Source organism: Zalophus californianus, chromosome 1, assembly GCF_009762305.2.
Source record: "Zalophus californianus isolate mZalCal1 chromosome 1, mZalCal1.pri.v2, whole genome shotgun sequence".
Classification (NCBI taxonomy): Eukaryota; Metazoa; Chordata; class Mammalia; order Carnivora; family Otariidae; genus Zalophus; species Zalophus californianus.
Window position 1 is genome coordinate 118230553 of NC_045595.1, and position 144179 is coordinate 118374731.

Here is a 144179-nt window from a genome sequence, read left to right on the forward strand (position 1 = left end):
CCACAGGAAGTGATCAAAGAAGGGTAGTCAAAGAAAATGTAGTCAGTGAAGTTGGAGGCAGCTGAAAGAAAAATTAGAATGGTTAGATTCTAGTATCTGACATATTTTGGATTATAACAAGAGAGATTTCAAAAGTTGTAGTCACCCACATCACAGTATTTATAAAGATAAAACAAGCAAAGCAAAGCTACTGGAAATTGTCAATTATCTGAAATTTAAGCAAGAACAAAGAGAAAAGATGACACTATGAGGAAATAATTGCTACTATGTGTGCATATGTACATGTATAAGTTGATTTATTTAGTCCTTTCTGAATTATAATTTATAAGACATATTGACATTTGGAATTCATAAACCATCTCCACATCCAGGCAGTTTTTTCTAAATTAAAACTTCCTTCCCCCACATATTTTTTCATTTTTTTTCTTTTCTTTTTTTCCCCCCTCCCATATTGTCCTTAGCTCTTTTTAAAAATACTTGGACTGTGTACAGCCACTGTAAGGTTGATCCTTTCATGGGACTCTGACTTTTTGTAGAATTGGGTTTAACAAAGACAAGGTTATTAAGTTGACTTAATAGAGAGAAATCATTTTACCATCTACCACTAAATTTAACTTTAAGTCTACTCCATCCTATTCTCATCTTCCCACTTAGCACTGATACTCCCATCTGTGAAACCTGAGGTCTACCTAAACATTGGGTGAAAGATCTAGTAAGTTGATAAATGAGCGAAATAATCTTCATGGGGACTGTGGCAAACTCAAGAGCTTGAGACCTGTAAGGAATGAATATTGGACTTTGTAGCTTCTGGCTTTAATTCTCATGTATCATGAAGAGTTACTTCCCAGTGTTGCTACACATTCCAGTTTTTATTGAAGAAGAAGAAGAGGAGGAGGAGGAGGAGGAAGAGAAAAATAAATTCACATTTTATTTTATTTTTTTACTTTATTTTTATTATTATTATTATTAATATTATTATTTGGAGAGAGAGAGTGAGTGTGCAAGCAGGCTGGGGGAACAGGGACAGAGATGGAGAGAGAGAGAATCTTAAGCAGGTTCCCTGCTCAGCCCAGACCCTGATGCAGGGCTCTATCTCTCAACCCTGAGATCATGACCTGAACAGAAATCCAGAGTCAGATGCTTAACCAACTGAGCCACCCAGGTGCCCCAAGACATTCACATTTTAAATGAAACCCCCCCAAATTGAAATGTTTTCTCTCTCTCTTTTTTTTTTTTTTTTTTTGGTTATTTCCTTTTTCTGTAATGTAAGACATCATACATATTAGGGAATACCAGTTTAAAACTTCTGGTCCAGGTGGTCAGTGTTCCATAATTTTCAAAAAGGGTACTAAAATATATTAACATTATATTAGAAATCTATTAGAAATTTATGTAAATAGTTGGTACTGGGGATTGATATGCCCAAAATAGCATTTTTATTAAAGAACCAGAATATGGTTCTAAGAAACTGTTAAGCCAAACAAAGAAATCTTGCATAGACTCCCAAAACAGTATTGTTGACTGAGGCAGAGACTTGTGAGATTTTTAAATATGGAAGTTGTACTTCAATACGTCAGCTATGGACTTGGGGAAGGATTTGGGTAAGATATTTGAGACAATTAGTATATAGAAATGTTGGCCCTTCATTATTATTTTCTGAATCCTGAACTCTGACTTTCTAAACATGTTTTTCTACTTTTTGCATGGAAATTGTAGATAACTGCAGTAAGCCAATTCCATAGACCTAAACCAGCCATTTTATAATAGGTTTGTTGTAGAGGTAGTAGTACAGCCTGATGCCTATTATTGTAATATAATTCTTGATACCAACTTGGAGATCATTCTAGGTCAGTGAGGGGGGGTGGTATGGGAAGGATCCAGACATCACTAATTTTTTAGCTCTTAGTTTGAGCAGAGAACTCTCCAAATGATATTGACTAGAACTCTCCATTAAGGCAGTGGTCATAAGAATCTTTTAAAAACCATGAGGACCAGATAAGGTTAATTAATCCAATCATTCATTTAACAAACATGTATTAAGAGCTTGCTCTGTACTAGATGCTTTGCTTGAGGGGAGGGATTATATATAAAGATGAATAAAACATTTTTTGCCCCTCAAATATATAGTATCTATTAATGGAAGTTATCATAAATGGGTAAGTGAAGTGTTTAAAATTGCTTTGGTAGAAATATGCCTATAGTAAAAGGAAAAAGCCAACTTGATCTGGAACTTGAATTTTGGGAGAAAAAAAAATTACACAGGAATTATCCCTTGAGTGAATCTGAACAATTAATAGGTATTTTCGGCCAAAATAGAATGGGATATTGGAAGGAATACAGTCAATATGTGAGAACAGTTTGTCCACCTTAGATCAATTGAAGACTCTCAGTCTGAACATAACTCACAGGTTGATTTTACCCATTAAAATTTAATACAATAAATACTGTTGAAATTTTTTGTTTTCATTAATGTTATCAAATAATTATAAAATTTTTGTTACACTTGTCAGAGTAGTTTTCAACCTTAATGTACATCATAATCATCTGGAAAGCTTGTTAAAACACAGATTTGCTGCCCTCTTCCCCATTTTCTGATTTGATAGGTCTGGGGTAGTCCCAATAATATGCATTTTTAACGAGCCCCAGGTGATGCTGCTGCTGCTAGTAGTCAAGGGATAACACTTTGTGAAACACTGTTTTCCTATAAAGAATAGATTAAGCGTCAGGTGATCTGCTCAGGGCTTAGGGAAACACAGTTTTAGTAAAAAATTTCATTTTTTTGAACCTCCCCACTTGTAAAATAAAAAGGTCGGACTGCACAATATCAATGACAAAGAAATACAGGCACCCAGATAGGTTAATGATGAGAATCATTTCAAATTGAAAATATTCTTTAAAAGAGGATGAGTGTCTATGAGAAAAGGGCAAAGAAGTATAACAGAATATTATATCTTTCCTCTGACCCAAGCAGTTCAGTTCAGTCCCTGAGTATTAAGACCCAATCAGTAGAACAAAAGCCCAGCCAGACCCACGAACCTTGAATGATAGTTTAGAGATCATCTTTCCTCCCTTTGTTACGATCATGCCCTCTCAGAACTGCAAGCTACTTGTTAGTTTCCCAACTTCAGGTCTTGCTCTTCCTGAAGGGAGTTCTTATATTTATATGTATTAATATGTATTTCTTCATCTCATAAAATTTTCATTGAGGTCTTAGTACTCTACAGGGGTTTTCACCTGTTAGCTGTTGGCTTACCCACCTTTTTTAAATTTTTTATTGTTATGTTAATCACCATACATTACATCATTAGTTTTGAGGTAGTGTTCCATGATTCATTGTTTGTGCATAACACCCAGTGCTCCACGCAGAACGTGCCCTCCTTAAAACCCATCACCAGGCTAACCCATCCCCCACCCCCCTCCCCTCTAGAACCCTCAGTTTGTTTTTCAGAGTCCATCGTCCCTCACGGTTTGTCTCCCCCTCGGATTTACTCCCCTTCATTCTTCCCCTCCTGCTATCTTCTTCTTCTTTTTTTTTCTTTTTAACATATATTGCATTATTTGTTTCAGAGGTACAGATCTGTGATTCAACAGTCTTGCACAATTCACAGCGCTCGCCATAGCACATACCCACCTTTTAATTCAGTGTTTCCTAATTCCCAAGCAGCCCTAGCTTTCTGTGTTCGGTATGCAAAGTTGGCAGTAGGGGAACTCAAGTGACTGTAGACTTCAGAACCTATAATGATGGTTGGGCCGGTGGAGGGAGCTGTTGGTTTGAGAATCACTGACCTTTTGGTCTCTAGCAGACAAAAGCACACATCTCACTGCTAGTGAAAAGCCTAGTGCTAAACATTTATTTCTCTGAGTTCGTATTTTCGTTTATGTTGCTTTAAATTTGGAAAGAAAATCACCTAATGGCTTTGAATTTGGAAAGATAATTACCTAATATCAAAGGACTGTACCCGCAATGGCCTTCGTGACTAAGTGGAAGGTTGGTAGGAGCTGGACTTGAGAAGATAAGACCTGTATGATGTGATGAGATTTGCTGAGTGAGGTGAACAGTTCCTTATTAAATAAGTGAGTTTGAGGGTGCTCAGTCCTAACTCAAATAAGGTATAAATTATGTTTCATAAGAAAAGTACAAAATAGTGCTTCTGCCTTCGTGTGTATTTGTCTTTAAGGATAAATTTTCATTGGAATTCCAGAGTTAATCATTTAATAGAATGTGTAGATTTAAATTGATTTACTATAGTGTTGAATTTTATGACTGATAAATAGTGCTACTAATCTGAAGAAGACCAGATGTGTGAATAAAAAAGAGTATTTAGTGATGGTGAATAAAAATTTAAAATGTGACGCTTCCATAGTATGAAATTTACTTTTAAACTCAAAAGGTTAAGTTTTGCTGTATGTGTATGCCTAATTTATGCTTTTCTTTGCAATGATATGGTTCATGATAATTCAGAATATCAGATAACTGGTAATTTTAAGTTTTCTCTTTACTGAATATTTACGAGATTACTAACAATGATAAATATAGCTTAGTTTATAAGATAGTCAATAGTTTATTTCTAATTCCTCTAACTTATATAAACTTTTAACATAGTTAACATTTCCTTGAAACGACAGCCCCAAAAATGGAGAGAAAAAATAGACTGATAGTCAGGAGATCCTAGGTTCTAGAGATGGCTTCTCTTCTTCTAGCAGTGTGAATTTGTAAAAATTACTTATCTCACTGGGCTTCAGTCTTTTTATTTTAAATTTATAAGTTTCGACTTCTAAGCCCTTCTAGTTTTGCTATTTTTAATTTTTTTCAAATGATTTTTGCTTAAAGTTAGATCATTCAATTTACCAGAGTAAATCGAAATATAGCATGTTTTAAAACCACATTGTTTCAAAGGTGCATGTATACATGAAAAATATTCTAAATTTATGGTTAAAGATATACATATTTTGACATAATTTTTGATCACTTTAGTTACTGAAGAATATTAGTAGTTTGATTTTTATTAATATATTTTTTAGTTGTTAGAACTACTATATTTCATATTGTGTACCATATGAAAAATTATTTTCATATAGTGTACTATTATAATTTTTACAATCCATAAAAATAATTAAAATCCCCAAGGAAAAAAATATGGTTTAGTTAGAATTTTTAGAAGTTAATGAAAAGTCAGTGAATAGTCAGTTTAGACTTTATATAAGAGGATATCAAAGAACTTTATGCATCACATAGTCATAAATTTCATTTTTCAGAGAGAAAGCTTTAAATGTGATCGTGATAAAAATATTGATAGAAACCAAAATATTAACCATAACCAAAGCTGATACCAGGTTTTAGAAATCCCACTAATGCCTCTAAAGTATTATTATACCTCTCTTATTTAGACTGAGAGCCTTGTGAATTGTTTTTCAGTTTAATCCAGTAGATTAAGCTTTATGAATCCTTTGGTTGAGATTTTCTACTGATAGCTGTTGTTTCTCTGTGATTAAAGAAAATAAAATCAAGTTTAGAAGGCTTTGTAGGCAATCTGGTTTTGCAAGGCTCTCTCTCTCTTCTAAAACATTAGAAATACAACCTACGACTTACCTCTCTTGCCAAGGGTGTTATTACTTTAATAATATACAGATTTGGACTTTGAATTGCATTTCAGGCAATCAGAGACGTTACTAAAATTTTATCTTGTATGCAGGTAAATGTGGAGATTCATTTTGTATATCTCATCCTCAGGAAGCATTAATATGATTTCCTTAAAGTCAAATTTATGAGAAAATAATGGAGAATTATGGTAATACACTTTATTCCTTATCATTTTCTTTTATAAAAAGGACTCTCTGAAAATATAAGTTGGCTCTGACAACTTCTTTCTTCTGTGTTTTCTTGTCCCCCTTTTTTTTAATATGTAAATATTTTGGATTTAGGACTAGAGCCCCCTAACTTCTTGTGTAAAGACATTTCTAAATCTGTTTGCCATCTATTAATTTTATATGATTCTTAAAAATAAATTCAGAATCATAACTCTTACAACTTCACCTTGGCAGCAAGCATCCAATTTTATTGTGTCCTCTGCTGGCCTGATATCACTAATGAGAGCCTGAATGTCACAAGGCAATGAGGATTGCCCATCAGTTGCAGAGCTTAGTCAACTGTGTAATGAAGTCTTGTTTGTTTGCTTTCTTTTGTAAAGCACTTAGTGAATCTCAGCACATTTTCAGCAGCTTAGTGATATTGCTCATTTCATCACTTCTAAACTTTTTGCGTCATTTTACTAACCATTACTGAACTTTATTTCATTTTGCATACTTACTAAGGCAGTGCCAAAGTAATTGACAGTGGAGCAGCTAATAGGCACCAAACCAGGGTAATTACTACTATAGGAGAAAGCATCAAAATTGATAAGAAATTGAAAACTACATTTGCCATATTTCTGACACATTTTTAAAAGATTTTAAAACTAAAGTAAAAAAGTAAGTATATGCTTAGTATTAAAAAATAAATAAATGGGTGCATAAATAAAAGAATTACAGAATAAAATGTAGAAGTCCCCATTTGATGTATCCCTCCCATTCCTACGCTCAATAGTCTGATTTGTATACTTCCAGCTCTCTTCCCCATGTGGGCTCAGGGCCAGACTTAGTTTGAAGTAAAGAAAAAAAAAAGTAAGATGTCCTGTAATACACCAAAATTTAAATGAGCATCACATAAATTTATAATTAAAATGTATTTTGTGATTTTCATTTTATATGAATGAGATCATACTTTTTAAAAAAATCTAGAATGTTCCTTATGATAAACATACCATATTTTATTTAGCCATTTATCATTGACGGACATTTAGTATTTTTCAGTTTTTGATTATTACCAAGAATGCTGTGAATGGAATACATTGTATATATATTGAAATATTTTTCTAAGATTCCTTTCAGGGACAAAGAATATGCATATTTAAAATTGTCCCTCAAAAAGTATATAACAATATATACTAAAACACTGTATGTTAGTCTCATTTCTCTAGGATTGCAATTTAAAAAAGATTGCCAATATGTTGGTTGAAACATGTTTATTTTAAACTTGGCCATTATCCTAAAATTTCATATTATTTTTATTTATTTATCATTCATGGATGAGATAATATGACAATATAATATTACATATAATGTCAGGAATAGGGGCTAAATTTGATCAAGTACTTACTTCGAGGCTGGAGATCTTTGACTACCTTTTCAATTTATCTAAACTTTTTATTTTATTCAGGTATTTTTACCTTTTGTCAAATTTGGTACTAAAGATATTATAAGAAAATGTCTGATAATGGAAAATTTCAAGGTTAACTAACGTTATACGTAGCCTTCCCTAACATTTAAAAATATATACTTAGAATTATGTTCTTTATCTATCCCTAAAGTGGTTTATAATAGTATTTTTTAATTTTAACAAGACCTAAAAAAATGTCTCTCTCCTGTTGATATTTCTTAAAGCCCACATTTGATTTTATTGCTTCAACTTATTATTATTGGCAAATTAAGACCACTATTCTTCATCCTTATTAATTTATTCTTTTCACTTTCTTTATGCTCTTTATTCCTCTAGTTTTTTGAGAAAAAATTTTATTTATTTTCAACATATATTTTCATTACAAATATTTAAGACTAAAGTTTTTTAGTTGAATACCATCTTGACTAGATTCATAGATTTTTGAGATGTATTACTTTTATTGTCTTTTGTTTCTAAATGGTCTGTAATTTCTGTTCTAATTTCTTTTTTAAACCACTAAAAATATTCTAAAATTTTGCAAATTTATTCTTCTTTGGTTTTTCTTTTTCTTTTTTTTTTGGTTCATTTTATTAACACACTAACATAAATTTCTTCACTTTGGGTTGCATTTTATTTTGGTTCAGCTACATTCCCAGGATCACTTCCATTTTTTCCTTTGTGGAATAGTTTGAGATTATCTTTACAGCTTAATTCATGCTCTTTTTTTAGTAATGTTAGCATAACTGTTTGAAAAATATGTATATATCATTTTATTAAGGTACAAAATATAACGCTCACACATATCAAGCTTATTATTTTTAACACTCAAATTTTTATATAACTATGTTTTGTTCTGAAAGTCATCTATTTATGTATAAGCCTCCAATCTAAGAATAAAATTTGATTTGTGGATATTTTTTCATTCATAAAATTATACATATTGAAAATATATTTTTAAATGTATCTTATGACAAAAGTGGATGTTATCTGTTATATTTTTGGTAATGTCTACCTTTCATTAAGATAAGCTGTTTTTTTCTATTGAATGGTTTTACTTTGAATTTCATTTTTTTAGTATATTTGTATTTCGTTGTATTTTCCACTTTTTTTAACACTCTAATTTAAATACTTGTATACATTATCTCAGCAACCACCATTCTTTATTTTTTTCAGTTCAACAAACATTAGTTCCTATTACATGTATGCACATATATATGTGCACAAAATATTTGAAATACAGAGGACTTTTTACCTGAGAAAGCTTACAGTCTACTCTTAATTTTTTGCTGAGTAATCATCACATATGTTTTCACAAAAAAATTATTTCGATGCCACTATTTCTAACATTTGTGGAATAATAATTTTAGTAAACATATTTATAAGAATTTACTGAGGCTGACTCAGGAATGTCTTATAACCATATTGTTAGATATCAGTCAGCAAGCTTGGCTGAAAACATAAAAAAAAGTAGAATGTCGGTGTTGTAAATGAAAGAAATTTACTGAAAGTGTATGGAGTAGCTCAAAAAAAAAAAAAAAAATCACCTAGCAGAAAATGAGGAGGGATAAGGAAAGTTAGGCAGTACCTAGCCCTGTAGCCAAAATTATTTCGGCAAAGTGTTTCCTACTGCCAGTACATCATCAGATGCTCCAGCTTGCACTACTGCTACCTAACAACGCTAGGCTCTGGGTGTGGCCTCTGATGTCACTGCTACTTCTGTTCCCGGGAAACCACTGCCACCTTTTGCCACCACAATAGAACCTCCACTGTCTGAATAAGAACATCCGAGTCTCGTACTTAGGTCACTTGCTCATGCCCTAACAATAAGGAAAGCCTGGAAAGAATTTCTTTGTCTATCTGGGCTCTTGGACTTCTAGAGTAAGAGATCAGTTCCTTCTGCCACTAAAACATAGAGTTAAGTATGTTGGAATATAGAAAGATAGTGCATATTCAAGGTAACAAAAGCAATAATAACAAGAAAAAGACAAATATGCACTATTGTATAGAAGAGATTAAAGGGATTGGTGAGTTAAAATCTGTTGATTTTGGGGGGCTTAAGTAGTCAACCCTGGTTCATAAAAATTTAAGCTGTAAGTAACCACAGAAACCATCTAATTTAGCTGTTTTTTTTTTTCTTTGAGACAACTGAGTCTGAGTGGTTAAGTGACTTGTCCATTGAAAACTATCACGTTTTTCTTTAATTTCATACATTTAGCAGATACTTAATGAACACCTAGTATGTATTAGACATAATTCCTATTGCTGGGGAAATAGTAAATAATATAATAATAATAATAATATTACTACTATTACTAATAATAATAATAAATAGAAAGAGGTGAAAATACATTTCCTGTTCTCATATATTTTATATTCTGATGAGAGGAGACTAATAAAAAACAGGTAATCAGATTAGAAAGCATATTTTCAGAAAGTGATAATTTATGTAATGGAAAGTGACTGGGAAGTGACTGGGGATGGAAGTCAGAAAAAGAAATCAGGTTACACTGAGGAAATGACTTTAAGACTGAAACTTGAATAAAGAGGCAGCTTGAAAAGATCCAAGGTTTAAGGGCATCCCAAACACAGGAATCAGCATATTCAAAAATCCTGATGAATGAATGAACTTGGTGTGTTAGGGGTGCATAAAGAAAGCTTGTATTGTTGCAGCATAAGGGAGCAAGGAGAATAGTGGCCTAAAGTGAGATTAAAAAGACAAAATTGAGACTCGAGCCCATTTAGTACATTACAGGTCAACATTGTAGATGAGCAGTCAAATATTATTATGATTATCATTTCTATGTATGTATTTTTCCTAAAACTTTGCAGTTTTCTTTTTATCTTTCAGTATTCAACATTTTCACATTTATGTTTTTTAGGTAATTCTCTTTATTTTCTTTTGCCATTTGATGGTACTTTTCAATTTAAAGATTTATCTTTCTTCAATTCATAGCTATTTTCTTACATTATTTCTTTGATTATTTTCCCCCTCCATCCTATCCGTTCTTATGTTCTAAAGTACCTTATCAATTGATGTTATGGAGATATGGATATATACTTCTCATCACTTAGTAATTCATTTCTGTTTTAGAATAACACTTTTGCTTGTTCTTCCAGTTTGTTTATTTTATGTATAAATCTGTCCCATTTTCTCTTTAGTGTGTATATTGTGAATCAAGTTTTGTTGTTTTGTTTCGTTTTGTTTTGAGTTCCAGCAACTGGATTTTAAAAAATATCCCATTTTTCTTTTTTGTTTTCTATTATAAGGTTTTATCATATTTTTTTAAGTTTTACTAATATAATATTCTTTTTTTAAGATTTTTTTATTAATTTGACAGAGAGAGACACAGTGAGAGAGGGAACACAAGCAGGGGTGGGAGAGGGAGAAGCAGGCTTCCCGCTGAGCAGGGAGCCTGACGCGGGGCTTGATCCCAGGACCCTGGGACCATGACCTGAGCCGAAGGCAGATGCTTAACAACTGAGCCACCCAGGCTCCTCACTAATATAATATTTTTATTCATTTAATTATTTTATTTATTTACTTCACATTAAAATTTATTTTCATATTATACTTATATTAAAATACAAATCCAATCTAAAATACAAATTATTTTAATATTATTACTTAATATTTTTTAATATTTTTACTTATTTACTTATTTCATTTATTCACTTTAAATCTATTTACTTTCTTATTTTTCTTTTCTTCTATTAACTTTATTTCTTTCATTAACTTTATTTCCTTGGACCCTTGTTAGTTCTGCCTTTTTATTGTTCATGGTGATGTGTTTGTTGTTTTTACTTCGGCAAAAACTTGTTTTCATGTGTTTTTTTTCCTGAATTGTTTGATGTCTCAAGATTTTCCATTCCTTTTAAGGATAAGCGTTTAATTTGAACCATATTAATAGCTGATAACTAGAGTATATTTTTTTTCAGTGAAGTGAAAACCAAAGATTTTATTTACAAACAAACTGACTTTCAAGTATATAATCTACAGACTATTATGAACAGGGAGAATCCCTACTAATGAACATAGGTTATGATTCCTAGAAACTAGTTTCAGTGGTTGAGGAATGGTTAAGCCACAGGTAAGCTTAAGGGAATATGGGTAGCTCATTTTCTGTGAATAAATCCACATCCCTTGCAATAATACAGCTCATTACTTGGGGCCACAGTTCTGTATCTCCCTTCTCATTAATCACTGACAATCTTCAGCATCAGAACTTATTAATTTAACTTAGGCTTTAAAATGCAGGGAATTCTTATTCTACTTCTCTAATATTTAATTTAATTTAATTTAATTTTTTAATTTAAGATTTTATTTACTTATTTGAGAAACTGAGAGATAGCGAGAGAGAGAGCATGAGCAGGGAGGAGAGGGAGAAGCAGGCTCCCTGGGAGCCCAACTCGAGGCTCAATCCCAGGAGCCTGGGATCATGACCTGAGCCGAAGGCAGACGCTTAACCAACTGAGCCACCCAGGCACCCCTTAATTCTCTAAGATTTTTTTTTCCCTGAGAGAAACTTTGTGCTCTTTTATTTTTTTAAATTTTATTATGTTATGTTAATCACCATACATTACATCATTAGTGTTTGATGTAGTGTTCCATGATTCATTATTTGCATATAACACCCAGTGCTCCATGCAGTACATGCCCTTTTTACTACCCATCACCAGGCTAACCCATCCCCCCACCCCCCTCCCCTCTAGAACCCTCAGTTTGTTTCTCAGGGTCCATAGTCTCTCATGGTTCATCTCCCCCTCCGATTTACCCCTCTTCATTTTTCCCTTCTCTAAGATGTTTTAAAAGCACCTTAATTAATTGCTCATGAAAATTGATTTAATCACATGATTGTATTTTTTATTGATTTAATCATATGGTTTAATATTTTTAAACTAGAATTTTGAGCAAGTCTAAAGGAAAAAGAAGTGCATTTTCAACATGCAACATCTCAACAATTTATTTTCCATCCTTCTTCAAGAAGCTCCTGGAACATCTGTTCTATCAAAACAGAAGATGAAGCCAAAAAAGAGGAAGCTGTAAATGTGATGCAGGGAGAAAAGTTTTACTTAAAAATATTATATGTGATTTAACTTTATAAATTAACTACTCTCAACATTTTATGCATATGAAATCACTTATATCTCATAACATCCCTGAGAAGTAGAATTTGAACCCAGTTACAATTGACTTCAAAGTCGGTGTTTGTAAACCCTACAATGTGCAACCTCTCTCTATGCAGTACTGGAAGAAAATTCTCAGAATTATGGTGATGGGATGTTTGAGGCCACAGCTATACCAAAGATTTTGAAAGCTATATGCCTCTCTAGGTCTTTTGGGGACTAGAGGAGAAACAGATAGAATATATGATGTTTGATCTCACAGATAACTGAATCCACTATTTTACTTCAATGAAAGAAAGATATAAAGAGAAATTTAGTCAAGAAACTATTACATGACGTGAAAAGGTAAATTACAAAGGCCCAATGAAAACTAAAAAATGAAAAAGTAGTAATTACAAACTCCATGAAAAAGAGACTTTGTCCAAAAAGAAAAACAAAAAGTAAGTAGAGTGCCCTATCTGAAGAATAACAATATTTAACTACTCATAATGACAGCAGCAAATGTTAATTTAATGTTAATGTGGAATGGGGTGCGTGGGTGGCTCATTTGGTTGTGTTGGACTCTTTGTTTTGTTCAGGTTGTGATCTCAGGATGATGGGATCCAGCCCCAGTCAGGTTCCATGGTCAGCTCAGAGTCTGTTTTCTCAAATAAATAGATAGATAGATAGATAGATAGATAGATAGATAGATAGATAGATAGATAGATAAAATCTTTAAAAAATTAATGTGGCATAATTGTATTGGGATTATAAAATAAGTGAATATGCAAACTGAATCATTATTTATCCTAATAGAAGAACGATCATCTATTCATTGATAAATTCAGAGTTGGTAGAATTTGCATGTAATTTCAAAATACATGCCATCATTTAATTTTAGGTATAGTTTATACTTAATATTTGCTACAAATCTCATATGCAGGTTTATTCAATCATTTTTCTTGCAGGAAGCTTCCTTTCATGGAAGGGTTCATTAAGATCAGTATTCCCTGTTCATAACAGCTTGAGACTTATTAACTTGAAAGTCAGTTTAGTTGTAAATAAAACTTTTAGCTCACATTTTCTTTTTTTTTTTTTAAAGATTTTATTTATTTATTCATGAGAGACAGAGGGAGAGAGAGAGAGAAGCAGAGGGAGAAGCAGGCTCCCGAGGAGCAGGGAGCCCGATGCGGGACTCGATCCCAGGATCCCGGGATCATGACCTGAGCCGAAAGCAGATGCTTAACCATCTGAACCACCCAGGCACCCAAGCTCACATTTTCTTTCCTTGAGTTTCATAAATACATTATTCTATTGTTTTCTGGCATGTTAAGTTCAAAAAAATCTGAGAGCAATCTGATTGTCTTTAAATCACTTGGTATTTTTGTGTATAAGAAAAAAAAAGTGCCTTTTTTGAAGTCCAGTGACTTTACCAGTGGATGTCTTCTTTTGGCTCTTCTGGGTCAATTTTCTCAAGTAAGTGGTCTGCCATTTTAATAAATTTTTTCAAGTCTTCTTTTATTCCAGAAAATATTTCTTAAATTATAGTTTTTGGTGTTTGCTACATTCCATTGCTTTGATTTTATTTGCCTCTGTCTCTCAATATCTTTTAAGTACTTTGCATCTATTTATTCTCTTCTTTTTGATTAAAACAATTTCCTCCTTCCATCTCACTTCTCTTAAGAAGAGGTATAAAACTTCTAATTTAGTTTCTATTTCTGAAATGTTTTCTTTTTTCCTTCTAATTATTTCTTAAATTATGTAAGATCTTCCTCAATTTTATCTCTCCAATCACATCATGAGGTTTTTTTTTTTTAAGATTTTTTATTTATTTATTTGAGAGAGAGAGAGAGAGCATGAGACAGGGGAGGGTCAGAGGGAGAAGCAGACTCCTGCTGAGCAGGAAGCCCGATGCGGTTCCAAAGTTTGTTTTCTAACATTTTATTAAGTTTCTGTAGTTTGGTTTGAAATACAAAGTCATTTTTTTTTAATTTTTGGATGTGCCTTATTTGCTATAGGTAAGTCAATCTGCTCTTATTTTTATTTCATTTATAATATATTTGTATGGGCTTTACTATAGTCCTTTTTTTATTGCTTATGTACAGATGAAATTAGTTTTTCTTTCTGTACTCTTAAGAAGATGGGGCGCCTGGGTGGCTCAGTTGGTTAAGTGGCTGCCTTCGGCTCAGGTCATGATCCTGGAGTCCCGGAATCGAGTTCCGCATCGGGCTCCCTGCTCGGCAGGGAGTCTGCTTCTCCCTCTGACCCTTTTCCCTCTCGTGCTCTCTATCTCTCATTCTCTCTCTCTCAAATAAATAAATAAAATCTTAAAAAAAAAAAAAGAAGAGATACATCAAGATAGCCTTCCTAACTTTGTGGCTCTAGAACTTCTGTTACTTTTACAGATGTTAAAAAATGATATAGCCATGCATTTTTGAAATCTATTGGCTCTCTTTTTCTTTCCGAATTCTATCTGAATATTCTCAGTGTAGATTCTATATCATGTAATTTCTCTCAATGTAGGATTTTTCTGGAAAGGACATCTGGTTAGTGGGTTGCAAGGGTCCATAACGCCCACCCACAGACTTTTAGACAGGGTCCTTCCATTAGCCTTTGAATTGGAATGTGCACAACCCATACCCAGTTTTGGCTGCTGTGTGCTGATTGTTTTAGACAGGGTCCTTCCATTAGCCTTTGAATTGGAATGTGCACAACCCATACCCAGTTTTGGCTGCTGTGTGCTGATTAGTTGCACAAGTTTTTAAGGAGTATCATCAATTTGTAGGTGATGTAAAGTTCTTACGCTTTCAGTTCTATCCATATTCCCTTTGCCATCCCCTGCTTCCATTCTCATAGTTGCTGGTACTATGTGGGATCTTAATTTATTTATTTATTTTTGTTTGGTTTTGTGTTGTGTGTGTATGATTTAGAACAGCTTTATTGAGGTATAATCCATTTATCATAAAATTCACATTTTAAAATGTTCATTTCAGTTGTTTTTAACGTATTCAAGGAGTTGCAAATCTACAATTATCTAATATTAGAAAATTATCATCACCTCAAAAAGAAACTCATCAACAGTCACTTCACATTACCCCTTACTGCCAGGCCATGGCAACCACAAATCTATCTGATCCATAGATTTGCTTATTCTGGATATTTCATAAAAATGGAATCAAAAAACGTGTGTGTGTATGTGTGTATTTGTACCTGATTTCTTTCACTTAGCATAATGTTTTCAAGGCTCATCCATACTGTACCATTTTTATATTGCTGAATAATATTCTATCATGTGGATATACTACATTTTGTTTATCCATTCATCAGATGATGAACATTTGGGATGTTTTATCCAGATCAAATTCTTAGAGAATTTTATTACTTCTATAGATTCATATTTTCACTGTAGATTCTCATCTCAGTCACACTATCAAGTTTTATTTTACCTAAAGGAAGACCATTTAAATCTATTTGAAGATGCAAATTAAGAGGAAAATAATATAAGTATTAATGAAAGTAAAAATGAAAAAGTAAAATTTAGATATATCTCAAAACATTATAATTTAGAAGCCATAGATGGTTATAAGACTGTAGTTTGAATGGGCTATGTTGTGAAGTTGTGAGTGTTCTGTCAATGTCAATAGAAATCTTCAATCAGTTGTTGGGTGACAAGCTAATAGAGATATCATAAGGAGGTTTCCCCATTGTCCTGGAAGTTAGACAAAATGATCATCATGATCACATCCATTTCTCTGCTTTGATAACATTATGTTTACCAAATTATGAAAAAGTTTTAAATAATAACATTTTTAGTTGTCAGTTTTTATAGGGAAATAAAATATGGGCATTTCTATTAGCTCACAAAGTAATCATTCCTTTAAAAAATCTGAGCTCTTTTGCAAAATCTCACATTAAAAATGACATGGCTTTGTAGTAAAATTAAGGAAAGGCAAGGCCACTCAAAATCAGTAAAAATTTGTAATTGGAACATAAAAACAAATAATGACATACCTTATAAATATACTGCTACAGTAAAAAGATATATGACATTCCTAATAAGTATGAATATTGTAGTACAGTATAGGACTTACAAAAAGAAAGTAAAAAGTTAGCTCTGAAAGGAAGAATAAGAAAGGTTTGAGTTAGGTTGCTCTGTTACAAAAACAAAAATAAAAATTATAAGATGTATTAGTTTCCTGGGGATGCCATAACAGATTACCACAAACTGGGGGGCTTAAAACAACAAACATTTATTCTCTCACAGTTCTGGAGTCCATAAATCTAAATCAAGGTGTCAGTAGGGCAAGGCTGCCTCCCAGGAAGCTCTAGAGGGAAATTCTGTTACTTGCCTCTTTCAGTTTGTTGTTGCAGTACTCCAGCCCCTTCCTTTACTTACCCACAGCCTTGTCCTCTGCCCTCTTCCGGCTCAAATCTCACTGTGCCTTCCTCTTACAAAGACATTTGTCATTGGAGTTAGGGACCATCCAGGATGATATCTTTACCTCAAAATTCTTTTTTTTTTTTTTCAGAGAGAGAGAGAGAGCGCATACCTGCGTGTGACAAGGGGGTGGGGGGAGGTCAGAGGGAGAGGGAGAGAGAATCTTAAGCAGGCTCCCTGCTGAGTGTGGAGCCCTACGCAGGGCTGGCTGATTTCACAACCCTGAGATCATAACCTGAGCGTAAATCAAGAGTCGTATGTTTAAACGACTGAGCCACCTAGGCATCCCTCAAAATTCTTAATTACACCTGCAAAAACCCTTTTTCCAAATAAGCAATATTCACAGGTTCCAAGAAGTAGTATGTGGACATAAATTTTTGGAGCTACCATTTCACCCAGTACACAAGTATGATACCATACGATGTAATAATTATTTTTCAAGTCAGAAGAGTTTCCCAACATGATCCAATAGGATGATTGTGGGTTCAGTGGGTACCACGTAAAATAACATTTTTTCAGGGCTCACTGCATTCAGCAGTTACTGGGCACAAAGCACTAAAGTGCTAGGGAATATCATGTATGAATCAATGCAATTTCCACATTATACTGACATTATTCTGCTGTTTAGCAATTGCATATCACTAATCCACTTTACAGAAAATATATATTGTAGCAGAAAGACTCCTTCAAAATAAGCCATAACTCAAATATAAATTAGCTGAAAACTCTGATATGGATCTAAAGCTATAAGTTACTGTCAATTTTGGAATTTTTAGAAAAGCAAAATTATGTTTGTTATTGAGAAAAACTAACAGAATGGCATTTTCAAATCATTTTACTGGAATTTAAAGTGAGTATATACAGCAGGGAAAAATAATATTTTATCATATATACTAAAAATTATGAGTATAAAATAAAACCTTATTCCTAAAGAAAACATTTTTGGAACCATTTTAGTAGGCATAAACACAAATATGTTGAGAATGGTTTACTTAAATATATGTATATATTACATAATTATATTCCATATTTATTATATAATATATTCTATATTATGTATGTATATTATATAAATGCTATATATATAAAATATATGCCAAACTTAATGACTCTTTAATTTTCAAGGTTCACAATGAGGTATTAAAATTTAAACTTTTCTAGCTTTTTTTTTTTAACCCTCAGATGATATTTGTCAACTTTGGAACACGCTGAGTTGTAGTATTTACATTAATACTTTTGTTGACTTGGGCTAAAATAGAATAAGATCTACTGAATGTCTTTGGGGACTAAGAAGGAAATCCTTTCATATTTTATTTCTGTCAGGTATTATATTAAAGAGAATATAATACCTTACAAGTTAAAAATTATATTTAGAAGAGTCTCTGAAGGATTTGATTACCTTATTGAAACCCTGCACCGGTTTCAGTGAAATCATCTTGAAATACACAAAGACTTTACAGAGTGTTTCTTACATTGGAGTAAAAATAAAGATGTTTTGAGACAGGACCATGATAGAGTGACATTGCCTGATATTTGCTTCAACAAATTGACAGTAAAAAAATATTTTTTCATTAATCAATAGATTTTAGCATACATAATCTCTCTTAGTTGCATAATTGTGCCAAATAATGCTCCATGATTACGAAAAAGAAGACATTTCTAGCACAATGGAGCACCTGGCTGGCTGAGTTGGTAGAGCATGCGACTTTTGATCTGGCGGTTGTGAGCTCAAGCCCCACATTGGGTGTAGAGCTTACTTAAAAAAAAAAAAAAAAGACATATCTAGCACAAGAAAGATATAAACTTTGGATTCACAAAAGGATGTATGCTTTGCACATACAATGTAAATGTTCCCTTGCAGAAGTAAAGTTGGGCTTGCTTTTGGAAAAGACTATCAGTGTTTATTATATGTAATATAATTTTAATGACTTATTTTATTATTTTTAGGACTGTGAACTTTCAAATGTATACTCTATACTCCAAAGAAGGGAGGAAATATTTCCAGTGTTAAAGAGTGACATACTTCAGAGTGCAGAGGAAATGTGAAGAGTTAAAGCACTTAGAAACAATAATTTTGATAATCATTTTTTCAGCTATCGTGAATGTATTAGGTTCTTACATGATGAAGTACTGTTTCCCAGGAATGTTGAGTGTCCACTTTCTTGCATTTCTTTGTTGTCTCATTTGTAATTCTAAAGGTACTCAGAAATAAGTAGGTTTATTATTTTTTTTTAAAGTAGTCTCCATGTCCAGTGTAGAGCCCAGTGCAGGGCTTGAACTCTGAAATCAAGACCGGAGCTGAGACCAAGAGTCGGACACTTAACTGACTGAGCCACCGAGGTGCCCCATAGATAAACAGTTTTTTACAAGTACAGCACCTTCTGGCTGAGAAAATTTTTAATATTTAACAATTCATATTACTCTTAATTTGAATAAATATAAGTCTAGATGTAATATCCATAAAGCATGATTCCTTACATGGATAAGTAGATGGACACTGAATGATAGACTTGTGAATAGTTCTACTTTTATAAAAATAATTATTTTAAGTAATATTTTCATAAAATTAAATTCTGTATAAAATTTTAAAATGTGATATTAATGATAACATATTTCTTTTTATTTTACTAGAGTATCTTGCATATTTTCAAATAATAAATATGTGAACATATTTTTAATTTTTGCATTTAATTTGAATTACAAAAATTCTTTAAAATGTATTGAATTTTCTGGGGTGCCTGGGTGGCTCAGTCATTAAGCATCTGCCTTTGGCTCAGATCATGATCCCCAGGGTCCTGGGATCGACCCCCACATCGCACATCGGTCTCCCTGCTCAGCAGGAGTCTGCTTCTCCCTCTGCCTGCCACTCCCCCTTGCTTGTGTTCCCTCTCTTGCTGTCTCTCTCTGTCAAATAAATAAATAAAATCTTAATAAATAAATAAATAAATAAATAAAAGGTATTGCATTTTCACATATCTTGAAATAATTACATTTTATTTATTTCCTTAGATCATTATGTTAAAATCTTTATTCTTATCACCAATAAATGATTTTGCAAGAAATGAAGGCAAGAAAAATGTTTTATGAAATAGATATATAATCATTTATGAAATAAACACTATATATAATATATATACATATATTTTTAGTATATGTATATACTAAAAATATTATGTGTGGCTGTGCATACGTGTTTATGCATCCTAACATTAGTAGCTTAGTAGCTTATCCACACAGCATCCTGACGTGGGTAGCGATAACTACAGTTATTTATCTTTGCTATGACACTGACTTAATCCTCTGAAAATGATTGCTTGATACATATTTTTTTGATGTTGTCATTAGAAGGATATACCTGTGAAGGTAAGCGGAAAGAACGTATTATTTTGCAGTTTGCTAGTTTAATTTAGTTTTATATATTAAGATGTATGAAGTATGGGCCTGCATTTGTACTCATGTATCCTGTCAATGTCAAGGACAGACCAGATTTGCTCTTGTAGGAGATTACAATTTAGTTGAGGAGGAAGATACACAAAATTGACCCAAGCAAGTATCCACAAAGGGCTCTAATGGCATGTTCCAAAATGCCGGTTATGCCCAATCATGACGAGAAAATAGCCTGAAATGACAATGTAAACATACTCATTAGTGCATTTCTGATATTATAAAAATGAATATTCATTGTGGAAAATTTGACAAATACAGGAAGGTGTAAAATTTAACATTTTTTCATAGTGCCGACCTCTGGAGTAAACTGTTAATATTTTAGCTATAGTTTTTCAGTCTTATTTAGTTGTGATTATTTTCTTTGTACAAAATTTTAAAATATTGACCTTTAGTTTTATATGTGTGAAAACAGAATTTTCACTTTGAAAAAATGTGTACATTAAAAATACTAAAAATTGTCTAGAATTTTATGAGTCATAAATAATATTTTTGGTATACTTCTTTTATACTGTTCTTGTATGTGCACACATATTTATATTTTGAATATTACATAGTTATTGAAGGAACATCACTGTCTGAGATTCAGGAGCACATGAAAAGGGACTAAATGCTAAATGACAGATAATATCACATACTAGGTGATTTATTTTTATTTTTCAATTAAAATCAAAGCAACATAATGGATAAAATAATTCAGTATGAGTTTTAATTATCAAGAACAATCATTAATTATGTTTGTTGGCTATCATAATTGCTTTTATGTTGCTCTAAGCAAACTAATAACATAAATGAGGCAAACGAAACAAAACAAAACTTTGTTTAATAATTCACTGATCCTAGTAGCTCAATTGTGTAGTTTGGATATTATTAGCAAGCACCTGAAGAAAGAAAAAACACTATTTCATGTTTTAAGCTTCTATCAGGAGAAAGATTCCATCTGCACTCTTGATGAAGGATATGTGCTCAAGAAGTGTTTGCTTGTACAGGGAAAGAAGCAAAAAGAAGCAACTTAAGGTAGTATTACAGGATTAAACCTTACGCTTTAGGCTGCAAAATTGATTTTTCACTCTAGGACCTAAATAGAATAAAAGTTCTGTTAATTTATTACTATCACGGGGCACCTGGGTGGCTCAGTCGTTACGCGTCTGCCTTCGGTTCAGGTCATGATCCCAGGATCCTGGGATCCAGCCCCGCATCGGGAGGGAGCCCACTTCTCCCTCTCCCACTCCCCCTGCTTGTGTTCCCTCTCTCACTGTCTCTTTCTCTCTCTGTCCAATAAAGAAATAAAATCTTTAAAATATTATAAAAATATTTTTTAAAATTTATTAATATCACAATTTTTTTTTATTTTTAAATTGTGAATTATTATTACCTCCTGATTTTTTTGGAGTTAGATTCAATACATTTCTATTTTTCATTTAGGAAGACATTAGGGCCATTATTCTGAGCACATACATATCTGAGAATGTTAGTTTTCTATAGGAATGGGAAATCACTTGAAGGGGTATAAAATTTCTGTTTTTTAACATTTCTTTTAAACTGTCACATTAGTCCATTGTTTTCTGCAAAGGAGAGATCTGAAACTAACTTGTTATTTATTTCTTTTTCTATTTATAAATTTCAAATTTATTTATCTTTATAAATAAAAAATTTACGAGGTTCTGTATGGCGTAAGTCTCTTTTTGTATTGATTTCTTTTTTCCTTAGAATGTAGTAATAGTTTGGATCTGCATTCTCAGTTCTTTTTAATCTAAATAGTTTTTATGATTAACTTAAACGATGTGGATTATTGCTTCTGCTTCAGCTCATTTCACTTCCTTTTTGGAAACATCTCCCATGTCCCCTATCACTTTTCCTTGCTCCAGGCCACAGGAGATGCAAATTTTTGTGTGATTTTTCTCTCTACTTAATTTTTTCAATTCCTCATAGGATCTACTTTCTTTTTCTTTGGCTATGTGTGCTTGTTATCTCACTACAGGAATTGATTTTGACTCCTTGAGATGTTTTTACATTGTTTTCCCTGACCCAGAACATGTGTTCCATTTTATACTCCCCCGATTCCCACTGGTATACACTTTTCCCCTTATCTATGGTTTTGCTGTCCATGGTTTCAGTTATCTGAGATCAACCTCGGTTCAAAAGCAGATGATCCTCCTTCTTATGTATCATTGGAAGGTCCATAGTAGCTTAACGCCATGACATAACACCCATGTCATTCACCTCACTTCATCTCATCCCATGTAGGCGTTTTATCATCTCACATCATCACAAAAAGAGTGAGTATAGGGCAATAAGATATTGAGAAAGAGGGACCACATTCATAAAACTTTAATTACTGTATATTGTTATAATTGTCCTTTTTCTTATCATTGTTTCTAATATCTTACTAATATCTAATATCTTACTAAATTATAAATTAAACTTGTCATAGATATGTACGTATAGGAAAAAAAACATAGCATATGTAGGGTTCAGTGCTATCTGGGGTTTCAGGCATCCACTAGGGGTCTTGGAACTTATCCCCCACAGATGAGGGGGGAACTACTGTATTTCTAAACTGGATACTTCCCTTTTACTCTCAGTTCCTAAAAGGAAATCAAACTGTTTTTACACTGGTTTAAACATGCTTCAATATATATATTCTGAAAAGATTTTAAAGTATACCAAAAATAATAAAATAATGAGAGCATCTTCCAACAAAATGAAGGTATCAAATATATTTTATGATATACTGTTTCCTAATGTCTTCTGCTCTCTCTACTCTTTGTTACATTATGTATTGGACTTTTAAAAATGTTAGATATCATTCTGTTTATCTCCTTCATCTCGAATTACTGAGGTTAGAGAGATTAAGATACTTGCCTCTATCTCTCAGGTAGTTAGTAGAGGATATGGAACTTCTGTCCCCTGTTCAAGGACTTCCGTCTTACATCATATTATCTCATCCTGGGTGAAAAATGTTTGGCAGGTATATCATTTTTAAAGTCATTGCTTTCCCTTGATTTCCAATTATTTTAGCATATCTTCTAAGAAAACTGGGTAGAGTATTCTAACAGCAAGGCAGTAGCAAATATCTGTGGTCCTCATTTAGCTGGATGTCATAGGACTGGACTTACATTGGCAAATATTTAATCATCTGTCAGCCTCTTGTTGGTGACTTTGAGCTAATCAATATCCAATCATGCATTTATACCATCTGTATTCGGTTCAGCTTCAACCATGGACCTGATTCTATTTAGATTGCCTTTGAATCTATTCTACTCTGCACTCCTGTTATCACTATTGTGTATTTCTTATTACTGTAGATTTTTTGAATTCTCCTTGTGTTCCTTTCATGCTCTCTTCTTCAATGCTGATTCAGGATGCCTTTAAAAATAATAATAATGACTGATCATACCCCATAGCAAAATCCTAGTTTCAGAGATGTAAATCACCAATTAAGATTTGGGATTACAGAATTGAAAAGACCTATACAGATCTTCTAATCCAGGGCTATAGAGATATAATCAAACTCTGGGTATCCCTGAGATTCTTTCAGGGATACTGAGAGGTGAAAACTAATTTCTTAATAATTTTAAGGTGTTATTCCTTTTTACTTTCACTCTTACATGAGTATTCATTTGGGTCTTTTCAGAGGCTTGCTGACTGAATGCCAAAGATGTGTTCAGCTGCCTTCTATTAATCTATAAAGAGATCTGCAAAAATGCATAATAATGTTATGCTTCTCAGTATTTTTTGTTATATAAAGCATAATTTTGTTTTGTTCTTAGAAATGTTTTTATATTAACATGTAATGAGTTTATTTTTCTTATTTTAAAACGAATTAATAAACACATTTAAATTTTTTTTCTCATGCAGAAGTTATCACCCACGTTAAGCCCTGAGTTTGATTTCTGACTTTAACATTTACAAGTTGTACAACTTACAGCAAGTTAATTAACCATGCTGAGCCTTCTGTCATTAAATAGGGGACTAAAATAGGATCAAATAAACTTTAAATAAATGCTATTTATTATTAACAAGTAAGATTCAGGATATTTATGTTGCCTTTTTCTTTAGAAGTTGTGAAAACATTTTGTAAATAATAAAGTTTTATGAGAACATTTTAGCTGATTGTCATTAACATTCAAGTCTATAGATGCCCCAAACTCAATCCAATGCCATAATTTCCAGAATCAAAATTCCTAGTGCCATGTTAAATTGCCCACTCTTTATGTGCCTAGAAATAGTACTGCTTTATCTCATGGGTCTTCATGTTCTATATTTGTATCTAGAGTTATTAAAACTATATGTCTATCAGCATTTTAAACATAATAATATTTTTAATATGGAAGATCTGTTCATCACAGAAAGGTTCAAATAAGCAAAGTAATAAAATATTTGTTTTTAGCATTAAATATTTAAGACAATTCTCCATACTTTCTATAAAGATTTCCCTTTTAAATATTCTTTCAAGACTTCTGATCATAAAGTCTCAATTAGGTGTGATTTTCTTTAATGACGGTAACTTCTCTGAATCTCTCTTTAAAGAGAGGGGTGTATCCTGGGGTATCAACCTGCAGCAACTAATTGCAGTTAACAAAGTGATTAGAAGATGTGCTCTATTTAAAATCAGGATCCTGAATACATAATTCAAGAGAATTCCTCTTAATAAAGAGAAGATAAAATGTAGAAAAATATATTACACTTTCAGTGGTGAGGATCTTTTTCTTGGGAATATCTTCTGTATCATAGCTACTCTGTACATATGGCAAAAGGATTTAAGTTTTAGCTAAAAAAATAAATAAATGAAATTTAAGAATGACTAACAATTTTGTGGTTTCACAAACTTTGAATAAAAACTTCATATAAAGACACTGTATGATTTTAATTTCTCACCAAATAAGAGTGTGTCCTTCATTATACTTCTCACATTGGTGAAGAGTAGAGGTGATCTATGCTCACACTGTTGTTCTATTGCATTTTGTATGGCAGCATGCTTTTGCCTGATGTCTGTTAGGAACAGTTCAAATCTAGATGGGCAAATGGCAAATTGGTTGACATTGGATTTAAACACCTAATCCTATCACTAATTTTGCAGTGCTCTAATGAATTTAAGCTGTGGCAGCCTGAAGCACACAGTATCCACAGAAATTTAAGGAAAGCAAATGTATATGAAACAAATCTGTGAATTTTAACTGTTTCATGGTGTGGATATACAGAGAAAAGTAACTGCTTTATTTTTGCTATATCTAATCTGTGAATCTTTCTTTTGAATCCTAACGTTTGAAAAGTGTGTGGGGGGTGGTAAAGGGGGAGGGGAGTGACTACCCAAATTATTCTGTCAAGAACAATACAGTTATTTAAAGTATTGTTTAGTGTTTGTTTATTTTGTGATAAAACTTTTCAATTTCTCAAATCATCTCCTCATCCCTTAAACCACTGTCATCCTATATGAACATGATGATTTTTGTGTCTTTGTAAATTTGAGGATAAAAGGACTTTGTTTTGGTCTTTGGGTGTGTAAAGAGACCTACTGGTATTGAGGGCAATGACTCTTTTCTACTTGCTTAGGACATATCCTGCAGGTGAATTTGTATTCTATTCATTTGGTTTGGGTACTGAAGTCCTCTCAACCACCTCCCATTGTTGACTCACTTTCTTCTCAGCACTATTGACTCCAACCACTGCTATCAGCCCATACATAGTTTGACAGAAGCCATCTCACCACATCATGACAGATGCCATGGTGGGTTCTCTGGCTCTTCGCTTACTTCAATCCATACGAGAAGTAAAATCAGCCTGATAAAACTAAAATTCAAAGCTTTTCTCTCCTTGATAATACTTTGCTCTAGGTTATTTTTAAAATGCCCTGAAAAGTCACCTCCTGTCAGTGGTTGAAATAGGTAGTTGGGGGAGAAATTCCTGTTGTTGCTGTTTTCAGCAAAGCATTTCTTTTTCTTTCTATAATTTTTTCCAGGATTAAAATGGGGTGACCTTTACTTTTACTTTTTCTAAGTCATAGTCCCCTTCTTTCTGAGTTGAGCTATGATTTAACAGCGGACATGGGAGGAGAAATTTTTAAGAATGACTCTGCAGGCCTGTTTTTGATGTTTTATATCAAAACTAAAGAAATCTGGTAAATTATCTTTTAAGATGGGCATTAAGGAGGGCACTTGATGTAATGAGTACTGGGTGTTATATGCAACTGATGAATCACTAAACTCTACCTCTGAAACTAATAATACATTATATGTTAATTAATTGAATTTAAATAAATTTAAAAAGTATCTAGGCTTGCAAATTCAATGTGTATGCATAAATGCACATTAAAAAAACACACACAGCAGAAAGACAAGACACTAATATCTCAAGATATTCAACCTCTGGATGGTAGCATGATGAGTCACTGTATTTACACTCTATACTTTTCTTTGTTTCCCATATTTTGCATTACTTTAATGATCAGAAAAAAAAAGTACTAAGTGTCCCTTAATTCTTAGAAATACCACAAAAATGACTTTTCCCGGACATTACCACCCTACCCCTGCCAAATAACATAGAATAGAAAATGGAACAAAGGAGAGATGAGATGTGATAGGATTATTTGGTCATAGTTGAGAACTTCTTTAGGATAAAACTGTAACTTATAGATGTAATTCATGAGCACTGCTATAAGGGAAATTTTAAAAAACATGGTTTTCATTCTTTCCCCCACTTGATAACATCTGGTTGAAGTACAACATCAGTTAGCTTGACTTATATAATAGTGAGATTGCTTATGTAAAAAAGACATAAGAAACTTATTTAAGTGTACCAAAAAAGGATAAACTTTAATCAGAACAAAAGAGATTTTTCAAAAGGCAGCATCTTTCTAAAATCCCTTTTTAATCTCTAAAATAAAAGGGATGGTCAAATGATCTCTGAGGTCCCTTACTAACACAGTGTTCTCTGAGAGCATGAAATCCGACTCCCTAATGAAGGATAATGCTGCATTGAATCAGGCCAAAGAGATTTACTGATAGGAAATATGAGAAAACCCTATTAATCAGCAGAGCAAAGGAGCCTAGGACTGCTTATGACATTTTTTTTTTTTCAGAATAACAAAAATAAAGTAGACTGCATCTGGGTTTAAATAATGATGTTAAAATAATGGCAACACATGAAACCAAAATTTTCAGTATTTCAATTTTAACATTAAATTACACATTTAGATAATACATAATTCTGATTATATTCATGGATTTACTTTTTAAATATAATTAGTGCTAGAAGCAAAATATTTTATTCTTTTTTTTTTTTTGTATTTCTTATGGCATTCATTAGGGTCAACCAGATGGGGCTTGGTAACATTAATTAACTGCAGTGACATTTCATTATCAGGAAGCTCTATTTCTGGCTGACTCACCTGTCTAAAACCCCAGAAAAATGTGGAAGATTACCCCAAAGCTACTTAAAATCCATGTCACATTAAAATAAAAACTTGAAATCAAAAGGAAATGATAGAGACATAAAAAGAGATAGCAGGCTGATAGAGGGGAGGGAGAACTATGAAAAACACAAGAGCAAAAAAGCTTAGCGATTTAAGGCCATTTAATCCAAGAAAATCATTCTTATATACCTGCTTAATGCTAAATGAGACATCTTCATATTGACTCTCACTATACTACTTGAGGCTCATAATGATGCTAATTATTTTTTAAAAAACAGTGAAGATTATAATATTTGTATAAAAGTTTCATCGAAAATTATTAAAGAAATAAAACTTTGGCTCTTAAAATGGACATATTTCAGTTGTCTGAGAAACACACTTTTAAAAATGAGTTTATTCATTGTAACAAATTACAAATAAAGCTAATATTTTTGAAGTATCTTCCCTTTTTTCTTCTTTTAGTGGAACCACTATTATTTTTGCTATTATTTTCCATAGTGTCAACTAATGTTGGCTTGAAATCCTGCTTTTGTGTTTTAAATTCTTTATTCTTTATTTATTTATTTATTAGAGAGCAGATGTTAAGATTCTGAGACTATTCCTTTGGATGGTGTTTGTACTGTGACTTACAAGATTATTTTTGAAACTCTGCTATTTATAACCCCTTGCTAGACCATAGCTACTATAGGTATAAAATCCAAAAGTGACAGATGTAGGAGAAGTAATGGCTATAGTTTACTATAATTAATGTACATTTTGTATATATCCTAAATGAGAAAAAATTATAATATTTAAGCAGTAAGGGATTCTAATTAATCCTCTTTCCTTCTTTTGTGGAGAACTGTTAGGAACAGTTCTGGGGGCTGAGAAGGGGCAGGAGCCCTTTTATAGGAAATCTCATGGAGATGAACGGTAAATCCAGAGATCTTTTCTTTGAGTCTTGCAGACATTTAAACCAGGCACAGACAACAGTAAATGATAGCTAGATAAAGTCTAGGAGCCAAGGAATAGAGCTAAACATGTGCAGTGGAGCCAACAAAATTGAGTAATGAGCAGTCACAGAGAAAGTAAATGAGAGAAATGTCTGAGAAATGTCCAAAGTAGCATGTACACCCTGAAATGTGTTTGAGGGGCATTCATGGGGTAGTTGGTCTGTTTGTGCTAAATATGTATAAAGGGGCTAGGATGGGATGAAAAGTTTCTTCTGAGACCTGTACTTCTGAGTACAGGATATATTTGAATAAAAAGTTATGCAATATAAGTTTTAAAACTTTTACTTTGTGCACACTTTTGCAATACCTATGAAAATGATTCTAATATGTAATATAGTTATATAATGTAATATTCCCTGGTATTATTAATAAAAATATATTAGTGATGTCTTCAAACAACTCTTTCCTGGGTATTATTACTGTAAGGCAGTTTGTCACGTCAAAATTAAAAAGACAAATCCTAATTGTTGCAATAAGGACCCATCTAATATCGGTTGTGTTAATTATAAGTACCATTTCTTTATAATCTGTCAAATTCAGTAATACATTTAAAAAGAGACCATTTTAATTTAATTATACAAATTACTTTTAATCAAAGGATTGCATCCCTTCATATAGAAAAATGATTCTCTTCATTTTTTTAGAACATGTATAAGTTTCTATCAATTTTTCAAATTAAACTCCCAAACTTAAATTTTATACAGACTGTAGTACAGTCAAAATAGTATTAAATTAGCTGTTGCTGTGGCCAGTTCAAAATTTTCTTCTAATATCGCCATTACCTAGGAAGTAGCCATTCATAGTACTTTTGATTCATCTATTTTTAATTCTTTGAATAACTAGATGTAAACCTTATGAAGGCAAGGACCATGTTTGAAAATTTACCACATAGCACAGTGTTTGGTATGTGATAGATATTCATTATGTCAGTACCTAAAAGAATGAATGAATTAGGGGATTTTTCCCTTCTTTCCCAATTATTTTGGCTGAACTTATATAATCTTCCTACTCATTGCCAATTCTACTCCTGGCTGGTTTGTGAAAGTTAATATAAATTCAAAAATAATGTCTGTTCATCTTTCCATTTGCACTCCAACTTGGGGTTTCTAGTCTTTATTTCCATTCTGATGATGTAACTTTCTGCTGCCCTTATTCTTCCATGTTAATCCTTGGCACTTGGTCCACAGCCCTATTGTCCCCTGCCCCCCATTATTTCCTCACACAATAGAGTAGATTACTCCATTAAAAAAAAAAAAAAATAACCAGAGGTTAGAGACCTTTGTCACTGACTCTAAGTTGAATAACTACTGTAAGTTTAGTAAGTAGTACTACTCAACTATGTGAGGGTTATCAGTTGAGTACCTAACATCAGTTGAGTAGACGACTTATATTGTGGCTTAGACATCTCCCTTAATTGTTCAAAGAGCATTTCTCTGGTGGGCCTGGGGACACCATAGCAGAATCTGAAATGCAACCTCATTTTACCTAAGCCCAGATATCTAACTTACTCAGGAGCTTCTTGAAGAGATTGTACCAGGGACCAGAGTTACTTTCCACAAAGCATTCCAGATACTGTCAAGGGAGCATTTGACATTCATCTAATAGTTGCTGAGGCTGCTTTTGGAGAAATTTGAGACTCCAGTACAAATTGATGCTAATATTTGAGTTTTGGTAACCCTTCTCCAGGTGGCAGTAGCTGTATGGTTATCATAAAAATTGAGGTGTCCAGAGATTGAAGCATCTTTAAAGAAATAGCAAGTTAGTTTTTGCTTACTTTCGTACTTTCATTTACTTTCTTTAAGGGCATAACCAACAGGATCTAAAATAAACAAGATGAGCTACACAATTTTTTGAGGTCACATCTTTATATATATTATTGTGCTCTGTGTGTCTCTGTTGTGCCTTAACTCTACTTTTTAAACTCTAGAATCAACTAAATTCTAGAATATATTTCTATAAATTATCTACCTACCACACACTCTCAACTATTGCATAATATTTTGTCAGGGGATTGCTAAAAAAGAGTAGGAATATAGGCATTTGATGTTAATGCTGCTGACCTGACACTCATTCATTATCTTTGGCCTGTGCCCAGCCCAATTGGAAGCCTGTGATTAATACATGGACAGTCTCTGCTCCTGTTGTCACTGGCTTCCCTCTTGGCTTTATCTTGCCTTTTGCTTTAAAACAACACATCCTAGTCACAACATGTAATCCCTTTCTTTTTCTTAGAATAAATTATTAATGTACTGTAAGAGTAAACTACTATTTTTGAGTATTTACTATGTGGGGCTGGCACCATACTGAGAACTTCAAAAGAATATTAGTTAATACTTACTTAATGTTAACTAATTTCTGATACTGTACTAAGGCCTTTCTTTTACCTACATTATCACATTTAATCTTTATAGATTTATAGAACTCTGTAATGCATGTATTATTCGCCCTGTTTACGTATTTTGAATGACCAGAGTAACTTGGCAGAAGTTAAGAAACTTTAAAATACTAAAATTTGGTATTTACGCTTTGGTTTCTCTGATAGCAAGAACCAGAACTCTTATCTCTCAAAACTGACCGTTAGTGCTACCTTCTTTATAGTGTGGCAGTTAGGACCAGAAGCCATCTCAGGAAGCATTTTCTGATAGATAAAAGGATGTTGGCGTGGGGCCATCTGAGCACAACTTTTCTCTCCCTCAGTGAATTACAGGTAGCCACACTTCTGTTCACTCTTTGGCTTTCTCTAGCTCTTCATTTTTTATACTAAGGGATTTTCAACTCCAGGGTCATAACAAATTAATTACTCATCGCAAAATTACTTATAATGTCTTTCTTTGTAACTAGAGTTACTTTTCAATTTCCTTTATTCTTGGTTACAACATATAACATCTTTCATATATCAAAAATATTATACTTCTCTACTAAAAAATTATTATAGTTCTCACTGTCTTGACAAAGATTCTTTGCTGACCAAACTTTAGTCAGGCTCTTTCCTAGGCCCAGCTCTCTGCTTCCTTGTAAAATCTAGTTTTTGCAAGACCCCTGTTAAGTCAGTTTAAGCAGAACAGCCTGCTGTCTTTCCCACAGTATCTGATCAGGTTCCTCATTCTCCACCATTCCCTAGGTGCTATCTGATCACCCTGGCCTGTCTATAGCAAGAATCCTGTTTGGTCAGTTTAGCCAGAATCCCCTTATCCTTGCTGTTTCCTTTTAGTAATTTTCCATCCGCTCACCCCCATTCTGCGCCACATTTATAAATTCCCACTTGTCTGTGTTGTGTTCAGAATTGAGCCCAATCTCTCGCCCCCACTGTAAAATCCCACTGCAGTGATGATCCCTATAACCTATTGCAATGGTCTTGAATAAAGTCTGCCTTACTTACCATCTTTAATAAGTGTCATTGATTTTTATTTTCCTTAACAGTTTAATTAAATCCAGGTATAGGATACTGAGGATCATTTTGATACTTAATGTTTTCTCCTCCTCCTTGTTCTTCCTCTTCATTGCCGTTAATCCATTAAGATACTGTTTTGAGCACTTCCCATTTTTTCTTTTCCCAATTTCTTAACTATGTAGTCTCAGAAATCTCTAGTCCAACTCTTTTTTCTCTCTGCTTTTTGAGAATATGTTAAGAATATATGTTCCACACCTTTCTTAGAATTAATTATTATTTTTTCATGAATTATCTTTTTGAAATTTTTATGGAACAATTATATCTTGTTACATTCAATTAAAGGGCTGGTTTTCTGATTTTCACTTTGGTAGTAGTTGTACAGAGTTATTCACTTATACTTTGCAGGACTACAGAGTAGGTAGGAAATTATGTAAATTGGAAATTGAAGTGTTTAACCAAAATTTTCACACTCCATTGCTCTTAATCTTAGCAGGAGAAAATAGAACATTGATTTATTTCAGGAAAACATATACTTGTTAAAATAGATACTAGGATAAATTTGAATAAATAATACTTATAGAAAAGAGGATAATGTTGACTCACTGCTGTTTCAGTAGATTAACAAATTTCTGTATTTCAAAAGGTAGCAATATAAATTGACTTTTCTATAATTTGTATTTTTTTATTCCTGTAAGTTATTTTTTTCTTTGATTCATGACATTAATCCTGAGAGGGAACAAAATATGCCACCTTAAAATATGCCATCTTGGCATATTGATTTTTTTGAATTAAAAATGCTTAAGAAACAGCCAGTGCAAGAAAGACACTCTGATCTCCTCTGTTCCCCTGAAAGCAGGAAATAAATCTCCCATGTGAAGGTATCCTCTCTATACCAGGAGAGTAAAAAGCCTTATCCCCAGAGATAGGAAATTCAAAGCCAAGAAGGCAGTATAAACAAATTTTGTTACTTCTTTAATTTGCTCTCCAAACCCCAAATCCCTTTTTTTGTCAGATCTTCAAAAATTATTGTTTCTTTGTCTAAAAGGCATAAAAGCTGCCTCTTTGGGGCACTTTTTTGAGTCTTGTATATGGGACTCCTATGCACATGAAATTAAATTTGTTTTTTTCCTGTTAATCTGTCTTATGTCAATTTATATATTAGACCAGCCAAGAAAATTAGAAGGGAAGAGGGAAAAATTTTCCTCCTCTACAATCCCATGAATCTACTTTGCATAATATTACAAAAAGTAATTCTTATAATGACATCTTAAAACATTTGAAATGACATCTTAGTACGTTTGAAAACACTCTTATTTGCCTTAGTTACTACTTTGAAATTTGATTTTGTTTTTAATGTTGATAAAACTACAGTATATTTAAATAAAATATTTTCTGGATCTGTTAAACTATGGCCACTTACTATTCTCTTATAACAGTGAATCCTTTACTTCTTCATAAGCAGGTATAAGCAATGTGTTATTCTGGATCTTATCTTGTTCAATCTACTCTCAAATCATACTCTTATTGGTGACTATGCATTTAAGTGAGTGAGTTTTTTATTTCTTTTTCTTTTTTAGCTGTCATAAGTTTTTTGTTATTGCTGTTTTTAAGGTGTAATTATGTTTGTACTAAGGAATGAGTCAAAGAAGAGGAATTAGCCCTAAGTAGGAGACTTACTTCGTATGTACGAGTGATTGGTGTCAGCTTTCTCAATTTTCAGAACTTAGTGATTAATAAGAATTTAATAAATATATGTAGAATGAATAAAATGATTAGCTTTCCCCTGAATGATTTCAATGTCATGGGATGAATTGCAAGACAGAAAGCAGAACCACATGAGCCTTTGTTATTTGCCTCCTCCATCCTTCTACCTTACCTCTGTGCTGGAATTTGATCAAATGGATCTTTCTCTTTCCATTCACAGCCTTGTTGTAATAGTTGAAATAGTTTTATTTGTTGCTTTGCTTATTTTGTGTTGCCATCCCTACTAGGGTGTAATCTCTAGGTGAGCCAAGAGCCAGGATTTGAACAAATCTACCTTGCTCAAATTTTCAGCCTAGTGAATGTGAAAAAGAACCACTTAGTTAAAATGTATTGAAAAATGACTTAGCTCCTGCATGGGTCCATTTTGATTCTACTAGAAAAAGGAAAGTGGAGCATTGTAAAATATTCTTATCTGGTGCATCTATCTGATCAGTGCACCAAACTTGCCATAAACTCACATTGGTCATCAACTTTGCATTGTGTTTTCAATGACAGTTGCTCTCAATAAAATCAGAGAATTTGTTTTCCAAGATAATATTATGTAGTGCTACTAACATTTATTACTGCCACTCTGGAATTGCTGAAAATTAGTTGTCTAAAAACCATTTGGACTTCAGAAATTTTATTTGGGAAATTTTGCATGCAAGTCTGGATTCTTATTATACTTCCCAGCAAGTTAAGAATTCCTAAACTGGAGGACCCTAACTTTTTCATCCTCATTGAAATTTTGACAGGAGGCAGTATGATAAAGGGACTTAGTCTGATTTTCACTGGAGAAAAAGAAGAGTATCATAGTTGAGAGAAAGAATTAACTGGGGTTCATGATTAACTAGGGTTTCTCCAAAGATTGGAGATTGCCTCTATTAGTTGCAACATCTGCTAGTTTTATAGGGTGCCTAGCAGAAATGCAAAAATGAGAATAACGGGTGGAGAATAATAAAGGCAAATGGAAATTTCATATTGTCCAAATGGCACTGCTTTATAAGCTTATAGAGGATACATTGGATGGCTTTGGGAAGATTTCAGCCACAGAAACACACAAAAAAGCTGACACTTGTGTTCACCCCGTCCTTGACTGGGCTGTAACTCAGGAGAGTGTTTCAGGCCTGGCTTCTTCCCAAGTTCAGTGTTACTGACAGAGTTAAACTCTCATAATCTTTTCCTGAGGCTCTGTAACCGCTTACCCTTTGATCTACATGGTAAAGTGCTGACTTTTTTATCTTCCTGTCTCTGGTCACTCCCCTTGTTAATCTTCTCCAAAATTACTTTTTTAGAAAGGTAACGTACATTCCCCATTAACTAACAAAGAAAAATCAGAATTCCTTAGCTGGCAAAATGCTTCTTTCCGGTCTGATCTTTACCTTTCCCCAGTTCCTTACCCTTTGTCTTCTCCTCTATAAACATTATGCTATTTACACATTTTTCACTGATTTACAGACAGTATAAATCTTTTTTCTTAGGCTGTGCCATTTGCCATGCTATTTTTTTCTCTTTTGGAGTCATTTCCCCTCTCTCCACTTGGCAAACTGTGCTTTTTAGTGTCATCTTAAATGCCATGGCTACTGTAAGGCTGCTTCTGACTCTTATACAGAGGCAGGTACTCTGAAGCATGAAATTTATACCTCTGTCAAAATAAGCATCCCTTATATTGCAACTCATCTGTTTACATGCCAATCTTCACCAATAGCCTGAGAACTCTCATAAATTTTCACTGGAAACTACTTTATCTTTATAAACCTGGCTTATTTGGTAATCCTCATCAAACTTTTGTTAAATGAACAAATTATCTTGAGAGGCCATCCCCTCATAAAATAAAGAGCCTAGCCTTGTTGGAAGGCTTCTTTTGGAAATGATAGTCTAGAGTATTCAAACCAAATTAAATAATGAAGTGTCAAAAATAAAAATCCTATAGCAATCATAAGGAGAACACAATCCTAGAAATAGGAGTGCAAAGCAAGTTTGAAACAATTACCTACTGGTTTTGGAGTTTTATACCATCTTAAGGTAGAAACACTGACACTTCTTTTTTTTTAAGATTTTATTCATTTGACAGAGACACAGCGAGAGAGGGAACACAAGCTGAGGGAGTGGGAGAGGGAGAAGCAGGGAACCCGATGTGGGGCTCTATCCCAGGACCCTCGGACCATGACGTGAGCCGAAGGCAGACGCTTAATGACTGAGGCACCCAGGCGCTCCCTGAATGACACTTTTAAGAGCTTACTGAATAGCCTAGTATAGAGATAGTAACTCACCAAGTCTTCAGTTTCCACAGAGGTAATGGCTACTAATAGATTTTCCAGAATTGGTATCTAGGTATTCCAGAATTGGCAGGATACAAAGTAAATGTGGATTAATTGATTACCTAAGGAGATTATATAGATCACTAAATGCAGAAGGCTGAAATCAGAAATCTGAGTACCAGCAGTATTTTTGGAATAGTCAAAAGAAAGCTATTTCCTACACGAACTTATGTCTGTGGAGTGGACTGATAGATTGATGGCCCATTTATTTATTTATTTGTTTACATTTATTTCCTACTATATACCTGGTTGTGCTTGGGATGGTGTTATAGAAGCATGCTTGTGTATGACACTAGCAAATTAAGGTCTTGTCATCATCATCATTTGAAACTTGCCTTGATCTACCTAGACCCAATACATGCTATTTTTTCCCATTTGAGTTATACTGGTAACTTAAGCCATTTCCTGGCTTAGTCTAAAACAAAATAACTAAGAGAATTGAAAAATTCCCAGGTTCTAATTCACATACAAGGGTTATTGGCAGATTGTGTCCAAGAATAATTCTGAAAAGCCCATAGTTCCCAAATTTAAATTCTAATACTAAACTTTTAATACTTCAGGGTATTGATTACGTAGTGCTTTCACACAGTACTTCCTAGGATAAATGTGTGCATTTACACATGATTTGTTATTCTAGAACATTTTGATTTTGGTTAGCAAGTATAGTAACATATTGTTAATTCACTTCTTAATTGAGGACTAGGAAAATCTTAAAATAAGTTTTTCTGTTTGTGGTGATTCTATTCAATCAATGAAATTCTAGAATATGAACTTTGAGAGGTGATTAAGTTGTGCATATATTTACTTGGATATGTCAGAATCCACAATTCCAATTAATTTTATTATAATAATAGTTAATAGGACATATTTTCACAGTTGGATTTTTTTTAGAATCCCAGAAGATTTAAAATATTCAAAATTAGTGATAATTTTGGATTTTATTAGACATAGCCTGCATAGAGTCAGGAAAATAAATCTATAATGAAGACTTTGATAAAAACCTGTATCAAATCTAAACACTATTATTTGTATGTAACATAACATGAGGGAAAACAATACAACATGAATTACTGCAGCACTACAGAGAGAAAACAAAAAATTATAAGAGCCAATATATTTTTATTATGCAAACAGAAAATGCGATCTTGTAACTCTGCTAAAAGCAAGTGTTTCCATGTGTATGCAACAATTCTGCTTCATTCTGTTGCAGTTACTTATGAGGTAACTTTTTTTTTACATGCTTCATGGTATAATCTGTATAGCAGCCAAAGCACCATAATATGATGTGACAGAAAATACATAGAAAAATCTATTCACTTATGTGTCTCTGACGCTTACTTTCAGTTGAAATCAGAACTTTGAGTTAGAAATAGAGTTGGCAGTTGGAGGCAAGGGTTAGGCAAAGGTTTACAGGCTTCTGTACCTTGGAACAACACTTCCCCCCACATAAACTGTTTCTGTACACTCTTTTCTCTCTTTAATATTAATGCAGTTTGAGGAACTTGCTTCCATGTATGTATTTCCTAGTAAATCGCATTTCCTTTTACACAAGATGCAATATTTGAACATAGTTGGAAGGTTATGGCATTGACTCATGCAAGTTCAATTTACCAGCTTCCTAATTCTGTAATGTTAAATGTGTGACCGATTAACTCACAGAATCTGACACTGGGGCTTATAGGATAGCCTGTGTGCTGTGTCATTAAAGAATGTCTAAATGTAGTTAAAAGAAATGTGCTTTATTTCAGTGAATTTAATCTTAGTGCTTTTTTTTTAAGAGAGATGTTTTAGGGGATTATAGCAAATATTTTCTATTTTTTTGAAATTAAAGATTTTATTTATTTGAGAGAGAATGAGAAACAGAGAGCATGAGAGGGAAGAGGGTCAGAGGGAGAAGCAGACCCCCTGCCGAGCAGGGAGCCCGATGTGGGATTCGATCCTAGGACTCCAGGATCATGACCTGAGCCAAAGGCAGTCGCTTAACCAACTGAGCCACCCAGGCACCCAATATTTTGTATTTTTATATGGAATTATGTTTTATGAACGAGAGAATATTTATTCTGTGGCATCTTTATTTTAACATAGTGATCTTAATAACTGAAGTAATAAAGATAAGTTTTTGCATTGCTATTAATACCTGGGGCACTTTTTTTTTTAAGATTTTATTTATTTATTTGAGAGAATGAAAGAGAGAGAGAGAGCATGAGAGGGGGTTAGGTCAGAGGGAGAAGCAGACTCCCTGCTGAGCAGGGAGCCCAATACAGGACTCGATCCCGGGACTCCAGGATCATGACCTGAGCCAAAGACAGTCACTTAACTAACTGAGCCACCCAGTGCCCTGGGGCACTTTCTTATCCAGCAGTGTCAACAAAAATAGCAAGTAAATCCAGTGGTAATGAAATGGAAATGATGATAATCCTATCTCAAAATAGGAACAATGTAGTAATATAGTGAGGAGTGGTGGTGGTTCCTTTAGTATATGCCTTAGGGACACATTTCCACTATATCATATCCCTGCTACTCACAAACTTGGGGCTGATAGGAGCCACAGATGAGTATTAGGAGAACCTTTGTTCCATTAACTCAAGTAAAGGAAAGCTCACTACTTCACGAAATTCTCAAATCTGATGGTAATTCCTTTAGCAGAATATAGTACTGAAATGTTTCAGATGTACCTGAGTCAGAGATCTAAAACATTAATTTTGAACACCAGCTAAATCATCATCATCATTGTCATCATCACTTGAATTCAATCATCCAGATTTTATGAGAAACACAAAAATATTATAAATCATATTTTGGGGGATGGAAAAATCTGTAATCAATAGTTTTAATCCTTCATTGGAAGTCATTGTGTCACTTACACCCTCTTGTACTAATAAAAGTTAAGTGGTTTTTTTTATGGAGGTAAAAGGTCTAACAATATAAATAAGAAATGACACCCTTCCTCTTGGGAGAGGGGATGAATAACGCTTCTCACTCCACTACTCTGTCCTGACTTATAGCTGTTAAAATTTATTGAGTGACATCACTACTGCATGTTCCATCTATTATGAGACAAACATGCTTTGAAGTCCTTAGGTTCTGCATCACCTACTCTCTCATGCCTGTACCTTCATAATACCAGATGGAGAATATCATTTGCTAATTTATCATTTCAATACAAAAGTTTAAAAAGTTGTCTCTTCTAAGTATGATGACTGATTATCAGTTTATTTCTGTAGATAAAAAGGACAAGTTTGTGACAGACTATGGAACTGTAAAAATAAATGAGATATAATAATGTGCTGAAAATATTTACTCATAATTTCATAAATTCTGTATGTTGGGTCCTGCTTTAGGTCATTGGACTCTGAGGTAGTTAAATGACTGACAGTCATGTTAGATAAAAGCTGATCAGTTTGGCCTCAATTTGCTAGTGAAGTAAACACAAGTAGTAAGAGAAACACAAAAATATCATAAATCATATTTTGGGGGATGGAAAAATCTGTAATCAGTAGTTTTAAGCTGACTGAAGATGAGTTAGAAGTAAAGAAGAAAATTATTTGATGTCTGGGGGCTGAAAGTTCTTATGGAGACCTATAGTTCTATTAGGAAAAAACTTAACCGGCTACTTCAACACTGCTTTTTATTTACCATTTACCCCAATTACAACAAATGTTGGCTATTTAATGCATTTATTTATTCATTATTTTAGTATTTATTGCAAGTTAATTATGTGGCTGGCTCTCACTTAGGTACCTTCTAAGGTACCCAGTTTTTTCCCTCAAGAACCTTAGAATGTAGGAAAAAAGAAAAGAAAGGGCAAGGGCACAAAGAGTTATAGTAACAGCAATATGTGATAATAACCATATATATTACATATATGCATATACACGCACTATGCATTTTAAATCTTTTAAACATGTAAATATATTGTAATAATAGCTTAATATCCATAATATTAAAATGTCCTATACATTTTAACTTTGAAGTCATGTAGCAACTCGTTTTTCTCTTCTGCAAAAAGGAGTCCTAAAAATAAGACGTAACTCATAGAATTATCTTGAGATTAAATGATGTAATAGAAGTTCATATCGCAGTACCTGTTCAATAAACATCAATTATTATTGAAGATTTCTAATAGATTAGTTTCTAATTTTCTAAATGTAGTTCTCATTCCTATGTCTTCTACGGATTTTAGTTAAAATTGTATGTAAAATTTTTGTCTATTAATCCCACATTTTCAATTCTCTTCCACCATCCCTTCAGCCATACTTTGCATATATACACCAAAAATATCCTTGCTTTCTTTATTGGCATAATAGTCAGTGAAGAGTATAAGGAAAAGAAGAAGTAATATTAGAAATAATAAAAAATAGTCCCTGTCCTCAGAAAGGCAGCATTCTGCAGTAAAAACAATATTCCCTAGAGATTAGAAAACAGGTTTGTACTACTAACTAGGAGAGCAGTTTTGGGCAAGTCACATCATTATAAACCTTACTTTCTACTTCTGTAAGAATAAAAGGCAATAGACTAGATGATCTTTAAGTGTTATAATTGTAAGAATCCTACAATGAATACCTGGAATGGACAAATATATTACAAAGGTTTAAGGAGAATTTGCCACACAACTGAAAGGAAGGGTATTTAAATTACAGAAGCAAATGAGTTTATGCTTAATCTTTCATAAAATTTCACATTTAAAAGGGAAAAAATACGAGACTAAAATGGTCTTCTTTCCAAATATGAATGCATTCATTCTGCAGATGAATTATAATTTTGTAACAGCTCTGCTATCTCATCTACTCTGAGTTCAAAGCCATATTCTGGTTCTCTTTAGAGAACATGCTATTTTGGGATTTATCCCAGCTAATAATCAATGCAGGACCCTGTGGCAAAAACTCAACACAGATGCATAGATGGATGCTGATCTCATGATATCCGCAGAATCACTACTTCTGGTTTAGCTACTAATAAATGAATGTTTGGGTAGTTTAATACACAGGGGCTGGAAGCAAGTAGAGGCGCTGGCCCCAAGAGACATCACTAATGATAAATGCTAAAAACCTGGAAATGTGGTTGTTGATGGTCTGCGATAGTGTTCCAGCACAGTAAGTCCCAGAAACTGACAGCTAGATATCAAAGTGAGAAAGATCACTTCTAGATTTTTATGTAACTAGAGGGAAAAAAGCTTTTGCACAGGAACTATAGATGTATATAAGCAGTATATTATGAGAAAGTCATTTTCAAAGGCTATAGGGATTTGTGGGTTTATGATAACTGTTAATGCACTTTCATGATAGATTTTATATACCAAAGATGACCTCAGCTGACAATTGCTCTGAGATCAAGAATTTATAAATTTGTTAACTTGTTTTGTATTACCTAATTTTTCTCACTAAATAAATCTTCTTTTTAGATGTTTGCTTGTAAGAGCCTGGAGGACAGAGACCAATGCTCTATTCTTTTCTATCTTTTTGCATGCTAGGAAATGCCCAGCAGAGTAATTAGTACATGATAGACCCACAATAATAAAGGTTTGTATTTAAAAATGCCCGCAACACATTTATACAACTTTTTTCTTACAACAGTCTTGTGATGAAAACAAAACAGATAGTATCTATGTTCTACATAAGAAAAAAAAAAAAAAAGCAATGAAGTTCCACAGATTTTTAAATGACTTATTCTTCCTAAATGATAGTACTTAAATCCTGTTCTCCTCTTTTTAAACTTAAAGCTTTGGCCATCATATCACCTTGATTTTTCCCCATTTCAAAGCATGTGTGCTAACTTACACTCAGAAACCCTAAATAGTTTCTTCTGTATGACATTATTAACAAGAGGTGAGCCAGAATGCAAGCCCCCAGATAAGTAAAAATTTTATTATTACGAGGTTGGGAGTGAGACTATATTGAAAATAGAAGTGTATCCTACGGAACACATTAAATGAAAATATAGTTTGTCTCTGGAGAGCCTGCCCAAAGGGATGCTTAGCTTAATTTATGCCATGTTTTTTTTTTTGGGGGGGGGCATTAAAAAAAGGTAATGGTAGAAGAGGAATATTAGAGAGCTGAGGGAAATTAAGTGTGAGGAAGACTTGACAGCATGAGAAGAAATGTTCTATCTTTCAGTAACAATAGCAAAGACATATTTAAAAAAATCAGATTGTAGGGGCACCTGGGTGGCTCAGTCGTTAAGTGTCTGCCTTCGGCTCAAGTCATGATCCCAGGGTCCTGGGATCAAGCCCCACATCGGGCTCCCTGCTCCGCGGAAGCCTGCTTCGCCCTCTCCCACTCCCCCTGCTTGTGTTCCCTCTCTTGCTGTCTCTCTGTGCCAAATAAATAAATAATCTTTTAAAAATCAGACTAAGAAATAAACTAGCTTCTGAGAGAGAGGAGACAAGTTACTTTTATCTCCAGGATAGGTATCATGTCCTCATTTGTAAAATGTATATAGCAATGTGAAATTTCTTCTTGTACTAAGTGGAAATGTCAGAACAGTTTTAGATATATTTAACCTTTCATGTATTGACTCCATATAGTTTAAATAAGCCATTTGTAAATCTTTTTTTGCTCTACCTAAAATAATCTTCTAATAGTTGAGATAACTTTAATGATAGTAGACTTAATTTATATAACCATTTCCTCCTGGATAGTGGCTATTACAAGATATGTTTTCTAAGAGTGTCACTGTTCTGGCAAAGCTCCAAAATACTTGCACATTGCTTTGGGCCAAGAGGGTAAGCCAAAATTTCCTGGACACTCTTGAATTTAGTTATATATTTGTTTCTCTCAGCAGAGAGCGAATCTCTATAATAACTTTAATTAAGAAGTTTATTACTGAAGCACAAAGTGTGGGAAAAAAATCTACAAAACCGGTGTTACGGGATTTCATTTCTAGCTCTAATGATATGCAATATTATGAGAGATATCACAGCTTGTCTAGACCTTTACTCTTGATAAATCTTCCCTTTACCTACTGTACTCCCACTTAGGCTTTCTTGCCACCTCTCTAGAATTCTGAGCCTTGTCTATGCTTGAATGTCCTTGGTTCCCTTTGTTCTGTGTTTATCAGACTTATTACAATGTTAGGACCATAAATGACAGTTTAATTATGAAATTCTTATGAAAATATTAATCTATCTTCCCTATCCAAACGTAATTGATATGTTTCCCTTCCACTGAAAGCTAACAATTAATAAAAGTATCCGTGGAATTACTCATACTAACATCTTTATCATTTTTCCTAAGTGAATGTGTAATGTGTAGGTCAGTACTTGCACTTAAGGAGGGTATCGTTGCCTAAACCCCAATAGGGAAATTCATATATTAGCACATATTGTGCTTTGGTAGGGGGATCTTTCATATATTACCATACATTCTAAGCATTTTTCAAGCACGGTGTCTTGGATGATCACCTACCCTGCTCTCCCTATAAAGCCAACCCTTCCTCCAGCTCCAAGATGTCTATTAGAGAGCCCAGCCGCTGTCAGCCTACCAGGCATGCAGCCAGATGGCTATAAGCCTGAAGGTTCCAGTGCCAGAATGTCACAGGATCCTCTCAAAGTTATTTGGTAAAGTGTAGGCTAAGATTACCTAGAATATCTGCTTGCTTCTCTCTGTAGAATATGTTGTAAGAATAAATGAGATAATTTAGGCACTTTGAGATCCTAGGAAGAAAGTGCATTCTATTTATTCGAGTTATTATCACCTGAAGGTAAGTTCTGACACTTTACTATTACTCTATGTGAATATGAAGTTTCTGTAAAATTGGTTGCAGTTTTGCTTCAGGTTACAAAGATATGGTGGGATCTCTCATTTTATTGAATTCCAAGTTGTGGAATACCTTCCCTATCTAAATTTGTTTGTAATGTAAATAATTTGCTTTGTAAATAAACAGCATTTTTCATAGTTGACATATTGTAATTTCCAATAGAAATGTAAGCTAAATTAATGAATTCATTAGAAAGCATATAGTAAGGTGATGCTAATTTATTTTTCAAGGGATGAATACTGCATGAATGACTAGTTGTTTCTATCTTTATTGTTTTCATATTGTGCCAAACAATGTAGAAAACCCCAAATAGCCAAAGGGGGGGGCAGGGAGAAGGCCAATAGGAGCTTGTGAATTGGAGAAAGAAAAACTTGCTACAGAAAATACTATTAATTTAAATTCAATCTTCTCTTTTTTTGTGCATGAACAGAGGGCAGATTCTTTTCTGCTCTGAGGCATTCCCATATCCCTGTATTCTCAGATTAACTCTCCTACTTCCCCAATTGCCTAAATCCTACAGAGAGACACTAGTAAAGGCTGCTCAACTTCAGAGCATAAATGCAGGCTCTAAATAGCAGGAGGTCTGAGACATTACTTTAGCCACATGACAGGCCAACATTTTTTTCCCTTTAATCATCTCCCTCTTCATTTTCATTGGATCATTTGTATCTGACAGGGAACAGCTTGCCTCCTAGTACAGGAATGTCCTTATTTATCCCTTAACCAGACCCTACCAGAAGCAGAACTTCCTCTTCAAGCCCAAGTTAGGGATCCTGGATAATCACCTACTCTGCTCTCCCTATAAAGCCAACCCTTCCTCCAGCTCCAAGATGTCCATTAGAGAGCCCAGCCGCTGTTGGCCTACCAGGCCGATGTTTGACGTTTCGGATTGATATTTGATGTTTGATGTTTCTGGATTGACAAAAGGTAGAAGTTCCCCTCCCAGGGTGCCTGGGTGGCTCAGTCGGTTAAGCGGCTGCCTTTGGCTCAGGTCATGATCTCAGGGTCCTGGGATCGAGCCCCACAATAGGGTTTCCCGCTTAGTGGGGAGTCTGCTTCTCCCTCTGCCTCTGCCTCTCCCCCTGCTTGTACTCTTCCCTCACTTGCTCTCTCTCTATCAAATAAATAAATAAATAAATGAATTAAAAAAAAAAAAAGTTTTCCTCCCTTCCTAATTCTTTTTTCCTGTGAAGACATGGGCTGAGTTCCTTATTTGAAATGCTAATATGTTACAAAAGTATTGTAACCCACCAAAATAATGTTTTAGACAAAATTCATATAATAGAACAAAAACATAATAAGGGTCCTGATGTAATCTTTATATAGAATAAATTTCTTTGAATTCAAATGTATATATCAAATGATACTCCCTTAAATACTAGAAACTGATATGCATTATCTTTATGAATAGTTATAATGAGAATACCATTTTCATGTCTGTATTGTAATAGCACTATCAATATAATGTATTCATATCATTACAGTTGGAAATGTTAATTCAAATCTATAATGCTTTACCAGAAAATATAAAAAGGATGCCAAAATCTGTTTTAAGAAAGTGAACCTAAGACCAGAGATATTTGTAGTTTATATTTCCAAATAGTTGGCAAAATAAAAGTAGAGAAAGAATGTTATATATTTTGTTAAAGAGACGAGTACTTTAAAATTGTGTGGGTAATTTATTATTATAAGAGATGGAATTTATTTCCCTCTATGCTTGAGATATTTCTTGGCAGGAAATTACTCACCTAGGAAACTATCAGTTCTCTTAGACCACTATACTCTCTTGTAGTGCAAGTCTCCCCAGACTTTAGGACAACTTTTTTTCTTATAAATTACTGATTGTGGATAGGTGCTCATAGTAATATTTCTGAACCTGAGAAGGGGTGGTGAGGGAAGGGTAAGTAAAGGATATCCTGTATGCTCCTATTAGAAATGACTGCATTCTACAGAGAAGGAATTTGAGGGTAACCTTTCTCCAAGACTTCTTTATAGTATTGAGATTTACAGTAGTTGCTGATCTATGCTAAAAATTTATAAACTCTTAGGGTTTATTGTCAGAGGATCTTTAATTTAGCAAATTTTTTTTCTGTAGTGGATCCATTGATCCTGGAACAGAAATGCACAAATAAATCCCTTTATTTGAATATTTGTAATTACAGAGCAATATTTCATCTATAATTGGACCCTGACCCAAATACAGTAAAATATGTTTTTTTAAGTGAAAACCATGGTTTTAAAGAAACCTTCAATGATTATAGGGTCACTTCTATGACTGTAGATTTTTTTTCTCAAAAAAATAGGGAGTGACTTTCACATTTTTGTCTGTATGAATGATGTCCCTAGTGTATGTAATCAGTGGAGCTAAACAAAGTTGTCTCTCCTGCCACATGGAGCCCAGGGTTCTTGTAGATAAAAGAAAGAATGGAAAGTAAGGGTAAAAAATATGATTTTCACCATTGGGTAAAAAAAAATATATATATATATATATGTACATACACACACACACACACACACATACACATGTATATATCTGGGTAAATATATATATATAATAATAATATATATATATTTAGTAAGTAATTCATTGCTATAAATTTATAGTAATAAATTTATAGTAATTATAAATTTATAGTAATTCATTGCTATAAATTAAAAAACAAGTAGAAAACAACTAAATGCTTAATACATTCAAGAGAATAAAATATGAGGACTTGGGTAAGTAATGGTGTCCTTGAAGGAGATGATGCATAGTCTGGCCAAGAAGGATATCTAGGTATGACTTGGTAAGGAATATTCCAGAAAGAAAGAACATTAAGAAGGCAGCAGTATAAGAAAGAAACACTATGTGCAGAGGTGATGATGAAAATATTGGCTTGATTGTGTCTGTGTATATATTAGAGAATAACTGCTTATCCAACTTTGGATTGGATTGATTAAGTCAGATCATGGCAAGTCTTGAAAGCTAGACAGATAAGTTTGCACTTGATGTTGTGAGCAACAGGGATGCTACTGCAGATTACCGAACTAAAAACAATAGCAGAGCTTTTGGAAAATTATTAAACCAGTGATAAGAACAGAAACTTTTAAGAAAAAAGATTCTGGAAAGGCAACCACATGTCTTAAAGGGTTTTGTCACTGCTAGAAAACCAAAGAGCACTGGAAGAGAAAGAAAATTAAAAACTTTCTCCTCCTTCTTTCCTTTGATTTGTTTACAGTTGAAGGACTCCTTAATGTGCTCATAGTAGCAATGAAAGGAGATGTTGAAGAAAGCCTGATGCAGATGTTAAAGAGGGAATGGGAAGAACAGGAACCAGTTTTCCAGAGACAGTGGAAACTGATGAGTTTAGAATATTACTACTGAGTAAAAATGAGAAAATAGACTTAGGAACAATGCTCTCTAGGAGTCTGTTAAACAGAAATTTCTATTTATAATGATTACTGATTTTTTAATGATAACCCCAAACACTAGAATGTCTTGAATTGCTTTCTAAATCTTCAGTGGCTAAGTTATGCTCAAATTAGTCTTCTTGGATATCAGTGCATACTAATCCTATAAAAATAGGTAAGTCACATATACATATATGAAAACTATATAGCAACCAGAATATATGAAAATTGAAAACCCCTTTTCCTAATGAGAATGGATAATAGTTTGCTTATTATTGCTCATGCCAAACTAGCATTATAAGTTATGTAATTTATAATTTATAATATATTTCACTATAATTCTGAAGTTTATTTTTTAATTTTTAAAATTTTTTTGCTGTAAAAGCAATCTTTGAGATTTAAACTAACTTTTAAAAATATTTTGCCCAACACACTTGCAGGAACATCTTATTCTTTTATAATAAATTTTGAAATTTAAAAAATAAAATCAATACTCAATGGACCTGAGAAAAAAATTCAAATGCCACTGGCTTGCATTGTTTCTCTGTTTGAGTTCCATCTTTTATGCCATTCGGACTATGTTATTCTTAGTGTAAATAACCAAATCTATTTTTTTTTTTTTTTTTAAGAACAAGGCTGATGTAAGGCCAGGGTTAGGCTATTATCAGATTTATTTCTTATGTGAAATTCCTTTAAGACAGGCAGTCACTTATTAACAGAGGATGAATGCTTCTTTAAAATCTGATTTCTATAGGAAAAACATGATGTGTGCAAATATTTATAATATGCAAGCATAATTTATCTTAATAATTGGAAAGCCTTTGTTTAATTAGATGAGCTTTGTTGTTAACCAATATAAACAGGATCCTAATTAATGAATTGCTGACATTCCAATTTTGCAGTTATATTTCATAATTTTTCATGATATGTTTTTCATTCTTACATAAACAAACATTAGAAAGAAGGCAAGTTCAGGAGCAGTGATAATGACTCTTTCAGAATGAGGACTAAACTAGCATCTATCATTTAGTGAGGGCTTACTTTATGCCAGGCATCATGGTAAGTTCTTTACATACAGTATTTTTTTTTAACACCTATGAGGTATATGTAATATTTTACCCATTTAAATTGACAAAAAATAACTTAGGGAAGGCTTAATAAATGCCCTTAGGTCACACAGTTACTATATGTCAGAGCCAGTGTCAAATCCAGGTATGAGTGATTTTCATGACCATGACCTTAACCACTTTTCAGTATTGCTTTTTGATCTCTGGTTCAGAAGGAGGAAATTAGTTGCCTAAGAGTGTACCATCAGTGGCCAGCGAGTATTTGCAACCAGAGAGACAACAAAACGAGCGAGAATATAAAAACTGTATAGAATCATGGAAATTTAAACCTACGAACACAGTTTTGAGTTCATGTAATCCAAACCCTCAAATTGAGAAAACTCAGACTCAAATGACCAAATGGCGTTACAGACAAATCACATCAAACATTTATCAGCTGCTTTTATCCGTGGTAAAAGTCTAAAATGTCATGAGACCAGTCCCCTACTGCATTAAAGAGATAATAGAGCAGGGGAGATTATGTCAGGGAACACAAAGTTGGGGATTTGAGAATCTAGTTGCAAGTTCTTCTCCACAGCTTTTCAAAGGAAGAAAAAGAAACCTGTTTGTATAATAATTAGGCAAAATTTAATTTCAAATTTAGAAAATCCTTACCAAATATCTTCAAGGCACCAGACCTCATATTAGGTATTTCACATTTATTATCTCATTTAACCCTCACCGTCAATGTGGAGCTATTAACATATACAGTTACACAGGATTGATAATAAACCTTGTTGACAAGCATATTTGTTTTAGACTCAGCCACCAATTTCAGACACTCACAGTTAGAAATTATTTATTAAATCTTAATGGAAATCTGTTGTGAATAGTAATGCTTTGCCAAACAGAATTGCCTTTAGTTAAATAAGCCTTGGGTATATCCAAGTAATCCTTAAGCTATAAAGTTGTTTATATTACTATGCAAGTTTTTGTGTCCCACAATGTCATGCTGTAACCTCTGAGTGATTGATTTATGGGAACTTCAAGAATGATTTTGATTTCACATGACTTTTTTGTGGTGACCTCCTAACTTAATTGCCAAAGAAGAGGAGACTTAACTATATATGCAGATCTTCTTCAACTTACAATGGGGTTATATTAGTATAAAACACATCGCAAGTTGGAAATATCATAAGTCAAAAATACATTTAATACACCTAACCCACGGAACATTATACTTTAACCTAGCCTACCTCAAACATGCTCAGAACAGTTACATTAGCCTACAGTTGGAAAAAGTTAACACAAAGGCTATTTTATTATAAAGTGTTAAATATCTCACGTCATTTATTGAACACTGTGCTAATGTATTGAATACAGAATGGTTGTAAGTATCTTGGTTGTTTACCCTCGTGATTGTGTGGCTGAACTGGGAGCTGGGGTCACGCCTGCTGCTAGCATCAGCAGAGAGTCTTACTACATGTCACTAGCCCTGGGAAAGATCAAAATTCAAAATCCAAAGTATGGTTTCTACTGGAATGTGGATCCGTTTTGTACCATAATAAAAAAGGAAAAATTATAAATCAAAACATAAATTATCAGGGACTGTCTGTAGTTATTAGAACAAAAATGTTAAATAAATGTATACATTGGTCAGAACCAATGTTTCTAGACCATTGTTTCTTTCTCACACTGTAGTCCTCAGACAACTTACATCATAATTACCTGAGCTGCTAGTGAATAGGCAGATTCCTAGGTCCACCTCAGACCAACTGTATCAGAATCTCTGAGGGCTTGACACATGGATCTGCATTTTTAACAAACCTTGCGGGTGATGTCCATGCACACTAAGGTTTAGAAGCCTCGTTATGTATTTTCAGTCCAAAATTTTCCCACATTGCCATGGAGGGGGTTAAAATTAGCAGCTCTGTAAGGTTTTTCCCTTGTTTATTTCTGCTATAATTTCATGTGGGAAATTACATCTCATATGGACTAGGAAGGAACTTGTCTTGAGAGGAAAAATTCTTATTGTTGGAAGAGATTATGTTCTCTCTTTTTTTCTCAAAGACTATGTGAATGTCTACATGTTTGTGCATGTGTATGTGTATGTCAAATAAGGAGGAAAAAATAGAGTGCTTCCTTCACCCTCACATGACGAAAACCTTTGTACAACACAATTATGTAAATAACTTCAAGAAAAGATGTCACATTTGTCTGCATTTGTACTCATTTTTGATTCCCCTATCTACACAATCCATCTCAGTGAATAATGGGTGTCTTGTTCTCTTATGTAATACAGTCTTTGAATTGCAGTCATGGAAATCATCTTAAAAGGTCATCTTGTCCTTCCCTTGACCTCCAAACCTCATATATTTGAAATTCTATTTTTAAAAGATTTCCGCAATTGCAATGTTCTGAAATCCCTTGGGGACGCACTTAGTTTTGAGCAGCTTTTTCAATTATAAAAAGCTCCTTTCTTTCTTCCCTTGTTTTGCTATTAAAATTCATTTTCCTCTGTTATGTTTTCAACAAAAATGAAAATAGCTAGTCACCGTAATCTGTGGAATAACCCTTCACTGAAGACTATTAATAATGGCCTTTCAACCAGCTCTCCTTTAGCCTAAATAATATAAAGCTTTTTAACCCTTTTTGGAATTCTCATTTTCTAACCCTTCAATTATTTATCTTCCTCTATCCTGAACTGTCTTCATCCTTCTTAAGTTCTGGAGTGTGAAACTAGACACAGTAGGATCTCACCAGTGCTGAATATAATAGGAGGATTACCTTGCTGTTCTTATTTACTCTACTCCTATTTATGCATCCTGTAGAACTCTGAGAGGTTCAGATAAGATATAAATGGGTGTCATGGTGCTCATGGTCTCGAATAATTTCACAGCACTTTTCATAAAGATACGGATGTTATTTCCAGGAACCTGGGTAGTTTGTATCATAGGTAATTATTTTCTGCCTATCTGTAGCATTCTAAGTTTCAATTAGATGAATTATTCTTCACTTCTACTGGTAAAGCCATTATTGCAAAAAGTTGTTTGAGCAGAACAGAACAGCTCTGCATTTTAACAAAGGGAGAAAGGACACTTTATATCTAAACTGTAAAGAGGCTAGCATTTCCTTAAGTGTATGAAATACAGTGATTCAGAGTCCTGCTTTCCCATCCTAATGTGCACTGTCCAACATGCTCTTTATGTTTTTATCCTAAATCCTTATCTTGCCTCGTTATCCTAAGTCCTGACAGGAAAGTCTACCTTGATAATAGCTTTTATTCACAAATTTCAGTGAAATTTTAAGTCAAAGATGTTTAAAATAGAACATAAAATCAACAAAGCTGTAAATCAGATTAACACTTGTTTCATCAATTTAACTACAAATACAGAGGACTCAGACTTTTATTTTTGCTTTTTTGTTGGTGTTGTCTAGCTCCATATTGGAAATGGTCAATGAAATTACATATTCATTGTTCTATAAAAATATATTGACTATTTACTGTGGCAGTGCATGCAATCAGTTTATCTGTTGTCAGAGGTCTAAAGCAATAAGCAGTCTGGCTTTTTATGTATCCTCTCTCTTATTTTCTATTGAAATAGGATTTCTTTTTGCCTTTTCTTTTTAAAAAGTTGTCTTCAGGGGCATCTGGGTGGCTCAGTTGGTTAAGTGTTTGCCTTTGGCTCAGGTCATGATCCCATGGTCCTGGGATCGAGTCCCGCGTCGGGCTCCTTGCTCAGCGGGGAGCCTGCTTCTCCCTCTGCTGCTCCCCCTGTTTGTGCTCTCTCTCTCTCTGTGTCAAATAAATAAATAAAATCTTCAAAAAAAAAAAAAGTTGTCTTCAGTGCCATCCCATTTATTTGATGCCAAAACTTTTGTTCATGCAGTTCACAGTCTCTTGGATATAGGTAAGACAGGAGGACCTAGGCAGCCAGGTGTTGTTCAGAGGCTGACTGCAGGAGCACATCTTTATCACCTCATTCCTCACCTCTTTCCTACTTCTACTTAGGTAAATTCTTTTCATTGCCAGATGGGCTTATGGGAATTTGGGGATGTTTTACAAAGGCAGTGAATGTTTTTGAACTCCATCCTAAAACGCAAATGTCATCTTGTCATCCCATGCCTTTAACAGAACCTCTTGCCTGTAGGATAAAATCGACACTGTTTTGTATGCTATGTCAAAATATGCCCATTTTCAATTTCTCTGTTCTCTTCCACACACACCCCCAAACTGCTATTTTCTAGGTTATGCCTTTTGCACTTACATGTATCCTGATATGGATGAAAATTATATAATCATTCTTCTATTAAGATGCAGCTCAGGGGTGCCTAGGTGGCTCAGTCGTTAAGCGTATGCCTTCGACTCAGGTCATGATCCCGGGGTCCTGGGATCGAGTCCCGCATTGGACTCCCTGCTCAGCGGGAAGCCTGCTTCTCCCTCTCCCACTCCCCCTGCTTGTGTTCCCTCTCTCGCTGTGTCTGTCTGTCAAATAAATAAATAAAATCTTAAAAAAAAAGATGCGGCTCATACATTTAATACACTAAAAAAGCTTCTCTAAATTCCATTAGCAGAACTTTGTTTCCTTCTTTATGTTCCTATGGCAGTTTAAAAAAGTTTGAGGGGAGTAAGAGTACACTTACCGTGATGAGCACTGAGTAATGTATAGAACTGTTGAATCACTATATTATACACCTGAAACTAATACAGCACTGTATGTTAACTATACTGGAATTAAAAATTTTAAAAAATCTTTGCTATAATATTTAGTATTTTTATTAACATTTTTGTTTAATTATCTGCCCTTTGCTCTAGAAAATGTGCTTTTAGATGCCAGGACTATATATAATCATTCAATCATTCATTCATTCACTCATTCAGTAAATATTTTACTAAGACATATTAGAAGTCAGACACTGTGATGTGATATAATGCTGATGAAGAAAAGAAATAAGGGCTATGTTTTTCTGTTGTTTTAATTCTTTTCTTTTTTTTTTCCTGAGAGGAGAAGACAGCAAGTGGACAAATAAATAAGTTTATTTCAGTCTGTGATAGAAAATAAAACAATAATATAATTTAAAAAATTCAAATTCAAATCCTAGATTAAGGAAACTATTCAGCAAAAGCAAAACTGAGGATGTGATCCTTAAGTTAGAACCTAAATAATGAGAATGTGTTAGCTATGTGGAGATCTGGGAGAAGAGAGTTTTAGACAGAGGAAGAATATGTGCTGAGGCCCAAATAGCAGGAATGAGCTTGGTGGTTTGAAGAACTGAAAGAAGGCCATTGTGACCAAAACACAGTAAAGGTGGAAGGGCGTTGTCAGAAGTAATATAGGAGATGTAATCAAAACCATACAAACTGTCTTTAATAGAAGTTCTTCAGTAATTTTTTTAAGTGAATAGTAATTGGAATTGATATTAATTTAATATTTTTAATTGTGTAATGAAGTCCATAGGATGAAAATTAAATGGAATAATAGATTTAGATCCATAATCTTTACATATTTCAATCCAATAATGGCCAAAGTACTATTATATGTAGTATAATATAGTACTAACATCAGAGACAATATACAAAATACGTCTGAGGCTATTACAAATAATATTATTATACAGATTAATCATGCATACTTCTCTTTCTGATCTAATATATTTTGTAAAGAAGAAAATAAAAAGACTTTTGATGTCAAAGGAAGAGATGCATTAAAGACAGGGCAACAAATTGGGTAATTTGTGAATATAATTCTTTCTATGGATATATTTGAAATGAATTTGACTATAATTTCTTAAAGAATAGGAACTTTACCTGTTTTTTGGTCTAATATTTACTTAGTATCTTCTACACAGATATTTAATTAAACAAAAAATATATATCCTAATTTGTATTTTAAAGTTTACCTTTGCTTAGACAATTAAAATGATTTTTAAAAACCTCAAAGATTGAAGTATAAGTTTTTGTTTATTAGTTTCTCTATGGTAATGTTAAATAATTTCTACAACTTTTCTGTAAAATGGGTTTGGATCAACTCCAAAATAATTTTGTGCATTTTTTTTCTTTTATACTAAATAATCATTGGGGGTGGCCTATCATAATTAAGAAGAAGAAAAAATCATGAAATAATATTCTAAAGACTGAAAAATTCAAAATTACAGTTTTTTTTTTCATGAAGCATTAAGCAGATGGTGGAGATTACTGTGGTTCTTGATGAGTAAGAGTAGGAATATAGCCACGTTGTACCGTGGACAAGTGTCAGCTAACAAGTACATGTTTAGTGTAAAATTTGATGGAACCTAATATTCCACTTTTATAGTAAAGTGTTTGTGCTCAAATATCCCCATTTTGAGATTCTCTCATGATGTCTGATCCATATTAAAGTCTGGGAATTCCCTGCAATATTTCATTAGACTTGTCAAACAGATTTATTCATAAATGAGAATAAATGAGCATGTCAGCATAAGTTATTGTGGTAATTTGTGAAACTGTTAATGAGATATTTTCAAAGCTCATAAAAGGGAAGAACTATGTCATTAAATTACTGCACAATAATTTTATTTTGATATAGTAAGTGAGCCGATATTTTATCAAAGATGACACCCTGATGCATCAGGGGACTGAAGATGAACAATTAAATGTTCTTATAAAAGAGGTCTGATGTTATTTAGAAGCAGTTAAGACTTACAAAGGAATGTGGAATTAAAAAAACAAGGTGATTATTTTGAATTAATTAGTATGTTTTTAACTTTTTAGAAAGTAATTTATGAATATTAGGAAGCAAATCAATAAAAAGAATTACCTAAATTTATTAAAAAAAAATACACAAATATTTTACACTGTAACAAGTATGTGGTGTTCTTGAAAATAGACCCAAACAATAGCTATTTACAGGATCAAAGGATAAACCAGTCCTACTAGTGAGTCCACAGGGACAGTCAGTTAATTGTGGGTGTTAAATGTGGGTTCTGCTGTGCTGTGAGGAAAGGAGGAAAAGGGCATGGACCCAAGAGAATGAAGAATATGTGAGTTTATCTTAATTTGAACAATGTTTAAAAATAAACTGTATAAGCACTTCAGCAGAAAAGGAAGAGTGATGATGTTGGCAGATACCACAGGACATTCTACCAGGAGGGAGCAATGTGCTATTGGAATGGAAATTGCCTCTTTGGTGAAGAAGAAGGAGCGCTTTGGCTTACTAGACACTGTAATAGGCAGTGTAGGGCTTGTGAAAAAACAAGCTCATTGAGTGTGCACTGTTCAGTTCTCTAGTATCATTTCTATGGGATCCAGAGATCCAGTACAATTTTTGTAATGCCTTTAGCAGTATTAATTAAAAACCAAATCATCAAGGGTCTGCACACCTCAAAGACAGTACACAAAATATTTACAGCCTCTGAATATAAGGACCTAGTGTCAAAACAGGAAAACATACATATAGATAGGTCTTTGTGATACCTCATTATAAGTGTAACTCATAAATACTCTTTCCTTTTAGCTGTGGTTTCATTTTGTCTCCCTTAATGTATCTGGTAGATGAGCACCTTTCTAAAATCTCTCCTACCTGTGGCTTTTATTTAACTCAGTAAGAAATCATTACTGGCTCTCTTCCCTAAATAAAAGCTAGGTGAGACCCATAAGGCTTGAAGTAGACTAATCTTAAACCTGACAGGTATAATCATCTTTGATTTCATAAGGAAATGTCTGTTGGGGGCTTACCGAGTATAGGGCCTTAGGTAAGAAGCTGGGAAGGCACTTAGAGATTCTCTGCCCTGTAGAGGCTATAATTTCAGTAGTGAGATAGGAGACACACATAAAAAGAAAAGTGAATTATTAAATGAGTGTATTAAAAGGTGCCATAATTCTTTAGGAAGGCCACAGACATAGAGGCATTTGATAGGTAAAGCATTGTGAAGAGGGATATTCAGTTGGGACATAAAGCAAAGGCAGTAATAACTTTAGAATGCTTTACAGTTGTACAAAAATTTTGTGTCATTTAATTTGCTTGTTATAATTACCATGACCATTATTAATTTGCTCATTTTTCAAGCTACTGAACCTCAAGGAATTTTACAGTAGAGTTGGGAGTCAAATTTAGGCATTCTGTTTTATTGCTTATTCTATTCAATAGAGGACTTAGACCACCAGGTAGACTTTTTCTGGGAAAGTTCATTATCAAAATCATGGGGGTAGTATAATGCTAAACAGCATGGGACCCGGTGTTCAGATCCTGGCTTTATTCCATTTTGTCTGTGTGACCTCTGACAAATTGTTTCATCTATTAAAAACTCCATTTCATCTGTAAAAAATTCCATTTCATCTATAAATCATGAAAATATTAGTTTCTCATAGGGTTGTTTTAAGAATTAAACAATGTGCAAAGTACTTAGACTAGTATCTAGCATATATTAGGCTGAGAGTTCACAAATTTGGAGTTTTAGGACCTTTTGCACACTTAAAAATTATTGTGCACCCTAAGAAAATTTTCATGTGCATTTATAGCTATCAATATTTACCATATAATGATTTTAAAACATTTCTGTATAAATTAATTAAAATTGTAGTAATAAACCTGTTGCAAACTAAAATAAAGAACACTTTGTAGGAAAAATACTATTTTTTCATCCAAAAATTTGTAGTGAAAAGAATGGCATTGTTACACTGTCACATTTTTTTTCAAATCTTTATCATTTGCCTCTATGAAATAAAGCTGGATTATCATATCTTCTGCATGCAATCTCTTGTGTTATGTTGTTTTTGTAGAAGTAATATGAAAAAAAACTGCTATTATACAAATATGTAGTTGGAAAATGGGGGAGTATTTTCAAAAGCTTTTCATATAATTGTGGATATTCTTCTTTAATACTCTACTAAAACTAGATAAGTGGTCATTTCTTAAAGATTAATTGCAATGTGGTATCTGAAGCTATATCAATGAACATTTTAAACTCTGATACATTAAAGTCCATTGATCTATGATGTACTTTTTAAAAAAATATATTTTATTTATTTATTTGAGAAAGAAAGATAAAGCATGAGCGGGGCCGGGGGGTCGGGGGAATGGGGTGGTCGGGGGAGGCGCAGAGGCAGAGGGAGAAGCAGACTTCCCGCTGAGCAGGGAGCCCAAGGCAGGGCTCAATCCCAGGAACCTGAGATCATGACCTGAACCACAAAGGTGGATGCTAAACCAACTGAGCCACCCAGGTGCCCCAACCTATGATGTACTTTGAATCAATCTCTTTTTATAGCATCATGCATCGGTTATTTGAAAACTGTTGAAAATTGAAAAATTGTTAATTTGAAAATTAACTGAATTATTCTGATCTTCCAAATGTTGACACATTTCCTTATACAGCATCAGAAAATCACATTCATTAATGTCACCACCAATCACATTAGAAAAGTCTTTAATTATTGGGAAGATCTTAAGCTTATGATGGTGAATACAAGTTTTTTATATTTCTTACTTTTGCTTGAAATCTTGAATTTTGTTATTAAAAATGTTTTCCTTGAAGTATAAACTCACATTGTTCATTTTTGAGAAAATTTCTGCCAAAAAAATCTGAATAATGTAATTTGTCAGTTGTTCTTATAAGCAAAAAAGGTTTTCCATGTAAAAAGCATGTAGTACTACTCTCAAATTGTAACTCAGTTGCACAACTGATTTTTCTAGAGATGACCACTGTACTTTCAGTCTGCAGAGGAAATGCTTAAGTGTACATTTTCCATTTTATCACATGGAAGAGTAAAAAAGACATATTCAAGGATTGTGATTCAATAATATTGATAATTTTAATGCTTCATGGATATTTGTAGGTGAATCTGAGATATATTTTTTTTCTTTTTTAACTGTATGGTGGTAAAGGATACAGTAATAATAGTACAGTTTTGTACTCATGCCTTGATTTGTGCTGAGACACTAGCAGTTTTCTCCACCTTCAGTGAAAATGGCAAATAACATTTTAGCATTACAAAATAGATATTGATCACAGGAACCCCTGTCTCAGATGTCTTAGGGACTTCAGGATCCTTGACCACACTTTAAGAACCACTGTAATAGGCATTCATTATTATTACTATTAAGAAGAAAGATACTGTACAAGGTCTGTGCAAAGAATTAGTAGAATAAGTAAATGAGAATGGCAGATTCATGTAGGAAGAAGTAAGAGATTGTAGAGTTCTATTGTTAAAGTGATCTGTATTAAAAAATTAAACAAATACACAAGACCTAACATTTTACTTTGTAACAGGCTGCAACAGGATGTCCCCTTGTAGCATAGAGGAATGATTCTATCCAAAAAATGTACAACTGTTGAATGAATATAAGCCATATAATTAAGTAGTCCACACAGTGTTTGTGGATTTGAATTGTTCACTATTGTTCAAGGGTGTTACTTTTATGTATCTAGTTTTGTCAGATTTTACATGATATCCTCCATGGCACCCAGTCAAGGGAAAAGGTAATTATATATACTTACTGAACGATTATTAATTACTATGCAAGCCATATTTTATAGTCAAATTATGTGTGTGCTTCAGTATCACAGACGCAGGAAGGGTGATTTTGTGCTTAATAGATATAATTTTGAAAGTTATATCTAGGTGGCATTTCTTTTACATGCTTCTAAAAGAGACGTATTGTTCTATCCCTTCTATGTGATCTCTCATTTACAATTATATTTATCTGGAAAGGAAAATTCACTAAGGTAATCATATCCATTATGTTCATTGTACTGGAACCAACATTAAAATTTAGAATTAACTTATTTATATAGAACTTTGTATTTTACAGGAAACTTTTTTTTTAAGATGAAGTTTTTTTTTTAAGATTTTATTTATTTGCGAAAAAGAGAATGAGAGAGAGAGAAAAAACATGGAGGGAGAGGGTTAGAGGGAGGAGCAGACCCCTGCTGAGCAGGGAGCCCGATGTGGGACTGGATTCTGGGACTCCAGGATCATGACCTGAACCAAAGGCAGTTGCTTAACCAACTGAGCCACCCAGGCGACTGACAAGAAACTTTTTGATACATCATCCTCTCATTCAATATTCTAATCCGGTGAAATCTAAAAAAAAAATCCTGGGAAATCTGAGGTCTTCTCCTCTTTTGACTGTCCTTCCTAAATGACCCCAGGCCTCGGAGCTGAGCTTTGAGAAATAAGCCTCTAAACTAGATCTGCTGACTTTTGTTTAGTCTTAAAACAAATATACCATGGTTACCTTCATTTTAGATTAAAAATATGTACTTTATCACACTGCTCCATGCAATAAAAATGTAAAAACCTTCCCTAAAATATACTTTGTCATTGGACACAGTCAAATAACATTGTAATAGTACAGTAAAAATGCTTGCAGCTCAGCCTCTGTTTGCCAGTAGAGGTTGCTCTTAGGTTAGTGATTACCTTGAGATTACAGTACATCAAGAATATTAAGCAGCTGAATGGAAGCTACATTATGATGTAATTATGTAGAAGTTAGATTTAAATTGAATAATAACCAGTTGAGTGACTCTCACACATGTGTTAATCCCCCCATCATCAGAAATTATGCTCTTTACAAAGATATCTCTGTAGCAGAGCAGAAAGTGACATTCTTGAAATGAAAACAGTTTATGGTTTGCCAGGAGCTAAGAATTGCTAATTTAGAAAACCAGAAAAAATCTGAGGCTTATCAGAATGGATTTATAAAATCATACACTTATTCTTATCATAGCATTTCTTTGGTTTGCTTAAAAAAAGTGCAAATCAGTCCACATCTGTTTAAACCAATGTAAAAATAAAAGTAATTGCACATATATGAGAAACATATTTTGTTATAAATATTTTTAAAATTAAAAAAAATTTACTTGCTAATAAGCAGAATGGATAAAATGAAGCAAGGATGTAAGATAGACTATTTTATTTTTTTAATAGTTCCATGAGTGTGCAATGTTCATTTCACAAAGAATGATTGTAAAGTTTGAATTCTCTTGTGGTAATTCAGACATATAAATTAATTAAACCAAATACTTTTAAAATGGTACTTTAAAAGCATTTTATTTTAGAAGGCTTAAAATATCAGAGAACATTATGAAATAGAGCTTTTATCTTCATTGTTAGGAATTTGAAGTTTGAAAAAAATTCTTATTAGTAATTTTTTTTAAATTTTTTTGGTAAATACGCATTTGAAACCAGTAAGTATTTTAAAGATTTTATTTATTTATTTGAAAGAGAGAGAGAGAACTAGCAGGGACGAGGGGCAGAGGGAGAAAGAGAGAGAGAGAGAAAGAAAGCAGACTTCCTGCTGAGCAGGGAGTCCAATTGACTCAGGGCTCTGTTCGAGGACCTAGAGATCATGACCTGAGCGGAAGGCAGACGCTTAACCGACTGAGCCACCAAGGCACCCTGAAACCAATAAGTTTTAAATACCATTTAAACCATCTTGTTAGTGACAATAGATTATCTATAACAATGATCCATAGGGGGGCTTAGCAAACTTTTTCTGTAAAGAGACAGATAGTAAATATTTCAAGTTTTACAACTGTAAAGGAATGAACGTAGCTTTGTTTCAGTAAAACTTTATTTACAAAACAGCTGGTGGACCAGTAGTTTGGCAATTCCTGATCTATAGTATAAAATTACAGAATATTACAGAAAAACTAAATGATTTTTATCAATAATTTTTTATTTCAACACCAGTTGTTATTGTTTCATAGAATCTGTTGGGGACTTGGCATTTATTATTCTATTTATGTCATAATTAGATTAATATGTTTCATTATCTATATTTTTGCACCTGATGCCATAGATTATATACTTTTTATCTTCTTTTTTGCATTCCTCTGTTACCACCCTTTTATAAGTAAAAATTATAAATAAATTATTTAAATCTTAAAATGTCACTCTGGAAAAAACAAGTCATATATGTGTATATTATAATTAAAACTACTAGAAATTGTAGCTCTCTTTTTTTTTTTTTTTTGCAGCAATGTTTATTTTCCCATAGATTTATCCAGGATTATTTTTTGCTAATTTTTGTTATTTCATGCTAATATTTTTTTAAATAACATATTAAAATTTCTTTATAAATATTGTGAATATGGGTTTTGTTTAAGATAGGTTTTTTTAAAGATTTTATTTATTTGAGAGAGAGAGAGAGCACACACAAGCAACGGGGAGGGGAGAGGGGAAGGGGGAGGGGTGGAGAGAGGGAGAAGCCGACTCCCCACTGAGTCGGGGCGCCCAATGCAGGGCTCCATCCCAGGACCCTGGGATCATGACCTGAGCTGAAGGCAGACACTTAACTGACTGAGCCACCCAGGCTCCCCTAAAATAATTTTATATTAGGTAATAGTAGAATTTTACTGCTAAGATATTCTATGAGAATGTGGATAAATAAGTTACTTTCAACTTCTTCACAAAAGAATTTTAATTCTATATTTGTTATTTTAAAAATTTATTGTTGTATTCATGTGGCTGTTATAGGGGGACATTTTGATTAAGCCATTCTCAGCACTGCTTAGCCAAATGGCAGACCTGATAATAATTGACAATATCAAACATTATCTAGAAGCCATAGTCCCAGTATTGTCTAACCAGTAGAAATAGGAATAATAATACAAATAATAAAAATTGGAAACAACTATATTAACCTTTATGATTGTCTGCTTGCATACCTTGCAAAAGAGGAAATACACCCTTAGAAAATTTGCTTATTTGTTTAGTCAATCTACCAAAACTATTGCACTTTTTAGGTATATTAGGCAAGAGCAAGTTATATGCTTTGCCCAAAAACTGAGATGGCATAGTTGGGATTCATAATACTCCGTACAACTCTTAACACTCTGTGGTGAACTGATTTTCAGTTGGGAAATCACATGGGTCTCTAATAGGATTTTGCCTTGGTTCAAAAACATCTGACTTCTGAATTTGTACACAAATCCTTTATTTGCTATTATGATCACAGCACTACTGCTTTAAACATATATCTACTACTTTGCTATATACATTTGTATTAAAGATATAAATAAAATGGAAATCTACATATACATTTATAAGTACTTTTAACTGATGAGATATATAAAGTACTCACTATCTTCCAAAAGACATTTGTTAAATTTAATATATTTAAAGATACTTCATATATAATAAATACTTTTGAACCAACAAAATTAGAAGTAAAGTGACCCTCTAAAGTGTTTGTACTAGGGCGCCTGGGTGGCTCAGATGGTTGGGCGTCTGCCTTCGGCTCAGGTCATGATCCCAGGGTCCTGGGATCGAGTCCCGCATCGGGCTCCCTGCTCCTTGGGAGCCTGCTTCTCCCTCTGCCTCTCTCTCTCTCTCTGTCTCTCATGAATAAATAAATAAAATCTTTAAAAAATAAACAAATAAATAAAGTGTTTGTACTAAGTACTCTGTGAATCATGTAAGAATTTTTATATTTCTTATAAAGAGTAATTAGTCTAGAATCTAATATGTTTGGAAAAAGTTCGTCTGTTTTTCTACCACAAATATTAGTTCACAATGAAAATTTTAGTCCTAAAGTTTTAAATTAATTTCATGTGAATTCAGTTAACTGCAAATCTGAACAGTATAAATGTAATTTTTCTTTAATTCAAATTCCACTTCTTGAAAACTGTCCTTTGGTAAACTGAATGAAAGTTTTCCTCAAATTTTTTAAATGATTTACATAACTGTCTTAAAACATTTCATATCCTTAAAATTTAAAAATATTTTCCTATTTGAGGCATTAATATTTTAATCCTGACATTAAAATTAATGTTTTTCCATCAGGGAAAATAATGATATCATTTATTCTCAGAGTGTCTCTGTGCTTCCATTTTTTTTAAATGAAGAAAACAATGTCACAAATAATTTGAAAGAGATTTCATCAAAATTGGCTTTTCTACCAAGAAATGAAAATGTAATATTTAAATTTTGGTTTCCTGATGTGCCTTCAGAATATGCATAAAGGATATCCATATATTGAAAAATATGTAATTTTAATCTGAGAGACCAAGAAATTTGCACTTTAATAAAAGACATTTTGAATAACATACCTTGATTTCAAACTGTGTGTACTTAAGTACATGTGACTTGTGTCTATTGAAATGAAGCATTAGTTTTGGTCACATTCAAATGCTACTAGAAATATACATGGTGTTTGGATCCATCAGAGCTGACAGTGCTTGTACGTTATCCTGGTTCATGGTGAGGTTGAGTAATATGGTATAAACTTGAGCCTAGAGCTAAACTTCCTCCATTAATGAACAGTCTTAGCTGTATGCTCTAGGATTAAGTCCAGATCTTCAGACAGTACTCAGTCCTTAAAAGCCATCTCAGAATAAAAATGGGCTTCTGGATTGGACTCCTCAATCTAGTCTTACAAAAATTAAGCCCTACAATCTCTTCAGTTATTCTATTAAGTAAGTACAGCTAAACAATATGACTAGATCAGCCTTCTAAACTGTCTTTTGTGCAGTACTTTATTGAATCATTCTTCACTAGTGAGAAATTTTTTTTTAAATAAATGAAAGAAAGAGAAAAGCAAAAAGAGGGAGACAGAGAGAAATAAGTTATTAGATTTAAAACTTAAATAGCTTGGGGAGCTTTGCACTTGCCAGATGGAGATCTATCATACTCATAGTTGCCTTAATGTATTCTGGTACAGGAGTTGGCACAATAGATGTGCAATAAATATTTGCTGAATGAACCAATAATTGAACAATATAGAATACTGATCCTCCAAACTATTATGGAGTGTTGGTCATATTTTTTAAATGCACAATAAATAGTACATTTATATGCTAATCAATTTTCTAAGCATTTTATAAAAATTATTTTATAATCTCCAAAATTTTGTTACATAGGTACCAGTATTATTTCTATTTTATGATAAGGAAACTGGGTTACAGGGAGCTTGGTTAACTTGGCCAAGATCAAATCTAAACAGATGATGTGCTCCTAATCACATAATTAATTCTGCTTTACATAAATGATCTTGAACTATCTGCCATCAGATTTTTATCAGCAGTCCAGTTGAGATTGTGAGATTTTGTGCATGTGTGTGTGTGAGTGTGGTGTGCACATGTGCTATGATGGGAAATGGGGTGGTTTTTGATGCATATGGCCTCTACCTGTATTTTAATACCAGTGTGTCTCATCTTTTTTCCCTCTAGCATAACTGAAGTGTACACTATATTTCATGGATTGGATAGTGCAAAACAGAGATAATACTTTCTTAATGAGCATTTTACTCTCAGGGGTGAAGAGTAGATGTAGTTAGAAGCTGATCTCCCCATATCAGGTTCTTTCCAGATGAAGCATACTTTCCTTTTATTCTTTCTCCATTCCAGTGCAAATCTATTTTCTATATTCTAGAACTTATTCCTGAATCAAATCATATATTTGGGTAGCATTCAGAATTGTTTATAATAACTGCACTACCTCCTCATACTGAAATACTGGCAGAGATTTTAAGAAACAATTATATAAAACTCAGTATTACATTTATTACAAGGAGGTTGTTGGGGATGCATTCCTACATGATTTAACATCACCTAAAGAGAGGTGTTTCAGTCATAAGTGCCATCAAATCTATTGTTTTCCTCAAATAATTGATGCTTATATTTTGTAAATAATGTGAACTGTGAGGCAGATCACGTTCTGTGTTTTGTTTTGACTACTATTGTATGATATTTAAAATTTGCAACCCTTTTTAAAATAACTTCATAAGCCTAATGACCTGCACAAGTCTGGTCTTGCTTTTACTTGATCTATATCTATATTTTCCCTCAGTCCTTAATTTTCATTGATTTAATTGAGGTATTTGAAAGGTAACCTTAATTTTTTAACCATGCAGTGTAAAATAAATATATACAAAGGGTAAGAAAAAGAATAAATATAGTAGCCAAAGCAGTCACTCAATGTCAGAAAATTGGAACTAAGATAATGCTTTAATAGACACATGAGGGGGAGTCTGAGAATGGACAATTAGTGAAGGTCCACATTAGCAGTTAGACAGTCAGCTTCAGAATGTCTATCAGCCTACTCCAGAAAGACTGGACTATGGGGCAGTTACTAAGACAAACATTTATGTATGTATTGGCACCCAGGTTTAAGAGCTAGCACATAAACTATAACAGAGGGTCTAGATGGGAAACCCTAGAATCATTGTTTATAACTCTCTCACTTTTAACCTCTACTTTTAAGTCATCAAGTCTAATTGAATCTGTCTGAAAAACCCTTTCATGTGATTTTCATTATGTCCATTTCCTATGGTACCAGACTCATCTGGAATTCTGCGATGACCTTATATTTAGTCTTTCTCTTTATTTTTTGTCTTGCCTAATAGCATCTTCATATTTCAGTCAGAGTTATCTTTAAAAAACAGTTGGCAAGTATGTGTCTCTACCATGCTATATCTCTTTGTGGTTCCCAACTTCCATCAGGATAAAGTCTGAGGGCTGATTTGTCCCCTTGTTTTCTACTCCCTGCCTACTCTTAACAGACTCTTACTTACTTTATACCATATTCCCTTGTTCAGTATGAGTCAGCTACACTTAGCTGCCTCAGATTTCTAGAATGAGTTCTTTCCTTCTTGCCTTAGGGCTATTGCATGTAGTGCTTTTCTTCCTTCTTTTCTTTCTTTCTTCCCCTCCCTCTTTCTGCACTCTCTTTCTTCTCCTTCCTCCCTCCCTCCCTTTTTCTTTTCTTTTTTTCTTTTTCTTTCTTTCTTTCTTTCTTTCTTTTTCTTTCTTTCTTTCTTTCTTTCTTTCTTTCTTTCTTTCTTTCTTTCTTTCTTTCTTTCTTTCTTTCTTTCTTTCTTTTTCTTTCTTTCTTTCTTTTTCTTTATTTCTTTCTTTCTTTCTTTCTTTCTTTTTCTTTCTTTCTTCTTCTTTCTTTCTTTCTTTCTTTCTTTCTTCTTTCTTTCTTTCTTTCTTTCTTTCTTTCTTTCTTTCTTTCTTCCTTCCTTTCTTTCTTTCTTTCTTTTCTTTCTTTCCTTTCCTTTCCTTTCCTTTCCTTTCCTTTCCTTTCCTTTCCTTTCCTTTCCTTTCCTTTCCTTTCCTTTCCTTTCCTAGCTGCTGTCTTCTTTCTGCCCCTGGGTGTAGTTAATTCTTTCTCATCTTTTGGATCTCATCTTACATACCACTTCCTTAGCATTCCATTCTCACTTCCCCTCTCAACTTGGGTGAGAGCCCTAACTCTATGCTGTCAGCACATGCTATACCTCTACTTGTGTTAGTCATGTCTGTATCCAAAGCACCTAGCATTCTTGGCATATAGTCATTCCTCTTGTATATCATTGTTTAATGAAGAAATGAATGATTAGCAGCAAGAATAGTGTCATAGTGATTTTCATTAGGTTGAACTAAACATCTTAAATTCTTCCTGGCTATGGTTAGAAAGGGCTTTGGTGGCAAAGTCGGGCTGAGCAGTTAACTAGAATTTTCATGAGTCCAGAGCTATGAGGAGAGGAAACAGGGCCAGATAGATTCCTTTTATATCCACGATGAGACTCCAATCAGTTAATAGCATTTCAGTTAGAAGAATTACACAGCTGATATCTTTCATGGTATAGAAGTGTAGGATCCTCGTAAAATCCTGAATGCTGTTTTGCTTTGAAACATAACCAAGTTATTCCTGGGTGCCCTTTAAGTAAGAGAGAGAGAAAATGAATCTTGGTCATTGAGAATCCCATGCAAACTTACAATCACCATTTTGTCCTCATTCCCATTACTTCATTTTGGAAATTAATCTATGAAATCCTATGGTTTTGTTGGGATAGAAACTAGTGAGAAAGATTGATCTTTATTTTTTTTTAATATTTTATTTATTTGACAGAGAGAGAGAGAGCACAAGCAGGAAGAGCAGCAGGCAGAGGGAGAGAGAGAAGCAGGCTCCCCACTGAGCAGGGAGCCCTATATGGGGCTGGATCCCAGAACCCTGGGATCATGACCTGAGCCCAAGGCAGACACTTAACAAACTGAGCCACCCAGGTGCCCCAAGAGTCATCTTTAAAGGTCATTATTGGTGGGTATGTTGTATTTATTTCTTTGGTATATTTTGTACTAATTCATGAAATAAGATCAGGACTCCATTCCTTGATTGGTTCAATGAATGATGCAAACTGTTGGTTTTATTTTGTCATGTGCCTTTTATCTGAACTTGAAAATACAACCTCAGAAACACCAAAAGCTACACAATATAAAGTAAGAGATAAGGCTGCTTACAAAAAGGACCTGAGGCTGTGAACTCACTGCGGCTTGGCAGAAGCTGTAAGTCAATCATACAGCTTATAGGAGAAAAGATTTGGCAGGATAGAAATGAAAATCTTGCTTTAGTTTTTGAGTGAACTTCATAAAATTTATTTTCAATTAAAAATTGAACTACTTAGTCTATGTGATTACTACTAAAACTGCCACTCTTGAATAGCCAAAGCAATCTTGAAAAAGAAAAAACAAAGCTGGAGGCATCACAATTCCAGACTTCAAGCTGTAGTCATCAAGACAGTATGGTACTGGCATAAAAACAGACACATAGATCAATAAAACAGAAGAGAAAACCCAGAAAGGGATCATAACTATATGGTTAACTAATCTTTGACAAAACAGGAAAGAATATCCAATGGGAAAAAGACAGTCTCTTCAACAAATGGTGTTGGGAAAACTGGACAGCAACATGCAAAAGAATGAAACTGGACCACTTTCTTACAACAAACACAAACATAAATTCAAAATGGATGGAAGACCTAATGTGAGACAGGAAACCATCAAAATACTAGAGGAAAACACAGGTAGTAACCCCTTTGACTTCGGCCGTAGCAACTTCTTACTAGATATATCTCTGGAAGCAAGGAAAACAAAAGTAAAAATGAACTATTGGGACTTCATTAAGATAAAAATCTTCTGCACAGTGAAGGAAACAATCAACAACACTCTTAGGCAGCCTATGGAATAGGAGAAGATATTTGCAGATGACATATCTGATAAAGGATCCAAAACACCAAAAAAATGATTATCCAATTAAAAAATGGACAGAAGACATGAATAGACATTTTTCTAAAGAAGACATCCAAGATAGCCAAGATAGCCAACAGACTTATGAAAAGATGCTCAACATCACTTATCACCAGGGAAATATATATCAAAACCACGATGAGATACCACCTGACACCTGTCAGAATGGCTAAAATTAACAGCATGGGAAACAACAGATGTTGGTGAGGATGCAGAGAAGGGGGAACCCTCTTACGCTGTTGGTGAGAATGCAAGCTGGTGCAGCCACTCTGGAAAATAGTATAGAGGTTCCTCGAAAATTTAAAAATAGAACTACCTTATGGCCCAGCAACTGCACTACTATTTACCCAAAAGATATAAAAACTACTGATTCAAAGGAGCACATGAACCCCAATATTTATAGCAGCATTATCAACAATACCAAATTATGGAAAGAGCCCAGATATTCATCAACTGATGAAAGGATATAGCTATATATGGATATATATATATATACACACACAATGGAATATTACTCAGCCATAAGAAAGAATGAAATCTTGCCATTTGCAATGACGTGGATGGAGTTAGAGGGCATTATGTTAAATGAAACAAGTCAGTCAAAGAAGGACAAATACGATAAATCCACTCATATGTGGTATTTAAGAAACAAACAGATGAATGTAGGTGAAGGGGGGAAAAAAAGTGGGAAGCAAACTGTAAGAGACTCTGGACTATAGAGGACAAACTGAGGGCTGATAGAGGGAAGGTGGGTAGGGGAATGGGCTAAATGGGTGATGGGTATTAAGGAGGGAACTTGTATTGAGCACTGGGTGTTATGTGTGAGTGATGAGTCACTAAATTTTACCCCTAAAACCAATATTATGCCATATGTTAACTAACTAGAATTTAAATAAAAATTTGAAAATAATTTAAAAAATAAAATTAATATAATAAAATACTAAGGAAAAAATAAAACTACCACTAAATTTATAAATATATAAAAATAATGTAATTTATAATTTATAAAATAATATATTTTATATAACATATATAAAATATAAATATATATGTATATGTATACACACACTAGATGTTTGCCATCATGGAAACAAAGTCAGCATATATAGCATTAAAATTTGAACTGTTAATTTTTGTTATTAATATACAGTTTAAAGTTTTACATTATTTACTATCTATGTCCAATATTAAATCTTGAGATTTATACCAACATTTTTGAGACTGTGCTCTAACCCACTTCAAAGAATAAGAGGAAGGGCCAGCTGTCATTATTTAACTTGATAATAAAATTATTTATGCTTTTAGTGTTGATTGGATATTTACATAACAAGATTACAAGAAAATATCAAGTAGTAGTTATAATTATTATTTATAGTTTGTTTTTTGTTCTGGCTTTGCTACCCTAAACAGTCTAAGTAATGGGAGAGGCAAATTTTATATTGCCAATTATATATATATGTATATATATATTCCAGTAATATAAGTATTCTAGGTATTCCAAATATCTAAAATATACATATATATGTTATATATATTATATTCCAATAATACAAATTATAGGTATACATATATATGTATGTATGTATATACATATATATTTTTTAGATATTTGGAATACCTAGAATTTACATTATTGGAATCAGAAATGTAACCCAGTTACATGCTACTATCTTTTGTGTTGATTGTTTTGGCATACATCTTTTTGCAATGAGTAACCTTCTACCTAAGCAACTAGATGATTCTGAATATAACTTATACTTCTCTTTATGATTCTGAATCCTATATCTCTCCTCTTTTCTAAAGAAAGTATCTTCATATATATATACTCCAAAATGTATTCTATGCCACATCCTTTGAGGTTCACTGCTATAATTATTTCTTTTATTTGTAGCAGTGGTAATTTATTCTTATTCTTTTATTCCTAAATATGCTTGTGTCTCTTTCAAAATTAATACTTTGCTTAGGTTCTGTACTGTCTTGTAACTATTCATCAACCTCTACCTTCCTCATTAAATGCTAAATATCCTCCCAGATATCACCCAATGGGTCTCATGTCTTCTCCAAACAATTCAGAAGGTCTTTTCTATTCTCCTTCATTTGTATCTCCTCCACCTGCCTTTATGTTGAATTTTAAACGTAGTAACAGAACCGGGAAGTAGATATTTTTACAAATACAGTTTATTCTATACAGTAGTACAAACTCCAAATCAAAGAATTTCATAAAAGGTGTAAGCGGAAAGTGAGCGAAGCTATCACTAAATTCTCCTATATACTCTCACTGATTTGAAAATAGCATAAATTGTACATTGTGAGGATCAGGGAAGTTGGGGTACAAAGACTATGAGCCTTCAATATGTAGAAAAAAATTGATAAAGTGACATATTTCTTATTGTTTGAAGCCTTGTTTTAACTGTTTAATAACATTAAAAGATGTCTGAAATAATAATGGAAATTACATTGAATTTACATGGAAACTTCTCCCTCTTTTGCATTTAATATAATTATTGTACTCCCTCTTTTTGATGTTAAGGTGTTTTTACCACTCTGTCCCCAGCTTCCTGCAATTCTGATTGAGAAGAGAGTTTTTGGCAGTCTATTAAGTTGTTCTTTCATTCCTTGGAGAAGGATTATTTGCCTGTTTCATGGAATTCATATTCCAATTTACTTATGACCCTGCCATATACAGAGAGTGCTAAAGAATAGATATTCCAAGGAGGTGGTGCTATAGGAAGAATAAAAAAATAACAGCTGGAAAGCTAAGATGGAAGGCCCTTTAAGTTCTAGATGTAAAAAATGAGATATTCAATACCAATATTTTGACAGATGTTGGAGATATATGACAAAAACTCAGAAGAGAAGTCAAAGATAAATGTATTGTTTAGCATTATAAATCTACAGCCATTAATGAGGAGTAAATCAAGAGAAGAAATGTAGAGATAAAACAGCTCTTTTTTTTGAGCTTCAAGGAATACACACATTTGGGAGGTTAGTGAGGAGAGAACATAGAATTAAGGGTCAGAAAGATATGACTAGTCAGGTAAAAGGAATTCTAAATACATGCAGTTAGGCAAAAAGATCTTTTTCAAAAATGAAGACTTGGTCAGTGGTAACAAATACTGTAATTGGATTTATGAGAATTCAAACCTATTAAGCATCTGCCTTCAGCTCAGGGTCCTGGGATAGAGTCCCTCATTGGGCTCTCCACTCAGCGGCAAGTCTGCTTCTCCCTCTCCCTCTCCATCTGTGATCTCTCTTGCTCTCTCAAATAAATAAATAAAATCTTAAAAAAAAAGGAATTAAAACCTAAAAGAGCTCACTTGATTGGTTAATAGAAAAGTGACAAGATTTAAAGTACATGTGCATATACTTGTGGGTGAATAAGTCAAATGGAGATTAAAAGGAAGAGGTTATAATAAAATAAAAGTAGCTGACACAGAACACTAAATTGAGAATTTTATGGAGAAAAGCTCCTACTTTTGCCTTCCAATGCTGAGTATCTCATCAGCCCCCTCATCTGAATTTGGTTCACCCAATACTTTTCTTTTCTTGTCTTTTTTTCTTTCATTTCAAGAGTGTATCTGATTAGGGAACTGGGTTTGGGCGGAGTATAAAGCTCATCTTGAGGAATAATGTAAAATTATAAAAATACAGCTGATCAATTCAGGAGAGTTTTAAGCATTAGACTCACAAATTATTTGGCAAATGATGTGCTGTCAACAAAGCAAACAATGTAGTAGTGCATTGTTTTCAAAAAACTAACTTGGAAATAATATATGAAAGACAAATAAGAGCAGAATCAAACTAATTAAGAGGTTTCTGCACCAGTGAAGTCAAGATATCACACCAGTCCTTCATTTTTAATACTGGTGGCATCAGTACTGAAAAGAGGTGAGGGACAGGATGACAATATATATACTATGCAAGTAGATTTTAAAGAACTTGACAACTGATGTGCGGGAAAGTGAAACAATGATCTAAACATTAAGACTTGTTGACTATATTAAGGAAATGAAAAGAGAGGAGACCAAGGTGATGAATTAGATTTTTTGTCTTGATAGGGTTTGTAGTGGAATATTCTGGTAGACCTCAGTTTTGGGGAATAAACATTGGCAAAGAAGGGCTAAGTGTATGATAAGACAAGCATTTTATATTTTTTTAAGATTTATTTTTATTTGAGGGAGGGGGAGGGGCAGAGGGAGAGAAGCAGACTCCTCACTGAGCACAGAGCCCCATGTGGTGCTCGGTGTGGGGGCTAGACCTCATGATCCTGAGATCATGACTTGAGCTGAAATCAAGAGTCAGATGCTCAACCAACTGGGCCACTGAGGTGCCCCAAGGCAAGCATTTTATTTTATTTTATTTTATTTTATTTTATTTTATTTTATTTTTTAAAAGATTTTATTTATTTATTTGAGAGAGAGAGAACACACAAGCAGGGGGAGGAGCAGAGGGAGAAGGAGAAGCAGACTTCCCACTGAGCAGGGAGCCTCATGCGGCGCTCAATCCCAGGACGCTGGGATCATGACCTGAGCCGAAGGCAGATGCTTAACCAACTAAGCTACCCAGGCACCCCAAGGCAAGCATTTTAAAATATAGATGTTGGGATTGAAATTCAGAAAAGAGATTTCTCTGAGACCTCTTTCTCTGAGACCAAATGATAGAATAAGAGATAAATATGATAAAAGTAATTTGCTGAGTTTGGGAGGATATTATCTGAGAAAGTTCATGCTGGGAGTTACTATTAAAGTATGTGTAAACTGGGAATTTAAAAAAGATACGGGGATGTGTAAATTTTGGTATTGTTTTCTTGGGAATGTGCTAGGGAATGAAACAAATGTGTGAATTAAATAATGTTTTGCAATAGTGAGTTCCCAGTAAAAGATGAATGCCATGCCTTTTTTTAAGGAGAATTTGGCTTCATGTATTTAAATCTTTAACCAACAATAATTCATGATCTAGAAGCAAAGAAAAGGCAATAAACTCTAGGGATGGGTGTAGTAATGGAGACAAAGGTCATGATGGATTCTGGTCAATTATAATTAGAGATTAAAGAACTGAATTGGCAGGGTTGAGTGAGAGGAGTTCATACTAAGAATAAAAAGAAAATTTAGTGAACCTAAAAGAAAGAAAAAGTAAATGGTTTATAATAATGGAAAGAAGGCACCTAATTGGAGATTGTGAAGGTAGAGAGATGCTGTGTGATATTCTTGGTTGTGAGAGTATGATGTGGGGCTTGAAGAACATGACAGATGTTAAGGAAAGAAGTTACTAGGTAGAAGATAGATGGACAATAGAAAAAAATGGGATTGAAAAGATGATGGAGAACATGGAAACAGGAGAAAAATGATCTAGATGTTCATTTTGTTTTGGCTTTAGGAGTCACATTTCTGTGGGATTCCAGTGTTTTGTGGATGGGAAGTTTACAAAATCTCTAGAAGGATCACAACAAAATCTCTAGAAGGATCACAATCAGCCTCAGAGAGAGGCTGAGCTTTCAAAATTGCAAGCACACAAATTTACAAAGAGTATTACAGGCTTAAATATGATGAAACAGACAGGATGAATGTGAAGAAGTTATTGTTTTGTATTTTGGAAATTCACCTTTTCCATCTCCATCCCTTTTAGTATTATGTCTCCTAAATGATATTGGAAGATGAATTTAAAAAATCATTTTACATTCCATGTTTTCTTGTTCTAAGTACGTCTTTGTATAATCAGGCCAACTTGCACACATTTGTTGAAAAAGGGTAAATTTTTAAATTTAGAAATATAAGACATTTATATGCATGTATATATTTATTCAATAATAATTTATCACCTAATTATCTTTTTCATTCATCTCTACCTACTTCTTTAAATACACTCTGAATTTTTAATTTTACTATTTTTTGTTCCCAGACATTTCTTTTGTGTAACTCTGAGCATGAGCAACCTTTTTATTCTGTTTCTTTGCTTGATAGGTCTCCCCCAACCTGCCTCTCCCTCATCCAAAATGTTGAAATCATAAATGCCATTTATGAAAGGTATTTTCTCCATTCTTTTCTGAATTCTTCATCCAAACACATGTGATGTTTCCGTCTCTTGATCCCCACTAGCACTTTTCAATATTTTTTGTACTTAACATATCCTTCATTTCTTATATTTACAATTTCCTGATTTTTTGTGTACTTTGTTGCATGCAAAATTGTAAACTTACTCATCTTGTATTCTCTTGGCATGGAATTTTATAAAAAGCTCCTATATTTGTTTGAAGATTTGCTATTATACTGACTATACCTTTTCATTTGAGCCTATGTATCCTTTTCATTTATTCAACTATATCATCTTTCAGATTATACCATATATTCTGAATCTATTAATATAATTCATTTTCTTTATATGTCTCCTTAGCTCGGGGAATGAGGTTTTTAAATGCACTAAAGATAGTCTTTGTTCTTGATGATAGTTATATTAACTCACTGATGAATTTACCTTTACATTTGTCTACTACCTGTGGTGATACTTGATCAAAAGAATTGCAGTAACAATGGTAGTAATTACAGTTTGCTTCCCTGAATCTGGAGTACCACTCTTTTAAATGATCTCAAAGACCTATGAGTCTCTTCCAACAAATAGAAATATTTTATAAATCACAAACATCTAAAATTAGTTCATAGAATGTTTAAAAAGGAGAATGTGTTCTTATTAAATAATGTCATAAACAACTGTAATATATTATATACTGAAATTATAAAAAGATGGAAAGCATCAATTACAGTTGAAGGTAAACAGGGGTCCTATGATAAAGTAGTTACTGGAAAATACTGCAACAAAGAAACTCTTTTCACCAAAAAAATGTATTTCTGGAAGAAAAATTTAGTAATAATTTACATCATTGTAATATAATCTTGGAAAAAATTCCTGGTTATAAATGCCAAGAAAAATAAAAAGAGATATTAATGTTTGAGATTATTAAAGCAAAATAAACACATGCATATGATATTATAGCATTATATCATCTATGTCAAGTTAAACATTGAGCGATTTACTCATGTAATATTAGACTAACTTTGATTTATGTAATTTATTTTTCCACACGTTCTCAAACCTAACTAGCCTGGAGATCTCTTTCATGGAGTTGTTAACAAAATATAAAGCTCCATGACAGGAGATTGGTATTGTTACCAATCTTCATTTTTCAAATGAGAGAAACTAAGCATCCCTGGGTAAGGTATATTACAAGTTAAGATGTCCAGGAAGCAGACTCTGAGACAAAGTTTAGGGTGCAAGATATGTATTAAGAATGGTTCCTGAAACTGACGTTTGTGAAAGGGAGAGAAAAGAAGAAAAATCAGGCAGAAAAAGAGGTTCAGCTTTGATGCAGGCTGGACAGTCTCAACAGACCTCACAGGGATCTCTGGTGCTAAAATTGACCTGTTCAGAATTGTCCCAGGTTGGGCTGAAGGTAAAATGGCTCCATGTTTATAGCCCTGCCTCCAAGAGTTAATTCATGTGGCCTCCAGGAAAGATGTGACCTTGGGAGAGGTGGGTCTGCAGCTCAAACATCATTTAAGTGCTGAAAGCTGCAGACTTTCTACCAACAGTACTTCTAATATCTGGGCAGCAAATCCTTCCTTGACAGTGTATTTGGGCAGAGCATCTCTATGTCCATGACAAGGTTACTTGACCAAGATCACAAAGTACTGGAAGTACCTAGAATAAAACTAACCATATTTGTATCCAAAGCCTATATTCTTAAGCACTATGCTACAAATACCTTGTCTCCCTCTCCTCTGCAGGTCCTGAAACCCACCCAGTAGACGGAAAGCCTTTACCTTCAGTCTAGCTGTTGCTTCTGTTGGCGGTACCATAGTGCATCTTTCACTGTCTTCCCCTGACCATGTCTCAGGACTGTAGAAAGATAATCATTCTCAGATTCAAGGGACCACACAATGGGCTTCTTTGAACTTTGAGTTCAAGAGAACTGGGGTGTGTGTGTGTGTGTGTGTGTGTGTGTGTGTGTACACATATTAAATATTTATTAGGTAACTACTATTTTCCAGCAACTTGAAAACCCTAGTTTGCAAATAGAATGAAAAAGAATAGAATGGTATTGAATCACAGAGCATTTTCATTCATTGGTTCTTTAAATTGATCACATTCCCTAGTTTCTAGGAAACTGAATATAACTCAGACCGCAGATTCTATGCTTACACACTTCTACTCTCAGAATCATTTGTTCTCCCTGGCACCCACCAACATTGTCAGACCATGCGTCTCGGCTCTCTGTCTCAAGTGGGGCTTCTTTCCCCGTCTTTTTATGCCACAGTAATTGAGTCATTGTTTTTTTTTCCTGCAGGTTTATTGGTGTGATTCATTAACCATAGGACCTACTGCCTTTTCCCCAGGACTCACATGTGTTTGTGAAATAAAATCCTGGTTGGTCATGGTGCCCCATGAGTATTGGACTTGCCAAGAGTCTTGGTGTGTTCTATTCTTAGGAACCCACTCTGAGACCATAGTTACGTGGATATGGAGAAATGAATGTGGTAGAACGTTATAATGATTACAAGATAGACATCTCTATCGTGTTGCCAATTGGTTACTTGGAAATTTTCAATTGTAATTTTAGAAATTTCAAAATGGATGAAAATATATTATAGAGGTGATGCCAGGTGAAACTGGACTTGCTGTCTTTCACTGATACTTTCCTTCACCTTGGTGCATCTATCATCCATGGACTCTGGCTATTCAGCTTACAAACTCAGAACCCCAATGTGTCAATAACCCTAGAGGCAGTCTTTCTTTCATGAGTTTTATTCTGCTGGCTAACACACCATTTCCCAACTAGCTTCTATTTTCTCTTCACTACTATATACCCTACATAAAGTGAAAAATATAAACCCTCATTTTTCCAATCTTTTTATTGGTAGGGGTGGACATGTTAAAGGGCTCTGGCCAATGTCTGCTAAGGAATGTCTGGGAAAGCTTTCTCTTCCCTTTGAAAATATCAAAATATTAGGGACATCTACCCTTCCTCTTAATCTTGCCTTGAATACTGATATGATACCTTGAGCTGAGGTTAACTATCTTGCGATCATGGGGAGAAGGTTATATTAATCTCTGAGATTCTGGTTCTGGTATTTGTAATCCTGAAACTAATAACAGCAGTTGCTATCTTCAGTTTTCTTATTATGAACAAAAAATTAACTCCTATGTTGTAAGCCACTGTTGGTCTGGTGTTCTGTCACTTTTGGATGAAAATATGCTTGTTAAAAGCAATTGTGCATGAATTCAAAATGGTACTTTATAAATTTATAATGAGAAACTTAATTACCAAACCTATCAAAATACTTATTTCAACATACTGATCTATATCCTTGTAGGTAGGAAAACCCAATTAATAACTGCCTGGAAAGTATGGATTCTGAACAAATGGATTGCACTAGAAGAAAAGAATGTTTAATGACAACAGATTCAGATAACCTGATCCACCACTGACACAGTAGGAATAGCATTGCCTATGGAATGAAACACTCCAAGTCCACTGCATAGGACTGTATGTACTCTGAACTATGTATGCTAGGATGAGCCCTGAAAATTTTCCCACTGTGACTCTTTTTCTAACGTGATTTCAGTACTTACCGACTGCATGGCCTTGGGTCGGTTCCTTTTCCTCTGTGCCTCCGTTTTAATATGGTAATGGTCATATTTATTTCATAGAGTTTGTGTGAGGATTAAATGAAAGCTAATCTAAAGAATTTAGAATACTTCCTAGAATGTAATAAGTGCTCAATGATTTTAGATTTATTTCATGTCTAGCTAATTCTCCTTCTTAAAACCACATGCTTTCTCTATATATTTTAATGTATTCGGTCAAGATAGAATCAGGTCTTGTGACCTCAGATCCTTTCCGCTTTTTAAAGATGGTTTGTATACCTTTGCTCTGATCAATTATGCATTCATATGACTAAAAATCTAACGTTTAGAGAGGAAAGTTTTCTTTTTCCTCACAGCTATCTTTCAATTTAAAAATGGATACATATACTCACTTTTGAGAAAAAATGGAAAAAATACACTTCATACACATGTATACAGATGTATTTCCTCATAAATTTTGGTATGATCCAGTATCATGAAGTCAGGAGGTAGGGGCTTATATTCAGGTAGTTTAGTAGTTCTTCTGAGCAGAAAAAGGAATTGTCGAAGCTCATTATTTAGTTTGTTGCAAAGTGCTCCCTGCCCAGCATTCTTTCCCTGGCTGTCTAGTACTGCTTAGGTATTCTGAGATTACCCTCTGTCAACTCATGAGGTTTCTGAGTGCTTTTAAAAATATCCCACAAAATTTTTAAATGAAAAAATGAGGCCAGTTAAGAATTTTGAGGCCTCCAAATGAAAAATCCTGTGAAAAAGTGTCACAAATTGAGCCAAAAGGGTTTTCAGCTGCATTATAAAAAAAACTAACAGATTACCAACTTCATGCTTCATATTAATGAAAGCTCATTCAGAAAAATAGGTGACAATCTGCCAAGACTAAATACAGAACTAAACCACAACCTTATTGAAAGTCACAAAGGTTGCACTTTTAAAAATATAAAACTTTAATTGAAGAAGACAGAATAATGCAGGTAATGACTGATGGCTAATGCTGAGATTCCATTGGATATTAAAGGTGATGTTCTTTTGTTTAATTCTGAAATTTACATTCACCTTTTAACATAGTCTATTTACTCTTCATATTAATGTCGAATGAAAATAATGACACAACTGATTCTTTTTTGCAATACACCAGATTTTTAAATCATTTTTAAAGCACTTTTAAAATCCTCTAGGGGTGCCTGGGTGGCTCAGGTTAAGTGTCTGCTTTGGCTCAGGTCATGATCTCAGGGTCCTGGGATTGAGCCCCATGTTGGGCTTCCTGCTCAGTGGGGAACCTGCTTCTCTTTCTCCCTCTGCCCTTTCCCCTTCCCTCTGCTCCTGCTGGCTCTCTCGTGCTCTCTCTCTCTCAAATAAATAAATAAAATCTTTAAAAAAATAAAATACAATCCTTTAAATTCCTGAAAATCCTTTTCAGATAAACCAACTATCCCACTGAAAGATGGGGTCATTTTATGATTGTGAGGGAAATATTTCAATATTACACATGTGTTTCTGATAACGCCATTGTTTTAAATTTAAGGTAAGGGTCCTGTTGAGTCCATATCTGAGGACTGTTATCTTTGGTGAAAGATACTGAGCATGTATAAAGATGGTGATGATGATCATTTTAGAAGTTTTTGCTGCAATAATACAATAGCTACCAATACTTTTATCACTTTTATTGATCCAGAAAATAAACTAAGTAATTAATATATGTTTAAAAAAATTAAGTAATAATTGGAGTGATTTTTTAAGTTGCATTTTCTAGATGAAATATTGAAGCTTAATGTGGTTAAATTACTGAGTATAATTTAGGCAGTAAATGAATTTAAATTTGGATCTTGTGGTTTCCAAAATCTGTTCTTTGAACCAATAACAAAATACTTTATTATGCATATGTTATGAATGAGCAATTAAGTGCATGAGATAAGTTTTTAAAACTTTACGTATTTTCATGTTAATTATAGAAATTGCAGTTAAAATTATAATTAGAAATACTGGTTCCATTAGCTAATTTCATATTACTGAAACTTGAATATATGTTAGAAGTATCTTATATTTTGCAGAATAAAGTATATTTCATCTCAGTTTCCTTCTCACCATTTTCTCTCTACTTTCATTCATGTTCCTCAGGACCATCTAAATATTAACTAGTGTGAAGTGCTTTCAAACACTCTCTATCATTTATCCTTCTCAACCTTGAGAAGTAACTTTTATAATCTCCATTTTATAGGGATTATAAATACTTTCCAGAATTTAATTATGTGTCTAAGTGAAAACTCCACCATAACTTCCTGTAGTGGAAATGATAGAGATGTTAGAGTTTAGGGTCAGAGAGAATTTGGGAAGATTTGGACAGATTTTCAAGTTACCGTCTCTATCTCTCTAGCCTGTAATTCATTTGCTAAACTAATCACCACAAATTGTAGACCTTTCACTATGTTCCTGTTCCATTTTCAAAACCAATATATGTATTGCTTAGGATAGGTAAGGGTATGCTGAAGAATCAAATAAAACTCAATATACCAATGGCTTAACACTTCAAATGTTTATTCTCATTGAGGTTTTATCTGTCATGCCAGGTGTCTCTGCTGGGTGTCTCTCCTCTAAGCATTGACTCATGGATTTAAGCTGTTTCCATCTTTTAGCCATGCTCTTGGAAGAACATGGCTTCCAACGCCACCATGGCAGAAGAGTGGACCATAAGGCTTGATGGGGTATTCTAAATGGTGAGAGCAGTGAGTTTTTTATAGCTCTTCTGTCTGTATTACAACAGCAGTCACATGGGCAGCATAATTGCAGGGGTGACTAGGAAATCTAGAGGAGCACATAAGAAGAGTTTCTTATTGACTACCTGACTGAACTTCAAAATCTGATGAAACCCATAAAAGAACTGTACTGTTAAGATAACTGGAACAATTTTGGGTCAGAAAATATCTGAGACCCATTCCATGACACTTCATTGTGTATGTCAAAGTACACAATAGTTAATAATAAATAAAATAATAATCTGTTCCAGGACACCTGGGTGGCTCAGTAGGCTAAGCGTCTGCCTTCGGCTCAGGTCATGATACCAGGGTCCTGGGATCGAGTCCTGCATCGGGCTCCCTGCTCAGTGGGGATCCTCCTTCTCCCTCTGCCTACCACTCCCCCTGCTTGTGCTCTCTTTCTCTCTCTCTCTGACAAATAAATAAATAAAATCTTTAAAAATAATAATAATGATCTGTGCCACTTAGAAGCTGCAATTACAAGATTAACCCTTATTAAACTGGTTTTATAAAATTATAATTTTATGCTCAGAAGAGAGGGATCGAGGCGGTATATAGTAAAACAGGTATTAGAAAGTTGGGGGAGCTGGGCTATAGGTCCAGATCTAATTGTGATCATGATCTGACACATCATGTAACTTCTCCATGCAACATTATCCTTGTGTATAAAATGACAAGGGCAGCTGATGTGATCTCTAGATCCTCTTCTAAAGCCTAGAATCCTATGGCGTTAGTTATCCCAGAGGGCCCTACAGCAATGGTCACAGGCATAAACTCTGATGACAGAGTTCCTTGGTTTTAATCCTGGCCTAGCATTTATTGGCACTGTGAATTAAACAAAGCTTCTATGTACTTCAGCCTCACATATCTCTATAGAGGATTAAGTGATTTAATATATGTAAATTAATATGCTTAGAGCATTATATTTAATACATTTTAGCTATTTTCATCTGAGAAAACCTCTGAAAGAAAACTTGGTAACTTTTCAGAAGTCACACAACTATTTGGGAGCAAAACTGGAATATAATCCTTGAATTTAGTTCTTTCCCATTTCTACTAGGCAACACTATAACTAAAAGTTCTAAAAAATCCTATATAATCACTGCTTCATAAATGATTTTTTCTATACAAGATACTGAAAATGAAAATATAATCATTTCCATCTATAAGAAAATGTTTAAAGTTTTCCTGCAAAGTGTACATGTAATGGGAAAAAATGTTGAAAGCTTTTGAAAAAATATTATTGAATACTTAGCAACAGCAGCAACTTATTTCAGTTCTAAAAATTTTTTTAAAAATGAGATTTAAAATGTGAAATACCCATTCCTGTACATGATTTCCTATTGGGCAATTACAGAGACCAGATAATAAGATATTTTTCTGATTGTGAACATTCCTTTGATTTTAAAAAAACTCAGTGTTTTAGCAATATTTATTTCATTTGGTTAACTAATTTAAGATGTTACTAATAACTTGTCATATTTTAAAATAAAAATGAATATAACATTTATTTTACATAACTTAAAGAGGAAAACATTTATTTAGTGACAGCTCCTTATCACATGTTCAAGTTTAATTTTCACAGCCATACTCAAGGAAGGGTATTATTATCCTCTGGTTCAAATGAGGCAATGAGGCTCACACAGCTTGTGTGTGGCAGGTCCAGGATTTATTCAAGCCCAGATGTCAAATCCTGAGTTTATTCTGCTGAACATCAGCATCTCACTCATTGTCCAAAATAACTGGGGGTTCAGTTAAATAAAAGAGGCACTCTACGATGAATCTTAGTGTCAGGTCTGGAGTTAGAGAACCTGGCTTTGAGGCTTAGATTTTTCTCACAGCCCTCCAATCTGCCTGAAATTTTCCCAAGAAGAGAATGATTATTCTTCAAACAAGAGCATATCAATAGCTGTATTTGTAAATTGTAAAATACCATGCAAGTAATGTTATTACTTTTATTATTATTTTAAGTAGAAATAACTTAAATATGAATTTTATCCACACAGACATTTGACATAATAAACTTTCCTTAAGATTATCAAAGTTATGATTTAATTGTTAAATTCCGTAGCTTCTTTATTATCATTAGTCTGCTTAATTTCTCTGTGGCATTTAACTTTTATTTACTTGTTTATTTATTATTATGTTTTGGGGGGGTGGTAAGGGGCAGAGGGAGGAGATGGGGGGATGGGTGATGGACATTAAGGAGGGCACATGATGTAGTGAGCACTGGGTATTATATAAGACTGATGAATCACTGTCATCTACCTCTGAAACTAATAATACACTCTATGTTAATTAGTTGTCTTTAAATTAAAAAACAAGATTCTTTTAGGTAGTCTCTGAGTATTATTTATTCCAACTCTATGTAGATTTGAAACCTCCCCTCCTTTCCATTCTTACATTCATTGCCTTGGTTGGGATCCTCATTGATTCTTGTCAGATTTCCCACAGTCACCTTCTAAATGGCCCTGTACCACCCAAATCTTCAGGCCACAAACAGCATCATTAATTTAGTATGTCTTCTTAAAATATTAATCTTAATTTAAATGTAATATGCCCCCAAATACATCACATATCTAAAAGTCCCTCTCATAAACTAGAGTCATATTTAAAAAGTGGAACCCTATGTAGACAGATTTGAGTTAGCACCTCATGCACTATTAACTAGTTGTGTGTGAACTTAAGACATATTTCTTTGAAGCACTGAATCTCCATCTTTAAATGGAATCATAAAAAATGTGAGAATTAGAGAAAATATATGCAAAACATGATCACAGGGGCTGTTCAATAAATGGTAATTAAGATCTGTCTAACACATCCCTTCCCGTCTAACCCAGGAATCTAAGCATCAATAAAACTGAGATTTTCAGCATTTTTCAAATATGTCTAGTCCTTTATCTATTTGTTCATGTAGTTCCTCTACCTGGACTATCCTTTTCTACCTTGGTTCCTAAATAAATTTCTCCTCATCTATAGAGATTATGTATCGTGTGTGTGTGTGTGTGTGTGTGTGTGACAGAGAGAGAATCATCCTGTGACATTTAGGTAGCATGTGTTTTGCTCTTATTATATAGTTCTTTGTCACTTGAATAAGTCACTCAGGTAAGGAGGCACTCTGCCTCATCTCTCCAGCACCTGGATTATTTATATATTCTGTAAATATTTACTAATTGAATGAAATGTAGTCTTTCTAAAAATGCTTACATAATAGAATTTTGTCCAAATTTAATTGTAACTCATTTTTTCTCATAGTCTTTTTTAAAGATCTAGTTTTTTTATCTCTATTTGCTGCTTTTTCAATAATTTCCCCCAAACCTTTTACCACATTAGAAAGTTACTCAAAAATATTACCACAAGTATAAAAGAGGGCTATTATTTATTTTTAAATAGCAAAATGGCAGGAAAAAAGTAGAAAATAGTTACATCAAATGTTCAAAAGCAATTATTTATCATACAGGGATACAGTTTTATGGTAGAAAGAATATAGGCTTTGAAGATGATCTGCTTAGGACTTTTCTTGTAATAGATTTGTGATTCTCAGTAAACTTATGAAACTTCTTTATTTCAGTTACTTGAATGGGATTAAATACCTATGTCTGAGATAAGCATGAAGATTAAATGCAAAGTAAATATGTAAAATTACTAAACAGTAGTTGGAATAGAGTAGGTATTCAATAATTGTCAAATCTTATCCATATCTTTGCCACTTCTGCTTAAATGGAAACATTTCCTTCAGATTTATAAAAGTCAGATTTATATAAAATTTCAAATAAATAGGCAAAGAATAAGAACAGTTTGCAGAAAATGCATTAATTAATAAATATAAATATATAATATTCATTTTCTGTAAAAACTAAAAATATAAATTCAAGTAACCTTGAGAGTGTATTTTATATGTATTAAAATAGCAATTTTTAAACATATAACAACTAATTCTAGAATAGTTTTAGTAAACCTGGTGTACTAATTTATTACCATTAGTACTACAAATGTATATAACCCTTTCATAAAGTTCATTATACTTACACATAATAAGACCTATAACAATGGCATTTAGCTAGATATATTTCTACTACTTTATTCTCATTAAATAATTTAAAAGAAATTATAGGCTATAAACACTAAGCTATTTATTGTGGCATTACCAGATTTGGAAAAACTTGATAGAAGCAGCCAGAATGTTAGAATGATTAAATGCATAATACTGCCATGACTTAATATAAAGGAATACTACTTGAGCATTAAAAGCAAAACACAAATATTATATAGTCCAGGGCTGTTTAAATAAAATATTATGTGAATTACAAATGTACTTTTAATTTTTCTAGTAGCCACCTTATAAAAGTAAAAAGAAAGGTAAAATTAATTTTAGTAATATATTTTACTTAACCAAAATATTCAGAATATTATTTCAACCTGTAATTAATATAAAAACCTTATCAATGAGTTTTCCCATTCTTTGTTTGCTGCTGAGTCTTTGAAATCTGTTGCAAATTTTACATTAAAACGTATTTCAATTTGGACTAAACACTTTTCCAATCTCAATAGCCACCATGTGGCAGGCTGCTACCGTTTTGGACAGAGCAGATTGTGGGCAGATATTCAAGGCAAATAGAAATATTCTTAATAGCATATACACTATTATTTCAACTCCTAAGAGGAAGCTCATTTATGTTTTTGTATACAAACGTGTAAAAAGAGTTAAGAGAGTGAGATTAGGGTTCTCTTTACATAAATTTAAATATTCTCATACTTTTATTGTTTTTCTTTTAATAAAAAAGTCTTAAGCCTTCAGACCAGTGCTTAATTTGCAAACTGTAGATACTCTGACTATATACCTTCATAGAAAATGATGGTGAGCTTCAATTTGTAATACGTTCACATTTTAACCCTGTTTCTGTGGAATTAAAAGTCTTTCCAATTCAGAGCTGTTTGGTATGCAAAATAGTCTGAACATTTTCATAGAGAATAACAAATAAATGACCTTTCTGGATTAAGTCAGTTGGGCAGCCTACTATTTTTCACAGTTCCAACAGTCTATATTTGGTTGATCCTGTGAGTTAATAAAATAAGAAAATGTATTTAGAACCTTATTAATAGGAAAAAATATCTAGCATTGTGCCTTGCACATATTGAACACCAAATGCATACATATTGAATTTAATGTATTTGATGTTTCTGTCAATTGAATTATAGATGGATTTGTTGAAACCTTTCCCTTGGTAAGATTTCCTTTTTCTTCATCTATTCCACTGTGATGCCTCAGAAGGAAAGAAAGCCAGAAATATGGACAAGAAAAGTCTTAGAACTTTTGATAGATCTGGAACTGAACAGAGTTCTTTCATGTAACCATTTTCTACCCAAACATTTCTAAATGAGTGAAATATGTCAAGATTTTTGCCTTTCATTTTTTTACAATCTTATTAAGTTATAATTGACATGTGGGAAGATGTTCATATTTAATGTATATAACTTGATGTGTTTAGGCATAAATGTACATCCCTGAAACTATCACCAACATCAAGGCCATGGACATATCCACCCTCCCAAACTTTCCTCCTATCCCTTTTATTACTTTTATTATTTGTGCATGCATGTGTATGTATGTGTGTGGTAAGAATACAACCTAACTTCTACCCTCTCTTCAATAAAAAATACAGTTTTGTCAGTTTTAGGCATTATACTATATAGTAGATCTCCAAAATTTATTCATCTTGAATAACTGAAAACACTGTGCCCTCTGACAGTCATCTCATTTTCTCCTCCCATGGCCCCTAGTAATCGCTTTCTACTCTCAGTTTGAGTTTGACTACTTTAGACTTCATATATAAGTGATATCAGATAGTACTTGTCTTTTTCTTTGTGGCTTATTTCACTTATTATGATGTCCTCCAGGTCCATCCCCATTGTTGCAAATGGCAGATTTCCTTTTATAAGATTGGATGATATTCCATATAAATATATATCCATATAGATATATATCCATATAAATATATAAATTTAAATCCATATAAATATATATATATATCAATTAAAAGATGCATTAAATATTACATTTTCTTTTTCATTTCATCCATAGACAGTTAAGTTGTTTCCATATCTTGGCTCTTGTGACTAATGCTGCAATGAATATGGTAGTGCTCTTCAAAATCAGTCCTTTTTGATGACATGTTTATTCAGATTCTTTACCCATTTTTCAACTGGTTATTTGGGTTTTTTTTCCAGAGATGTATGATTTTCTTATATATTTTAGATATTAACCTATTATAAGATAATATGGTTTGCAAATATGTTTTCCCGTTATGTAGGTTGCCTTTTATTTTGTTGATAGTTTCCTTTGCTGTGCAGAATTTTTTTTAGTTTCATGTAATCACACTTTATTTTTGCTTTTGTTGACGTGATTTAGTGTTATATCCAAAAAAAAATATTGCCAAGACCAATGTCCAGGAGCTGTTTCTCTGATTTCTTCTAAAAGTTTTACTGTTTCAGGTCTTACATTTAAGTCTTTAATCCATTAGAGTTGTTTTTTGTGTACGGTAGATATAGGTCCACTTTCATTCTTTTGCATGTTGTTGTCATTTCCCAATACCATTTATTGAGGAGACTATACTTTCCCATTTTGTATTCATGGAGCTCTTGTGAAAAATCAATTGGCTATCTATTTGTGGTTTTTTTCTGAAGTGTCTATTTTGTTCCATAGATCTATATGTCTGTTTTTATGCCAGTGCAATATTGTTTGGATTACTATAGCTTTGTAATATAATTTGAAATCAAGAAATGTGATGTATTTAACTGTGTTCTTTCTCAAGATTGCTTTGGCTATTCAGGGTCTTTTGTGGTTCTATATGAATTTTAAGATTGTTTTTCTATTTCTGTGAAAAATGCCATTAGAATTTTGATAGGGATTGAAAAATCTGTAGATCACTTTCAGTAGTATGGACATTGTAGCAATATTAATTTTTTCAGTATGAATATGAAAATTTGGAATGGAAATATGCCTTTCCATTTATTTGTGTCTTCTTCAAATTCTTTCATAAATGGTTTATAGTTTTCAGTGTACAGATATCTCACTTATTCAGTTAAGTTTATTATTAAATATTTCATTCTTTTTGATGCTATTATAAATGGGGTTGGTTTCTTAATTTGTTTTTTGAACATTTGTTGTCAGTGCAAAGAAATGTGACTGATTATTGTATGTTGATTTTGTATCCTACAAATTTATGGAACTTATCAGTTCTAACAGTTTTCTAGAGGAGTCTTTAAGGTTTTCTATATATATAAAACCATGTCATCTGCAAACTGGTAATTTTGCATCTCAATTTCCAATTTGGATCAGTTTTATTTCTTTTTCTTGTCTAATTGCTTTGCTTAGGACTTTGAGTACTATGCTGAATAGGAGTGGCAAGAGTGGGTATCCTTATTTTGTTCATGATCTTAGAGGATAAGCATCTGCTTTTCCCTGTTGAATATGATGTTAGCTGTGGACTTTTAGTATATGGCTTTCACTATGTTGAGTTATATCCTTTCTATACCAAACTTTCTGAGAGTTTTTATCAAGAACAAATGTTGAGTTTTGTCATATGTTCTGCATCTTTTGAGATGACCATATGATTTTTATCCTTCATTTTTTTAATGCAGTGTGCCATATTTATTGATTTACAAATGAATCATCCTTGCATCTCAGGGATAAATCCCACTTGATCAATGTTTATAATCTATGTAATGTGCTGATGATTTCAACTTGCCAGCATTTTGTTGAGGATTTTTGGATATCTACCAGTAATATAATCTTGTATTTTTTTTTTTCTTTTCTCTTCTTTTTTTCTTTCCTTGACTGGCTTTGGTATCAAGATAATATTGGTCTAATAAAATGAATTTGGAGTGCTCTCTCCCTTCCCCCACTGTTGCAAACTACCCCAAAATAATGGCGACATTCTGTTTTCTTCCATGTGCTGGGTGAGAAAAGACAGGATTGGTGTCTGCATGTGTGATAAGAATACAGTATAGCTTCTACCCTCTTTTAAGTATTAACTACAATATTATTGGTGATAGGCACTATGTTATATAGTAGAATTGTGCCTCTGCTCTGTGCCCCACAAGACTGGGGAACCCAGGCACTCACTTAGCATTCACTTTCCCCTGTGGGAGAAATCACTGGTCAGGCGGGTCTCTCTTGCCCCTGAGCTGTGAAACAGATAAAATGAAACATTTTGGGGAGGGGGGGTGGGGGGGGATGGGTTAGCCTGGTGATGGGTATTAAAGAGGGCACATTCTGCGTGGAGCACTGGGTGTTATGCACAAACAGTGAATCATGGAACACTACATCAAAAACTAATGATGTAATGTATGGTGATTAACATAACAATAAAAAATTTTAAAAAATGAAACATTTTTTTCTTATCTTCTACCTGTATCTATTCTTCTACCTGTATCTATTCTTGCTCTAGTGAAGTGCTTGAATCTCTCAACTGGACCCCTGGACTCCCATAAATTTATTTTTATTTGTGGGTAGCTATTCAAATCAGTGTTTCTTTTGGGAGTTGAGTGTTAAAACCTCCTATTCCACTATCTTGCTGACACCACTCTGAGCCTTTCTATGCCTTTCATGTTATATTAATGATTATTTATCTTTAAAAATATTTATTTAAACTGCAATATGATTCTTATTCTCTTGGAATTACATTTCCACATAATTTTAATTTTTTTTTTCCAAACCAGTTTCAAGCCGCTTGAGGACAGGACCATTGTTTATTATTTCTCACAATGCCAAATAACCTTAGATGGTGCTATGCCTAATAAAATCTTCAAAATGTGTTAATCTGGTTCGATTTATAAACACTAAAGTAAATGTAGATAGGATTAAAAAACATAAGCACAAGGATTAAATTTATGTTTCCTTTCTAGATGATAATGGTATAATGCATTTCTTTAAAGAGGAAAAAAGTGATTAAGAGTGAAATGGTGGAGATGGTTCAGTGGTGTGTTCTTTGAAAATGTTGATAAAATTAAACAAAAGTGTTTGTTTTGTTTTGTTTTGTTTTAGTTTTTCTTTATAACTCTCTGCACAGAAAAATCTTTTTATCTCAGCACCTGATTATCAAATGAGCTATGCCTTCAGACCAGGTGTGATCAGTTATTGATGATACTGGATCCCCCTTCCATCAGGCTGCTACAATGATTCAGATCCTTTCAGTCTCCATTTTATTACTTTTTCCTCTACTACCCTACTTTTCACCACCACTATGTTAAGGCATTGTTCAAAAGAATGATCATAACTGAAGTTATCTAATCTAAAGCAGATTTAGGCTGTAAATAAGAGTCTGCTACAATTTGTAAACACTCCTTTGTTCCAGAAATCCATTCTTCATTTGCAACTCCCCAGAGCTATGGCTGTACAGTCTATCATCATCTATAGTGTGCAAAGCCAGAATGTGATTACACATATTTTATAAATTGGGAACTGCTGAAAACACAACCCACTAGTTATTTCCAAGTAAAAGCATATTAGTATGATACATATATAGCACCATAATGTATACTGTTATGTGTCTAGTAATTAATTTCTTAATGACTCACTAAATATTTATGATCATTTTTTATTATAACAAAATCTTCAGTTTCCCCAAGAGCTATCCTAATTTAGGCAGATATTTAAATAGAATCACTTAATTATGCTTGTTTTTCAGTTGTCGTGGGAACAATGTAATAGTACTAGTAGAATGTTTTCTTCAGAAATGAAAAAGAAAACATTTTGAAGATGTGTAAGCTGTTTAAAGATCAAATTTGGAGGATAATATGATCGATTGTGAGTAATATATCAGTGCACTAGGTGATAGACAAATACATAGATATATAGATGGATATTTTTATGCTGGTAAATTTCATTATTGTGGATTTACTGGGTTTCTATTAAATTATTTTAACTGCTGAAACAAATTTTCAGATTGGAATGTATTGATTATTATATACTTTACAATAGTAGCAGCATTTTAAAAGAAGTCCCTAAATACCTGAGGCAATGAAGCATTTATTCTAATAGATCTTCTTAGCATAAAGTTTTGCTTAGTGCACAATCTGGATAACTTTGCTGAATTTCCTTGCCTGGATCAGTATAATGATGTTTCAGTTTTGTTCTCAGAATATCAAGTATTATGCTTTAATATAAATGGTAATTCTTTATAGAAAATGATAAAGGAGCAGAAAATATACCAGCTGTACTTCTTCTGAATCCTATGACTTCAGATCTTTGCCTTCACAGAGTTATCCCCTTTGACGGAGAACATGATTGTAAAATCTGATTTTGGCCTGATCTTTTATTTTGTTCTTTGGTTTCTCCCGGAACAGTGATCTGTAAATTCTCAGAGGATACCAAAGTCTCCTGAATATTCCCACTTCTCAAGACATAAGGTAACTAAAAGACTTATAATTTATAAACTAAAAAATGTCAAAATATATGTATCTCCCAGGGTTTGGTCCTAAGTCATCCCTTCTTTCCTGTCAACTTTATCCTTCTAGGTGATCTATCCAGTCCCATAACTTCTAATGTCATCTATAGCAAACACTCCCCAGTCTTTATCTCTCTTCCTGTCTTCAAATCTATATATATGAGTGTTTATTTGATTCCTCCACTTGGGTCTCAGAACATAATTTCCTCTCATCTTCCTGTTGTTCTCCCATCCTCCTCCTCCAGTCTTTTTCATATTAATAAATAGCATCACATCCACTCTGTTGATTAAACTAACCTAGGAATTATCATTAATTGTCTCTCTCTCAGCTCCCATACCATACTCATCATAAATTCCTGTTGTTTCTTTCCAAAATACATCTCATTTGCATTGCTACTACCCTACTCCAAGAAATCTTTGCTTATCTGGGCTAATGCAATAGTCTATTTAATAGTTTGATGGTTCTACTTTTGCTCCCTAATTAGCCATTCTCCACACAACAGACAGTGTGATCTTTTAAAATTCATGGCACCCTTCTGCTCAAAATCCTCCAATGGATTCTCATCTCACTTAGAATAAAATCCAAGCTCCATACAAGTCTCTACATGAAATGGTCACTGCCTCTCTCTCTCTCTCCAGTCTTATTGCTATCTCTCGTTCCTTCTCATTGACTTTGCTCTAACCACACTAGGATACTCTAAGTTCCAGGAAAACACCAACTTATTTCCACTCGAAGCTTTGCATCTGCTTTTCCCTTTGCTTGAAGCTCTCTGCCCTCTGACTTTCATGCTGGGCTTGCTGTTTTCATTCAGGTCTCAACACAAATGTCATCTTCTCAGAGAGACCTTCTGAAAATCAATCTAAAGAACTACCTCAGTTCCTCTGTTTCATCCACTATTTTATTTTGTGCATAGCAGTCATCATCACCTGAATTTATCTTACTTATATATTAAATTTTTCTTCTCTGTTTGGAACTGTGACCCTTCTATGCTTTTGTCACTCTATCTCTTACCCCTAGAAGAATAATTGGAACATACTAGGTATGTATCCTGGGAGGGTAGGGATACATGAGAGAGAAAAAGACAAAAAAAAACAAAGATAGTTTATGTGCAATATGATACTGAAGTGCTTGACATTTAACCCACTGATTTGGGTAAAAACTGGTTTGGGTAAATACTGATCTCTAGGATTCTTGGACACAAAAGATTCTTTGGACAAATTAGTTTGGAAAATTCCATTAGAGATTTATAAAACTTTTTAGTCTATTATTCTATAAAATTTTATAGTAAGGCATCTTATTTAACCATATTTGATCAAATGAATCCTAAAGTTAATTGGCCCTAGAAAGTATTCCCCCCCTTTTTGACATATTGACTTTTGGAATTGCTGATCTAAACACAGTGTCCCACTTGGAAGATAATTAAGGTAACATCTTTTTTTTTAAGTTGTTTAAAATAAAGGCTCAATGAGAAGGAAAGATATATTTGTTTTTGAGAATTTTGTAGGAATTAAAAATGGCTACACTGAGAGAAGAGACAAAAATATGCTAAAGAGAAAATTTAGTAAATAGCAGTTAAGATCTTAGAAATCCATAAAATAACAATAGCAAAAATTAATAAGGAAAAGTGGATACTTTAAAATAGTTTCAGATTTAGAAGAATAATACTGGGAAATTTTGAACAGAATGTAGTCAGATTTCTAAAAAGTGTAATTATCAAACTTATTCTTTATAAAACCTATAAAAGATGGGATAACATAAACATGAATATCCTGGTTATAGTTAAGGAAAGTGATGTAAAACCAGACGTTTGAAGTTAAATCGAGAGAGATTAGGGAGATTAAATTGAGAGGAGTAAGTCTGTGAAATTTATAATTAACCACAATGTGGAGGGATAGTTTTTAACAGCTGCTCTTTAAAAAATCCTGTTTTTAGCTACATAAAGTTTTACCAACATAGCTGTAGTGCTTTGAACTTTCATCATATAGTTATACTTTGCTTTAAAGTTTATGAAGAGCAAATATGAAAGTTTGTCATAGATAGGGGATATATTATAACTCCCAAATGAAAAAAGAAAATGTGTATTTGAATTCCCAAGCCTCTATATACCTATCCACAGAATCACTGTTATATTTTTAAACCTCATTCCTGGAAACACTGCAGATGTCAGATCAATTTAGAAGCCAAAGAATACCTCTGGGGATGACATGGCAGCAACTGAAATAGTGTTTGGCCAAATTAAGAATGTATGCCAAGGATGCCAAAATATCACGGTACCCTGGCAGGTAGACAGCTATTATTTAATTGTATGATCATTACTGGTTTCTCTACTGAAAAACTACCAGCTATTTATGGAGTGAAATGGAGCCCATGATTTAGGCAGAGTATCTCTCAGTTTTGATGTCAGTAGTAGCTAGTTGGGGATTATACCCAATCACAAAATAGAATTTCTCAAAGAAAGTACTTGGGAAGGAAAAAAAAAATCTTTTAACAAATTATATTATAACTCACTTAGAAATAGAAATGGAACAATATCAATTCAGAGATTATTTTTGCTATATATTCTTAATATTCAGAATGCTACTCATATTCTGCACTAATATATTTCTTTCTTTCTGGTACAAACAGATTGGCCTGATCTTAGTTTGCTGCAGAATATTTCGATTTTAAATTTTTATTCTGTAAGACAACTAATAAGATAATTATTTTTAAATAACTTTCTCTCTATGTTCATGATTCCTGGATCTCTGCTCCCTCATCTGCATACTGGTCTTATGGTATTGATCTCATGCTGTTTGGAAAGAACCTAACTTTCATAATTCTTAAAATCCCAAATTGACCAAAATTACCTAAGTGCCTTGAAATGCAACATGTGTTCTTATATTTAGGAGAGTTAACGATATGTATAAATAGCTTCTTTCTCTGGATCCACATTATTGTCCTCCTAATGGATAATGCTTAATGATAACATTATTTTAAAGTGGGAATATCTGCTATTTTCAAAATGCTGGAATTTTTCTATTTCATCATTTAAGGAAGAAATTGATCCTAAAGACTACTTCAAAATTATAAATGTATGTCCTCAAAAAGTCTTATTAAGGAATTAATTTCATTTCTGTAAGGTTCAAATGTAATCAAATAGTCTCATTAATCACCCATATGTAGTGGAAAGAACATTAAATTTGACCTGTGTGTGTGTCCTGCCTCTTCCAAGGAGGGTGTATTTGGTGATGTCACTTCTCCTAAATGTACTTCTTCGGTTAATGACATGGGTGTAATAATACCTAACCATGCAACAGTGCTGTTTGTAAAGAAATGCAAAGAATTATTACTATGAACATCATTGTCATTTTCATCATTACCTACTTACATCATTATGGTTATTATCAAATTTAATGGAGTCCATGAAAGATTTCAGAACTTCCACATACACAAACAGTTACAAATCTGAATCCACTATTTATGGGGTAAAAAGCAAAATTTAGAATTAATATACAATCAAATAACAAACATAATTTTGACTATTTTTATCTTTTCTATACTTGTACCTGTCAAAATTTCTAAATTGCTGTATTGGACAAATAAAAGAAGACACAAAGTATAAATTGGAAAATGCAAATGTTTAAGTCAGGTAAAAGAAATTACTAGGTGCTTCTCAGCTGTTTTGTGTCCAAGTTAAAATCACAGAAAAGGCTTTGGGCAATCACAAACAAATTGATGCTACATTTATGTGCAAATTTAACCTCCCACATGATGTTCTAAGTGATGTGGTTATATTGGTTATAGAAACTGACAAAGAAATTACATTTGCTAGGGTTCTTATAAAAGAGTGACACGAAATAAATTATAACATAAAAATTAGTTTTGATATGCAAAACTTTATGCCCTTTATGTCATGTATGCTGGACAATGATAATCTAATGGAAAGTTAGATTAATTAAATAATCCAGAAATTCTTTAATCAAATACGCAAATTCAAGTGTTCTTGACAGATTGAATAATCAGCACTGTTGAGGGCAAACCTCCATATCTAAGAAGCAGAACAAAGAAAAAAGCACACACATTTGGGCAAATAAATCTGTCTGAATCCTTTATCATTCTTTATCAGTTTAGTTTTTGTATTGTATCTTTTCTGAGTTTTGCATTGGTTTTGTGTGTTTTTGTATAACCATAAGAACACATAACATGCTAAAATATAAATAACCGAGCTTGAATAGACTGTCAATAGTGTAATCATTCATTTATCCATCCATCCACTGAGGAAACAAAGATATCTGAGTATCTATTTTTAATTGGCATTGTAAATACAAAACTAAATGTCACCGCTTGGCTAGTTTAAAAATAATGATTAAAATCTAGTATGATAAGTAGTGCTACACACATGCACGCACACACACATACACTCAGCATATATCGTGCTGGACAAAGAAAACTGTAATTTCAAATTTGCCACATAGAACAAGGAAAAACCACTTGAACTAGGTTTCGAAGCCTACCAGGGATTTTTAAGTGCTTAAGACTGAATTGTTTACTTCGGGAGAGAGAAAAATCATGTGCAGTGGCAGAGAAGAGTAGCATGAGTTGAGTTGAAGTGGGGCCAGATATATGATAAAAATAGAAGTAGATGGGCACCTGGGTGGCTCAGTCGTTAAGTGTCTGCCTTTGGCTCAGGTCATAATCCCGGGGTCCTGGGATCGAGTCCCGCATTGGGCTCCCTGCTCTGCGGGAAGCCTGCTTCTCTCCCCCTCCCACTCCCCCCAGCTTCTATTCCCTCTCTCACTGTGTCTCTCTCTGTCAAATAAATAAATAAAATCTTAAAAAAAAAAAGACAAAGGCAGAAACTAAATCATAGAATACTTTGTAATTACACTGAAGGAATTTGGGATTTGGAGTTTAGACTATGGCTAATATTGTACCCCTGCTGCCAATATAGCGTTTGAATAACAAAATACGATTATCGGTTTTGAAAATTCCTGTAAGAGCAGTAAGTCTAATGAATTGAAAGTGTGTAGAGGCAAAGACATGAAGTAGGAGGTTACCACATAGCTTTGTAAGACATAATGAGGACCTAAATTAAGCCAATGAAGTGAAAATAAGAAAATGTAGTGAAACAGTTTGCGGACTGCTTGGAGTCAGTGCTGCAGGCCGGTGCCTTGCCTCCCGGGACCCTTCCCAGCTGTCTGTCCAACTTGCTCCTGATGTCGGTAGACTTCTGCAAATGATCCCTGCCCTTGAGCCTGCAGGAAATGGATGAGCAGTCCCAGCATCTGCTGCTGGTCAGATACACCAGGGTGGAGGTAGACGAGCTGGGCAAATTGCTGACCCCACCTAGGTTAAGAACTGGCCCACCAGTGTTGCATGGCATGTCCTTGATCTGGGTAAACTCTACACTTGGTCATGACAGATCCGGAAGCGCCCAGCAGGAAGGACCCCAAATGCAGGGACTGGCACCCTTTTCTGATGGTGAACATGAAGGGCAATGACATCAACAGTGGCGCAGTCCTCTCCCATTAGGGCAGCTCTGGGCCTCCCATGGGGATAGGCCTTCACTGCTACATCCGGCTGGTTTAAGAGCAGAATGGGTCCCTGAAGTGTGACAAGCCCATTCCCAGCAACTGATCTGGAGACCACTGTGGCAAATTCAAAGTGGCATCCTTCCACAAAAAGCATGAGCTTGGGCTCCCAGTGGCCAGCACGTGTTACCAGGCTGAATGGGATGACTATGTGCTCAAACTCTATGAGCAGCTGTCTGGGAAGTAGGGGAATGCTAGGAGACAGAAATCATCCTGGAGATCTCCAGCTGTGGTCTCTAGTTCAGTGATGCATGTCGATTTCTCTGCTTCCCGGTTCTCATTCTCACAGGTGAGGCCTGAGCAATCAGGTAGTAGTTTAGGGTGACTTTTCCTTCTGCCTATCCTTTATAATTTTAGAGGGTCACACCCCAGTTTATGTTTTGATCACATTTGAACTCCATTTTGGGGGATATTTTGGTGCTAGGATGGGGTCATCAAATTGTGAAAAGAATAGCAACCCAGAATTTAAAGAAGAAAAAATGCAGGTAAAAAATCAGGTCTATGGTAATAGAGCAGAACATCAATGAATCTTTAAGAGAGGTTTAAAAAAGAGAGAGATTCATTGCCTCTGCTTTTGTAAGCCTGAGTCCAGAATTGTGCAAGATGGCATTTCGGGGGCGTGTTTTCACAGCCACGTCTCTCACCAAGACAGCCAGAAGCTGGCTTGTCCCCTAGACCTCAGTGTAGTACATCTTGGACTTGTTACTGGGGCCAGTGTCCCACTCTGGCTCCTTTAGAGAGCAGTACTGGAAAAAGCAATAGGGAGTTAAGGCCAGGCTATCTCCCTGAGGTTCAGGATTGGGTGAGAGGCTCTCAAAAATCCCAGCTGCTCCTGTTAAACTGGTTACTCTTCGTCTGTGTAAGAAAATGGTTCTGGAGTTGTGGAATGTTATGTTACTTCTGCTATTTGCTTATAGCTGAATAAAAATAAAAAAACATTGTTTGGATGAAAAAGAAGGAAGGAAGGAAGGAAGGAAGGAAGGGAATGTGAAAAAATTGGTAAGGATATAGTAATCTATTGTATGTGAGGTCAGGACCCTGAGACAGAGGGAAGATCTGCCAGATGGCTCTATGATTTCAGTTTTGAATAAGAAGACTGTAATTTTTTTATCCAAATCAGAAAACTTATGAAAGTGAAAGAGTTCTAAAATAATCAAACTTTTATAATGTTAACATTTATATCTTAATAAATTTGTTGCTTTTATATTAGTGAATATGTACTTTTATTCAAAACTTTTTTAAAAATAAAATTATTTCTACAAGTAAAAATGTGTACTTTTGTATATCAAAGCAAAGCAAAACATTGAAAAATAAGTAGAATTACTGTCTTTGGTTTACATTTATATACTTTAATCAGTTTCTTAAGCAGTATCTGTCTCTCAAATTATGTCACTATAGAACGTATTTTTTATTGTGTCCAGATGATTTTTTAAATAAAATTGCTTGCAGTGTTTTTCCAAAGTTGTATTTTATGGTTAATAAATTTGAAGTAGTTGACTGCTTCTATTGTTACAGCTCTGTAGGCCAGAAATATTTTTATTTGAGAAAAGTCTTCTGTATTTTTCCTAAAGTACATGTAAATACAGAGTTAATTCTGCTAAATAAAAGATCTTCATTCTATGTTTTTTATTAAAATACATAAAAATTTTAGCTCAAGTTTTTACCAGCACTGTTTTTTTCCTTTATTCAAAGTAATGTTTTCAATATAATAAAATTCATCAAATAAGATGTCTCTATGATTCTTTTCAATATCTCATCAAACTTAGATGCTGCAATAAACAGAGGTTGTCTCAATTTCATTCTACCCTATAACAGAATATTAATTTATTCAGTTAAAAAAAAGAACCTTTAAAAGTTTTTCTCAGAACACAAGTTATTGTGTAGCTCAAGTGTAGATTTTCAGAAATAAATTATGTATCCTGTTTGAAACTCTCATCATCTGATTTTCTAGATTATTTTGTTTCTGTAGGAAAAAAATTTTATTCCTTCTATTTCCAAGTTTTGTTTCAATCTTTTGAAAGTGTTAAGCTTGACATTTTAAAAAGATTTCCAACAAAAGAGTGAAAGTTAACTAAAATTTAGAAAACTCTTTTACAACATACTTCAATGCCATTGTAGAACACTTAAATTGATTTACAAGGTTGCTTTAAAGGCTAAAACATTTATATAAATTTATTGATGGTGGGGAAAAAAGAGAAAGTGTCAAAGCCTCTGTGTAAGTGGCTTTGTGTATGTACAGAATCTATAGTTTATGGCTTGGCATATTAGACTGGCAATATACTAAAATTGTTCGGAGATAATTATTAAATTTGGGTGTATAAAACAAATTCCAAATATATTCACTCTCTGTACATTTTTAATTCAAAAAGAATATTGCCTTTACTATGACTTCATGATCTACAAATATTTATATTTTTATCTTTGTAAAAGCTTATCACTTTCGTCTTCAAGGTTGAAGTTTAACTATTTTAGAATTATAATCACAGTAATCTCAGATGTTTCACCATAAAATAATTAACTTCCAAAAACTTCAGAGACCATTGATTAGATGAAAATATAATTATTATTGGAATTAAATTGACTTTATATTTGAAATAACTTGAGGCAACTTAAACCATGTATCATTTAACCCTTTGCAAAGTTCTTTGGAAAATAGAGCCAACCCATGAACAGTTGTTGCTGTACTTTTTGTATATGCATAAGAAAACTGGAGATTGGAAAAGTGAAATTAATTTAGAATAGTCATTTAATCAAAATGAAAAGCCATATTTCACAGAGTAATATATATATATACACACCCACTTTCTATATTAATTAAATTGAGATCTACTGGCATGATTTTCTTTTTAAAATTTTAAAGTAAATGCTATTGTTTCACCCTGAAGATTTGGTTTTCCTGTGGCATGTGACATCATAGCTCCACATACAGTAGATGATGAAAGTTACAAATATTCTGTGCAACTCATAGCAACCTTTAGTAATAGATTATATACTAAATACCTATTTCTTAGATTTTAATTTTTTTGGTTCTTTGCTGCTAAAAGAGTTTATTGTAAGTTGAAAATTCCAGCAATCAGTGAAAAATTAGTTATAAATATTCAGCATAAAATATGTTCCCCTAGATATGGGTCACTGGTTCATTAACTCATCTAGGGAAGGAAGAGATAGTTTTAAGTTACGATCATGAGTTCAACTTGGGCATGGTTAGCTGTTGGTGATGATGGTACAGTTGGCAATGACAAGGAAATATTTGTGAATATTGCTTTGGAGTACAAGAGCATGTTGTAAGACAGAAACACTAATTTGGAAGTTTTCAGCATATGCGTAGTAGTTGAAACCATGTGAGATGAAAGATTAGGTAAGACATTTTCAGCACTGATACTTGTTGAGCAGTTTCTGAGAGGTCTTTGGACATTGACAACAAAGGAGAGAATGTAATGTTATTACTTTATGCTAAATGACTTGGGTATTGGTTTCTTGTAGCTGCTGTAACAAATTACCACCAACTTGGTGGTTTAAAACAACAGAAGTATATTTTCTCACAGTTCTGGATGCCAGAAGTCCACAATAAGTATCACTGGACCTGTAGCAAGGTGTGTGCATGGACACATTCCCTTCTGAAGACTCGAGGAGAATTTGTTTTTTGCCTTTTTCAGCTTTTAGGGGCTGTCAACGTTCCTTGGCTTATGGCCACATTACTCCCATCACTGCTTCATATTGTCTACCTTTCTTCCTCTATGGTGAAATTTCCCTCTGCTTCCCTCATAGGCTAACATGTGATTACATTTAAAGCCTGTTCAGATAATCCAGGATAATCTCTCCATCTCAAGTTCTTTAATCACATCTATGAAGTCCTTTTTGCTATGTGAGGTAACCACTGTTCATAGGTTCCGGGGATTAGGGTGTGGATATCTTTGGGAGTAGGAGGCTAATATAAGTAGGAGGCTAATTTTTCAGCCTCTATCATCACTCCTGACTTTGGAAGACTTGGTACAAAAAAAGTAGTGTAACATCTCATAATTTTTTACTGATTGAGATGCTATTTTGGATATAATGTATTAAATAAAATATGTTATTAAAAGAATTTTATTTAGGGGCACCTGGGTGGCTCAGTTGGTTAAGCGACTGCCTTCGGCTCAGGTCATGATCCTGGAGTCCCGGGATCGAGTCCCACATCGGGGTCCCTGCTCAGCGGGGAGTCTGCTTCTCCCTCTGGCCCTCTTCCCTCTCGTGCTCTCTCTCTCTCATTCTCTCTCTCAAATAAATAAATAAAATCTTTAAAAAAAAGAATTTTATTTAAAACATTTTTTAAGTATAGCTACTAGAAAATTTAAAATGGCATATAAGTTAACATTGCATTTCTATTAGCACTGGTATAGAATGTGTATGAGTTTCAATCTCTTCATCTTACGGAGAAATTGCTGTTTCCTTACAAATAAATAGTTAAAATTCTTGAAAGCACACTAAGTTAATTAAACGTTCAATTTTATTCTATGGATGTACTTTGTTCTATTGTAATCCATATTCATTCAAACTATTTATTGGTGCTTTTCTCCATTTTACAGCAACAAACCAAATGGACTTCATGCAAAATTATTGACTACTCTGTGCCTCTCAGCCTCAATTAACCCCTAATTCTATGCACCTGGGAGCCAAAGCAAACCATAAGGAGCCACAGGCACTACCCTGATGAAGCATCTCTGGAAGGAGGTCTCACATGGTGAGTGCTAGACTGACTGGCAGTCTCTTAGAACTGAGCGGAAATAAGGTAATTTTTAAGAGTTTGACATTTTCTTTCAAAAGAGATTGTATTCTAAGGGGTGAAGGGTGGTGAGGAAGTAAGGGTAAGGGGAAAATGTTTTTGTTGGGGAGGGATCCAAGGAGAACTTGTAGGAAAAGAAGAGTCCTTCCAGGAAAGGAGGTTTTTGATTTGAGAGGACACTATATGTGGGCCTGGGGGAAGAAGTGAAAAAGAGTGATGGGGGGGCGCCTGGGTGGCTCAGTTGTTTAAGTATTTGCCTTCGGTGGCTCGGGTTGTGGTCCTGGGGGTCCTGGGATCAAGCCCCACATCGGGCTCTCTGCTCATTGGGGAGCCTGCTTCTCCTTCTCCCTCTGCCTGCCTCTCTGCCTATTTGTGCTCTCTCTCTGTCAAATAAATAAATTAAAAACAAAAAAATCTTAAAAATCTTTAAAAAAAAAAAGAGTGATCAGAGGAGAAAATCTAGGAGATTTTAAGCAGTGAAGTCTGGTGAGAGGGAGAAGAAAGGACACTACTAATTTACCAAGCTTCTACTCTTTATCAGGTACTTTCATATATGGTATCCAAATTACATTTATAATATTCATTTTTGCAGGCCAAAAATTTGAGGTGCAGAGGCATGAAATGATTTTCCTAAGGTCATGTAACTATTAAGTATCAAGGGCAAATTTAGGATCCATTAACTAGTGGGTTGATATTCTTTAGAGTGTTAAAGCTAGACTAAAAGGTGAATCTGTGAGGGTGGAAAACATGGCAAGTGATTTGAGAAAAGGCCTTTTAACTAGTTAAGTTTTGAACTTGAGTACCTCCCCAGCATTGCTCTATATTTGTAATAAGCATAGACCTTTGGATTTATATAAGTACCTGTACAAAATATAAGCATATTGAAACTTTAGCCTCCCACAGACCTAAAAGAAACATAGTCAAAAAAACAGTTCAAGTTTTAGTTAGTTCATCTGTAAAAATGAAGGCATTAAAAGAACTACTCCAGCTCATAATGATGTGATTTAAAGGTACCATGATATCACCTCAGCCCGCAGAATTCCCAATTGTGCATTTCCCAACTTATACTAGTCTCCTTAGAAATCATTTCATTTTCATTTCACCCAGAACCATTATGGGCTCAACACCTTTTCTTCAAATATTAGCACTCCTCTCATTTCAGTGGACTCTTCATCCAGGGCCTCTGAGATACGTTATTTTATTGATGACCTTCCCTGACATGCTACTAAGCTCTAATCACCTAAGCATCCAGTCTATAAGTAGATATGACAGAGCACCTGCTGTAGATGAGTGGAAGAAGATGCTACACACTAGTGAACTTGGCTCACCATAAATTTACAAACAAAAACCAAAAAGAACTTTCCTCTTGCTCCTCTTTGGCAGCCTCCTTTTATTAATTGCAGCACTTGTCTTAGGCTCCCTCATTTGACCCCCTCATTTCGATGGATCACTGCCTTGACATATAGAGCTTTTCATCCTTACATGAGATCTGAGGAAAAGAAAGCACTTTAAGAAAATATCTTTAACTAAGCTCTATTTCAAATCCTTTTTTATTTTCTTAAAAAGGGTTTGCCATCATTTACTTTTCTCCTATTATCTTTAATTTTTCCTTTTCTATTGATTCTTTTTTATGTCCTGAACAGTGACTAACACCTTTTTTTTTTTTTTTAAGTTTTGGTAAATCAATGAGAGAAATAACATATCATTATTCTTTAAATTAACATTTCCTGAATTATGTGATTAAAATTTTAAATGTTTAGCAGCCATTTCATTCCCTACCCAGTGAATTGTCTTTTGAATATCCCTGCAACTTTTTCCACTGATAAATTAGTATAAACTTTGCAATGTTTTTTAAGCTTTTAAAATGAGTTAATATTAAGCATTTGTCATATTCATGACAAATTTTTTTCAGCTTGTTGCATCTGACTAATGTGTAAGAAATGGTAGAAATCAAAAATTTAATCTATCACAGTGGTCATGCTCTTTCTGATACCTTCAAATGCTTCTATACTTAGAATATCTTTTGCATTATGTATTTCAGATTAATACATACTTATATATTTGTGTAATATATCTGTTTTTTTTGTTTTTTTAAAGATTTTATTTATTTATTAGAGAGAGAGACACAGAGAGAGAGCACAAGCAGGGGGAGTGGCAGGCAGAGGGAGAAGCAGTCTTCCTGAACAAGGAGCCCGACGCAGGACTCGATTCCAGGGTCCTGGGATCATGACCTGAGCCGAAGGCAGCCACTCAACTGACTGAGCCACCCAGGTGTCCCTCTGGTTTTATTTTATTAAAATTTTGAATTCATGTGACATTGTTTTACTCTTTCTCATAATATCACCAATGTATTATAGGTCATCAAAATAACAAATCATCTTTGACTTATCCAGCTTAATTCCTATTCAGTGTCATTAACTTGAAGGTACAATTTTCCAAAATTAAATAAAATTTTACAGACTTGCTGATTCATTCTATTAGACAATAAGCATACTAAGGATAAGAATCCTGTCATATTTGTAACCTTAGCATATAATATAATAATTTGCTTTACAAAATTGCATTATCACACTATGTCAATGTCATGATAATTATTTTACTAATACAATGCTTTGCAGGGTCTTAAACTTATGCTTTTAATCAAGCCAACTTATATATTATTCAATTGTCCTCATTCCTTACTTTGATATTCTTTTTTCTTTCATTGTAACTTTAGATGATGTTGGCATAGTCTCTTCCCTGTTTCTCATTCTAGAATTCAACTGCTTGATTTCAAATAGTATGTACTAACTTAGTGTCTGTTCTTTCTGACCACTTTAGATGACCACCCATTTTCAGTCCTTAGGACTCCCTGTATTCATGAACTTTTCAATGGGACTGGCCTTATCCATTCACAAATGTGGCAGTCTTCACTCCCCAAAAAGGCTCTACACTTTGGACTTTCTAATATCACCTGCAGTAAGAACACAATGACATAATTGCTTATTGACCATATATCTTATGAGAATATTTTAATAATGATAGCTGACAGCTCTAGCAAAGACTAGAAGGGTTCAGGGATTTCTAATAGGAAATTATTAAGCAGATTGCTTGTACATAGACTGTATGGAGAAAAAGTAAAAGAAGAAAAACAGAAAGAAAGAAAGGAAAAGAAAAAAGAAAACGAAAGAATAACAATGAAAGAAAAGCAGACACAAGTCCTTAATGTTGGAAAACAGCTTCCTATGCAGTCAGATCATTGAACTTCTGTGAGGATGTAGACGGAGTTCACAGTTTAAAACTTCCTGAGGCACAGGGTGGCTGGGTGGCTCAGTTGCTTGAGTGTCTGCCTTTGGCTCAGGTCACGATCCCAGGGTCTTGGGATTGAGCCCTGCACCGGGCTCTCTGCTCAGCTAGAAGCCTGCTTCTCCCTGTCCCTCTGCCTGCTTATGCTCTCTTTCTCTCTCTCTCTCTCTCTCTCTGTCAAATAAATAAGTAGAATCTTTAAAAAAGTAAAATAAAAAAGTAAAACTTCTTGAGGCAGATTTAGAGAATGGAGAGGAGGGACAGACAGTCAGAGGGAACTAAATTAGAAGATAGTGTGAAGATCAGTGTGAAGATCTTGATAGAATAAAATTAAGTACTTAGTATTGCCTTCTATATATATATTCTATATCTATGTATATATATATAGATATAGAATATATCTATATATATTAGGAAATAGACTTGAAGAAGGAAAAACAGGTATACATGTTGTTTTAAGACTAGTGAGAAGAAAAAATAATAAGTCAGAGACTAAAACTGTATAGGTAAGCCATAAAGCAAGATTTGTAGAAAGAACTGGAAGTATGAGACCTCACAGTTTTGCTTAAGGCCAACCTCTATTCATTTTCATCCATGCACCAGGCAAATAAGAGTAATGTAGAAATATTTCCTGTCTTTTATAACTCCATAGTTGCACATTTTTGTAGGAGCTATATCATAATTTTTATAGGAAATATACCATATTTTTTTTGTTCAATAAGAAAAATTACAGATTTACAACGTCTCTTTTGTTCATTAAAAATAATAGCAGCCAGCACTTACTGAGCACTCACAATAAATGAGACACTATCCTAAGTTCCTAAATCATGTTTCATTTTATTTTCACAGAAACCCCATGAGATAATACAAGTGTAATACACATTTTACAGATTAGGACACCAAGGCTTAACTGGTGGGGGTCATACAAATGTAAGTGGCAGAGCTGGGAACTGAACCTAGGAATCTAATCATAGAACTACTATAGAATAAAACCCTAACTAATATTAAGTCATACAAAATCCAATTTCCAATATTAGTAATATAAAATTACTAATATGTTAAGAATATTTGTATATGTGATCACTTGAGCTTTACAAACTTAATCTTTTATCCATGGTTATAATAGTTGTATTTACAAAATATATCTTTGTTTGCATTTGTAAGTGATATACTAATAACAATTTGCATTTTTATTGATGACCCAGGGCTCTGACAATAGTCATTTAAAATAATGGAAGAGATGTAGTTCATTGGATTAAATCTAAATATGAAAGGTCATCTCTTCTGTCTAGATCTCATGAATAAATCTATAACCCCATGACCTTTCAACAGCATTCTTTATTTTAAATGCAGGAACTAATAAGCAATGTTTAATGGGTATCTCTGTGAAGTACATTAAGACTGAGACAGCTGTCTCCTCAGGTTTGCCTAAATAACAATACTTGATAATTCCAAAATTTAGAGTGGTTGATTATTGAAATATATTTCTACATTTAAAAAAAAATTCTTTGGAGATTTTGGAAGAAAAAAAGAGTATTGAAGAATAAGGAATATGTTAAAGGTGAGGCAGGCTTATGGGGATAAGTTTTTAACAGAGGAGAGGGGCAGGAGATTTTATCAGGAAAGTAAATTTGCATATTGCTCCAGAGGAAATGCGTGAAAAGAAAGTAGATAATGAAAAGATAGTTTTGTTGGTTTATTTTTGTTATACTAATTTTGATATGCCAGCTGGGAGGAACATGTGTTCCCATTAACCTCTGGTCCCTAGCTGCTGTTGGTAAACCTTCCAAATGGCCTTATGGCTAAAGATTGCTTCTGATCATCTGAGATTGGGGAAAAAGGGCCTTCGTAGTCCCTTTGAGGATATTGTTCAATTTGAAAAAGAAACCTTAAGAAAACCTTACTTTTTTTTCATTTCTTTTTATTTTGGTAAAATACATTTAACATAAAATTTATCATCTTAATCATTTTTAACTGTACATTCAATGGTATTAAATACATTCATAATGTTGTATAACCAACATCACCACCATCCAACCTATCTCCAGAACTATTTTTATCTTGAAAAACTGAAACACTATACTCACTAAATTAACTCCTCATTCCTCTTCCTAGCCCCTGGCAACCAACCACCATGTTATTTTTGGTTTCTATAATTCAGCCTACTTCAGGTACTTTATATAAGTAGAATTATGCAGTGTTTATCTTTATGTGACTGGCTTATTTACCAATCATAATGTCCTCAAGTTTCATCTATGCTGTAGCTTATTTCAGAATATCCTTTCTTTCTAAAGCTAAATAATATTCATTGTATGTATATACCACATTTGCTTATCTATTCATCTGTCAAGAGACACTTGGGTTGCTTCCACGTTTTTGCTATTATGAATAATGCTGTTATAAACATGACTACCAATATCTCTTTAAGACCCTGCTTTCAGTTCTTCTGGGTAGGTAACCAAAAATAGAATTGCTGGATCATTTCCATTTTTAATTTTTTGAGGAACCACCATATGATTTTCCACAGTGACTTTATAATTTTACATTCCTATCAACAGTGCACAGGGATTCCAACTTCATATCATTGCCAATACATCTTTTCTTTCTTATTTTCTTTGATAGTAGCCATCCTAATGGGTTTGAGGTGGCATCTCATTATAGTTTTGACTTGCATTTCCCTAATTAATAGTAATGTTGAACATCTTTTCATGTGCTTATTGGACATTTGTTGTATATCTTCTTTGGAGAAATATCTAAGTCCTTTATTTTTTTAATCAGGTTGTTGGTTTTCTGTTGTTGACTTGTAGAAGTTTTCTACATATTCTGTATATTAATCCCTTATCAGATATATAGTTTGCAAATATTTTCTCTAATTCTGTGGTTTTCATTTTTATTCTGTTGGTAGTGTCTTCTATTGTGTAAATTTTTTAATTTTCATAAAGTACAATTTGTCTATTTTTTTCATTTGTTGCCTGTGCCTTTGATGTTATGAAACTATTGCCAAATCCAATGTCATGCAGCTTTTCTCCTGTGTTTTTTTCTAGGGGTTTTATAGTTTTTCATTTTATATTCATGTATTTGATCCATTTTGAGTTGATTTTTGCATATGGTATTAGATAAAGGTCCTACTTCATTCTCTTGTATGTGGATATTTAGTTTCCCCAACGTTATTTGTTGAAAAGACTGTCTTTTCCCCATTGAATGGTTTGGGCACCTTGTCAAAAAACATTTGACCATATACGTGTAGGTTTATTTCCGGGCTTCTCTATTCTATTCCATTTCCTTTATGCTAGTACCACACTGTTTTAATTACTGTAACTTTGTTGTAAGTTTTCATATCAGGAAGTGAGTTCTCCAAGTTTGGTTTTCATTTTCAAAATGATTTTGGCTACACAGAGTCCCTTGAGATTCCACATGAATTTTAGAATGGGTTTTTCTATTCCTTCACAAAATATCATTGGGATTTTGATAGGAATTACATGAATCTGTAGATTGCTTTGGATAGCATTAACATTGTAAGAATATTGAGTCTTCCAATTCATAAACATAAGTTGTGATTCCATTTATTTATATCTGCAGTGTTTTTGTACTTTTCATTTTACAGATCTCTTATCTTCTTGCTTAAGTTAATTCCTAAGTACTTTATTCTTTTTGATACTATTAGAAATGGAATTGTTTTGGTAATTTCCCTTTCAGATTGTTTTTTAGCATAGAGAAGTGCAACTGATCTTTGTATGTTGACTTTATATTCTGCTATAACATATATATACTGCTGAACTCATTTATTAGTTCTAACGGCTTATGTATGTGTGTGTATGTAATCTTTTGGATTTTCTACATATAAGATCATATAATCTGAGAACAAAGATCATTTTACTTCTTCCTTTTCACTTTGGATGCCTTTTATTTCTTTTCTTTTCTTTCTCTCTCTTTTTTTTTTAATAAAATTGCTCTGGCTAGAAAATCCAGTATTATGTGGAATAGAGGTGCCAAAGTGGGCATCCTTGCCTTGTTACTGATCTCTGATGAGAATTTTTCAGTGTTTCACAATCGAGCATGAAGTTCACTGGGGCTTTTTATATGGTTTCTATTATATTGAGGAAGTTTACTTCTGTTCCTAAAGTGTGGAGTGTTTTTATCATGAATTTGAATTTTGTCAAATGCTTTTTCTGCATCAAAAATTGAGATGATCATGTCATTTTTTCTCTCCTTCTGTTAATAGTATATTATATTGCTTGATTTTCATATGTTGAAACATCTTTGCATTTCAGCAATAAACCCCATTTGGTCATGTTATACCATCCATTTAATATGCTGTTGAATTTGGTTTGCTAGTACTTTGTCAAGGACTTTTTTTTTTTAATCTTACTTATTTGTTTATTTTTAGAGAGCTACATGAGTGGGGGAAAGAGCAGAAGGAGATGGTGAGGGAGGGGGAAAGAATCTCAAGCAGACTCCATGCTGAGCTTTTGTGGTGCTCAATGGCATGACCCTGAGACCCTGAGATCATGACCTGAGCCGAAACTAAGAGTCAGACTCTTAACCAGCTGAGCCACCCAGGTGCCCCCATTGAGAACTTTTAATCTATGGTTGTAAGGGATGTTGGTCTGTAGTTTTCTTTTCTTGTGGTGTCTTTGTCTGGCTTTGGTGTCAGGCTAATGCTTACCTCATGGAATAAGTTAGGAAGTGTTCCCTTCTCTTTAATTTTCAGGAAAAGTTAAAGATTGGTATTAATTTTCTAAATGTTTGGTAGAATTCACCAGTGAACTTATCAGATCCTGGGCTTTTTTTTTTTTTTTTTCGGTCAGGAGATTTAAAAGATTTAATTTTTAGGGGCGCCTGGGTGGCTCAGTCGTTAAGCGTCTGCCTTCGGCTCAGGTCATGATCCCAGGGTCTTGGGATCGAGCCCCACATCGGGCTCCCTGCTCCGCGGGAAGCCTGCTTCGCTTCTCCCTCTCCCACTCCCCCTGCTTGTGTTCCCTCTCTCACTGTGTCTCTCTCTGTCAAATAAATAAATAAAATCTTTAAAAAAAAAAAAAAGATTTAATTTTTAAATTAATTTTTTTTAAATTTAAATTTAAAAGATTTAAAATCCATTCAGATTTCCTATTTATTTGTGATTTATTCTTGGTAGATTTTGTGTTTCTAGAAATTTGTCCATTTTATCTAAGTTATCCATTTTGTTGGTACACACTTGTTCATAGTACCCTCATGTTTTTTTTTTTTTATTTCTGTAGAATTGGTAATAATGTCCCCACATTCATTTCTGATATTATAATTTGAATGACTTGTCTCTCTCTCTCTCTCTTTCTCTCTCTAATACACCTAACTAAAAGTTTGCCAATTTTGTTGGTCTTTGCAAAAAACAAACTTTTGGTTCCATTGACTCTTCTCTATTGTTTTTCTATTCTTTATTTTGTTTATCCTTGCTCTAATCTTTATTATTACCTTCTTGGTATTAGCTTTGTGTTTAGTTAGTCCTTCCTTTTATAGTTCCTTAAGCTGTAAGTTTTGAGATCTTTCTTTTTTTGTGCAATATATTTTTTATTTCTTAATATCAGCTTTGGGCGCCTGGGTGGCTCAGTCGTTAAGCGTCTGCCTTCGGCTCAGGTCATGATCCCAGGGTCCTGGGATCGAGCCCCACATCGGGCTCCCTGCTCTGCGGGAAGCCTGCTTCTCCCTCTCCCACTCCCCCTGCTTGTGTTCCTGCTCTCGCTGTCTCTCTCTCTGTCAAATAAATAAATAAAATCTTTAAAAAAAAAAATAATATCAGCTTTATTGGGGTATAATTGACATTGTGGTGCTTTGATATATATATTTATCAAATATTGTGTGTGCATATATTATATATTATATACATATGACATATATAATATACTAGTGTATGTGTGTGTGTGTATATATATATGTAAAATAAGAATTTCCCCATCTAGTTAATGAATCTGGTTACATCCATCACTATTTATTTACTTACTTACTTATCTGTTTATTTTTGGTGAGAGCATTTAAGTTCACTTTCTTACCAAATCTCAATTATACCATACTGTTTTATCAACTGTAGTCACCACATTTACATTAGATCTTCACACATTATTCATCTTATAGATGAAAATTTTTACCCTTGTAGCAATCTCTCCCTTTGGGGCAACCAGACAGAAGATAAGTAGGAAATAGAAGACTTTAAACAACACAATAAACTCACTAGATCTAATAGACAAATACAGAATACTCTACTCAACAATAATAGAATACACATTCTTCTCATGGTACATTTTCCAGAAGAGACCATATGTTAGGCCATAGATTAAGTGTCAATAGTTTTTAAAAGACAAATATCATATAAAGTAACTTCTTTGATAACACATGATGATGTTAAAAATCAACAGTAGAAGTGAAACTAGAAAATTCACATTTGTGGAAATTAAAAAACCTCCCACTCTTAAACTATTAATGGATCAACAAAGAAATCAAAAGAAAAATTTGAAAATACTTAGGGATGAGTGAAACAAACAAAACATACCAAAACTTATGAAACACAGTGAAATCAATGCTAAGGGGAAAATTTACAGCTATAAACACTTACAGTTTTTGTCCCTTATCTCCTGCATTACTGTCTCATTTTGTGTTCAGGATTTTTCATTTGTTTTAGTGGTGTTTTTTAGCAAAATATTAATTTTTTTCTCATTTTGTTTTGAGTATATTCTATAGCTAATCCCTTTATAGCTACCATGGGGAATAGCCTTAACATCTTAATGTTATAATACACTAATTTGAATTTATTTATACCAGCTTAACTTCAATAACATACAAAAACACAGATCTTTTACAGCTTTTCCCCCAACCCTTTTAGTTGCTGATGTCACAAAATTACATTATGCCCCTTAAATAAACTAATAATTTTTAAATACATTAGTCTTTTAAGTTAATGTTGAAAATATAACCGAAGTTATAGCAATACTAGCTTTTTTTTTAATTTTATTTATTTATTTGTCAGAGACACAGAGAGAGAGAGAGCACAAGCTGGGGAAGTGGCAGGCAGAGGGCGAAGGAGGCTCCCAGCTGAGCAAGGAGCCCAATGCAAGATTCAATCCCAGGACCCTGGGATCATGACCTGAGCCAAAGGCAGATGCTTAATTGACTGAGCCACACTAGTGTCCCAACAATACTAGCTTTTAAAGTAATAATTGTTCGTTTTTTGTTTTGTTTTGTTTTATTTTCTTGTATTAGTCTCTCACAACAAGTACCAAAAAAATGAAGTTACAAAGCATTGTTACAATTTCATTAGCTTTTATGATTATCACATATTTATGTTTATTAGTATCTTTATTTCTTCCTACTGCTTTGGATTACTGTCTAGTGTCCTTTCATTTTACCTGTCAGGGCAAGTCTAGTGATAATGAACTCCCTCAGCTTTTGTGTATCTAGGGATGTCTTAATTTCTTCTTCACTCTTATAGGACAGTTTGCCAGGTATAGGATATTTCTGATTTACAGTTTTTCCTATTTCCCTATTAGCACTTGAATATACTAGCCCGCTGGCTTCTTGCTTCTAAAGTTTCTGTTGAGAAATCTGCTCATATTGGGGATAACCTGTATACGATGAGTCATTTCCTTCTTGTTGCTTTCAAGATTTTCTCTTTGTCTTTGGAAAGTTGATAATAATGAATCTTGATATGGGTTTTTTTGAGTTTGTCTTAGAGCTTCTTGAGCTTCTTAGATGTTTTGACTAATGTGTTCTATCAAGTCTGAGAAGTTTTCAGCCATTATGTCCTCAAATATTTTTGCCCCTTTCTCTTTTCTTTTTCTGGGACTCTACAACCCATATTTTGGCCAATCTGATGGTGTCCCATAGGACCCTTAGGCTCTGTGCACTTTTTATCACTTTTTTTCAGACTCGATAATTTCTATAGTTTTAAGTTCACTAATTCTTCTGCTTGCTCAAATCTGTCTATGCATCCATCATTTTGTACATGGAAACACAGTAAACATATTTGCAGAAAATAAGAAACACCAAATCCTTATAGCACTCCAGGGACTGTAAAATGCATATATGCGAGGGTTAGAGATATGTGTCAGAGAGTCAGATTATGATATTATTTACAACCTGAGGACTTGGGATGGCCCATTTGTTTCATCCAGGTTGTGATTCAGCACTTGTCTTGCAAGAAACAGATGTCTGACCCTGCTTTGGTTATGGTATTTTTAGATGGTTCTGTCTACTAAAGATGCTTGTTTCTAGTAGAAGAAAAAGCTCCTATTTTGGCTTTTAAGAGTAGCCATACATTTAGCAATTGTTAGGACTTAGTTTTGCTTCTTTGTAGAATGAGAACATCCCAGTGTATTGAACTGGCTATTTTAAACTGGAAGTTGCTTCTCTATCTTTTTTAAACATATATTTGTGGTTTGTTTATATAAACAAAAAGCAAGGTGGGATATAGCTGTCATAATATTAAAAATGTTAATTTTGAAAATATTAAAAATCTTAATTGAAAAAAATGTAGTCTTAAATCTTACTAATTCCTTTCTCCATAGGCATTGACTTTAATTATTTTCCCATTCCCTGATATTTAAATACATATGACAATGTATGATGAGTTTTATTGGCACTTCTTATTTTTATTTGTGAAAATTCCCTACCTTTATGGGTACTATCATGATGTCTTCCTACCACATTTTCCCAGCACATATTATTAAAACAAAATGACTGCCAATATAGATGACTTCAAATCTAGGTAGTTTAGCATAAGAACATTTCTTTTATGTCTTTCTGTATCAGTTTTCACTTGTACCATATTCTCTTTATGTATATAATTGATTTTTTAAATGTTTAATAAGATAATCTACTCATTAGTGTCCCTATTTTTAATAAACTCATTCCTTCTTGCCTTTGTTTTCCAACTGTGGTCTGAGCTAGTGGCTCTTCTGTAATCTTGTTTCATTGTTCTGCTTTTTTCCTTGATGAGATCCATTATTTCCTGAATCCTGTATCTTGATTTGGTTCATTAATTGATTAGTTGATCAATAATTCTCTTGTTTCTTCAGAGCATATCTTTAAGTACACACTTTAGAAAAGGTACATAAGAGGATATTTTCATGGGTCCTTATGTGGCTGATTATGTTTTATGTTTTTATTATATGTTATATCTGTTGATTTAAATTTCATTTGGATATTGAAAATTATTTTTCCCCTCATAGCTTTGGTAGCTCTTAGAGTCACATGGCTAGTGAAAAATCTGATGCCATTCTGAATCTCACTTCTTTGTTTTTGACATGTTTTTCTTTGAAAGACTTTAGGCTCCTCTCATTATTTCTGGTATTTTGAATCATAATGATATGCCTTGATTTATTGTGTAACCTTTCAAGCCAGATACTTACGAAGTTCTTAGACAGTTGATTCTGTTATTTCTTTGACAATGTTCTTCACTTTCCGTTTTCTATTCTTTTCCAGAACTTCATTTAGTCAGGCATTGGGCCTCCTGGATCAGTATTCTGGGGCTCTTTACTCTCATTTATTTTTTTACTATGAAATATGTAATACATACATAAATTAAGATATATATATATATATACAGTTTAGATCATAATAACAAATGAATATTTTTGTACTAATCTCCCAGGTTAAGAAGAAATAGAACAATTGCAGGTAATTTGGAAGCTTGTGATGTTTTACTTAAGAATTATATTCACTCTAAGTACAAAATTTTGCATCTATTTATAGTTAAAGATTTCATTTTTTCTTTCTTTTTTGTTTTGGTTTGTTGAGTAGATATTCTCTTGGAAAGATATTGTTTTCTCCTTTACCATGCTAACATGGTTAACTACTTTTCTCATATTAAAACAAGACTGCATTCATAGGACAAATTTAACATGGTCATTTTTATATATTGTCCTTTGTTTTAGTAAATATTTTGCTTAGGATTCTTGCTTCAGTATTCACGAGTCAGATAAATTTCCTTCCTCCTACTATGTTTAAGTTTGAAAACAAATTAAGGAGTAATCCCTCTTAGCCAATTCTCTGCAAGTGTTAATGTAATACTCTGAAGTAGTTTCATATTTTGTCAATTTACTTAAGCTGGAACTGTGTTTCTCAGAACTCTCTTCCCTTTCTAGTTCCATGAAAGACCAAGCTTGAGAGACATTTGTGTGAATTTAAACAGAAGATGAAATAGCAGTCACCATTCTCTGAAGGTTGGTATAGAGTCTTAGGTACCATTGCAGCTTACACATATTTTGCTGGTTCACTTGTTCATCTTGTTAAGCTCTCAGCTCTTCCAACTTCTGTACTTGGTCCTCCATTCTTCTTTGACTCCTGTACCAGATGCATGTGAACTAAGGTCACTAGCTCCTTCTGTAGGAAATTGAGGGTGGTGAGAGGTAGACATGGATTCCAGCTTGTCCTTGTGTATTCCAGCTTGTCCTCATGGGTTCCAGTTGGTCCTTGTTCTTCTCTGCTTCGTGTCCAGCTGTTATCTTCCAAATTGCCACCCACGTAGATTTACAATGACATTAGGCCCACAAGAAGATGCAGAGGTAACAACTTTCTGTAAATTATTTTATATATACCAAATTGATTTTATTTTTAGAGAAGTCTTATGTTTACAGCAAAATTTCCATAGACATTTCCATAGACATTTTGATGTTCTCCTACAACTGTGTTAGAGCTAATTCCAGAGTCTGCCCCATGAGCTTGCACTCTATGCAGTCACTTAGAGCCCCACACTTAGAAGAGTGTTCATGCCCAATTTTTGCTGTTTTGAAATTCTTAATAATTTTATCTTCGAATGTGTGTTGTGAAAGTAAAGGCTGATGAGACAATAGAGCATGAGCTGGGGGCTTGGGTCCTTGGCTAACATGTGAACCTGCCTTTCTGAGAGGAGTTCTTGGCATTTCATTCCCTGGCCCCTGTGTAGTGACTGCTGCCATTCTCTGGACCTGGCAGGCTACTGGGCACAAGTGCAGGAAGGATTGAGGTTGGGTACATGCACCCCAGGCATCAAGTCATAAGGCTGGCTCCAGGTGCCTGTTGGGGGGGGCGGTCTGCACTCACCCACAGGTGTTTCTTTTGCCCAAAGGAGTATAACATTAAGAAGGAAATAAAAACATCACAACCGATATAAAAAGAGATTAAGGAAGAAAAATCTTTTTTTCCCTGCTTTATGAATAGAAGGTTCTGTATTTTCATTTTGCACTGGATCCTCCAAGTTATGTAGCTGGCCCTATCTAATTCCTATAATTAATCCCTTTTTCTCTCTCACCTTTAGTTGTTCTGATTAAACCTTAACTTCTCTGATTAAATCTTAACTGGCACAAAGTAGAATGAACTATTTCTTGAATGCTGATAGAACTTGTTTGCAATACATTTGGGTTTGTGTCTTCATGGTAGTAAGACATTTAGCTAATTACATTTTTAATGGTTATGATTATTCAGGATTTTGATTTCTTCTCTTCAGTATTGATATAGTAGATTTTTCTAAGGACTTAGTTTCGTCTAACTTTCCAATGTATTGGTATAAATAAACTTGTTCTTAAATTTTCTTAGCTGATTAATCTCTGTAACATCTGTGGTTTTTGTCCGCAGTGTCTTCTCTGTTTTGCTTAACTTAATCTTACTAGTGATTTGTCTGTTTAGCAGTCTTTTTAAAGAACCTCCCTATTATATGTTTACTTTCTATTTTGTTAATTTCTGTTCTTATATTTTCTTTTTGTTTCTACATTCTTTGAATATATTCTGCTATTTTTCCAATTTCTTAGGTTGGAAAATTTTATAATTTGAGACTTTCTAATAACTACTGTAAGAATATAAGAATTAGACAACTTTAAATACAATTTCAAATCAAATATATTTGAGTATATTTACATAAAATAAGATTCACCCACCTGAATTATAAAGTTTTGTATGTTTTCACAAATGTGTACACCCATATAATCATTACTCCAATCAAGATGGAGAGTATTTCCATCACCCCAGACAGTTCTTACATGCTCCTTATAGTCAACACTTTGCCCAGCCCTAGGAAACCACTAATCTACTTTACATTATTATAGTTAATTTTGACTATTCTAAGTCAAAAATTTTACAAGTGTAAACATACAGAATTCATTTTGAGGGGGACAGTTGTGAAAACTTGCTAAACCATTCTAACACATGCACAAACTTAGAAATACAAAAGAGTTAACATTCCACAGGATAAAAAAGTAGTCTTGACCAACAGGGATAGCAGCTGGTAAGTAAATACTTCCCTTTGCCATTTCTGGGATAGATAAGTCTTAAACACATTCTACATGGTTCCTCAGAGAGTCATCAATGGAATTGAGCCTAGGTATCTACTTCAATGATCGTCCTGTGATTGAGTTTCCCTCTTTGTCTATTTCATTCTTCCTAGTTTCCTACTCTTAATTCCTTGGAAATGCTTTTCCAAAATAAACTATTCCATGCAAACCCTTGTCTCAGGCTTTCCTTTTAGGGACAAACCATGCTAAGAAAATGTGTATCAGTGGAGATTTTATTAAGGAGCCTAGATTTAAAATAAATGAACAAATATTTTTTAAACATTTTACTAGCAGGTTATTTAATGGGGTAATCATTCATGCTAACAATTACAACATAATATAGGTAATCATTATAAAAATCCTTGTGCCAAACTTTTAAATTGCTTCTGACTAAATATTAAAGAAAAAAAATTCAAATGGGCTTAACCAATATCAGTGCACAAAACCAGGGTACAAATAAATGAGAAAAAAAAAAAAAAAACAGTTTTCCAAAACACCTAGAGAGTCTTATCACCACATGGGTGTTCTGTGAATGCACCAGAAGTATTTTCAAAGAAAATATTGTGTATGATGTACTAAGTATGTCCTTTAGATCAGCTTTGTTAATTTTGCCACTCAAACTCAAATTGTCCATGTCAGTGTGTCACAGCAGTAGTGTTAGTACCATTATTTTAGAAATATGTAGGAGAAATATGTATTTTAGTGGGTACAGTTATGGTGGGGTGCTGTTGTCATTTTGTCAATGGAGGAGTCTAGGGATTCTAATGTTCTTGCAATGCCTAAGAGAGTGCCCAACAATAAGTGGGCCATATGTTAGAGTAAGCAGTTAGTTAGGTTTTAACAGGATGCCTGGAAGCCAGCAATCTGGAAATCATGGTCAGCGATGGGGAAAGTCAGAGGCCCGTCCTGACAGCACTCCAAAACGAACACACAAGAAGCCAGATCAAACCAGCCAGATAGACCCAAGACAAAGAAAGTCAGAGATTTTGACCAGGGGAGAAAAGGCACAAAACCCTCCTCCCAAAGAAGCCACCTTTCCAGGTAGTAAATATGCTACCCCCTAGTTAACAACTGTCAATAAAAGATAGAGACCCATACTCCATGGGCCACAGCTCTCTCCATGCTCACCCATTCTCATATCTTAAGAGCGCATTCTCACTTTAATAAACTCTTCCCTTGCACCACCCAACCACTGTTCCTGGTCCATCCTTGAATTTTTTCTTTCAAGGAGACCAGGAGCCTCTGGTGGCATCCAGGAATGAGCTAAGCAGAGGCCTCAGGGCCAGGGATCTCCCCAGTTCACCCAGCAACACATATGCAGCATGACTGAACCTAGATCATAATTTTCGTTTACATATAAACTAAGTATTTTGTCAGTGTTTTATACTGTACTGAGTTTTCCAAGCATACAAATGAAGATAAAGTCAACACTAAGGAGACAGAATAAGTAGTCAGAAACAACCTGGTGAACTCATTCAGGGCTGAACCAGCTGATTCACAAAGTGCTCTTATTTGTACACCTGGTTATGTGTGCTGATATTGGTTAAGCCCATTTGAATTTTTTTTTTAATATTAAGTCAGAAGCAACCTAAAAGTTTGGCACAAGGATTTTTATTATGATTACCTATATTATGTTGTAATTGTTAGCATGAATGATTACCCCATTAAGTAACCTGTTAGTAAAATGTTTAAAAAATATTTTTGCATTTATTTTAGATCTAGGCTCCTTAATAAAATTTCTAATCAAAGTACATTCAATGTTCTTTTATTTTCTAGTTATAAATTATATACTCACTGGTAATTATTCACCATTTTGAAAAACTGTATACTTGGAGTGAGTATTGAACTTATCAAATGCTTATTCAGCACTAAGATTATGACATTATTATTTTTAAATTTGTTTCTAATTTAAAAATTATCCATGTGTTCTGAGACGAGGTCTTACATGATCAGGTTGATGAATCTTTTAATGTATTATATAATTCATCTGGTAGCTTTCTATTGCTATTTTTGAAATCTATTTTAATCAGATGTCATAAATGATTTTTCTTTTATTATACTTGTAATATCTGGTAATGGATTAAATTGGTTTCTATACTTTTTTATACCATAGAAACTTTAAGTAGCATCTGAATTTTCAAAATTACAGCAGAATTGTATACTTTATAACTTAAAAAGTATCCTTTCTATCTCTCATGATTTTATCTTATGTCCATTTCTTAATTTTATTTAATTTTCTCATTTTCTTCTAGTTATAATTGAGAAAGTATTGTGTTATTGTGTCTTACTTTATTTTAAAGACCCTGTTCTTGAATATATTTACTAGTTCTGTTTTTAATACATTTTTATCCCTTCTGCAATTATTTCATTATTTATCCACAAAATGTAATTCATATTATACATACTTTTAATATCATTCTTAATATTTATTTCTATGAATATGCCATAAGTTGTTATTTGCTTATTTTGAATTATTTTTACTATTTCTTTTTTATTAAGATTTTATTTATTTATTTGAGAGAGAGAGGTAAAATGAGTGGGGGGAGGGGCAAAGGGAGAGGAAGAAGCAGACTTCCTGCTGAGCAGGGAGCCCAAAGAAGCAGCCAGGCTGGATCCCAGGACCCTGGGATCATGACCTGAGCCAAACGCTCAGGCTTAACCAACTGAGCCACCCAGGTGCCCCTTATTTATACTATTTCTAAACTTCCTTTTTTTTGCTATTATATGACATTGTGATAAATACCATTATAAATATTTTCTTGTGAATTTCTCTGATTACTTACTGAGGATAAATTCCTATAAGAAAAATTACTAGGCTAAATTCTCTCTCTGTTTCTCTGTCTCTTTCTCTCTAGTTCATCTCTCTCCAGCTTTGTCATACATTGCTAAATTAATTGCCTCTTAGAAAGTTGGTACAATATCCATTATTTTATATTCATAAATTTGCTTTTGAAACCTATGGACCTTGATTTCGATAATATTTGATCTTTTTCCAACTATCACTCTATTAAAAATATAAATGGGATCAGGTATCTCTCTATTCCTTTTTTGCAGTTTAGAAAATTATTGAAAAAAACTAAAAGATATTTAGTTTTAGAATTCTCTCTTTTTTTTTTAAAGATTTTATTTATTTATTTGACAGAGAGAGACACAGCGAGAAAGGGAACACAAGCAGGGGGAGTGGGAGAGGGAGAAGCAGGCCTCCCGTGAAGCAGGGAGCCCGATGTGGGGCTCGATCCCAGGACCCCGGGACCACGACCCGAGCCGAAGGCAGACGCCCAATGACTGAGCCACCCAGGCGCCCCTAGAATTCTCTTAATGAGGAAAAAAACCAGTAGGTATGAAAATAGTAAATTTCCATAAAGATTTTGGTGCTATCCACAGAAGAAATAATTTAAATGATTTAACACTTAGTTGTAAATTTTGAACTCTTAACTTTTGTCTAACACAGGACTTTTACTTTATTATAAAAATAGGGGAAGGGAAGCTTATCTAGAGTTGTTAATGTGTTGCTGAGATAAGTAAAGGAATATTAATGGGGAAAAGCAGAATGAGGCTATTCTCTGTGCATTTAATAACCTCTCCCCTTCTGATGTTCAGCTTCTTTTCTTGTCAAATTCTCTCTACTCTCCAAGGACAGTCTAACAGTAGAAAAGCACATTTCAACATAATTTAGAATAACAAAACAACTCTCTTGGCCTGCCCTGACGTAGGCCTTCAGTTTTGTGTATTGAAATGATTGCTTAGAATGAAAGAATATAATTCTATATTATAAAACACTCAATTGTTTATATTACTTGTAGTCTAAAGAGATGGGAAGATATGAGCCATTGGCTTTGAGGTTACAAATGCCTGTGTTCAAATTTGTGTCTGCCACTTCATTAGTCTAATGACATTGGGAAAGGTAGTCAATATTCCTAAGCCTCAGGAAGGTTTAATGGTTGATGAAAATTTATATAAATTTATTTTAAAACTATCATTTATTATTTATGTAAATATGTTTTCACTGTTCAGTTGATTGTGTGTGAGTGTGTGTGGTGTGTATGTGTTTGAACACATAATTTAATGGTTTCAAAAAGCATAAACATGCAGTACCCATATTTCTGAAAGAGAGGACTTATTGAAAGGAGACTTAGAATCAAATTTCAGATCTACCATCCATTAGCTACATGACCTTGGATAAGTTACTTAACTGTTCTTTTGTTTCATGTCAAAAAGAATTTGACAATTGTTCTCTCTACTGGCCAGTTGAAGTTCTTTGGGCAAAGTGAGTTTTATTCCTAGAGCAGATTCTTTATCTCTCCCAGACCCTTTATTATACCCTAGCTAACCATCTCATTATGCACACTGCTAAGGTCAGAGAAAGGATGTCAAATGGCAGAAACCTCCTTTTGTCTTTCAGTGTCATTGCTACACATGTATTATATCTTTAACATTTATACTAAACCACCAGTTACTTAAATTTCTTTCTTTGGTCTGTCAATACTGGTATAATGACTGTGAAATTTTTAAAAATTGTGTACCAGTATGCTTAGAACATATGTCAAACTGTTCCAGCAAAGCACTGGGTGAACCAGTCCCCAAAAGACATCTGTATTGAATCAAGAACTCCCTAGGGCTATGAATATTTTGTTTTGCTTCAGTAGTTTTTTGTCTTTTTTTTCCCCCCATAATCTTTACTTGGGAAAAATTTGCATTGAATTCACAGTCTTCCCAACACAATAGCAGAAATAAAATAAAATGTATAACCAGCATATCATCAATTCACAGTTACAGTAATGCTTATGAATATAGCATGTACATACCTGACAAATGTTTGCCTCTGTGATTATTTAGAATTATATTTTCCATTGTTTCTCTGTCATATCTATTAACGGAAAGCCAAGAGCTAAAATTTTAACTCTGAATAAATTTTTTACTAAAAAAAGTATAAGAAATGATTAATGTCATTTTTATTTCTATTACCATCAATTACATCTGATTCTGACATTAAATAGAATCATAAATGCCTGCCAGAAGGTGGATCACCTGACTATCCATCACCTTCTAAAGATGAATCCTTCATACCCCTCTTCCACCAGCCACCACACACTAAGCAATCTTATTCCACAGTAAATTTCATTTTATGTACAAACTGTGTTTACATCCAAACTGTTGTTTATTATTTATGTAAATATGTTTTCACTGTTCAATTGATACATTTTTCTAACTGTGAAAAATTATTTGGGTATGTTGGATTAGAATGAAATGCATAATATTTTTCCCATTAAAATTAGTAGAGTATGTGCATGTGTGTGTATGTGTGTGTATAGACACAGGAACAACTAAAACTCGTTAACTAGAAAAAAGATATAAATTAATTGCTGAGAGATTCAGAAGCCAGTATAACTTTTATTGTCTATAAATGTAGCTTCTTTATTGAATATCATAAAAGAACTTTTACATTAAATGTCATTAGTTATTTATTCCATACATAACATGCTATATGCATAATGTTACAGAGTATATACTTAAAAGGCATTTGTGTAATTGTTATAAGTTACAAATATTATTTATCATGTAAATGCTATATGAATCTTAATACACTGTTTTAAAAAACATAATTTAACAGTGCCAAAATTCGGTAATAATATATCTCAGTTAAATTTAAATATATGAAACAGAAAACTATGGGCACAGAGTCTAGCTTCTTCTTAGAAATTTGGGACTTCTTAAAAAATTGTCCAAACAGTTTAATTTTTTTATGCTCATGAAGAAGTGAAAACTCAAAATCATCTAAGGTATTATCTACTTATAATTGAATTTTCCCTACCTCCCACTGTTTACAACAGTAGTCTCTTCTACAAAATCTCCCTAGAAATATAGTCTCTTAGGGGCAATAGTGAAGGCATGAAGCCTTCAACAGCACTTGTGGATATATAAACATGTATAAGCCATAATTTGGATAGTGACTTTTTATATCTGTCTCTGTTGATCTGTCCATTCATCCATCCACCCTTACCTACCTACCTAGCTATCCTCCATCTGTATTAAGTTTATTCATTTCTTTAAGGGAAATATATTTACTTGACATTTATATAAATGTAAAAAAGTGCATCTGACCTTGCTTGAAGAGGGCTCCATAGATCCTCCTGGATCTCCTGGATGGTTCCATGCATTATTATTGTGTAAGTTTTTTAATTGTAACAACTTAATCTGTTAAATAAAAATAAACGTGGCTTTTGGGTTTTTTGTTTTGCTTTTGTTTTGGGGTTTTTTGTTTTGTTTTGTTTGTGTGTTTGTTTACTTGCCAAGTGCTGACTGCATCAACACTTCAGATAGAATTGTTAAAATATAAACTCTCAAAATAACTAAGTTACCAGAATCAGAGAAGAATAAAAAGAAATAAATAAAAAGAAATATTTAATAATTTTGTTAACTTACAAAAGACCATAGTGGGATTTTTTTTCTTTTTTTTTAATGTCTCAAGTTTTTATTTAAATTTTAGTTAGTTAACATATAGTGCAATATTAGTTTCAGGAGTAGAATTTTGTGATTCATCACTGACATAACAGCCAGTGCTCATCACAGTAAGTACCCTCCTTAATACCCATCACCCATTTAGCCCATCCTCCTGCCCATCTTCCCTCCAGCAAACCCTCAGTTTGTTCTCTATAGTTAAGAGTTTCTTTTATGGTTTGCCTCCATCTCTTTTTTTTTTTCCTTTCCCGTATTTTCTTCTGTTTTGTTTCTTAGATTCCACATATGAGTGAAATCATATGGTATTTGTCTCTCTGACTGACTTCTTTCACTTAGCAACATACATTCTACCTCCATCCACCTTGTTGCAAATGGCAAGATTTCATTCTTTTTTATGGCTGAGTAATATTCCATTATATGTATATACCACCTTTATCCATTCATCAGTTGATGGACATTTGGGTTCTTTCCATAATTTGGCTATTGTTGATAATGCTACTATAAACATCAGGGTGCATGTGCCCCCTTCAAATTAGTGTTTTTGTATCCTTTGGGTAAATGCCCAGTAGTGCAATTGCTGGATTATAGGGTAGTTCTATTTTTTAATTTGAGAAACCTCCACACTATTTTCTAGAGTGGCTGCACCAGTTTGCATTCTTACCAACAGTGTAAGAGGGTTCCCTTTTCTCCACATTCTCACCAACATCTGTTGCTTCCTATGTTGTTAATTTTAGCCATTCTGACAGGTGTCAGGTGGTATCTCATTGTGGTTTTGATCTGTATTTCCCTGATGATGAGTGATGTTGAGCATCTTTTCATGTGTCTGTTGGACATCTGGATGTCTTCTTTGGGAAAATGTCTATCCATGTCTTCTGCCCACCTCTTAACTGGATTATTTATTTTTTGGGTGTTGTTTGATGAATTCTTTATAGATTTTGAATAACCCTTTATTAGATATGCTATTTGCAAATATCTTCTCCCATTCCATAGGGTGCCTTTTAGTTTTGTTGTTTTCTTCTCTGTGCAGAAGCTTTTTATCTTGATGAAGTTCCAGTAGTTCATATTTATTTTTGTTTTCCTTGCTTCCAGAGCTATATTTAGTAAGAAGTTGTTGTGGCCGAGGTTAAAGAGGTTGCTGCCTGTGTTCTCTAGGATTTTGATGGTTTCCTGTCTCACATTTAGGTCTTTAATGCATTTTGAATTTATTTTTGTGTATGGTATAAGAAAGTGATCCAGTTTGATTCTTCTGCATTTTGCTGTCCAGTGTTCACAATACCATTTGTTGAAGAGACTGTCTTTTTCCCATTGGATATTCTTTACCTCTTTGTCAAAGATTAGTTGACCATATAGTTGTGGGTCCATTTCTGAGTGTTCTATTCTGTTCCATTGATCTATGTGTCTGTTTTTGTGCCACTACCGTATTGTCTTGACGACTACAGCTTTGTAATAGTCTGAAGTCCGGAATTGTGATGCCTCCGTCTTTGCTTTTCTTTTTCAAGATTGCTTTGGCTATATGGGTTAAAGGGTCCATAGATTTTTTTTTTTAAATTTTATTTAAAATTTTTTTTTTTAATTTGAGAGAGAGCAAGCAAGCACAAGTGGGGGGAGGGGCAGAGGGAGAGGGAGAAGCAGACTCCCCACTGAGCAGGGAGCCCATCTCAGGGCCCAATCCCAGACAGGCCCCCAGGATCACGACCTGAGCCAATGGTAGATGCGTAACTGACTGAGCGACCCAGAAACCCCAGGACCATAGATTTTTAAATGTGGAGATATTTCAGTGGAAATATGCACTGAAACTAATTGCAGAGTTAAGACTAAGATAACAATTTAATGGCTTTGGCATTAGGAGAACCTAACTCCTGTTCTAATAGTAATAATAACAGTGATAAATCACAATAATATTAATGCTAATATTAATTAGTATTACTGTTACCGTAGTTAACATTTGCTTAACACTTAGAACTGTCCAGGCAATATGCTAAACACTTTGCCTTAAGAAGTTTATTTGATTTTAAAATACATCCCCAATGTGAAAAACACTACTGTTACCCTCCTTTACCAGTGAGTAAATAAGCTTAAAGAAATTAAAAGAAATATACCAAAAGTTTCTCAGCTCATAAACTCAAGATCTGGGACTCAAAATCAAGTTGTTTAACTCTAGAATATACATTCTTAACCACAATGCCCTATTATTCTGAAAGTAGTCAACTACTTAGGACCTTTATTTACCTGTAAAATGAGAATAATCAATTAACAATCCCCAATTCCTTTGTAAAATCTATGATTAAGTATTATAATGTAAGTGAACATTTAAGGAGAAAAACTGTTTTTTTTTTATACTCTGTGACAGTACAGTGTATTTAGCCTAAATATTTGTACCCACAATACCCTATGCCTTTCTTCAATTAATATTTATGGAATTAGGAAATCACTTTATATATGTATAAAGAACACTAAATGTACAAAGTAGTTTTTTAATTTCATTTCTCTCATTTACTGTTTTGTAATATTATTTTTTTATTTCAGTCCAGCTATTCATTTTGAGTTTTCCTTATTTTTATTTTTCTTTTTTGGTAATAGGTTTTATAGCCTATTATTTATTATGTTGTTAACTGCCATGAAATTATATTAGTATTTTTAAATGGGCATTCCATTATTGATCATTATTCATTAATTTCCTACTCACTTTTAACATGTATAGCAAATTATCTTCCTTGTCTTAAATTGCTTAATTATGTATAATAGAATCTCCTTTTCCTGTGGTTCAGATGATCTATGATCAGGTTTTTGATGTCAAAATGACTCAAGTAGTAACTGAAATTTCAAAGATGTTTTAACAAAATTTGATTCAATTTAGCTGAAAGAATGAACAAAAGCAGCAAAAATATGCATAATTCTTTATAAACTCAGGTTAGTGTTAGCATAGTAACCCTGAGATCGAACAAAAAAATGTAGATCTTACTAATGGCATTGAAAATGATTATTTTAATTTTCTAATTAAAGAATTATTAACATACAAATTATATTAGTTGCAGGTGACCACACAGTGTTTCAATATTTATACATATTATAAATAGTCACTATAATAAATCTAGTTACCATCTGTCACCATACAGAATTATTTGAATATTATTGACTGTATTACCTATGCTGTATATTACATCCCTGTATCTTATTTATTTTATAAATGGGGGATTGTGCCTCTTAATTCCCTCTATTTCATATATTCCCCCTACTCACTTCCTCCCTGGCAACCATCAATTTGTTCTCTGTATCTATGAATCTTTTTCTGTTTTGTTTGTTCATTTGCTTTTTAGATTCCCCATATAAGTGGAAATCATGTGATATTTGTCTTTCTCTGACTTATTTTAATTGGCATAATATCTCCTAGGTCCATTCATGTTGTTGCAAATGGCAAGATTTCATTATTTTTTATGGCTGAGTAATAGTCCATTGTATAGGTGTGTATATATATATATAGATATAGATATGAAATACGTTATTTTAATTTTGAAAAAATCAAGGGAATCACTATGTAAGAGTTTTAAAGTAGATTTTTTTTTAAATTTTTTCTTTCTTCTTGGTTGATATAATAACCCCTATCACTGTGTGACTTACAAAATCAGTTACTAGGTAAGGGATTAAACACTAGGAGATAAGTTTTAGAAGACACTTTGAAATAATCCATACTTGGAGTTTAAGACTTCACCCTGTAGAGTAACATTGCAGTGTGTGATTAATGAAAACTATACGTAATTATACTACACATATGGAACAGGTTGTATGCCTTGTGCACTACATGGTAAATCTCCTTTTTGTTGTTTCTGTGGTAGTAAGCACTAAACTTTATTTCTTAAGAATGTAAAAAAATGAATTGGAGTTTTTATTTCCCAACAGCTAAATAGTTAAACTAGGCCAAACTAAAATGTGGAAGAGCTTCAGTAAAGCTCTAGTAAAAGGCACCCCACTAGTCAATTTTTTAAAGTGGAGAAACAGGGCGCCTAGGTGGCTCAGTTGGTTAAGCGTCTACCTTCAGCTTGGGTCAGGATCCCAGGGTCTTGGGATCAAGCCCCGCATCGGGCTCCCTGCTCTGCAGGAAGCCTGCTTCTCTCCCCCTCCCACCTCACCCACCCCTGCTTCTGTTCCCTCTCTCGCTGTGCTCTCTCTCTGTCAAATAAATAAATAAAATCTTTTTAAAAAATAAATTAAAAAAATAAAGTAGAGAAATAATACAAAAAAGTTTATCATTTAAGCCCTCAATATACTAGGGGCGATTTGAGAACAAATGAGATAATGTATTCAAATCTCTCCCTCTGTGTTATGTTATAATAAATAGATTATAATTAATTTCATAGGGGAATTCATAAGCCTCTTTTTTAAGAAATATAAATTTTCTGATATAAATTCTGCACTGCCCACTTTTCCTACTTTCTGTCCCTGGGAGTTTTACGATTAGAAGAATGGAATTGAATAGGCTTAGGAACTACACTTAAAAAGATTACTCAAGGGATACCTGGGTGGCTCAGTTGATTAAGTGCTCTGACTCTTGATGTTAGTTGTGGCATGATCTCAGGGTCGTGAGATCAAGCTCAGAGTCAAGCTTAAGATTGTTTCTTTCTCCCTTTCTTCTTCTACCCCTCCCTGCCCTGCTCTCTCTCTCTCTCTCTCCCTCTCTCTAAAAGAAAAAGAAAAAAAATTACTTGAGTTTAGAGTACCTGAGGTATACATATTGAATTCGTAACTATACGTCAGTGGAAAGGGGGAAAATGTTCAGGTATGTATTCAGCAGGAAGGGGTTGTGTTCCACAGTGCCTGTTGCTCTGAGAGACTGGCAAAGTAGAGCACAGATGGTAAGAGGGTAATTGGAAGAAATACAAACATTTGGACATCAGTGACATCAATGCTAGACAAATTACAGTCACAAATTAAAAAGAAGGAAAAAAAAGGAAAAGAAAAAGTCCTTTAGGCTTCTTCAGCTACCTAAGCAGTCACTGAAATCCTGGCTTGTGGAGAAACTGATTTTTACTGGGAACAAAAGAAGATGTCTCAAAAGTAAGAGAAGACAAGCCACAGACTGGGAGAAAACATTTGCAAAACACATGTCTGATATAGGACTGTTGTCTAAAATATACAAAGTCTTAAAACTGAACAATAAGAAAAGGAACAACCCAATTTAAAAACTAGGCAAAAGATTTAAATAGACACCTCACCAAAGAAGATAAACATACGGCACATAAGCATATTTTATTAAAATAAAGAAGTGAAAACAATGAAATACCAACACACATTTGTTGGAATGGCTAAAACCAGGAACACTGACAACATTAAATGCTGATGAGGATGTGGAGCCATAGGAGCTCTAACTCCATATACTGGGGGGTTGCAAAATGGTGCAGCACCACTTTGGAAGAAAGTTTGGCAGTTACTTAGAAAACTAAACATATGCTTACCATACGATTTGGCAGTCATGCTCTTTGGTATTTACCCAAATGAACTGAAAAGTTATGTCTACACAGAAACCTGCACACAGATGTTTATAGCAGTTTTATTCATAATTTCCAAAACTTGGAAGCAAACAAGATGTCCTTTAGCTGGTGAATGGATAAAAATATTTCATTGTCTACTTGTACCACAGTTTATGATACAGTGTTATCAAGCCATGAAGACACATGGAGGAACCTTAAATGTATATTATTAAGTAAAATAAGTCAATCTTAAAAGATGCAAACATGAATCTACCTATATGATGTTCTGGAAAAGGCAAAACTAATAATGACAGTAAAAAGATCAGTGGTTGCCGGGTTTGGGGAGAGGAAAGGATGAATAGGCAGAGCACCAAGGATTTTTAATGCAGTGGAATTCATCTTTATGATAAATATAATGGTGAGTACATGTCATTATACATTTGTCAAAAACTCATAGAATGTGCAAATGCCAAAAGTGTACTATAATGTAAACTATGGGATTTGGGTGATTACACCGGTGTAGGTTTATTGATTATCACAAATATTAACTCCGGGAGGGGAGGGGATGTTGATAGTGGAAGAGGCTGTGCATGTGTGGCGGAGGAGTGTGAGGGAACTCAGTACTCTCCACTCAGTTTTGCTGGGGAGAGAGGGAGAGAGGGGAGAAAAGGAGAAAGGAGGAGAGGTAAGAGGGACAAGATGGCAGTGGTGAGAACGGAGGGTGGGGGTAGAGAGAGAGTTCTCTGTCAGCTTTTGGAAAGTAGAGCCAACCAATGAAGGCAAGAGAAAAAGAAATCAGAATAGACCAAGAGAACCAGAAGTGATAAAAAAATTTGCCCCAGTTTTTTTAAATCAGGTTGGATATAGACACATTCCTATTAGACTAGGAAATATGAATTAACATCCAAGTGCTTGTTTCCTGAGAATTAATTAGATTAGCCAGAAGAGCTCCTGACGAACACCGTAACCAAGGGAAGCCATGCATCATCATCTGAGTTATCAGAAAGGAATGTTACCCTACACACAGAAAAAGAGATGGAAAGGAGTCAGTGTTGGGCTATGGATGTAAATCAGCACTGGCTATCACTGATTGGCATTTTAACCCCCTTTATGGAATACTGCAGTGATTTGACTCAGGGAAAGATGACAGGAGAAAAGGTTTTCACATGTGTACTCAATGCTTTGTTCCTTCCGATGACACTAAGGAGACTTTTACTTTCATCTACTCGAGCTTTTCTATCTTTCATTTCTTTTCTCTACCACCAGGAACTCTTGTCAGCTTGCCCCACCACACAAAGGACTGGGGAGAGCTGGAGAGTTTCATCTTTACTTGATTAGCTCCAAGCCATGTCTACATAAGAGTAATAGCTGGACTTGCAATGGAGGTGCAAGCGGGAGAAAATCACTGCCATCATCATCATAACTGGATAGAGAAAGGGGAAAAAGGCTAGAGAGACTAGCTAGAGTCTACACAAGGCAGATTGGGAAAATGTTCTTTTAAGGTTATTTTGAGAGAAGAGAGAGATTTGAGTAGACTCTTCTGTTTATGAGGGCAAGAAAAATAAACAAGGGAATTTTTATGACATGTTGCCCTACATTTAAAAACATAACTCTATTGATGTTTTCTTTAGAAATTGCTTTAAAGAGGGGTGCCTGGGTGGTTCAGTCGGTTAAGCATCCAACTCTTGATTTCAACTCAGTTCATGATCTCAAGGTTCTGGGATTGAGCCCTGCATCAGGCTCCGTGCTCAACTTGAGTTTACTTGAGAATTCTCTCTCTCCCTCTTCCTCTGCCCCTCCTCTTATGCACTAATAAGTGTTTTCTTTCTCTCTCTAAAATAAAATAAATAAATCCTTTTTTAAAAAAATTGCATTAATGAGGGGCACCTGGGTGGCTCAGTTGGTTAAGCTTCTGACTCTTGATCTCAGCTCAGGTCTTGATCTCAGGGTCACGAGTTCAAGCACCATGTCGGGCTCCACACTCGGCATGGATCCTACTTTAAAAAAAAAAAGAAATTGCATTAGAGATTTAAATTGCTTTCAATCATATTTTGATTACCAAATTGTGTTCTTGTTTCATATTTTTGTTGTAATAGTAGTAATCATCATCATCATAATATATTATATTATTATGACTATTATTATTCTGAAAATATTGTATGCCAGGAATTACCTACAACTAATAGGAGTTAAATCCAAACTGAAAATTAAAAGTGTTAAAATCTCATACAGTTCATTTTTCCAATACTGTGTGATACCTGAGATTGCACCTTTGGGTCTCAACTCACATTTTGAAGTTGCTGGCAAAGAGGGACTTAGAGTATTAGTAAACCTAAATAGGGCATAGTTATACCTATGAAGCTAAATTCACTTATTAAGAACACATTTTATAATGTGAGTCATTTCATTTTTTTTTTTTTTAGTGATGTAGTTCAAATTTCTAAAGGCAGTATACTCAACAATCCTTGGAAAAGATTAAGGCTCAAATATTAAAGCAACAAAGCAGACAGCCATGAGGGTTGATATATTTCAACTTTACGAAGTTTTCTTTTTAATCTCTCAGTAATTGATGGTGCTTTTAGACATATCTTACTATCTACCAGCTCCATCAAAAAGTAGACAAGACAGACAATATGAATGGAAATCACTATTTGTTGTGGATTATATTTGACATGATATACTATGTTTTTTTGAATACCCAGTTTTATATATCTCTGCTGAGAAATGGAAATCTTTATTTTGTCTTTTTTATCTGATTTATAACACTATTGAATTCAGAAATGCACTCAATCCAATATGATTCCTCATCCGTCTTTCAATTTAAAAATAACAACCCAAACAAAATCAATGACTGTTTAAAAAAAAAAAAAGTGAGACATAACCCTCCCTATCATGTAAGAAAAAAATGGAAAGCCATTTATTAATACAAATATCAGCTGGCCAGGGAAAATCATGTTCCAGAGTACTGGTTTAATAGACACCAATGTCTAGTTTAGTATTAATATTTTGTTTTTAGTTGTGACACCTGAATATTATGAAAAATTTCATGTGACACACAATCATAAACCTTCCTCTGTTGCCATTTATTGAAGTGAAAGTATGTCAGTTTTGTGTTGGGCTGCTTCCATCTTTGAGGCGTTCTGTGACAATGTTGCTCACAGCCTGTTCCAAGGACCAACTATATAAATCATTAATTAAAGAAAAATCCTCAATCCCATCACTAGTCCTACTGAAATAGAATCTTCAGGAGTTACGACTCAGAACCTACAGTTTTAAAAAGTACCTTTTAAATGAGAAATACTGGTCTTTGTTTCAGAATAGATCCATATTCCACAGAAATTTCTACTTTAACATTTTAAGTGACTGGAATTAAGAATCAAGAATATTCCAATTAATAATAGCAGATAACTTACAATTAACATTAATATTAATATTAAGTAGAGTGCTCGCTTTGGCAGCACATATACTAATATTAATATTAAGTAGAATTAAATTATATGTTAAATTCATTTTGAAATAATACTGTCTTAGTATTTTAAGCAAGGTAACAAAATATTAATCAATTCAGAAATATACATTAAATATTTTGTTTATGGTCATTGGAAAGCTAGTTAAAAATTAAGAAATATTAAATACAATCTGTGATGGAACGCCTGGGTGGCTCAGTTGGTTAAGTGTCTGCCTTTGGCTCAGGTCATGATCCCAGGGTCCTGGGATTGAGTCCCGCATCACGCTCCTTGCTTGGTGGAGAGCCTGCTTCCCCTCTACCTGCTCTGCCTGCTGCTCCCCCTGCTTGTGCTCTCTCTCTCTCTCTCTCTCTGACAAAAAATAAATAAAATCTTAAAAAAAAATTAAATACAATCTGTGATATTAAGTTTTGATATTTAGTAAAATTTAACATTATAGTGACATATATTCCAAAATAAGTTGGTGGTTAGTGTTCTCTCCATAAGATTTATGTCAAGGAATTTATTTTTCAAAAATAGAGTTTATAAGAGATTATGGACAGAAGGGATCCTCTGGTCCAAAACCACCACCTTAATGATGAGAAAAGAGGTAGCAGAGCTAGGACAAGCGCTTGGCCCCTCAGGGCATTTTTTGTTACTCGATGGTCATTCTGACTTGTTACATGTGTATCTTTCAAATCAGAAAAAGGATGGTGGTTAAGAACATAGACTTTGAAGTCAGAGGGATCTGGACTTGAACACTAATCTGTTTTTTGTAACTTTAGAGAAGTTACTTAATTCCCTGTGTCTCAGTTCCTCAGCAGCTTAGGGGGAAATATTTACATGTATTTATATTTGTAAATGTTTATATTTTGCATTTAATATTCTTAATAGGTAATGCATTCAAACGGTTTTTAAAAAATCAAAGCAGTGTAAAAAACTATACAGTAAAAAGTACCCCTATGAGTCTCCTTTCCCTTATCTGTAGATAATCACACTCACTTGTTTGTATATATATATGCCTGTTTCTAGGTTTTCTTTATGTAACTATTCTCAAGTATAAATTAACATATATTATTTCTCCCTTCATATATTAATGGTGACCACTCACAGCTTTATACATTTTTTGTTTTAACTTAATGTTATATCTTGGAGATCACTCCATGTCAAAATGCAGAGAATGTCTTCATTTCTTTTTTACAGCACAATCATAATAGTCAACACTTTTGTGGTAATTAGCATGCACAAGATATTATTTTAAATGTCTCATATAGTAAGACATATGTAATGGCATATTCTTCAGAACCATACTAGGAAATGTGCATTTGTTTAATACCCATTTATAGATGTAGAAGCCATATTTATGGATCTTGCTGCAAATCTTACAAACATCAAGGGGTAACGTAGGGATTTGAAACTGTAAGTCTTGCATTTGGGCTCTGAAACTTATACCATAATACATCTCAGCTTCATAATATCCCATTCTATAGTTGAATCATAATTTATTTATCCAGTATTCTACTAATGCAAATTTGTGTTGTTTCCAAACTTTGTTTTTATTACAACTAATGCTGCAGTAAATAATCTTGAACAGAAAAACATATGCAACTATATCTTTAGGAAAAATTCATAGAAGTCAGATTACTGGGTGAAAATGTAAATGCCTTTGTAATTTTGATAGATGCTGCCAAATTACTCGTTAGTGATTTTTTAATGTGTAGTTCCACCAGCAATGTATTAGAGTCTTTATTTCCCCAAAGGCCTGCTAACAGAGTATGTTGCCAAACATTAGATTTTATCCCCAAATAGGACAAAAATGCTGTCACTATAGTGTCAATGTTAATTTTTCTTATTAGAAATTAGATTGAGCATCTTTCCATTTTTTCAAGACCAATATGTATTTCCCTTTCTGTTCATAACCGTTACTCCTTTTTAGAAATTGCACTGTTAGTTTTTTCTTGTAAATAGGAATTCTTTTCATAAATTCAGGAGATTGATTCTTTGAATGCACTGTGATTTGAACATTTCTTTTTAGCTTTTCATTTTTTAAAATAGACTTCATTTTTTGAAACAGTTTTATATTACAGAAAAATTGAGAAGATAGTACACAGAGTTCTTGGATGTCTTGCACTCAATTTCCCTTATTATTAATATCTTGCATTAATATGGCACATTTATTACAATTAATGAACAAATATTAATATATTATTATTATTAACTAAAGGCCGTATTTTCTTCAGATTTCCTTAGTTATTACCTAATGACTTTTTTGTTTGTTTTGTCTTTGTTTTTCTCTTTCAGGATCCTATCCAAGCTACCATATTACATTTAGTCATCAGGTCTCCTTAGGCTCTAGAGGTCTTCATTCAGGCTGCTATAAATTAATACCATAGACTGGTGGCTTAACCAACATAAGTTTATTTCTCATAGTTCTGGAGGCTAGAAGTCCAAGATGAGGGTGCCAGTATAGTGGGGTTCTTGGTGAAAGCCCTATTTCTGGTCATACCCCTACATGGGCTTTCCTTGGTGTGTGCACTCAGAGAGAGAGAGCTCCTCTCTTTCTATTTTTTAAGGGCATTTATCCCATCATGGGGCTCCACCCTCATGACTACATCTAAAACTAATTTCTTCCCGAAGATCCCATCTCCAAATACCATCACATTGGTGATTAGGGCTTCAACATGTGAATTTGGGGGGACATAGTCCATAGCAGGCTTTCTTGACTATGAAAGTTTGTTGGATTTTCCTTGTTTTTGTTGACCTCATCAGTTTTCAGGACTACTATTCAGATACTTTGTAGGATGCCATTTTATTGGAATTTATCTGATTTTTTTTAAATGATTACACTGAGGTTATGAGTTTTTGGAGGAAAACCATGTATGTAAAGTATCATTTTCATCATAACATATCAAAAGTATATGCTGTCACATGATTTATTATTGTTGATATTGACTTTGGTCACCTGGCTAAGGTAGTGTTTGTAGGTTTCTCCATTATAAAGTAACTCTCTAATCCCACCCCCTTTCCATACCATTTCATTTGAAGAAAGCTACTATGCCTAGCCCATACTTAAGCATGGGGAGTTATAATCCCCCTACTCGGGGGGAAGAGTATTTATGTAAATTACTTAGAATTGTTTTTCTCGAGAGATGTATTTATTATCTTCCCTTTATTTATTCATTTATTTATATCAGTATGGAATCATAGGGTTTTTGTTGTTTTGGTGTTTTGTTTTGTTTTATTTTGTCTTGTTTTGTTTGTACTTGGATAAATCCAGTACTATTTTATACATTTTGTTGCCCAGAAAAGCTTTATCCATTATGAGTTCTTTTGGTTGATGCCTGTGTATTTTTTGACATAACTCCATCAATGTCTGGTTTGTTTGAGTACTTCCTCACTTTCTAACAATACAAGATGATCTAGGCTTATCTTGTATATCTACTGCCCCAGTCCTAGAATTGACCATTTCTTCAAAGAATCTTGGTTCCTTCTCTTGTAGAATAATGTCAGAAACCAAGGTCTGGTCACTATGTGTACTTTTGCTAGGGTGATATTATTGTCTTCAGGCCTTCTCGAGGAACAGAACAAGAAAATATATGAGCGCATGTATATGCACTGTTTCCCACACACACACACGTGTGTGTGTGTGTGTATGTGTGTGTGTGTGATTTCTATATGTAACCATTTGTATCCATATTACTTAAACATGAGTTCATACAGGTGTCTCCAACTCTAATCCATTACCACCTGGGTCATTCTAGCTCCCTCCCCTTGATTAACTATAAATTCCCACTCCAACAGTGACAAGCTTAGCTTCCACAATCTGCCATCCATTTACTCTATTATTCAATTCCAGTATATGTATAGAAGTAGCAAAAGCGGTCCATAAGGACTAACGTACATTGTTTATGGGTAGTTCTTTTGCTTTAGCTGTGTAGACTCATTTCTAGAGTTAATTAGGTCAACACTTTTTCCCTCATCTCCTTTAGTGACGTTGTTTCACACATTTGTAATACAACAGATTCTCTTGTCCTGGTCTGCCTTCTTTCCTGGGATTCCCCAGCCTCCTAAATGATTTTGTTTTTAATTTGCATACATTAAGATTCACCTTTGTGTTTTAAAGTTTGATGGGTTTTTACAAATACGTAATTTTATATCCAACATTATATTATACAAAATATCATTAAAAAATTTTATCACCTGGGCGCCTGGGTGGCTCAGTCATAAAGCGTCTGCCTTCGGCTCAGGTCATGGTCCCGGGGTCCTGGGATCGAGTCCCGCGTCGGGCTCCCTGCTCCGCGGGAAGCCTGCTTCTCCCTCTCCCACTCCCCCTGCTTGTGTTCCTGCTCTCGCTCGCTCTCTGTCAAATAAATAAATATAATCTTTAAAAAAAAATTTTTTATCACCTAAAAACTTCATGAGCTTCACCTGTTTATTCTTCTCCTCCCCAGAATTCCTAGAAACCACTGGTCTTTTTATTTGCTATATAGTTTTGCATTTTCCAGAAAGTTATATAATTGGAATCATATAGCATATAGTTTTTTTAGACTGGCTTCTTTACTTCACAATATGCACTTAAAGTCCATCCTTGTTTTTCCATAGCCTGGTGGTTCACTTCTGTTTTATTGCTGAATAATGTTCCATTGTATGGATACATCCAGTCTGTTTAACTGTTTACCTACTGAAGGACATCTTAGTTGATTTTTTTATGGTGATTATGAATAAAGCTGTTATAAACATTTGTGTAGAGGTTTTCATGTAGACATAGGTTTTCAAATAATCTGTGTAAATACCTGGGAGAATGATTGCTCAATCATAAGGCAAGTGTTTTATAAGAAACTGCCAAACTATCTTCCAAAGTGACTATAGCATTTCGTGTTCCCATCAGCAATGGAAGGAGTAGCTCCAAAACCTTGCTAGGATTTGGCATTGTCTATTTAATTTTTTTTTTATTTTAGACATTCTAGTAAGTGTGTAGTTTAATATGGCTGTTGTTGTAATTTGAAATTCCTTAATCCTAAATGATATTGAACATCTTTTCATATGTCTGTCATTGCTATATTGTCTTTGGTGAAGTGATTAGATCTTTTGTTTTAAAAATTGGATTGTTTTCTTATTATTGAGTTTTAAGAGTTCTTCATATATGTTGGGTAACAGCCCTTTATCAGATATTGTTTTGCAGATATTTTCTACCAGTTGGTGCCTTTTCTTTTCATTTCTGTAAGGTCTTTTACAGAGCAGTTTTTAATTTCATTAAAGTGTAATTTATCAATTTTGTGTTTGTGGACCATACTTTCTATGTTGTAGTTAAAAACCCATCACCAAACACAAGGTTACCAAGATTTCCTCATATGTTTTCTTCTAAAAGGTGTATGATTTTGCATTTTACATTTATGTCTGTAATCATTTTGAGTTGATTTGATTTTTAGTGTTTCCTTTTGATTCTTTCTTAGCATTTCCATTTCTTTGTTTACATTACCCATTTGTTCTTGTATGTTGCCAACTCTTTCCATTAGAGCCCTTAACATTTAAATCATAATCTTAAATTCCCTGTCTGGGGGTGCCTGGGTGGCTCAGTTGGTTAAGCGTCTGCCTTCAGCTCAGGTCATGATCCTGGGATCCTGGGATATAGACCCATGATGGGCATCCTGCTCAGCGGGAAGTCTGCTTTTCCCTCTCCCTCTGACCTTCTCCCCTGCTTGCTCTTGCTTGTGCTCTCTCAAATGAATAATAAAAAAAAAGTCTTTAAAAAAAATTCCCAGTCTGATAATCCCTAAATCTATGTCATATCTGATTTTTTTTTCTTCAGACTGCATTTTTCTTTTTTGTTTTTTTAAAGATTTCATTTATTCATTTGAGAGAGAGAGAGAGACAGAAAGAGCACAAACAGGGGGAGAGGCAGAGGGGGAGGAAGAAGCAGACTCCCCGCTGAGCAGGAGCCCCATCGTGGGACTCGATCCCAGGACCTTGAGATCATGACCTGAGCCAAAGGCAGATGCATAACCATCTGAGCCATCCAGGTGCCCAAGACTGCGTTTCTCTTGTCTTTTTGCATTTCTTGCAATATTTTGTTGAAAAGCAGACATCGTGTATTGGGTAACAGGAACGAAACTAATTGGGCCTTTAGTGTAAAGTAGCATGTTAATTTGGCTAGGGGTTGGGCTGTTTTTAATGTTTGCTGTGGTTATAGTTGCCAGAAGCTTCAAATTCCTTTAGTATCCTTGTTTTTGTCTCTCCTGTTATTTTGGGGTTTCCAAAAGAAATTCTCCTTAAATGTAATCTGGCCTTGTAGGTCTCTCAGTTGTAATGTTGATACCCAGAAAGTAAGGCAGAGAGGAAGCATTTTATGGTATTATGATTTAATCTGCCTTTTACTGGGCCTATATCACTGGATTGTGATCTTTGCAAGTATTTTCTTGATCTTTTCTCCCCCTTAGGTGAGACAAAAAGGCTAAAGGGGCTGGAGTGGAGTAAATGTGTCCCTCAGAAGAGTTAAGGCTCTGCTGAAGTCTTTTCCCCTGAAGAGGACTTTGTTATGGAGATTGCTCTGGGTATATTTTAATGTTTTCCTTCCATTCCTGCAAGAGACCTGAAGGAATTTTTCTTGGCTTTTCTTTCTTAATCTTGTGGTGTTCTGGAGGTAAAACACACAAAAGCATAGGGGTCTTCCTAAAACTGTGGCCCCCCAGAAATTTCTTGTGCACTCATACTAGTTCACACTCAGCCTTCAACAATTTGTCAAATTATTTGTTTTCTTATTAGTTCATGACTCCAGCCACTTCTCTTCCATGTAAGCTGTCCTCAGCTGTTATTCTTTATATTTACCTGCCTCACCAGATTTCTGGGTGGCAATTAGCCAGCAACCTCTTTCTTTTATGGGTCCAAACATAGTCATCAATGTTATTTGTTTCACTTTTTTCTTAATTGTAAGGACAGGGGTGACAACTTATAAAACATATCAGAGCTAAAACCAAAAGACCTATCATTTGTTTTTTGACTGTTTAGTGTTTGGGTTTTTTTTGTTTGTTTGTTTGTTTTTGTTCGTTGTTGTTGTTGTTCTGCCATGTAAAAATTTCAGTGGTTTATGAAATGCTGCAGCAAATCCAAAACCACTTTAATTATTAAGATTGTGTAAAATATTTGAATATATAGTAGGGCTACCACCACATTTTTTTATCAGTTATCTATTGCCATATAGAAAATTAGCCCCCAAACTTATTGACTCAAAGCAATAAACATGTTTGCTTGTCATCGTTGTTGCTGTTTTTAATCTCACATAATTTCAATGGGTCAGAAATTCTGGAGCAACTTAGTTGACTTAGAGTCTCAAAAGATTTCACTCAGGGTGTCGGCCAATACTGCAGTCATCTTAAGGTTTGACTGAGGCTAAAGTGTCTGTGTCCGGGTGGGTGCTCATGTAATGTGGAAGTTAATGCCAGCCTCAGTTCTTTTCCACCTGAACTTCTCCACTGGGGCTGCTTGAGTGCTCTTACAACCCGCTGGCTGACTTCCCCCAGAGAATGTGATCTAAGAGAGAGCAAGCAGGAAGTAGCAATCGTTCCTAAAGGATCCTTGGATGTGACACACCAACTATATATTCAATTGATAGTACACATCAGCCTTATTCAGTGTGTGAGAGGACTTCCTAACAGCATGAATATAAGATACAAGTGTGGTGCATAAATGGGGTTCCCCTGATTTGGGGCCCCCAAATGTGGGTCGATGACCAGGTGGAAGCCAGTGCCGCAGGAGGTGAAATAATTCACCTGAGGCAAAACAAAGGAGAGAGGAGAAAGAAGTTTATTGAATACACCACAAGGGAGCAGGGGCAAGACAGCAGAGGAGAGACTGTCTCCAACAAGGTAGTGGGTGGGGGCTGTTTTTAAAAGGAAAACATGAGGAGGTATGACACATATGGAATCTTCCCTTTTTTGGTAACTATGCCTAGTTGTGATTAGCACATTGGTCAGTTAGGGCCTGTGGATATTTTGAGGTGGGCTGCCTAATGGGCCTGTCTGTATCAGCAGGTGGCTGTGGCCCTTTCTATATTACATTGTTCAAGGCTGTTTGCCTAAAAGTGGCCTCTAGGGGCACCTGGGTGGCTCAGTCATTAAGCCTCTGCCTTCGGCTCAGGTCAGGATCCCTGGGTCCTGGGATCAAGCCAGGCATCAGACTCCCTGCTGGGCAGGGAGTCTGTTTCTCCCTCCCCCACTCTCCCTGCTTGTGTTCCCTCTCTCGCAATATCTCTCTCTGTCAAATAAATAAAATCTTTAAAAAAAAAAAAAAGTGGCCTCTACAATAAGGATTTTTTTTTTTTTACAATAAGAATCATTGAGAGCCATATTGAAGATGGGTTATGACATCCTTCAATTGTCATCTTCAGAATATAATTGTTTTTGCTAATTTAATTCTTTGTGTGAAATTTTGATTCGGTTTATTCAAATTTGTGTTTGTGTGCATGTGTGCATGTGTATGTTTGGTAAATAATATTAAATTTAAAAATTAAGAAAGAATTGACTCTTCATGAAGTTGGGTCTTATACAAGAATATGACTTTCAGTTTGTTCAAATGAACATTTATGCCTTTCTTTCTTTTTTTTAATTTTATTATGTTATGTTAGTCACCATACAATACATCATTAGTTTTTGATGTGGTGATCCATGATCCATTGTTTTAGTATAACACCCCGTGCTCCATGCAGTACGTGCCCTCCTTAATACCCATCACCGGGCTAACATAATCCCCTCTCCCCCCCTCTAAAACCCTGTTTGTTTCTCAGAGTCCATAGTCTCTCATGGTTCATCTCTCCCTCCAATTCCCCCCCTTCATTTTTCCCTCCCTTTTCCTAGTGTCCTCCATGTTATTCCTTATGTTCCACAAATAAGTAAAAACATACGATAATTGACTTTCTCTGCCTGACTTATTTCACTTAGCATAATCTCCTCCAGTCCCATCCATGTTGATGTAAAAGTTGGGTAGTCATCCTTTCTGATGGCTGAATAATATTCCATTGTATATATGGACCACATCTTCTTTATCCATTCATCTGTTGAAGGGCATCTCGGCTCTTTCCACAGTTCGGCTATTGCAGACATTGCTGCTATGTACATTGGGGTGCATATGGTCCTTCTTTTCACTACATCTGTGTCTTTGGGGTAAATACCCAGGAGTGCAATTGCTGGGTCATAGGGTAGCTCTATTTTTAAATTTTTGAGGAACCTCCACACTGTTTTCCAAAGTGGCTGTACCAACTTGCATTCCCACCAACAGTGTAAGAGGGTTCCCCTTTCTCCACAACCTCTCCAACATTTGTTGTTTCTTTCCCTGTCCATTTTTGCCATTCTGACTTGTGTAAGGTGGTATCTCAATGTGGTTTTGATTTGAATTTCCCTGATGGCTAATGATGATGAACATTTTTGCATGTGTCTATTAGCCATTTATATGTCTTCTTCAGAGAAGTGTCTTTTCATATCTTCTGCCCACTTTTTGACTTGATTATTTGTTTTTTGGGTGTTGAGTTTGAGAAGTTCTTTATAGATCTTGGATACCAGCCCTTTATCTGTAGTGTCATTTGCAAATATCTTCTCCCATTCTGTGGGTTGCCTCTTTGTTTTGTTGACTATTTCCTTTGCTGTGCAGAAGCTTTTTATCTTGATGAAGTCCCAAAAGTTCATTTTTGCTTTTGTTTCACTAGCTTTTGGAGATGTATCTTAAAAGAAGTTGCTGTGGGTGATGTCAAAGAGGTTACTGCCTATGTTCTTCTCTAGGATTTTGAAGGATTCCTGTCTCACATTGAGTTCTTTCATCCACTTTGAGATTATCTCTGTGAATGGTGTTAGAGAATGGTAGAGTTTCATTCTTCTGCATGTGGCTGTCCAATTTTCCCAGCACCATTTATTGAAGGGACTGTCTTTTTTCCATTGCAGGTTTTCTCCTGCTTTGTCAAAGATTACTTGACCATAGAGTTGAGGGTCCATATCTGGGTCCTCTATTCTGTTCCATTGGTCTATATGTCTGTTTTTGTGCCAGTACCATGCTGTCTTGGTGATCACAGCTTTGTAATATAGCTTGAAATTGGGCAGTGTGATGCCCCCAGCTTTGTTTTTCTTTTTCAACTTTTCCTTGGCGATTCAGGGTCTTTTCTGATTCCATACAAATTTTAGGATTGTTTGTTCCAGCACTTTGAAAAATGTCATTGGAATTTTGATTGGGATGGCACTAAGGTATAGATTGCTCTGGGTAGCACAGACATTTTAACAATGTTTATTCTTCTGATCCATGAGCATGGAATATTTTTCCATCTTTTTGTGTCTTTTTCAATTTCTTTCATGAGTGTTCTGTAGTTCCTAGAGTAGAGATCCTTTACCTCTTTGGTTAGGTTTATTCCGAGGTATCTTATGGTTTTTGGTGCTATTGTAAATGGAATTGTTTCTCTAATTTCTCTTTCTACAGTTGCGTTGTTAGTGTATAAGAAAGCAACTGATTTCTGTGCATTGATTTTGTATCCTGCCACATTACTGAATTGCTGTATGAGTTCTAGTAATTTGGCAGTGGAGTCTTTTGGGCTTTCCACATAAAGTATCATGTCGTCTGTGAAAAGAGAGAGTTTGACTTCTTCTTTGCCAATTTGAATACCTCTTATTTCTTTTTGTTGTCTGATTGCTGTTGCTAGGACTTCTAGTACTATGTTGAACAATAGTGGCGAGAGTGAGCATCCTTGACGTGTTCCTGATCTTAAGGGAAAGGCTCTCAGCTTTTCCCCTTTGAGGAGGATATTTGCTGTGGGTTTTTCATAGATGGATTTTATGAACTTGAAGAATGTTCCCTCTATCCCCATACTCTGAAGAGATTTAATCAGGAAAGGATGGTGTATTTTGTCAAATGCTTTTTCTGCATCAATTGAGAAGACCATATGGTTCTTCTCCCTCCTCTTATTAATGTGTTCTATCACATTGATTGATTTGCAAATGTTGAACCACCCTTGCAATCCAGGGATAAATCCCACTTGGTCGTGGTAGATGATCCTTTTAATGTATTGTTGGATCCTATTAGTTAGGATTTTGTTGAGAATTTTGGAATCCATATTCATCAGGGATATCGGTCTGAAATTCTTCTTTTTGATGGAGTCTTTGCCTGGTTTGGGGATTAAGGTAATGCTGGCCTTGTAGAATGAGTTTGGAAGTTTTCCTTCTGTTTCTATTTTTGAAACAGCTTCAGGAGAATAGGTATTATTTCTTCTTTGAATGTTTGGTAGAATTCCCCAGGGAATCCATCAGGCCCTGATCTCTTGTTTTTTGGGAGGTTTTTGATCACTGCTTCAATCTTGTTACTGGTTATTGGCCTTTTCAGGTTGTCAGTTTCTTCCTGTTTCAGTCTTGGCAGCTTATGGGTTTCCAGGAAGGCCTCCATTTCATCCAGATTGCTCAGTTTATTGGCATATATTTGTTGATAATAATTTCTAATAATTGTTTCTATTTCCTTGGTGTTAGTCGTGATCTCTCCCCTTTCATTCAGAATTTTATTAATTTGGGTCCTTTCTCTTTTCTTTTCGATAAGTCGAGCCGGTGGTTTATCGATCTTATTAATTCTTTCAAAGAACTAACTTCTAGTTTCGTTGATCTGATCTACTGTGTTTCTGGTTTCTAATTCATTGATCTCTGCTTTGATTTTAATTATTTCTCTTCTAATGCATGGCTTAGGCATCGTTTGTTGCTTTGTCTCTAGTTCTTTAAGGTTTAGAGTTAGTTGGTGAATTCGGGATTTTTCTGTTTTTTTTGAGTGAGGCTTGGATGGCTATGTATTTCCCC

At 33.9% G+C, this 144179-nt stretch overlaps 1 long non-coding RNA gene and 1 pseudogene across 2 annotated transcripts; both read left to right on the forward strand.

Annotated features, from left to right (window-relative positions):
* The first annotated feature begins 3969 nt into the window (after positions 1–3969).
* LOC113917857 lies at positions 3970–103600 on the forward strand. Of its 2 annotated transcripts, none has more exons than XR_003518376.1 (4): positions 3970–4074; positions 91015–91077; positions 101252–101406; positions 103546–103600. It is a non-coding gene; the product is annotated as an uncharacterized LOC113917857 (long non-coding RNA). The 2 variants fall into 2 exon arrangements; XR_003518377.1 differs by lacking the exon at positions 3970–4074 and adding an exon at positions 43668–43799.
* Positions 96312–96873, forward strand: LOC113917856 (annotated as a pseudogene).
* Positions 103601–144179: the final 40579 nt, after the last annotated feature.